Here is a 144,179-nt window from a genome sequence, read left to right on the forward strand (position 1 = left end):
GCAATGAGAGAGGATAAGATTTGGCTTTAGGCAAGGTGTATCCAGGTACCAGGTCAATCGGACAGTCGTAGGAACGATGAGGGGGTAAGAGCTCAGATTGCGTCTTGCTAAAAACGTCCAAAAATTCTGCGTAAGGAGAAGGTAACTCCCTCTGAGGGTTGGATGTGTTAGCTAGTAGATGGGACGAACGTTCTGTAGACAAAGGAGATTCTTCTGACCTTGACCTCCAGTCAATGGGGTTAGAGGATACCCAATCGATGCGCGGATTGTGCTTCTGCAACCAGGGCAGGCCAAGCGTGATCGGTGTACCCGGGGCATGAATCACGTCAAAGCCCAGGGTCTCTTTGTGAGAGTGAGAAGAAAAGGTGATAGGTCCGGTCTCCAAAGAGATATATGCCGGAGTGAGTGGCCGATTATCAATCCCGACCAAAGCAACGGGGGACTTCTTCTTGGAAAGTGGAATCTGATTTTGTTCAGAAAAGGTCTGATCCATGAAGTTCCCTCCTGCGACGGAATCGATAAATGCTGCTGTGGAGGTGCGGAAGGTAGGACCAGAAAGGGAAACGGGAATGGTCAATTTTTTAAGGAGTTCCCTTCTGGGTAGGGGGCAAGGAGTTTTAGCACCCAGAAAGCGCCCCTGCATACTCACTGGGTTTGGTTGTTTCCCGAAGATGGTGGGTTGTCATGGGTACGCTGCTGAGAAGATCCGCAATGATGACACGACTCTCCAGTTGAGCAAAATTGTCGGAAGGGTACCTGAGGTTGCTGGACTCCGAGTTGCATCGGCTCTGGGGCTTCCAGCGCATGCAGCGGGGAGAAGACGGGTCTCGAGGTCGTAGAGAACCTGGAGAAGGGAGCACGAAAAGGCGTAGACCGGGGTTGCTGACGCTGAGCGCGGCGTACCTGAAGACGCTGGTCCATACGAGTGGCCAGGGTGATGAGGTCCTCCAGCAGTCCTGGCCTGGGTTGAGAAGCAAGTTCATCCTTCAGAGAGTCCGATAGGCCTTTCCAGAAGACGGAGACTAAGGCCTCTTGACCCCAACGAGTCTCAGCTGCTATGGTCCTGAATTCCAAGGCGTATTGGGCCACAGGCCGACGTCCCTGTGTAAGCTGCAGCAGGGAACCAGAAGCAGTCTCTTGTCGTGCGGGGGTATCAAAGACCTATCGAAAGTCTCGTCTGAAGGCTGCGTAATCTCTGGTAATATCAGGGCGCAGTTCCCAGATCAGGGAGGCCCATGCCAGTGCATTACCTGTGAGCAAACTGTTTACATAAGCTACCTTTTTCCGACCAGTAGAATACAGCTCCGGAGCCATCTCGAACTGGATCTCACACTGGTTGAGAAAGCCACGACAAGCGTGGGGGTCCCCTGCGTAGGGCTTCGGAGCCGGAATCTCCGGAGCTGAGGATAAAGTGGATGCTGAATCGGACTGCGCCGGCGGCGCAGGCGCAGGTGGTGCCTGTAGAGAAAGGTCCTGTACCTGTTGGGAGAGGAGAGCCACTTTATCCGTTAAGGCCTGGATTTGTTGGTACATGGCCGTTATCATAGAGTCCACATCAGTCTGGTCTGCGTCTTGTGGGCTCGACATAATGTTACGCCGGTGCTGCCCGCAGACGAGACCCGTCCCTTCTACTGAGATGAGAAACGTATATGGGCACGCACCCGCAGCAAAAGGAGCGTGTCCGGAGTGTGGTATTTTAGGCGTTGCCAGGCCAGGTGATGTTAGCTAGCAATACTTGCCGGTAACGGAGAAGAAGTGCCGTCGTCGTTGCCGTTTTAGCCAAGGTCAGGGATTGGAGAATTCCGGAAGGTCGTTGTTCAAGCAGGGGTCGAGAGCCAGAGAAGGACGTCCGCAAAGCCAAGTCGTAACCTGAGAGAATAAGAGAGAGAACGCCAGAGTAGTAATCCTAATGGAAACTATGTCGAGCAATGAATGAGTGGGAGGACAGGCATTATAAAGGGCGGCTGACCAATCAGAGGTGGAGGCAGGCCTGGAGGAGTGCGTAGAGCTGTCCTGGATAGGTCCACTTGATTGGCAGGCAGGTGAGGACTCTTATTCTGGCAGGAGGTCCTATTAGTTTGCTGGGGGCGTGGTTTCACTGCTAGAGCAGTGAATAAATTATTTTCACCTGGCGCGCGCTGTACACGCACGTGGCCAGTACACATGGCAGCCGCATGGGAGAGGGAAGAGCCAGCAGAAGCGGGGAACGGCGAGGGACCTCTAGAACAGCAGGAGGTAAGTGGCGCCATCGAGGGGCACGCACCTCGGCAGCGGGCGTTACAGAAGGTGAGGAGGGGCCAGGGCACGGGTGCCGGAATGCCAAACTCCTCACAGTAAGGAGGTGTTGCATGAGCCCTCCTTCCTGACAGTACACCCCCCCACCCTCGAGGATTGGACTCTGGACAATCCTTCCAAGGCTTTAACAGATACTTCTTATGAAAGCTTTTTAAGAGTGTAGGGGCGTGAATATGACCTCGGGGAAGCCAGGTGTGTTCCTCAGGACCGTAGCCCTTCCAGTGTATGAGAAACTGGACCTTGCCCCTGGAGAGACGTGAGTCCACTATAGACTGTATTTCGTAGTCCTCATGTCTTTGAACTATCACAGGGTCGGGTCTACGGGAATAATCTGGAAAGAAAGAACTCTGTACAAAAGGCTTCAATAACGAGGTATGAAAAAGGTTGGGTATCCTCATTGCTGGTGGAAGTTGTAGACGGAAGGAGACGGGGTGAATTTGTTCCAGTATGAAAAAGGGTCACAGAAATTTAGGTGCCAATTTTGGGGTAGGAGTTTTTAGTCAAATATTTTTTGCCGAAAGCCAGACCTTATCCCCTGGCTTGTATCTGGGAGAAGCTTGGCGACGTCGATCAGCCTGGAGTTTGAACCTTCCTGCAGCCTCCTGGAGAGATTACTGAACCTTGATACAAGAGTCCTGAAGTAAGGAGATCCGTTCGTCGGCAGACGGCACTCCTGAGGGAGTATTGGAGATGGGAAGACGAGCAGGATGGAATCCGTAATTTATAAAAAATGGGAATTCGCGGGTAGACTCGTTCTTCATGGAATTAATAGCAAATTCTGCCCAAGGCAGTTCTGACCAGTTATCTTGGGTCTCGGACACAAAACAATGCAGATATTGCTCTAACGTCTGGTTGATTCTCTCCGTTTGTCCATTTGTTTGAGGATGATATCCTGAGGAAAAAGATAGTGAAATACCGACTCTTTTGGATAAGGCTCACCAGAACCTGGATACGAATTGGGAGCCCCTGTCAGAAACTATAGAAGAGGGAATCCCATGAATCCAAAAGATTTCCTTGGAAAAAATGTCCGTGAGGGTGGTTGAGGTGGGCAAGCCCTTGAGGGGAATAAAGTGTACCTGTTCAAAAAAACGATCTATTACTACTAAGATGGTGTTCATCCCTTTAGATCTAGGTAATTCAACAATAAAGTCCATAGAAATATGGGACCAGGGGCGTTCCGGAATAGGTAAAGGCATAAGTAAGCCAGAGGGTTTCTGTCGGAGGGCTTTGCTTTGAGTGCAAGTGGGACAGGCGCTGGTGAATTCCCGGATGGTTCTAGCCATATTAGGCCACCAAAAGGTACGTTGGATAAGGTCCAGGGTTCTCCGGAAGCCGGGATGTCCTGCAGAGCGGGCAGAATGACCCCACTCTAAGATTTTGGGATGAAATTCATGGGCAGCATACAGCCTCCTTTCTGGTACCTCTAGACCACCCGGAATGTTCCTTTGAGCCCTATGGATCTTGTCCAGAATGTTGAATGAGGCTGCAGAAATTATAAGTTCCTTGGGCAGAATAGTCTCTGGAGCTTCTTCGGGTCTCTCCTCCAGGGAGAACTGTCTGGATAAGGCGTCCGCCTTTATGTTCTTGGTGCCCGGGATGTATGATAGGGTGTAGTTAAATCTGGACAAGAAGAGTGCCCAGCGAGCCTGGCGGGAGCCCAAGCGATGTGCAGTCTCAATATAAAGAAGGTTCTTATGGTCAGTAAGAATAGAAATTGGCTCTCTAGACCCCTCCAGAAGGTGTCTCCACTCCAGAAGAGCCATCTTAATAGTCAGCAGTTCTCTATTGCCCACATCGTAGTTCTTCTCAGCAGAGGAAACAAAATTTGAGAAAAAAACGCAGGGTGCAACTGGTCTTGCGGGGAAGATCTTTGAGAGAGCACGGCTCCTGCACCGCAATCCGATGCATCAACCTCCAGGATAAAGGGCAGACTCGTGTCAGGATGCCGAAGAATAGGGGCGGAAACGAATGTACGTTTTAAAGTTTCAAAGGCTGAGGCTGCCTCAGGAGACCAAGCTGAGGGGTCGACTCCTTTTTTCGTGAGAGCGGTGATGGGTGTAATTATGGTGGAAAAATTCTGAATAAACCTTCGATAGTAATTCGAAAAGCCTAAAAAACGTTGAATAGCCTTGAGGGAATTGGGTTGTGGCCAGTTGAGAATGGCTTTGAGTTTCTCGGGGTCCAAAGAGAAACCTTTGTCCGAGATGATGTATCCAAGGAAGGGCGTAGAGGACAGATGAAAGAGGCATTTTTCCATTTTGGCGTACAAGTGATTGGAACGGAGGCAGGAAAGGACGAGCCTGGTGTGTCGAATGTGATCCTGGAGATTGCTGGAAAAGATGAGAATATCGTCTAGGTATACGATAACAAAAGAATTGAGTACGTCTCGAAAAATTTCGTTTATGAAGTCCTGAAAGACCGCTGGGGCGTTACAGAGCCCGAAGGGCATCACCAAGTATTCGTAGGGACCGCTACGTGTATTGAAGGCGGTCTTCCATTCGTCACCCTCCCGAATACGAATAAGGTTGTACGCCCCACGGAGGTCCAATTTCGTGAAGACCTTAGCCCCCTGGAGCCTATCAAACAGTTCGGATATGAGGGGGAGGGGGTACCGGTTCTTGACCGTGATCCGGTTGAGGCCCCGATAGTCGATGCAAGGTCGGAGAGAGTTGTCCTTTTTAACGGAAAAAAAAACGGCACCGGCGGGGGAGGATGAATGGCGTATGAAGCCCTTCCCGAGGTTTTCACGGATGTATTCATCCATGGCCTTGGTCTCTGGAACGGAGAGAAGATAGGACTTGGATCTAGGAAGTGTGGCGCCAGGAATCAGGTCGATAGGACAGTCGTAGGACCTGTGGGGGGGCAAAACTTCAGCTCTAGTCTTACAAAAGACGTCCAGGAAATTGGAGTAGGCCTCTGGTAGGTCGATCTTAGGAGTTGACGGAACCGTAATCCCTGCGTGTTGCATGGGAGGAATGGTGCTAGAGATGAGTAACTCCTTCGGTCTTGGGTCCCATTATATAGGAGTGCGCGCCCTCCAGTCAATACGGGGATTGTGCTGCTGGAGCCAGGGTAGGCCAAGGGTTACCCGGGTCTCGGGGAAATGAATCACATCCAACGTAAGGGTTTCAGTGTGGCCATCGGTGGAAGATAAGGTGAGGGGAATCGTCTCGAGAGAAATGAAGGCCAGGTTCAAGTGTCGACCGTCGATCCCTTCTAGTCCGATGGGTACTCTCTTCCTAATCAGTGGAATATCATTAAGCTTCGTGAATTCCTGATCCACAAAGTTCCCACCTGCCCCGGAATCAACAAAGGCGGCCGCAGAGACACGGAATGAAGGGCCCGAAAGAGTGACTGGAATGAAAAGCTTCTTGGGGAGCTCGTCACTGGAAAGGGGGCAAGGAGAAATGGCACCCAGGGAGAGCCCCTTTATACTCACTGGGTGGAGTCGTTTCCCGGACGCAGGGGACAATTCCAAATCAGGTGTTCAGGGGATCCGCAATAGAAGCACAGCCCACGGTCCCTTCGGAGTTGTTGTATCGGTGGCCGGGTCTGTTGAGTACCCAGTTGCATGGGCTCCGGTGGTTCCAGGGCTGGGAACCAGGACGACTGAGGTCTTGGAACCGGAAGAAACCTAGGAAAGGGGGTGACCAAAGGCACAAAATGAGAACGTTGGTGTTCGGAGAGTCGCTCCTGGAGGCGCTGATCAATCCGAATAGCCTGAGCAATCAGTTCCTCCAATGCTCCTGGCCTGGGATGAGCAGCGTGTTCGTCCTTTACTGTATCCGATAACCCCTGCCAGAAGACGGCGATGAGTGCCTCCTGGTTCCAACGGGTCTCAGCTGCTAGGGTCCGGAATTCCAGAGCATATTTGGCCACGGAACAGTGCCCCTGTGAAAAAATAAGAAGGGAAGAAGAGGCCGTATCCTGGCGTGCGGGAGTGTCAAACGCCTGCTGAAACTCCTGACGAAAGAGATCATAGTCTTGGGTTATCTCTGGCCGTAATTCCCAAATCGGAGAATCCCACGCCAGGGCGCCACCAGTCAAGAGGGAGTACACATACGCCACTTTCTTACGTCCCGTGGTGAACTGAAGAGGCGCCATCTTGAATTGGACCTCACACAGGTTTAGGAATCCGCGGCAGGCCTGCGGATCGCCAGTGTAGGGTTTCAGCGCGGGTATCTTGGTCTCTGGTGTGGCTGCGTCAAGAGGTCCGGACTGAGACAGGGAGGAAACGCTAGGTGGTGCACCCTGGAGAGAAAGGTTGGTTAGCCGTTGAGCTAGGTCAGAGATCTGGGTGGACATGGTTTGGTTCTGTACCACCAGGGCCGAGAGAATTAAGTCTAAGGTAGGTTCATCAGTCTCAATCTGGTCTGCGGTGGGTGGGCTCTGCATAATGTCACGGTAGTGCTGCCCGCAGACCAGACCCGTCCCAAGACTGAGGTGGAAAGTATAATACCACGCACCCGCAGCAGAGGGGCGTGTCCGGAGTGTGGTAATTAGTTGCCAGGCCAGGAGTCTTTAGTAAGGGAACCAAAGGTACTTGCCGTGTCCGGAGGTAGAAGGATCGTGGTGATTGCCGTAGCCGGGGGTCGAGGGTGCCAGAGGTCCGGGAGGTAGAGGAGCGAGCCGAGATCGAAGGGCGGAGAGAGACTGCGTCGTGAGGAGTAAGCCGGGGTCCAGAGCCAGAGTATAACAGGGGAGTTATCCCTGTTCAGGTAATGTGCCTCTAATCCAGCAGTGTGGTGGTTAACTGCTGGTAGTCAATTAACAAATACCACCTGCCTGATTAGATGGCTTAGAAAAGCCTGTCTTTTGAGACAGGAAGTGAGACTCCTTAGCTCACACTTGAGCTGAACTTGGACACACTTGTCTTCAGCCCTGCCAGAAGAAACAGCAGAGCTGCTTTCAAGACACAGGGGAAACTTCAAAACCGGAATGCTGACAAACCCTGAAGAAAAGGTAGCAACCAGGGACAGAGAAGATTTCCCCTCCAAACCACAAGGAACAGATAAGACTTTTATTTACAAGACTTTTTATATCTGTTCATTTCATGCTATGTGTTTGGGGCTGGGAGACATGCTTATCTAAGGGAGTTGTGAACTGCATAGTATTTCACTAGAAATACTCCCAAGTGAATAGAAGCTTTGTTTACCCCTTGTTTGGATGGTTTCCTGATGTTAAGGAAAAGGCGCAATAAAAGGCTTATTTAATTTCACTATAATCAGTCTCCCTTGCATACCTCTGTGAGCGTCCGCCTACATATGGTGTCCGAAGTGGGACGAGAGGTGGTCTTTGAAGTTAGAAAGGACCGGAGATTTGTTCTGTGAATTTTTTTTATGCTTTTTGCCTACAAACAGTCTGAGCAACCTAAAAAAAAAAAAAAACCTCATGCAGCAGAGATCAGAGTTAAAGTGATACACACCACTGCACTGAAACTTACAAAACCACAGATGGACTCTTTTCCCCAATCCCAAGAGGAGAGAGAGAGAGACTGCTGAAGCAGGTAAAACCTTATTTGCCTATCACAATAAAGTGTAATATGGTCATTGAAATAGGTTGTTTGCCTTCCAGCCATAGTCAGGGTTCAAGAAGTGAGTTAGCCCTTGAAAGGGATAGGCGTTTGTTATTTTCAAATGTTTAGCTGAAGCAATGAATACAGATGGTGACCCATGAGCGGTACTGATTCTGCAAGTAAAGGCTGCCACACAGCATAGGACTACCAGTTGTGAATGGAGTATATGCAGAAAAATGTGAAAATTGATGCAAGACTGTGCTTAAGCAGGGGAATTTTCAGTAAACAAGTGCTGAGGGTAAAATTGCCTACTAGAAAAAAAGGAATTGCTGAATGGTGTAAAAGGTATCCCAAAGTGTGAAGAGTGAATGTCATAATACCCAAAGTTGAGACTGAACTCAAGCAGAAAACCACATTATTTGGCTGAAGCAGAGAGATTGTACCTAGCAAGTAAATGGTGTAAAGCAAACAGAAGTTTTTACCTAGCAACTACACATTCAGCATACCTAATGAGAGATTATACCTAGCAAGTAAATGGTGTAAAGCAAATAGACGTTTTTACCTAGCAACTGCACATCTTGTATACCTGATGAGAGAAAATGCATGCACAGTACTGCTGACATTGTAAAACTTACCCAAGAAAGAAAAAGTCTACAGAGATGCTTGTGAGAGCTACGACCTCTACAAGCAAAATATGCCCACCTGTAGGACTACCACAATTGGGGGTTCTAGCAAATACAGTGGCAACAGCTGCAATAGCGCCTCCTGAGGTCAGGAAGAAAATTACACCTGATAGCCTAAAAATGGAGGACAAGATGCAGCGTTCCTGTAATGAACCCTACCCCATGGAAGAGTGGCCCTTCCAGTCCAATAAAGAGGAAGACATCTCTTACGGGGAACCCGAACCGAGTCACAGCCACAAAACACCCCAAGAATGGTGGGGGTGCCTGAACTCGGCACGAACCGAAAAGACCGCTCCCTTTGACGAATATGATCAGCAGGAGAAAGAGCGGGAGCAGTGGATCACCGAATATTTCCGTCAGCTATTACAGTTGCAAGAAAAGCCGGGTAGATCCAGTGACGCTGCTAAAATTTCAAATGAAGATGGAGACCCCAGTATCCCTGAAAGGACGGTGTCATCCAAAACAAAAAGGCGAAAAAAGAAAAGCAGTTCTTCATGTACCGTAGAAGGAACAGACACGTCCGCAGATCCTGTGGAGAAAAAGGGGGACCGAGATGCCCTGCAGCCTAGAGAAAATGGAGAATTCGTCCCGCGGATAACCGAATATCCAGAGGGCCCAAGGCAGAAGTCGTGTACCCCAAAGAAGTGTCTGTCCGGTGCCAACAGTGAGGAACCCTCAACCAGTCATCCCAGGGAAGCGGAGCCGGAACCAGTGAGTGACGATCCCTTGACCAGCCCTGAAGACGCCGGGCGTGAAAAATTGCTGGGCGTGACTGTGATCTACTTCGAGAACAATTTAAACTTGAGAGAGAAGATAATGCTGAGTTACAGAAGACGGTGCTCGCAATGTACTCTGAATCTGGAATGAATTGGACGATCTCAAGACTGAGCTAGATACTGCAAATGCTACTATTTCCGGCATGGATGAAAAGCAAAGCCAATCTGATAAAATGATAACTAAGCTGAAGCGGAAGTATGAGGAGGCACTAAAGCAGATGACAGTCTTTCAGCAAGAGGTTCACACTCTTCGCGTAGAGCTGAATGTCTCACAACAGGAGGTAAACAATGTCCGGACAGAGGTGGACGTATCTCAGAAAGAGGTTCAGACACTCCGCAGAGCACTAGATGCTTCACATCATGAGACCAACAGCTGCCGCACAGATCTGGAAGTTTCCAGAAAGGAACTACACAGTCTCACTGAGGAGCTGGACATTTCTAAAGAAAAAATTGTTAATCTTAATACAGATCTCCCAGTCTCCCAGAAGGAGCTTTAGACCCTCAACCTAGAGAAGGAAGTCTCACACCAGGAGACTGTCATTCTCAAAGCAGATGTGCGCAAATGGAAGGAGGACTGCAAGGAGGCCCTGAATAGTACAGAGACTGAAAAAGGAGAAAATTTAAGATTACAAAGAAATAACTTAAAACTCAAAGAAGAAAATTTTAATTTGACAAACGACGTCAAGGAAAAAAATGAAAAGCTGCACGAGCTTAAAGAAATAAATAGACTTTTGGAAGGTGAGAAGTTTGAAGCAGAGCACCGACTGCAGAACCAACTGCAAGGTCTGCGTCCGCACCTCGAGAAGGCCGAGGAGAAGCAGCGAACTCTGCAGGAAGACAATATGCAGGCTGTTAAAGAAATTCAAGTGCTGCAGGAACGTCTGATTACCCAGTATGTCCCCGCAAAGCAGCATGAGAAACTGAAGGCTACCCTGAGCATCACCAAAGCAACGCTAAAGGCCAAGCTTAGAACCCAGGTGACGCAGCACAAAAGGGAGCACAAGAAGGTCCAGAAACTGAAACAAGTAACTGTGGCCCAAGCAAAGAAGTTCATAGTGCTTCACAATGCAATAAAAATGTGGAAGCAAGCTCAGAGAAAGCAAAGCGTGCAGATAAATTCCCTGAGAAGAGACTTGCAAGACGCACTCAAAAAACAGGGATCTCTCGCGGATGAGATTACAGTCCTACAAGGACAAGTATTGACCCTGACTAAGCGTCAGTATCCCACAGCCACAAAAACCCATGAAGACAAGGGTACAGTGAGAGCTGGGAATACCGCTCATCTGAAAGACAAGGTTGCGAAATTTGAACCACCTAAACAAGCACTAGCAAAACCTTCAGCCGCCCAACAGGCAACAAAAGAAGGTACACGTGCTGAATCAAAACCAGAAGAATCCTTAGCTGATGAAGCTGAAAAGATGGGACATTCTCTGGAGGTGGGTGTGGAATTGCAACTTAATCCCAAAGAGGCTGAACTAGCAACCCCATTGAGTGGGAAAAGGGCAGAGAGACAGCTTCAAGAGCGGAAAACACAAAGGGCTGTTTTTAAACACTCTGCAACTGCTGCCATACAGTATGCCTACATTAAGACGAGCACCCGACGCGAGGGAAATCTCGTGACCGCGCACGTAGCAAAAAGACTATACTTAGAAAAAGTCCTCCTCGAGCGACTGAGGAGTGCTGATTTCAAGCACCTTCGGGAGGAGACACGAATAAACTGGAGAAAGGGCTCCAATCCCAGCAGGACTGAGGGTTCTCTTTCTCCATCCACTCTCATTCAAGTCACAGAGATATCTAGAATGAGAGTGGAAGGATGGGCTTTGGCCGTGGCAAGCCCGAGCTTCCCACAAACAGGGGAGGTATGTAACAGGGGAGTTATCCCTGTTCAGGTAATGTGCCTCTAATCCAGCAGTGTGGTGGTTAACTGCTGGTAGTCAATTAACAAACACCACCTGCCTGATTAGATGGTTTAGAAAAACCTGTCTTTTGAGACAGGAAGGGAGACTCCTTAGCTCACACCTGAGCTGAACTTGGACACACTTGTCTTCAGCCCTGCCAGAAGAAACAGCAGAGCTGCTTTCAAGACACAGGGGAAACTTCAAAACCTGAATGCTGACAAACCCTGAAGAAAAGGTAGCAACCAGGGACAGAGAAGATTTTCCCTCCAAACCACAAGGAACAGATAAGACTTTTATTTACAAGACTTTTTATATCTGTTCATTTCATGCTATGTGTTTGGGGCTGGGGGACATGCTTATCTAAGGGAGTTGTGAATTGCATAGTATTTCACTAGAAATACTCCCAAGTGAATAGAAGCTTTGTTTACCCCTTGTTTGGATGGTTTCCTGATGTTAAGGAAAAGGCGCAATAAAAGGCTTATTTAATTTCACTATAATCAGTCTCCCTTGCATACCTCTGTGAGCGTCCGCCTACACAGAGGAAGAGTAGAAAGCCAAGCCGGATCAAACCTGAAGAACACGAAGAACAAGAGTACACACGAATACTAGCCCAACTAGCAGAAGCTATGCAGAGCAATGATTCCCAGGGAGCACAGGGGAAATATACGTGGAAGGACAAATCAGGGAAGGAGGCGGAGCGGAGGTGTGCCATGGAGCGCCTTGTGACTGGTGCAGGCTGTGATCCTTGCCTGTGATCAGCTGTTAAGTGTGAAAGCCGGAGTGGGACTGCAGCTGTACATGGGGGGCGTGGCTAGAAGCCCAGAGGGGTGAATAAATTACTGACGGAGGCGCGCGCTGTGTAAGATCCTTCTGCGCGTGCCCCGACAAGATGGTGGCCGCAATAGCCAGTGCCGGGCGGGATCGTCGAGTCGCACGCCGAGGATACGCCAGTGGGAGGCGAGGGGCGGCAGCAACAACCTCCGAGGCTGGTAAGGAGGTGTTGCGTGAGCCCTGCTTCCTGACACTCACTCCCCCAATACACAGAAAAAAAACCCACTCCTCCAATACACAGTAAAAAAAACCTACTCCCCTAATACACAGTAAAAAAAAACCTCCCCCAATACACAGTAAAAAGCCCCCCACTCCCCAATACACATTACCCCCCCCCCCCCCACTCTCCCAATACACATTAAAAAGACCCCAACTCCCCAAGTACATATTTAAAAAAAACAGTACATATTATAAAAATAGACTTTCCTTGCTGATAGTCAGGCCGGGCTCGGTGGCTGCCAGGGGGGGGTAACTGCTGGGAAGGCAGTAACTGGCCAGACAAAGCAGTTGCCGGTGGGCCCCGGGTCTCCCCACCTGCAGCCCTCAATCTCTGTCCCACGCCGGATTCTTTGACTTCAGCACGCACCTGCCTGCCCACGCATGGTGCCGGAAGCTGGGCCAAGCTCACTTCCGGCGTGCCGACGTCAGAGAGGCCTGTCGCGCTAATGACATCACAGGTCCCGGCGTGGGACATAGATAAAGGTAGAAGCCTGCAGGTGGGGAGAGCCGGGACCCGTCGGCAACTGCTTTGTCCGGCCACCGGGCCCCCTGCCGCCACCGGGCCCGGGACAGCAGTAACGGCTGTCCCCCCCTCTCGGCGGCCCTGACCGGGGCAAACCTGAATTCCCAATAGGCTAATCCGCCCCTGATCCGACCTTGACAAACTTTGCGTCCCGCTGGTTGAGAAACACTGATGTACATGACATTGCAATCATTTCTTAGATCTCTTAAATTGTTTCAGTTTATTTAGTGCAAAGCAGTGAGGGTGGGTTTTTGCAAGTATGGTTGTCCTGATGCAATATATTAAAAGCTCCTAGCTGTAAGGAGGATGTGAAGGTGACTGAGGGATGTTAATTAATTTGCAATTAAGGGATTATTACAACTATAAAACTGTACAGATTGGCGGCACAGGCGCAACCCACGTTTTACTTTTCTATTGCTTTGACCATGTGGTTAAACTGAAAACATTAGCTCAACGTAGCTTTCATTGATGAACTAAATCGTAATTCCAAGTAAATGGAGATTGTTCTGCAGAAAGCAGTAATAAGTAAAGTGAAAATGGGCTGTGTATTAGCACGGTCACTGTATTTACAAACACACAAAGCCTCTGTAAGCTCAGAACCCAAACCCACTACGTCATATACAGTATATTTGTGTCAAAAGGAGGGCTACTAGGATTGTGACCTCATGTATAGAGCAAAAGACAAAAAGCCCCAGTGCTACTGTATATACAACATGACAAATTATATATGTAGCCATGCCATCTGTGGCTACTAGTTTGCTTCACTCCTGGCAGTACACCCATGTACAGTCAGGTTGCCAGTAGTTGATATGCGGTTTTCCCCCTGCGCAATGTTGTGTCCCTGTTTTATGTTTCACTGAACAGGATAGCAGTTGCTGCGAGGAGGAACTTTCACCATATATTGAGGAACTGAGTCCATTTCAGCTTTATCATCATTTAGAAGAAAGGACATATTATTTGTCATGTTGGATGTAAGTAACACTAGGGGGCCTATGCAGAGAGCAGCGAATTTTAAAATTGGCGAATTTATTAAAAAGTAGCTTTTTTGGAGAGTTTTAATCTCCATATGCAGAAAAGTGCGAATTCTGCTATGTTTAACATGGATGCGTGTGGCGAGTTTAAATTGGCGAGATGCGCGCTTCAGAAATGTGTTAAAACAAATTCGCGGCTTTTTTTTTCCCTTTGCAATGGCCGCGAGCGGCAGTTTTTTCTGGCGAGTTAAAACTGAGACAATCGCGCCATTTTCACCCCCTAGATGCCGTTCGCGCCTCTCTGCATACGGATATTTTTAAAACTGGCGAGATTGAGGTTCTCGCCAGCCGCGAGGCGAGTTTTATAACTAGAAAAGAAAAATTGGCGCGTTTTTCGGAACTCGCCATTTTCTGCTGCTTTCTGCGCGATTTTCTCCAAAAAATGGCGAATTTCGAAATAGCGCTGCTCTCTGCATAGGCCCCTAGGGCTTTTTGTCTTTTGTTCTGTCACTGTATTAGTTACATTGCAGGTGAATTGGAAGGGAAAACGTGGTTATTCCAATGGCAAAAATATGCAACAGAGCCAACCATAGATGTGGCATCAATGATATTAGGAAGAACTGGAGTTTACTATTCATAAATTGCAAAATGTACTTGGACCACAGAAACCCACAGGTAGACCACATGCTCAAATATGCTGTTTCGACAATAACAAGAAAGGAGAGACCCATATTTTCTCATCTGATTATCTGAAAGTGGCCCAGCAATGTGACAAAGCAAGTTGGTAAAAAGGGCAACGAATAGTGTGAAAGATTCAGTGGAAATATTAAGTTCTTACTTTGCTTTTAAAATGTAGTGAGAGATTCATTTAACAGCCTTCTAACAGGAAGGGTCAGAGGAAATACAATTGATTAATTAAATTAAAATACAGGAGGGCGTATGAGAGAAACTTTTCGCACCCCTGATTTAGAGAAGGACTCTGCTCTGATAATAATTTATATCTCAGGACAATTGTAGTTTATTCATTTTATCGTATCTCTTGGTATGCTTTGAAAACATGGTTTTGGCCACCAACCCACGGCAACAACTCCAGAGTGATTACAAGAGAATGCAAACATTCAGTTCAAACAGTTTAAAGATTACAAAACTAGCATACTTTCAAATCTTATCTGCATATGTGCTTCTGAAGTCTCACCTCCTACTGACATTCCTGGACAGGCTGAAATAAAACATTTTTATGTCGCAAGTTTTTGTGCAGGGTAAAAATCTTGATGCTGTTTTATTTCTCTGGTAATAAATGTGCATCAAATATTTGAAGGCATGATAAAAGAATATAGATTGGGGGTGCACTTTCCAGCAATAATTTTTTTTTAATGAAAATAATGGTACTGTTGCTGGAAAGTGCATGATAAAAATGTTTTTGTAAACACCGACAGGTGGAAATCATTTGGCAGTGAATTAGTGCTGCAGTTTCACTTATCAACATTTGATTAAGTTGCAAGCCTAGCAGAAGTTCTGCTATGCATGTATGTATCTTTTGTCCAGGTGTAATTCAGACATTATCCCTACTGTATGGGAAAATACCACTCATTCGCTTAAGTATGCTATAACATGCTTTAGGTAAGTAAGCTCTCTCTCGTCATATGTTTGCTACCATATATAGAGTTAAAGCTAAGTAAAATCCATTTTTATATCTCTATGGGGCCTATGCAGAGAGCAGCGAATTTTAAAATTGGCGAATTTATTAAAAAGTAGCTTTTTTGGAGAGTTTTAATCTCCATATGCAGAAAAGTGCGAATTCTGCTATGTTTAACATGGATGCGTGTGGCGAGTTTAAATTGGCGAGATGCGCGCTTCAGAAATGTGTTAAAACAAATTCGCGCCTTTTTTTCCCTTTGCAATGGCCGCGAGCGGCAGTTTTTTCTGGCGAGGCAAAACTGAGACAATCGCGCCATTTTATTGGCGCGAACAGCCGCTAGATGCCGTTCGCGCCTCTCTGCATACGGATATTTTTAAAACTGGCGAGATTGAGGTTCTCGCCAGTCGCGAGGCGAGTTTTACACATAGAAAAGAAAAATTGGCGCGTTTTTCGGAACTCGCCATTTTCTGCTGCTTTCTGCGCGATTTTCTCCAAAAAATGGCGAATTTCGAAATAGCGCTGCTCTCTGCATAGGCCCCTAAGTCTGTTTACTGACTCAGAGAGTGCAAGTTATTGGCTGAATCCAGAATGTTTGCATTACACCTACACACATTAGAATGTTTAGCCTCTAGGGTACATGTGCAGTTCAATAGTAAGAGCATATCGCAGGATCACTAGGCTTCTAAGGCTAAGGCCCCGCTCCCTCAGTCAGCGCGCCAAGCACTGCAGACAGGCGGGGCGCTGACAGACACAGACCGCGATATGCGGTCTGTAGGGAGCGGGAGTGGGGGCGTGGTTTGAGCGGAGGGACCCGCTACTACCCCCCCTCCCTCCCCCCACGGGCTCGGGCTCGGTCTGCAGGACAGGAGGGAGCTGCTGCGGGCTGCTGGAAGGTAAGCAGCTCCCTCCCCCTTCCCCCACAAATGCCCTCACACACGCTGACACTGAGACTGAGACACACACACACACCCCACCACCTACCTTGTGTAGGAAGCTGTCTGACAGCTCCCGCTCCCGCCCCCGCCGGTGATTGGCTCACAATTTTCTTGCATCCCCTAGCGGCTGACGCGTCACAGTGCGTAGTGAGCCCTGCAGCAAGGTGGGACTGGGACCGGCTAGGAAGGATTCCCCTGCTGGTGGGGAACGCTCGCGCAGCCGCCTGCGCCGCTGGGCGCAGCGGGTCCCAGCCCTAACTGTTGATTCTGACCTGGGTAGGATGTAGAAACACTGAGATCTGACTCCAACTTAACCACATTGAGGATTTATTGAACATGATTTAAACAATTAATGTTCACCAGTCAAGTGCTGGGTCGTGTCTGGGGCAAAGTCTTTAAGGTGTTTGAGGTACTGCTGAGTTGAGGCTTATCCAGTGGCCAGATAAGGGGGATCTTCCTATACAGTGGACAGAAGCTTACAGCTCAGGGCCCCTCTACTCTGAATCTACAGAGTGTGTCCTTTGCTCCCTACGTTAGGGATCACTCTATTGGCCAGAGACTAGCAGGCCAGTGGGAACCTGACCTCCAGCATCTTAATTTCCCTCTATTTGTTCCTAATTAACTTAACACAAACACTGCCATTTATAAAGTAGCCTAGTGGCTGGCGACAAATACTTGAGGGACAACAAATGCAAGGTTATTTTCTCATCCTCCCAAGACAGTCAAGCTGTCTTATACTCTTATGGGATCAGTAGGGTTACCAGGTGTCCAGTATTGAATCAGACTTCATGTATTTGGACACAGTACAGTAAAAAATGAGAGGTAATACTGGAAATGTATGTGTCTGGTATTACCTCTCTGGACATAGTGACCCAACCAGCTTGGGCCTGCAGGATTTCCCCGAGCAGGGGGGGGGGGGGGGTAGAGGATGAAGAACGGTGTAACAATCTTGGAATTTGTGGGAGAGGAGCATTAAGATGAGTATTGCTCTTCATGGGCCTGTATGACTGCAGGTATATTATTCATAAATGATCTGTAATGTTGTTGACTGCAACCAGGATATGGACCCGCAGGGCGGAGGTAGGGCGTGATACACCAACCTTGGCCTTGGATCTGAGGCCTGGGATGCAGGGGTAGTCAGGGTCGAGGCAGCCGGCAGGCAAGGATAGTCAGATACAAGCAGGAGTCCAAACACAGGCAAGGCAAAAACAGGATCAAAGGCAGAGTTAGGCATGAACAGGGCCCAAGCAAAAAATGGGAGCAACTGCCTGCTATTTTCAGTCCACAAGCAGCTGCTGGCAATTGAGGACGAGAGAGAGACTGACTTCTTGCCAGCAGCCATCTTAGATGGGGCATGATAGTGAACTGGTCCGTCAGCCATCTTAGTATTCTGATAGAACCCTTATAGTATCCTCCCTTCAGGGTCAAACTCCGGGGTGACCAGATCCCGTTTTATCTGGAGGTCGATGGTGGAACGTCTTGACCAGGGTTGGGGCATAAAGATACTGAGTCATCACCCAGCTCCTCTCTGGCCTATGCCCCTTCCAGTCCACTTTATATTGTAGCGAGCCTCTGGAGTTACGAGAGTCCAGTATTTGCCGTACCTCATACTCAAATTGACCCTCAATGGCTACAGGATTAGGAGGAGGAGAAACCTCTGAAAAACGATTCCTCACCACAGGTTTCAATAGGGACACATGAAAAGTGGAAGGAATTTTCAAGGAAGAGGGGAACTCCAATTGAAATTAGACCAAATTAATTTTTCTGATGATTTTGTAAGGCCCAATGAATCATGGTCTGATTTGAAGGCAGACGTAAAAGGATATTTTGCGTAGAGAGCCATACCTTATCCCTGACGGTGTAAGGATGTGATGGCCTTTGGTGTTTATCTGCTGATCTTTTTTGTTTCTCTGTAGCCGAGCGAAGAGCAGCCTGGATCCCCTTCCAAAGATTTTGTGCCCTGGTATCAGCTTCTGGACCACCCACTGCTGGAGAGTGGAGGGAAAGGGTAGAGGATGGTAACCCAATGCTGTGAAGAAGGGAGAATCGCCCAGGGATTCATGTGATTGGCAGTTGCGGGCAAACAACACCAGTGGTAGGAGCTCTGCCCAATCATTCTGTTGTTCATTGAGGTAGCACCTGAGATATTTTTCCAGTGATTGGTTGGTGCACTCAGTTTGGCCACTAGATTGGAGATGGTATGCAGACAAGAAATTAATACTTATTAATAAGCAAATATGCATCTCCGACAGGCCCTGTATGTATATCAATCTATGGTCTAGACTCAGGCATTTAACTAACACCGTAGCCTCTAGCATGGAATTACATATCTCCCCTATATTTAAGGGGGTACCATTCAGGAACTACCTTGGCATTCCGACGATCTGTCACCCCATTATTGGGGCATACTCAATCTACACTAAGGGACATAGATGAAAGTGATTGCGCACCAGAATTAGCACCTGATGCATACCAGTGGACCAACTTTATCCCCGATATACATACCCAAGCTACCTAACAACTCAGAAGAATCAGGAACCAGAGCACAGCCTCACCAATGTGACATGGGACACGAGGAGTATTTATCAAAGATTTATTACATTAAAAGGACATGAAAACAAGGTCCTGTTTTCATGTCCTTTTAATTGAATAAATCTTTGATAAATACTTCTCGTGTCCTATGTCACATAGGTGAGGCTGTGCTCCGGTTCCTGATTTGGATCCCTTTCTGCTGTTTACTGTATCTATCTGGAGGCACGCGCTTCCGGAAACATTATCTATCAGGTTTATATACATCCTCTCTGACACCTGTGGAGTGGAGTTATTGATTTATGGAGAGACTACGCGGCTGGTGAGCGGTTTGCTACTCCTCATGGGACTCCGTGTGCACCCGCCTGGCGTTTGGAAGCTCCGCAGTGTCCTATCCAAGTGATGGAGGATCATGCATCTTTTCCTGTGGGGCGGCTGCTTGTGACCACGTGTGTGCCCACCTGATGTTGAGGTGCCCTGCTGTTTGACTACCAACACAGCCGGAGATCATATACTTAACGTGGGACCGCATGCACCCTCGCTTGGTGCTCAGGGAGCCTGCGGTGGATCCATTTGCGCGACCGGGGGCTGCGTGTCCCTTCCTGGCGGACGGCCACTTGGTGCCTGTCTTTCCTACTGACATCACAGGGATTCCCTTTGGGTCCCCTTGTGAGGAGACACGCGTCAATGCGGAGGTGAAGATCCCCTAAGCCGCCAGAGCCGCTGGTCTGTGAGTAATCCACTACAACATCGTTGTGCTGAACGTGATCAGCCAGTTGTCAGTTTATTCCATACTAGGATCATCTCTACAGAGACATTGCTATACTGTACATACTTTTTATACCTACAGTGGCTTACATCTTTCAAATTACAGATATAAGATAAGACTCTGTCTGGATTATACACTATAATGTTTCCAGTGACACACCTTATTAAAAATGTTTTTGGAGCACCGGACAGATGCGCTTTTGTTTAGCTCATCACTTTTCATACCTACAGTAACAACTCAGCCTCTATAGTAGGGGTATGGACCTTAGCATTACATTTTTATTGGCCATCGGGTATCAATACAGCCCCATTAACAGGTTGTGAACTTACCTGAGTACAAAGGTCCACTGGAGCGGGAGTTGATCCTCTAAAACCCTATTGCATGTAATTTACCTCTGTGCGTTGAATGTGGGACTCCAGAGATACTAGCCTATACAACGCCACCTAGTGGCCAGACACTATACTGATCCACCTTTATATTAAGTATTTAGTTTGTCCTACCACAAGAAGCCTGGACACTACAAGTGCATATTCAACACACAGTGCAGAGTTTCAAACTGTTGGTAGTTAGACAGACCCTCTTGTCAATAATTTCTACATTGAGCGGAGGTACATTATACTATAAGATCCACTAATATAAACAGTCTTTTAGGCACCCTTGTTTATTTCTCTGTTGGTTTACCAACCTATATCGCTGCTGCTTTGGAGCTTTATTTTATTTGTGATTAATAAAATTATATTTTTATCTTCATACCATTTATGATGCCGAATTGTAGACATGTGCCACAACAGATGTGGCAGATTGTTTTGAGAAAATAAAATGGGAAAAGAATGGTGCAGAGATGCAGAATTTTTCTTATCAGGAATTTATTCCCAAAATGGGGACGGGCCCAGGGGGTGAGTAGCTTTTTTTGGTTGGGCGAGTAGCTTTTTGGGTAATTTTTCAAGCCCTGCACATAACCATTATATTTATATACCATACACACTAGATACATTCATAGGTAGGCACACGCACACTAACTCATTCGTACACACACCAACAATGGCCTGCAAAAAAGGAGGGTCACCACATAAAGCGGTGAAGAAAAATAGTATCAGAATTATCATTAAAAAATTCTCATTGAAAGCTATGGAATTTTGTTTTTTATTGATAAACCTGGTGCTTCCTCCCCCTCCCCCCCCCCCCCAAGTTTTGCAGCAGGAGACTTGAACACGTAGGGCCAGCTTTACAAAGCAATACTAAGCCCTAAGGCACCTTACAGTCTCTTCATTTGAAAGGGCAGTAAGGTGTCCCATAGCCTAGCACCACTTAGTAAATATGGACTGTAATCTCCCAAATACATTCTCATCTCAATTGCTCATTGACACAAATAAATGCAACACTCCTTCATATATTGACACAATTATTCAATTGTGAAGCTTGATACAAAGCTCCCTATCTATACATATAGGATTGATTTACTTGATTGCTGTAGATATTTTAATACATAATTTTAGCTGAGATTGTTTGATACTTTTCAAAGGCGCATTGATTTTTCACATCTAAGTATTTAAAAAAAAAATAAGATGATAAATAAAGTACAATTAATACAATAGCTTTGTCATTGTGTAGGCGATGACTCAAAGTCAATAAACATAATCTATTTGGGTAACTTTTATTGGTTATTACAATTGATAAACAATCACACTATTCGTAAAATGTACAAACATTAAAAAGTGCACTATTACATTTGTAACAAATACAGTGTTAGAAATCAATACTCGTTTTGGAAGGAATTTGTCTGCTAAGATAATAACACACTGCTCCTAAGTGCATTCATAGCATCCAACAACTTTTAACAATTTCAGTAGTGCATAACACACTAACATAACTATTCAAGAGTAGGATTGTATGATATGGCTTAAAAATCTGAAATACAGAAGTTGCTAAAGAAAAAATATAACGAAGCAAACCTATGAAGTGTATTATTAAAATAGTGGCTGCACACGTGTTATAACATATAAGATACAGTGAGAGTTTAAATAGACAGATGATACACAACATATACTGTAGTAGTGAATCAAATTGCTACTAAGCAGGTACAGTATGTCTTATAAGAAATCAACTGATCATCAATTATTTGTTTTACTTAAGAAATTGAGTAATGATAAACCATTGATTGTATTGATTTAGTTGCAACTGCATGTGATTCATTTAAGTGATACAGAAGAAAAAAACCAAATACCAGCTCTTCAATTGAGTGTTAAACTGCTCACAGAACAGGAACATTGCCATGTGCACCTTTTTAACTGAGGATAGTGAAGAAGATTAAACTGTACCGTACACAACAGTTGTAAACAACAAAACACTGATGCATTGTTCTTAATTCATTGTTTATTTTTTATTTCTTGTTATTTGATTTATCTTTGTGATCAACTTCTGTCTGTATAATTACTGGAGCTATAAAAACCACGGAAGCCGTTACAACAGCACATCATTTAATCCCTTTATGGGTCCAAGCTCACGCATATCCGTGGCTCTCCAATGGTGTTTCATTAACTTTTCAAGTGATAAAATCCATTCTGTCCAATAATCTCAGCCATTTCTTATGATTAATTGGGGTACGTTTCTTTGCCGTTTTCAATTTTTTGTAATTTTTTTGATTTATTCTGGTATCGCCTCATGTCCATGTTGGAGTCTCCCATTTCAATGCAACACAACTTGCTATTGCTTTGCGGTTTGTAACTATTGGCAACAGACTACAAAGCAGTGTTAGCTTTCCTGCTTTGATGCCTGTTCTTCTGTGGGTTCCTCGGTAGGATTTCTTTGTTCATTTTCATCACCCTCTGTAAGAGAAACCAGAGAGTAATTTGCGTATCATTAGACTTTGGAATGCACTGGATTCCACTGAAAATGTCAAAATGTATATTTAAAGAAACTTGACATCAGAAAAGTTGTTAAACGGTTACATGCTATTCTGAAGACATCTGTACAAATGCAACCTCAAACAGCAATTAAATGATCATGCTAATAGCACTCTAAATGATCTTAGAGACAAGGCAATTTGCAAGGCACACACACAAAAGATTACATTGGATTACCATGAAATCAAGTGTAAGCCATCTTTGTCCAACTTACTATGAAATAATAAGCAAAATATGAATCAACAAAGCTATAAAAATCAGTATACTGTATGTATGAACCCCTCTTCTTCCCTCTCTTCCTTTTCCTAATATTTTACCTGCTTTTCTCTAATTTTTTTTACCTGCTTTGTGGTGACAGATCTCTGTATACTGGCCCCACTAGTCACAGAAATCCTCCCCGTTCCAAACTTATCCATATTACCTGCTTTCCATCCCATTTTCATGCTTTTTGTTGCATGTTGTCTGCATTGAGCTTGCAGCAACACATAACCTCCTCCTTTTAACTCCCTCAACAACAGAAATAAAAGGTAGCAGCGCAAACAGGACTGGTATCCAAAATGTGCAAGTTGCGCTGTTTATTGCATCACATACGTGATATGCAGAGAAACACGGCCCACGTTTTGGAGGGGAAAACCCTACCTTCTAGCTAACATAGAGAAATGGCTCAACCCCTCTAATGCTGCTTCCCTTTGGCATAAGAACACTGAAGAAATTGAGCTGTGAGTGAGGTTGATGAGTCTGACAGCAGCATTTTGGATGGATTGGAGTTGGGACAGGAAAATGCAGCTATAACCAGGTTGCAGAAGTCAAGGCTGGATAAGATGAGTGAAGGAATTGGGATTTTAGTTGCAACATGAGTGAGAAAACTGTGTATACTAGTGATATTTTTGAGGTGGAGACAGCAGGGAGTGAATATGATGAATGAAGGAGAGGGCAGAGTCAAAGATGACCCTAGGAAACGGGCTTGGGGTGTTGATGAGATGGTGGTATTATTGACAGTAAGGGGGAGTTTGGGTGGAGGGCTCAAAGGAGGAAAGAGTATTAGTTCTCTTTTGGACGTTAAGATTCAGATAACGGGTCAAAATAGAGGAGAAGAGGTCCATTTGGGTATCATTGGCATAGGGATGATACTGAAAGCCAAAAGACTTTGGTGATAACAGTGAAAACAGTGCAGTATCGCTCTATAATGGCTTTTTAACTACCTTTAACAGCCCGAGGCCAAAAAGACGCTCGACAAGCCAAAAAAACGGCAAAATCAATTTTTGCCATTAAATACTATTCACTAAACAGTGATAAGCATAACGAACTTTAAAATCTTGCAATATTTTATTGCCAACTAAAGGGTGGTGCTAAAGATATTGCAAGATGCATAAAAGCATATTTTTTTTATGCACAGGATTGATACCGTAGGCCAGCAGGGACCGGGTCTCCGGGGGTCCCCGCAGGTCCCCAGATAGTAACCATGGATGTTCGGGGGCCTCTGGGTGGTCCCCATGGGTGTCCGGGGGCCTCCGGATGGTCATTGTGGGTGGTCTCCGTGGGTGTCTGGGGGGTCCCAGCGGGAGTCTGGAGGCCTCTGGGTGGTGTCCGTGGTGTCCCCGCTGGCCTCCGATATCAATCCTGTGCCCCCCAAAAATGCAACCAATTTCATTAACTTAGCGGATAACCGCTAAGGTAATGAAAGGGTTAAAAGGCAGGCACTGAATAGTTGTTGGTACAGGGTATAGGTGAAGCTTGTAGTTGCCCCAGGTGGTGTTTAGGCCTTGCGGGAGGGTGGCAGTAGAAGTTAACCCTTTCATTACCTTAGTGGTTATAACCACTAAGGTAATGAAGGAGTTAACCCCTCACACTACCCTCCTGCAAGGCCTAAACACCACCCTGGGATAACTACCACCTTCACCCACCCCCTGTAACAACCATAGGAATGGGTAAAAGTGCTATTAACCAAATATGGCTAATAGTGCTTTTACCCATTCAAAAAAAGAAATAAAATACAGTGAAATACATTAAAATAAATACAACCCCCCAACCCATACAGTACAGTAATGGGAAAAATTACTATTATCCAGATATGTGCATTTGTCCATTTAAAACATAACCCAGCCAGCATAAAGTAAATAAAACTTCCACTTACCCCTGCCAGGATGAAGACTGTCCTCATCCTCATTACTGTCCTTGTCCTCCATGGGCCGAAACATAACAATAAAAAATACAATCTAATGGCCCCTAACCCCTTAATCACCGTAGTGGTTAGTAACCGCTATAGTAATTAAGGGGTTAACCTACCCTCCCGTGCTACCTACCCAGATGGCCTAACCACCCTCCCCGGGGTAACTACCCCCACCCTCTACCCATTGATTGGCACAGTGGTACATCATGCCCATATAATATGGGCATGATTTGCCACTATAGCAATAAATGGGCTAGCTAAAAAACAAACAACCACCAAAAATACAAAATGGAATCAAATCAATCACCAAAAGAAACACACCAAAAATAAACAACAATAAAAAAACAAACACCAAAAAAATACCAGAAATGCATAAAGCAAACACCAACAAAACACCATGATTAAAAAGCTAAACACCAAAAATAAACAAGAATTACCAAAACAATAAAGAAAGAAACCCAAGAATGATAAAAAGCAATGAACAAAAATACATACTGTATAAAACAAATAAAAAACAAGCATTTGCCAAGAAATGCATTGCTTGTCACATTTGTAGTTGTTTTTTTTTTTAATGTAATGTGTTTTATTTTGTGCCTGTGTTTTTTTTTTTTAAGCTTGGGTAGCGAGGGTGGGGGTAGTTGCCCCGGGGAGGGTGGTTAGGCCGCCCAGGTGGGTAGCAGGGGAGGGTGGGTTAACCCATAATTACTATAGCGGTTACTAACCGCTAAGGTGATTAAGAGGTTAGGGGCCATTAGATTGTATTTTTATTGTACTGTTGTTGCCAACGGAGGACATGGACGATGATTAGGATGAGGATGGCCTTCATTCTGGCAGGGGTAAGTGCAAGTTTTATTTACTTTATGCTGGCTGGTTTTATTTTAAATGGGCAAATGCACTATTATCCATATCTGGATAATAGTCATGTTGCCCATTACCGTACTGTATTTGTTAGGGGGGTCGGAGGGTTGTTGAGGATAAGGGGGTGGGTTGTGTATTGGTAGGTAGAAGGTATTTAAATGTTTGTTGGGGGTAGAGGGATTGGGTGAAGGGGGTACTTGGCCCAGTGTTAGTGGTTAGGCCTACCGGGTGGGTAACCGCTATGGTAATGAAGGGGTTAAATCTTCCCGCAACCTTCCCGGTAGGCCTAACTGCCCACCCTGGTGAAACTACCCTTTTCACCCCCCTCTACTCCCAACAAACTAGCTTTTGTGTGTAGAATGTCTTTACCCCTTCATTGGCTTGCCGCTAAGGTAATGAAGCTGCTTTAATGTAATTTTTACTAATAGTGTATGTCAGCATGGGGTCTCCTGAGCTGAACCGCATTAATTTCAGCCTCGGGAACCCCCTACTTCCCGAGATACAGGCCCCGGTACGGGGTGCCGGTATCCCCGTAATGTTAAAATCCTCCACATCACATGACCGGGAGTTTAAAATCCTGCTTGGGGATACCGGCACCCCTTACTGGGCCTGTATCTCTGGAAGTAGGGGGGCTGAAATCAATGCGGTTCAGCTCAGGAGACACTCTGCGTACGTACACTATTAGTAAAAATAAAATAATAGCAGCTTCAAAACCGTTCATTTTTTTTAATACTAGTGTACATGAGCAGAGTGTCTTCTGAGCTGAACCTCATTAATTTCAGCCTTGGGGACCCCCTACTTCCCGAGATGCAGGCCCCAGTATGGGGTACCGGTATCCCCCTGCAGGATTTAAATCCCCCGTGACGCGGAGGATTTTAACATTGCAGGGATACCGGCATCCCATACCGGGGCCTGTATCTGGGGAAGTATGGGGTCCCCAAGGCTGAAATTAATGCGGTTCTGCTCACGTACACTAGTATTACAATTAATATTGAAACTGTACGATTGCCTGTAAGAGCCATGCTTGGAGACACACGGTTTCCATGCAGCTCTTCCAGGCTACAGTTCCAATCAGTTCCCGATCGCTAGGATATATAGCGCGATAGCACTTAGAGAAAAAAAAAACAAGTCATTAGATACTGCTTTTTTTAAATCAAACTTTAAAAAACTTAGATTTTTTTCTTAGGCCTCGGCCATGTTTACTGCTTGCTGGCGGAAGCGTGCTGAGGCGCGCTCCTGCTCAGCACTGAGCCCCTACAGCCGCAATTAGAGCGGCTTTAGTAGGGGCTCACCTGCGCTTCCGCGCGCTTGCGGAAGCGCAGGTCTTAGGGGAATTTAAAATTCCCCCGCTTGCCGGCGCGACAGGCCGGTCACGTGAGCGGATCGCCCAATGAGGGCGAACCAGCTCCGTGACGTCACTGGCCCGCCCCCGGCCCGCCCCCTGATGGCCCGCTGACCACGCGTGCGGTAAGGAACCGCAAGGCCAGGAAAATCACCCGCTTTCACTGCGCCTCAGCGCGCCTCAGCACGCCAGCAGGGAGCATGGCCGAGGCCTTAGTGAATACCGTTTTTACCAAAATGTTTTAGTGCGCGATAAATCAGTGCAAAGTCGATCGGCAATGCACTAATATTTATCGAAGTTTAGTCAAAGTACTAGTCAAAGTACTAAAAACCTGTCCTGTTCCTCATCAAGTCATCTTAGAATAAACAGTGAAAAGTTCCTGGCGCCTTTTTCTGTTATCCTATTCCTCACCAAGAACCAGCACGGATCTGAGCACACTAAGAAGAACAAGGTAACTGTTGAAGACCCCTACACCTTTAAGCAGAACTCCTGGTTAAAGGGACAGTAATAGCCTTGGTACTGTGTTTTAATTTTGGTGTGCACCCTATCCTTCATGCCGGGGGGGGGGGGGGGGGGAGGAGATAGGGTTGTTCTACATGTTATATTATATAATCTACCTGGTCCTTTTAAAATACAGTATCCCATTAAAAACAGGCACTCTTTTGTTAACCAAGTAAATGTTTTCCTCTGCCCAGCAGTAGACTCTAATTTGTTGTTCACCGTCTTACTGTTACATGTAGTTCTGTTGATTTTGTGGTAACCAACAATGTAAAAATGAGCAGAGCAAGACTTTTTTTTTTTACGCGTTTAACTCTGAAAACCTGATCTATGTTGATAAGCCTTGGTAATATTGGGTTTAACCTATTGGCTAGGACAGGCTTTGGACAATACAATACAAATTGTCAACATCATAGAGCATGTCCACTTCATTAAAACAAAGGCAATCCTACTAGGCTTCGACGCAGAAAAGGCATTTGGCAGAATAAAGTGGATATTCCTGGACAAGACCATGCAGTCCTTTGGTTTCTTGTGACCATTTCTAGAAGGGGTCAGAGTCCTCTATCACTCCCCTAGATCTCTAGTTAAATTACCAAGTAATAAACTAGAGACAATAAATATTAAGAATGGAACAAGGCAGTGCTGCTCCCTATCTCCCCTCCTCTTTGCCCTATCAATTGAGCCTCTGGCCTCAAAGATCAGTACGCACCCAGATATTCAAGGAATAAACATAAGCAACAACCTATCAATTGAGCCTCTGGCCTCAAAGATCAGAACGCACCCAGATATTCAAGGAATAAACATAAGCGACAAGAATTACAAGATATCGCTGTTCGCAGACAATGTCATCCTAACCAATCCACTGCTCTCTCTACAAAATCTATTGAAGTCACCAGAGGAATTTGGTGGGCTATCAGGATACTGTAAGGATCCGGGAGTCATGCCGCTCTCGGCGTGCTCCCCACTCACCTGCAGCTCCGCCGGGTCCTCCCGCGGCACACAGGCAGCCTTCTTACAAGACGCCGATCGCAGCTCCACGTGGGCGCGCGCGCACGCCAATGCTCCTCTTCAAGGGTTGGTCCTGCGGGTATGCCCGGTCGCGCACCCGCAAGCGCTGCTACACGGAGGCGCTGCCACACAAAGGCACACCAGCCCCTTAAAGGCACAGTACCTCAAACTATTGCTGCTACTAGATACAACCATACTACTGGGCTTTATTGCTCCTCCCCTGGGATCCATGCTGGACCTATCCCTGCCGTAGCCTGGCCCTTCCACACACCCCCACCTTGCTGCGCTGCCTCTGGGTCCTCTCCCATATATACCCTAATGTTTCACTAACTCGTCGGCTGAGCATAGAACCAGTTGTTCTCATCACTCTCTGCCTCCCTAGTCCTGTCTTGTCCTGTCTTGTTTTGCAGTCTTCCTCGTGTACCGAACCGGCTTCCTCTACGACTATCCGCACCTCTGGCATCCCGAACTTGGCATATGGCAATACAACTCTCCGCACCTCTGGCACCCCGAACTCGGCAAACGGTAAATGATTACGTCCTTCTCTCTAACTCCGGAATTGGCGAACAGCACCCTCTACCATCCGTACCTCTCCTGCCCCCACTCCCAGACCACTCTACTCTCAAGACGTGCCCTCGTGGCTGTGGGTGGTGTTATATCCTATCCCACCTCAGCACCGCGGTCCCGCCTCGTTTGTGGTGAGCTCGTCCTGACATTATGCTCAGCCCAACAAACATGGACCCCGCTGAGGTGGAGCGTACTTTAAATTCCCACACGAATCTCTTCACCAGGCTAGAGACTTATCTGGAGCAAGCTGATAGGCGGATGGATATGTTTCAGCAGAGCCTTCATTCCCTTACCGTTCAAGTCCAAGCTTCCAGTCGGGAACCTTCACCCATGGCTCCCACAGCCCCCGCAACAGCCTTTCCAGCACCTCCGTTTGCTTTGGAACCCCGTATTCCTGCTCCCAAATGCTATGCTGGGGATCCCCAAGGATGTAGGGGTTTCCTTAATCAATGTTTCATCCAATTCCGACTCTCGCCCTCTCGTTTTGTCTCTTCCATTTCTAAGGTCGGCTATATCGTGGCTCTTCTCACCGACGAGGCGCTGGCCTGGGCTTCTCCCATCTGGGAACAACAAGGGCCCATCACACAGGACATCGACCTCTTCGCCCATGAGTTCCGAAGAGTCTTCGACACCCCTGCACGGCAATTAACGGCAGCTTCTTCTCTCCACCACATAACCCAGGCAGATCGTTCCGTCGCCCGGTACGCTGTGGAGTTCCGCACCCTTGCTGCTGAGACGGGATGGAACAATGAAGCACTATCTTCGGCGTTTTGGCAAGGCCTGTCAGAATCCCTAAAGGATGAGCTCGCGGTGCGGGAACGTCCCACTGACCTAGAGGATTTGATCGGTCTGTGCATTCGGGTGGACCAGCGTCTGCAGGAGCGGAAGACTGAACGTTCTCGTTACCGTCAACGGGTTTCAAGGCCTCTTGCCCCATTGTTCGTGCCTCCAACACCTCCATCCTGGGACGTCCCGGAACCAATGCAGTTGGGAGGTAATAAGCTGTCTTCTGCCGAGAAGCAACGCCGGCGCAATGCTGGTCTCTGCATGTACTGTGGCAATTCCGGTCACTTAGTACTCCAGTGTCCCCACAAGCCGGGAAACGCCAACTCCCAATGAGATCCCGGAGAGTCTCGTTGGGAATACTGTCTCTCTCTCCCATCATCAAAGACGTCCTTCCCACCAGGATACTGTTGCCAGTAACACTGTCTGGAGAGGGATTTCATACTCAAGCACGGGCGTTCATAGACTCCGGTTCCGCAGACAATTTAATCGATCAAACCTTTGCTAGACGGAACAATATTCAACTCATCAGTAAGAGGACGCCGGTGGGTCTGGAGGCCATTGATGGTCGACCCCTGCAGCCGGCATTCATCATGCTACAGACGGTGCCTCTCCTACTGCAGTTCGTCGACGTTCATACGGAGATCATTACCCTCGATGTTATCCACACTCCCTCCGTTGAGTTGATTTTGGGTCTTCCTTGGCTCCAAGTCCATAATCCTCGCATCGACTGGACAGATCGGGAACCCATCCAGTGGGGTGCTCCATGTGCTAAGTCCTGTACTAAGATATTCCAGAAGGTTGGTGGGTTGTGTACCCTGCCAGAGAAGGTTTGACTCCTTGCCTTCTGTGTATTTGGAATTCCGCGATGTGTTCGACAAAGCACGATCCGAGGTTCTACCTCTGCACCGACCTTTCGACTGCCCGATTGACCTGCTGCCCGGGGCAGCTATTCCCAGGGGACGATCCTACCCACTCTCTCTCCCAGAGACTAAAGCCATGAACACTTACATTGCAGAGAATTTAGAGAGGGGTTTCATCCGAAAATCTTCCTCCCCAGTCGGAGCAGGCTTCTTTTTCGTAAAAAAGAAGGACGGTTCTCTTCGTCCATGCATCGATTACCGGGGTTTGAATAACATCACGCGCAAGAACCGCTACCCGCTGCCCTTGATATCGGAACTCTTCGACCGTCTTCAGGGAGCTACTATTTTTTCTAAACTGGATCTAAGAGGCGCCTACAATCTAGTAAGGATACATGAGGGGGACGAGTGGAAGACTACTTTTAACACCCATGACGGCCACTATGAATACCTGGTCATGCCATTTGGTCTGTGCAACGCACCAGCAGTCTTTCAGGATTTTGTCAATGAGATTTTCCGGGACATTCTTAACAAATTCCTCATCGTCTACTTAGACGACATCCTAATCTTTTCTAAATCCACCCAAGAACACATCAAACACGTCCAACAGGTGCTGTTACGTCTCCGGGAGAACCATCTCTTTGCGAAATTGGAGAAATGTCAGTTCCATCTGACGTCCGTGGCCTTTCTGGGATACATTATCTCTGATTCCGGCTTCAATATGGATCCAGAGAAACTTAAGGCCATTTTGGACTGGCCCCGTCCGACCACCCTCAAAGCCGTGCAACGCTTTCTAGGTTTCGCAAACTATTACCGGCGCTTCATTCGCAATTTTTCTTCTACGGTATCGCCCATCACTGCTCTAACCAAGAAATGTGCAGATCCCTCATCATGGTCCGAAACCGCCATACGGGCATTTAATCTTCTAAAAAAGGCTTTTGTGTCTGCCCCTATCCTCACCCACCCAGACCCTAAACTTCCATTTACTCTGGAAGTGGGTGCCTCTGACATCGGGGCTGGTGCTGTTCTGTCCCAAAGGACTTCTCCCTTAGCCAGGTTACACCCATGTGCCTTCTTTTCGAAGAAATTCTCTTCCGCAGAACGGAATTACGATGTCGGTAACCGGGAGCTCTTGGCAATCAAGTTGGCATTAGAAGAATGGAGACACCTCTTAGAAGGCACGGAGACACCCATAACCATAATCACAGACCATAAGAACCTTCTCTACTTAGAAGGGGCACGTCGTTTGAGCGCTCGACAAGCCCACTGGGCACTATTCTTTTCACGGTTCAATTACCTCATCTCCTTCATTCCTGGCTCCAAAAACTTGAAGGCGGATGCCCTGTCTCGACAGTTCCTTGCAGAGGATAGGTCTGAAGAGCAGCTAGAGACGATAATTCCCTCTAAACTTATTGTGTCCGCCAACTCCTTTGATATCATGGACAAGATTTGATCCGAGCAATCACGGGTTCCGATGGGGTTCAAGGTTCCGGAGGGAAGACTCTACACGGCACCCCAACATCGCAAGAGAGTCCTCGAGTGGTGCCATTCCTCTAAATCGGCAGGACATCCAGGGATACGGAAAACCAATGACCTTGTCCAGCGTACCTTCTGGTGGCCAGAGAGGGCTAAGGATGTGGAGGAGTTTGTAAAAGCGTGTGGCACATGCGCTCGCAACAAAGTACCCCGGGTCAGACCAGCAGGTCTTCTCCTTCCTTTACCCATTCCAGACCGGCCTTGGAACCATATTTCTATGGATTGCATCGTAGAGCTCCCAACCTCCAAAGGGATGAATACTATTCTTGTGGTAATTGATCGTTTTTCCAAACAGACGCACCTTGTTCCCTTGAGGGGTCTTCCGAATTCCTCCAGGCTTGCGGATGTTTTCGTCCAGGAGATTTTTCGTCTTCATGGAGTCCCCTCAACCATCGTTTCTGATTGAGGGTCCCAATTCGTGTCAAGATTTTGGTGAGCCTTTTCTTGAAAATTGGGTATTTCACTGAATTCTCCTCTGGATACCACCCACAGACCAATGGGCAGACGGAGAGGGCCAACCAAAACCTGGAACAATACCTTCGATGTTTTATAACCGATACACAGGATGACTGGGTGGATCTGCTTCCTTGGGCCGAGTTTGCCCTCAACTCCCTTCGCAATGACTCCACTCAAGAATCTCCCTTCTTTATAAATTGTGGCTTTCATCCTTCCCGTTTACCCTTCTCCCCTCTATCCTCAGGAGTACCAGTGGTTGACAAGCGCATCTCCCGGCTGAAAGACTTATGGAGGAGGATTCAGGAGAACTTAAAGGTGGCCACAGGGAGACAGAAACTCCAGGCAGACCGCCTTCGACGCCAGGTCCCGGAGTTCGCTCCAGGAGACAGGGTTTGGCTCTCTTCCAGGAATATACGACTAAAGGTTCCTACCATGAAGCTAGCACCCAAGTTCCTCGGTCCCTTTCCCGTGGTCAGGAGGATTAATTCTGTGGCTTATCGTCTGCGCCTTCCACCCTCGATGAAGATTCCTTCAGTCTTCCATGTATCTTTGCTTAAACCAGCATTTCAGAGTTCTCGCTTTTCTAAGACCACTTCTCCTCCACTTCCTCTTCTGATCCAAGGTCAACAGGAGTACGAGGTCCAGTCTATCCTGTATTCTAGGATTTCCAGAGGAGGAGTACAATACCTGGTCCACTGGAGGGGGTTCGGACCAGAGGAACGTTCATGGATTCCCCACCGGGATCTCCATGCACCTCGACTCGTCCAGGCTTTCCATCGTAGGAATCCCTCCAAGCCATGTCATGGACGCCCGGAGTACGCCCCTGAAGGCGGGGGTACTGTAAGGATCCGGGAGTCACGCCACTCTCGGCGTGCTCCCCACTCACCTGCAGCTCCGCCGGGTCCTCCCGTGGCACACAGGCAGCCTTCCTACAAGACGCCGATCGCAGCTCCACGTGGGCGCGCGCGCACGCCAATGCTCCTCTTCAAGGGTTGGTCCTGCGGGTATGCCCGGTCACGCGCCCGCAAGCGCTGCTACACGGAGGCGCGGCCACACGGAGGCACACCAGCCCCTTAAAGGCACAGTACCTCAAACTATTGCTGCTACTAGATACAACCTTACTACTGGGCTTTATTGCTCCTTCCCTGGGACTCATGCTGGACCTATCCCTGCCGTAGCCTGGCCCTTCCACACCCCCCCACCTTGCTGCGCTGCCATTGGGTCCTCTCTCCCATATATACCCTACAGTTTCACTAACTCGTCGGCTGAGCATAGAACCAGTTGTTCTCATCACTCTCTGCCTCCCTAGTCCTGTCTTGTCCTGTCTTGTTTTGCAGTCTTCCTCGTGTACCGAACTGGCTTCCTCTACGACTATCCGCACCTCTGGCATCCCGAACTTGGCATACGGCAATACGACTCTCCGCACCTCTGGCACCGGAACCCGGCAAACGGTAAACGATTACGTTCTTCTCTCTAACCCCGGAATTGGCGAACAGCACCCTCTACCATCCATACCTCTCCTGCCCCGACTCGGACTCCCAGACCACTCTACTCTCAAGACGTGCCCTCGTGGCTGTGGGTGGCATTATAGCCTATCCCACCTCAGCACCGCGGTCCCGCCTCGTTTGTGGTGAGCTCGTCCTGACAGATACAAAATATACAAGGACAAATCGGAAGCCTACAACATGTCCCTCCCAGACCCCGAGATCCAACTTCTAAAAAAAAAATTCAAGTGTAAATGGCGACCAACTCATATTTAATATCTAGGGGTCAACATCTCTAGAAACTACAAATCCCTCTATGAAAACATCTACCCGACATTATTTGACAACATTAAAAAGGACCTACTGAAGTGGAGCAAGCAACAAATATCATGGATCGGTAGGATAATCTCCATAAAAATAAATATCCTCCCCAGACTGCTATATTACTCAAGAGGGAAATTAAGAGCCCTACAGAACCAAATCTTTCAATTCATCTGGCAAGGGAAAAGACCAAGAGTGACTAGGTCCATGCTGATGGCCTCCAGATCGAGGGGCGGCATGGGGATCCCGGATATACTTCAATACTTCCATGCAGCACAACTATGCCAAATAGTCGCCTGGAACGCTGACCCAGCCCAGTTCTGCTGGGTAGCAATCGAATCGAGCTACTCAGAGGACTGCCCATTAGCAATATCGCTCTAGACAACAGGGAAAAAAGACCAGAGACATAAAAATCCAGATCTCGGACCTATAAAATTCACAATGAACATCTAGGCTAAAACAAAAACAAAATGTAAACTGACGTCAAACACCCCACAGATCACCCCCCTTTTTGATAACCCAAATTTCCCACCAGGGTTGAGCCCAAGCAATTTCGACCAGTTTAAGAATAAAAACATTAAAAGGATAGGAGACTTACCCATCTCTAGGAACTCAAAATTCCCAGAGCTAACCATTTCGAGCACTTATGCAAAAAGGAAAAATACCAAAATGGACTAATAACGATGATTTATGCAGGGCTAGATTTGGCGGGGTCCACTACAGACCATAGTTATATGACCAAATGGTCCAGAGACCTGAGGATGGAAATCGCCAGAGAAGACTAGGATGATATCTGGGATAATACGGCCGAAACCTCCATCTGTACGGCCACAAAAGAAAACATATATAAAATAATATTCTAATGGTATCTCACACCAGAGAGGCTAAAACAGATCTTCCCAGAATCCTAAGAACAATGCTGGAGGGCATGTGGCCAGGTAGGTGACATGGCCCACATATGGTGGTTCTGCCCGGCAATACAAAAATATCCAGAAGATTAGAAACGAGACCACAGACTTAGAAATCCCCCTGTGCCCACTGGTATACCTGCTGGTCAACTAAGTATAGGAAATAAGCCACCCTATTAAGCGCCTGATATTGCATATTCTGACAGCAGCCAGATACGCGATAGCAGCCACTTGGAAAAACCCATTGACTCCATCCAGGTCAATGGTTACAAATAGAATTAATGAAGTGATGTTGATGGAGAGGCTCACTGCCTTCCTTAAAAACTCCACCGAAAAATTTCACAAAATTTGGGACTCTTGTCTAGAAGCCTAATAGAAGACAATAATGATCATATAAGTAGGAGCTCGAGTAGCTAAAGACCTAGGGTTTGGCCTGGAAGGAATGGAGCTAGACAGCAGAAATGAGAGAGACACAGAGTCTCGCTGCCCAGGAAGCCAAGCCAAACAGGATAAGATGGTTGGTACCCCCCCCCCCCCACTCTCCTACCCCTTTCACCCCTTTCCATTTTATTTTCTCTTCTTTAGCCATTTCTTTCTTCTATCCTCTTCTCCTTTCTTTTTTTTATATTAAAATTGGATATATAAATCTAAAATCAGTTTGGGTTCCATGGTTCCCTCATGTAATTATGGTAATAACTGTATGTATTTACAATAGTTTGAAAACACAATAAAAACTTAAATGAAAAAAAAAACCTCTGAAAACTATGTAAAACTAGCACTTACCCGACTTGGCTATATCAAGCTCTGATAATTTCACAGACAATTCACTTGTGTTTCCACTTGTAGAGGAGACAACTATATCATGTACAGCATTTCTTCTTCCTGTTCTTCCTGAAGCTCTGAAATCTGCATACGTAGATTCCACATCAGTCATTGCTACCAAGTGTCCACATAGCAGTGACTAAAAGAAAAGATAGGGGTGACCATGAAATGTAAAAATGCTCTAAATTTTATCAGACTGTTCAAATAAATCCAATACGTTAAATGTAATTATTCTGGTCAAATCAATAGTATTATTAAAGTTAATTTTCTAAGTGGTGCATACAGATGCAGCGGCCGTTATTCGAACACTTCATGCGTCACCTCAGAATACCCATGTCATGGCGCGTGGTGCGTGGCGCGTTATTTCTTCCAAACTTACCGCCTTAAGACGTGCGTGCAGGCGAGTGCAGAAAATGGCATTTTAGTGTTCTGGTTTTTAAACACCTGAAATTGACACAGTAGCACAGTACTGTACACATTGCAATTCATTAATTTCATTGCACACAAAGAAACAGAATCCATGAAATTCAAACAAAGCAACCGCGATAAACACGGGTGCCTGGTGGGATTGGCCGTGTTAATGCCGCGTGGTATACAGCAGCGCACACAAAAACGGCTTCGTGATTTGTTCGAATAACGGCCGCTGCATGTGTAAGTATCAAACTGCATCAAAACAAGACAATAACAAGGTACAATATAATATCAGCTACAAATACAGATAAACCCCATTATAGCGCGGTCCTCGGGGTCCACCCGAGACCACCGCGTTACTAACGGGGTCGCGAAAAAACAAAATGGCCGCCGCAAAAAAAAATAAAAAAATGGCCGCCGCTTAAGTGCTACCGCGTCCGCCGGAGGGAAAGCTGAGAACTCTCCCAGCGTTCCCAGAGCCAGTTGGGCAGCGGCAACCACACAAAGCTTAAGGCATTGTGCTACTCAAATAGCTCGAGAGGACGGACTGCAAACATGGCCACACCTGCTGGTCCCATTTTGTGAATGAGAGCAATTCAAGCTGGCCAAATCTGATGGAACAGTGCGTGCTGACAGGGGTCTGTATACTAGCCCTTGGCGTGAGAACTGCCAGCTGCGAGAGGCGATAGGGGCCTTTGCCATGGTCCTGGTATGGAGTTCAGCAGAGGATGCTTGCTGGATCGTGGGGGGCAAGTCCCTTTAGGGAGAGACTTCCGGGGAATGATCCAGGTCCCACACCTCCCCTTTGGACCCCTGCGAGGGATCCAGGACATGCTGAGACAGACCCAGTCGTGGATAGAGGCCCCATCTCTAAAGTCAAAGAGTAGTCAGGAGACTACAAAGCTATTTTTTCTCCTCCAGCCATACAGTAAATGTGTCACTAGAGATTGATATAGGATGTAAAGGACATGATCAGAAGGTTGGCTTATGCTGTGCTCCATGTACAGTACAAGCGGTTTAGGTTTAGCAGAGGAGCAGGGGGAACAGGCAGCCCACATCCACATCTCACGAGCCGCGCACACGGCGCATGCGCACGGCGCACGCGCACGTGAGGGGTGTCTGATCGAGATTCTGGCTTCACGCTCTCTGGTGTCTTTGTCAACTGCCGGGAGAGACCAGGGGAGCAGTGTGGACGATTCACTCGCTATGCAGGACGCAAAGGAACTGTATGAAGCTGGCGAGAAGAAGTGGATTTGAGAAGGGGATTACAGTGAGTAGGGAAGGGGGTTACTAGTTGAGCAGGGAGGGGGGTTACTGTTTGAGCAGGGGGGGTATTTTTTGCAGGAGGGTACTGTGAGCAGGGGGGGATACTGTGAGAGGGGGGGTACTTTGTGAGCTGGTGTGTACTTTGAGCAATGGGGGGCAGTGAGCGGGGGGGGGGGGATAATGTGAGAGAGGGGGGGGATGTTTTGTCCCAATTTATGCCCACCCCAAAATTTATTTTTTTTTTAAAAAATTTAAAATAATTTAAAAAAAACGGGAGCCACGTGAAAACCCCGTTATAACCGATTTCGCGTTATAACGGGTCGCGCTATAACGGGGTTTACCTGTATTTAGGAAAATTCAACAATCCTTTCATATCACTGTATACTTTGTACATATTCCCAATCTAGAATTTTTTTTAATGTTACAGTAAATCACGTACAGTACGATGTTCCACCAATCTATATTGTCAAATCTGACAGGGTTTGTTTGGTGTTGGAAAAAAATAGTGTAGTACTCATTACAAGTATTTAAGATTAAGATAAGAGTAGACTTACTATTTGGCCGATTTTCACTACTCACCCTTGCAATCCTAACTATGGCAAGAATGGTCACCGGCCCCAACACAGGAGGAGAGTTAGAACCCACCCAAAGACAAGAAAGAAATAACGAGATCTTAACCTATATGTACTGTACTGTAGCCGATTATTTTTATTTAAACAACAATATAAAATAATTGGTTAATAGTATTGACTATTGTGAATATTTCTTTAAAATAAATGCACCTACTAATTGGAGATGGTCAATTTTTTTGGTAATTTGAATCTGCCTCAGATCGGGCAGTTCTTAGCCTAAGGCACCCAGTGACCGTAATGCTGTACTGGTATCAAACCCAAGAGGACTAGAGCCCACAACCACTGCACCTCTAGAAGTGTGCGCTAAACCATCTGATGGCTAGCAGTGCACCACTGTCTACTTGCATATCTCCAAGGGATATCTATTTTGTTGATTATAACCTAGAAAGGACTTCAAGCAGAAGGTAATATGTACTGAGGGATATGAGTTACTGAGGCCAGGTGAGATCAAATAAAACATAGGGTTTCTTACACACACATCAGTAAAAACAAGATGAAGCTCAGCAAATAAAGCAGATGCAGCGAGAAAGTAATGTAACAAAGTGAGCTAGTGACTTCAGTTAGTACTGTACTTCTAATCTTATCTTATAAAGGATAAAGACAGTGGGCCATACTTTCTAAGCAGTGTACTGCCTTGGTATGTCTTTCTGAGTTGAATACTTCTATCAATTGAACCCGAATTGCAACAGAACTTCTCTAATTAACATCTCCTTGGTATGTCTGTCTGAGTAGAAATGATGAACCACTCCCTTAATTATTAGCTGTGAATCTGTTTTGATTATTTAAGTCAGTCTATCTTGGCTGTGCTGTATGGCTGTGTAACATCTTAAGTATCACATATGAAGTGTCTGTGTAGTTAACATTGGAGTTATAATTGGAAGGGAAGACTACAAGAAAAACTGGACTCTGTACTTCAACAATAAAAATTCTGCAACTGTGAGAACTTGACTTTCTATATGCTCTGATAATTTGTACACATCTATAGACTCAGTTTCTAAGCTGTTGGTTAAAGCTGCAGTTCAAGCAATATTCTGCATGTGTGTTTTTTTTTCATAAATCAGTTCTGTAGTGAGAAAAAATACTTTTAGCATTTTCTGTTTAAAAAAACAAACAAATTTGAAAGACCAATTTTCTTGTATTCTCTTTTAACAAGCATGCTTGTTACTATAGCAACTATTTACATTCCCCATATTTAAAGATGTCGCCAAACTTTGCCGATCAATAGACTGAGAACGAATTGACCGGCAGCTATGCAGTTCTTTAGGTAAGTAGAAATTGCCCACATGAAACTATTGAAGTAAAAAAAACAACTAAAAAAAAACAAAAAATGGGAGCTTGAACTGCAGCTTTAATAGTCAGTGCTACACTGCCCTGCTAGGCCTGATTTATACACCTTCTCTATCAACTCCTACTCTTCCTATCCTCCAATACCTGGGAACTCTCTCCTCCCACATCTCTCCCCCTGCATCTCATTATGCCCTTTATTGCTTTTTCTGTTTGCTGTTTCCTCACTCTTTTGTAAACGTTTGTGTTCTCTCCAACTTCCCAACTCCCCTCCTTCTATCCACGTCTTCATTTCTCCTCCCCTCCACCAATGCCTGTGCCCATACACGGCTCTAATATTTATACACCTCTTTCCCAACAACTTATTTACCCCTTAATAAAAAAGATCCCCACAAATCCTCTACTTACCGCCTTTCTCTCTCTACTCCTTCTTGCTGCTGTGGATATCTCTCCTAATCCTGCACCCAGACATATACACACCTGCTCTCACCCACGCCTCCCTGCCAATGGTGTTAACTTATCTAATTTAATACTGACTAACCCTAAAAGTCGCATCACAATAGCCTGCACTCATGGCTACTGTCCCACACTCACAGTCACCCCTAGCAACCATTGTGGCCAAGCTCTGACATCTACTGCACTTATTCCCTCACCTACTGTCTCTGTAAATCACCCAACATACAGATGTGGCCTCTTTTATTCGACCACTTGCCTTAGGAGAATCTGTGGCTCTCTCACAGATACGCTGCAACATTTCTGTGAGATATTGTGATATTTCTGCAGCCAGACTAATGGCCCATTGGATAAACACAACAGGGGGCCCTGCTATTTGAATGTGACTGCAGGGCCCCCCGCAGTTAGCTAGCTACACGTGGGAGCAGTGAGCACTGAGCAGTACAAAAGTGTGACAGCACAGAAAGAAGGGCACACAGGAGCAGATAAATAACGACAACAGCTAACCAGGAATAACACCTCCACCCCCTCGGATAATACACAATGGGGGTAGCGAGCGGCACCCCTGGGCTGCGGTGAAACTTGCATAGAGAACTACTGTCGCAGCCACCTTTTAATCTCCAACATCCCCGAAAAAATTCGGGGATGTTTTCCGTCTCTCACTGACCTTTTCCGCGCGGCCCGAAATCACCAGATAGCGCTAATAGCGCTAGACAATGAAAGCGCTTAACGCTAGACATTGAAAATGCCCGCAGGCGCCCAAAACTGCCGATAACGGCCCGCATTAGCCCGCGATTTTAAAAATCGCGGGGAAAAGGCCGCAGGAGGCTAAAGGCGGCCGCCACTGTAACACACAGATACCCAGAAAGCTCTCAGAAACTCCCCCAAAATTACCACAAAATATATATATGTAAATAAGTGTCAAAAGGAGTGCTACTGGGTGTGGCTAATTGTATAAAACAAGAAACAAAGAAGTCCAGAGCAACATCCAATGTGACAAAAATACACAGTGAAATACCTATGTATATATCTCTTGAAAAGGGTTATTTATTTAACCCTTTGGCTAACCTTTTGCATAGAGAACTGTATCAAGAAAAGTAAAGCAGTAAAGAAGTATTAAGGCAGGCACAGTTCTAGACAGGCAATGGGAGGTCAGACAGGCATGGGTTGTACATAGGAGATCCAGTAGAGGTCCAAATAGCAAAGTGGCGAAAAGACCAGCAATGAACAGATGAGCCAGGCAACTAGCAACAACAAGGAATAACCTGTTGCAGTAGCAAGGAAGTGAGCCATTTTCTGGTTTAAATAGTGCTGAAAACAAGGGTGACTGGGCTGGATAGCCAGCACTAAAACATGGAGAACCAGAACTGCAAAAAAAACTATTACACCTTGGCAACCACGCAAGATCATCTTTGGAATAGCAATTAGGACATGACTGTATACCTCCCTGGGGAAGGGCCGTGTGCCCGCAGAGCAGGGCGAGGCCCTGCTTTGGTCGGTTGCCAGGAGTGGAAAGCTCATACAGATGTAGCTGCTGGTTTTAGACCACTTGCCTTGGAAAATCTGTGACCATCTCGCAGTAACTCGTGACATTGTCCACAGAAGGCTGTAATGGCCAATCGGATTAACAAGTGGGGGTCCCTGAGTTTGAATGGGACTCGCAGCCTGGTAGGATTCACACAGCGTGAGTCCCATTCAAATGCAGGGACTCCCACTGTATTAATCTGATGGGCCATTAATCTGGCTGCAGAAATATCGCAGCGTGCTGTAGAAATCTCGCAACATTGGATGGGTTTTAGTGCAGAATTTAAGGCAAGTGGTCTAAAACCGGCAGCTGCAGCTGTACCAATCTGAGTGCATGTACATTGGAGACGGTTTTCAGGAATGTACCACTTTCAGTCCACCAAATATTCTAGGCGCATTTGTCGGGTTCAAGAATCCAGGATATGTACTACTTCCTATTCTCTGGTGCCATCCTCGATTACTATGGGTGACTGTTCCTTGGGAACATGTGCAGTAATTACTCTCTTGAGCAAAGAGACATGAACCACCGGGTGCACCCTCCAGCGAAGCGACAAGCCTAACTCCACTGCAACAGGGTTCATAATTTGGACCATGGGGTTGGAGCCCACAAATATAGGTTTAAATTCTGAATGGTAGCCTGTAATTCGCAAGTGCTGCGGGTCATTTCTAGGGTTGGAGAAATAAGGAGTATTTTGGAATACCAAATGACACAAAAAAATTGAGAAATTCTGGTGGAGGTATGAACGTGATTATTATAGGAAAATGCTGTCAAAGGTAGGCGATCCATCCAATTGTCATGATTGTGATAGATATAACTGCGGAGGTACTGTTCGAGGACTTGATTCACACGTTCGGTTTGACCATCCACTTGTGGGTGAAATGCTGAGGAGAACCGTAATTGGATTCCTAAAGTGGAAGTCAGTGCCTTCCAAAAGCATGCCATGAACTATGGTGCTCAATCGGAGACCATGATAATGGGCAATCCATGCAGCTAATACACATGATGCATGAACAGAGAGGTCAAAGTAGGGGCAGAGGGAAGGTTGGGTAGGGCTACAAAGTGCCCCATTTTCGAAAATATGTAAATGATAACTCAGTTTACTGTATTACTATGGGACTTCGGAAGACCAGTGATAAAGTCCATAGATAGTCTTTGCCAGGGCGTAACAGCACCAGCAAAGGGTGAATGAGTCAATAAGGTTTTTGTCGAGAGGTTTTCATCTGTGCACATATTGCACAGCATTGAACATATTCCTCAACATCATTTTTCATTTGAGGCCACCAAAACCAACGCTGGATGAGTTCAAGAGTCTTTCGTACTCCAGATGACCTGCTAATGGGGTGTCATGACACCACTTCAGTAATTCTCTACCTGTCTTCTGTAAAGGCACAACAATCTTTGTCCCCTTGTAAATAAGGCTTCCATCTCCTGCTGCACATTAGGGATGTTTTAAAAAAAAAAAAACTGCAGTTCCTTTAATTCCTTGGGTGTGACCTGTAGTTGTGTTTCCCAGGCAGTCGGATCTTTAGCTACAATAACCTTCAGAGGAGTTAAGATTGGCAGTAGTTCAGGATGGTTCCCGTCAGCGGTGTGGAGATGGGACAAGGCATCAGCCTTCCCATGCTAAGTTCCTGGTCGATACGAAATAAATATAGAAAGCGTGCAAAAATCGACATCCATCCAATGTGCCTAGGGCTAATACACTTAGCTGACTTTAGAAATGTCAAGTTTTTATGATTCACTTTTATTTGTTTCAAACACAAACTCAATTTCGTAGGTCCATTTAATGGGTACTCCCTTGTGAGTGTGGTTTGTTAGAGGTGTTACCAGTTTGGAGTTTTCTTGTATAAAACAACAATATGAAATAGCAAAGCTGCTACCTCCGTGGCGTAAGCCAGGCTTCAATTGCATGATTTTTTTGTTTAGCAATGGACACACACTTAGGAGTCATATCCAAGGAACTTCACCTCTGTAACCTGAAAAGAATATCTGAACAGTCTGGCATACAATCTGTGTATACATACAGTAACCTTTTCAACACTTCACATATATGTTTCACATGTTCCATTTTCCAATGTAAGTGAATTAAAATGTCATCCAGGTATACTGCAAGGAAATCACTAAGTAGGTCGCAAAAAATGTACTTAGCAAAAAAATTAAAGGCTGCAGGGGGATTGCTAAGTCCAAATGACACTATGCAATATTTAAAGTGTTCATACTTAGTCTTAAATGCGTGTTTCCACTCACCTCCCCGTGCGGATCCTCACCAGATTGTACGCCCCTCTTAAATTCCACTTGGGAAACTAGGACATATCCTGAATATTATTAATAAGAGCAAAGGAATGGAAGCAGGCACACGGTCTTTCTAAAGGTGCAGTTTATTGTGCCACCAAAGGTCCAACGTTTCGGCAAATAGATTGCCTTTATCAAGGAGGGCTACAGAACATGCTAAACATACCACAATTTATACACAAATGGGTACTCACCCCCCCACGATCACTGCTGCCTTGCTCCTGGATGTCGACGCCCCCATCGTGACTTCAGAGCGCCTGCGCGATGGGGCGTGTTGACGTCATGCACCACCAGGGGAGGATCCCAGGGCCCCACGAGGAGACAGCCTCCCCAATGCCTGTAACAGGCTAAGATGGCTGTCCTGCAGGAAGCTGGAAACTCAGGGAGCCACCCCCTCATTGGCAGCAGAGGCTCCCCTGGTGACGTCATCACGCCCTCACGGGGGAGGGGGCGGGCCCCAGGCATCAGACCTGCCCTGGAGTGGAAGAAAGACAGCCTGATGCCCAAGGAGGACTGAATGATCGTGCAGGGGTGAGAGCCCCTATGTGTTCAATCCCCATCACTCTGAGGGATGACACATTGTGTCTGTGTTCAACACAGTGCTGTACCAGTACAGTAGGGTCCGTACCCTTACGTATCACACTTTTGTGTTCAATGTATCTCACTTTAAGCATGCGTGTAGTCTTGCCTACATAGACAAGACCACACGGCACCTGATAATATACACCACAAATGTAGATCTACATGTAATACGATTATGAATAGTGATTTTTTTACCACTATGTGGATGACAAATACGTCCCCGGTAGTAAGACTGTTACACACCGAACAATTCATACACCGGAAGTTACCCTGTTTACCACTTTCTAGGAAGTGGGGCGTATGATAGTGGTTGTCAGGGTCTCCTAGACCTCCTGCCTAGCCATAGTTCTTCTTTGTCCACTGGGTGTGCTGCTGTCTTCTGTTTCCTCTGGGTTCCTTTGTCTGCCTGTCTGTCTTCTTGTTGCTCCTGTCTCTGCCCTTTATAGCTTCTGCTTCCTGGTTTGTTCAATTGCCTTTGCTTGAAGTCAGACTCCTAATGCACATGCTTCTCATTCCTGATCTGTTTCTGTACCTGTACCTGTATTATAGAAGTCTGTTCACAGTAAAAGCCCTTGCTAGTAATCTGGCTTGTCCCTGTTTGTTCCTTGCTCCCCGGTCTCAGTCCCTGCTCCCCGGTCTCAGTCCCTGCTCCCCAGTCTCAGTCCCTGCTCCCCGGTCTCAGTCCCTGCTCCCGGACCTGTCCTGCCCCGCCTGTCCTGTTCCAGTCTCCTCGTTGCCGACCTCTGCTTGTTACCTGACTTCGCTACCTGCCGCCTGCCTCGGACCCCTGCTTGTTTCCTGACTTCGCTACCTGCTGCCTGCCTCGGACCTCTGCTTGTACCTGACTTCGCTACCTGCCGCCTGCCTCGGACCCCTGCTTATGACCCCTACTAGCTAACTAGCTCGTGCTGTTCCGGCCACCGAGATCCTACCCGCCACAGGAGTCTCCCGTGACAGAAAGCAAAGGCCACTTCTGGATCTCGCTGGAACAGATTCATCTTCTGCCTGCACCCTTTCCCGCCTGCTGCAGCAGACCACATCCGCATGGTTGAAGATAAGTACTTTCGTTTCTTTTTTGGAAATCCCAGTTGGGAAGGTTTTTTTTGCTGCTTAGTGTTCTGCAAGAATTATTGCGTTCATAACGAAAAAACATTTTTGCTGAGACTAGAACTGTTGCTGCAGAGACTAGTGCACCTTTCTTTGAGATTTTTCTTTTGTGCAGTGCCTGGGTTAACACTTGCAGTACCTGTTGCCACCTTTTAGACTCTGACTTTTCATTCCCTGGATAAGGCTTGTCTCTGCATCACTGGTTGGACCACTGCTGTTCACAGGGTTCCCATTTCAAAAGACAAGAGTGCTTCTATTATTTTGTTACTGCATACTGTGATTTTTCCTGCAATCTGTAGTTCTTCCTATGATATTTCCATGCCTGATATCTAAGGTTTCAGATTTAACTGCATGTTTCTCTGTATGATATCCCTACGCCTGATATCTAAAGTTTCAGATTTAACTGCAAGGTTCTGTCTGATATTCCTATGTCTGATGTCAAAAGTTTCAGATCTAACTGCAAGTTTTCTCTGTAGTAGTTTCCTGCTGTCTATGATATTTCTATGCCTGATTTCTAAAGTTTCAGATTTAAACTGCAGGGTTTCTCTGTCTATGTTTTTTCCTAGCATTTATAAATCTCTGTGACTGATGCTAAAGTCTCAAAAGGTCAGCTCTCCCATCTTGTGTCTCTCTGTGTCTAATATTCCTGTTGTTCATTCTAATGCTTCTGTTTTAAAAACACATTTCCTCTTTACTGGTTTCTTGGGAAGTGTGGTTTCCCCATGTCTGAAATTATGGCTCCTACTCAAACAGTCTTGAGCAGTAAATGTGAACACAGTACCACTGAGTCTTCAGAACTTCTCAAAGCAAGGAAGAAGAAGAAAAAGAAGGGAGCCATTACTGTGGAAGTTGCAGAAGAAATTAAGAATGAAAATTTAACCCCAGAGTCTGCATTTAATGAAAGAGATATACTGCAGCTTAAAGCAACTCACAGACGTATCCCAAGAATACAGAAAAAACAAAACAAATAAAGTGCGCAAAATTACTATTTCTATTGTTTATACCCTTCACCACCTTTGTGTTAGATATACAAAATAATACAACCTCTAAATCGATTGGTGATCTGCAGCTATGTGATTAGGGATATACACCCCTAGGCAACTGAAACACAAAAAAAGACAACAGCGCAAACGCCCATAGTGAAGTTTGTAAAAATATATGAATATATATTGTTAGGGTATTATATCTGCGTACATCAGATAGGTAGGTTTACAGCATTTCATGTGCAATACATGAGTTACCAATCGTCGCACTGCCACCGCCAGACATCAGGAGTTCTCCTTCCCAGCCTCCAAGGTAAGCCGTCACGATCGTGATGTGGAGCCTCCACTGCGGTGCTGTGTTCTAATCGATATCTTTGCCTGGTTACTGCCGTCGCTTTCGCTCGGTCCTCAGATCTGCCGCCGTCTGCAGCTGCCTCCCGCACCTCAGATCACTGAGTTAGTATGTCACGTGTCCCGCGGGGTTTTGCGACCGGCCGCAAAGGGAGATGCGTGACGTAAAGTGTGATGGTATCTTTACTGCAGCATACCGAATACAGCTTTTTCCATGAAGAAGAAGCTCACGCTTCGAAACGCGTTGGATATAGAAATTTATTAGTCCTAGAACTGTATTTCCACAATCTGCGTGGTACATCCTCATTGGACTTATTTCATGGAAAAAGCTGTATTCGGTATGCTGCAGTAAAGATACCATCACACTTTACGTCACGCATCTCCCTTTGCGGCCGGTCGCAAAACCCCGCGGGACACGTGACATACTAACTCAGTGATCTGAGGTGCGGGAGGCAGCTGCAGACGGCGGCAGATCTGAGGACCGAGCGAAAGCGACGGCAGTAACCAGGCAAAGATATCGATTAGAACACAGCACCGCAGTGGAGGCTCCACATCACGATCGTGACGGCTTACCTTGGAGGCTGGGAAGGAGAACTCCTGATGTCTGGCGGTGGCAGTGCGACGATTGGTAACTCATGTATTGCACATGAAATGCTGTAAACCTACCTATCTGATGTACGCAGATATAATACCCTAACAATATATATTCATATATTTTTACAAACTTCACTATGGGCGTTTGCGCTGTTGTCTTTTTTTGTATCCCAAGAATAGTGGAAGAAAAGAAAGATGCCCTAACTCAGACGCTTCAAGCTGCACAGAAAGCGATTGATTGTCTTTATGGACGTTTAGATAATGAGCAAGAAGCCAAGGCTGCACTACAAAGCTGTCTATCTTCAACAATTGCTAAGTGTGTTCTCCAGGAGAAAGAAAAAGAGCAGTTGGAGAGGGACAGGGTGATCCTGTCAAGCAAGCTGGAGAAGGCCATGCTGATAATGCCCAGTACCAGAGTTTCATGGCTCAAGTTGGCGCAAAACTGGAAGCCTCTGAGGAGAAAAATTGCCACTTCAACACAGAACTACGTTCTTTGAGAGAGATCTTCGAAGGGTTAAATAGCAGTTTTGAAATGGTAACCCAGGAGTGCAAGAATCTCTATGTCCAAGTCAGTGAAGGAGATAAGAAACTCCATGAATTAGGAGAGGAGAAGAAACAGTTGGCCCAGGAAAAGTTAGACGTGCAGACAGCACTGCAGAATGCAGAGAGAGTACTGCAAGAAGAACGTGTCTCCCTGGAGCGGCGCACACAAGCAGAAAATATGCTGCAGAGTCAGCTGCAAGAACTGCGTACACATCTGCAGGACACCATTGAGAGATGGGTGAATGCTGAAGAAAAGCAGCGAGTTCTGCAGGAAGAAAGTTTCCAGACTGCCTACAAAATAAAGATGCTGCAAGATTATTTGAGTACCCAGTGTGTCCCCAAAGAACAGCATGAGGAGCTGAAGGCCACACTGATTATAACAAGAGCCTCGCTGGAGGAAGAGCTAAAGCTAGCAGCTGAACACACATCTCAGCAGCTCACAGCGCTGCAGACGCAGATCGCTGAGCTCAAGACACAGCTTGCCAAAAAGGAGAGCGAGAGAAGGTGTCCGTCTGTCAAGTGGCTGATTAAAGGGGTATGCTATATTTATACACATATTTGTATTGTATGTGGAAAATCCACACACATACATATAATGGGGAATTACTTGGCAGGCAGCTACATTGTATAATACATAAACAAGTGCAATCAAGTGTACAACAAATATATAAATAAATACAACTAAATACAAGAAAAAATTACCTTATTGAATATAAGAAAAAATATACATAAATCAACACAATTATATATTAAAAAACTATTATATCAAAATTAATTTATTAATTAAAAAATGCTAAAAGAGCTATATTAAAACAAATTAAAAAGGTGTAAATATATCTTATACCTATATCTAGACAACAGCAAATTGCATGCCCCTATTGATGAAATGGAGTTTATATTGTATTAACATTAAATTCATTAGTACATTCATATAATGTGAAGTGCCATATACAAGGCATATAGATTTATATATGTAGAAAACTTCTTAGTTAATATTTCTATATCGTGGTTGAATAGATGAGAGCATAGTATAAAGCATGACTTCCGTTTATCACAAATAAATTAAGGCAATATACATTTTCTTCAAATGCCTTAAATACTTTATCTGTAAAACAAATGGAAACAAATTTTGATGAAATAAACAGAGTAGTATCTTGTTAAGTGTAAATTTTGTTAGATGTAGGTCTTGTATCAAGGATTAGATTAATATGTTCCAGGATTAGAGTAACATTTGGTGTACATTATAAATGTGAATAAATCCCAATAAAATATTTGTTAGATGTTTACTAAGAACAATAAACAGAAAATATATATACATTGTCTGTTGTTATTGATAAATGTTTTGTGTTTATTTTGGGTCTTTATTGGAATACTGAATGGTTCTTATTTCAGAAAGTGGTTAATATTCCATTCTACATTCATCCCATCTGGGTACCTTGTTTTTAATGTGAATATCCAGTAGGATTCTCTACAATCCAATGTTTTTACAATGTTTCCCCCTCTTTCTTTTTTGATTATCCTCTTTTGTAGTGTATCTTATCACTTGTGGCTGTGGGAAAAGATATGTTGGCAGGACTACAAGGGCATTAAAGACTAGGATGCAGGAACATTGCAGATTAATTCGCAAACAAGACACTGAGCATCCTGTGTCTAAGCATTTTTCGAAATGCGGACAGGGAGGCATCAATAGTTTCTCATTCATGGGTATTGAGAGGATAATCAAAAAAGAAAGAGGGGGAAACATTGTAAAAACATGTTGATTTTACCATACACAGCACTTCTTGATAAAGTTCTATGAACGAAACGCGTTGAAGGTTTGCTGCTGTCCCACACCCATATGACCTATTAATAAAGGACTGTTTTTTGCAAGACCTGCTCTTTCTATCTTTGCTGTGCGCTGCACACCCTGGCTTTTGGACTCCTTGGGCATCAGGCTGTCTTTCTTCCACTCCAGGGCAGGTCTGATGCCTGGGGCCCGCCCCCTCCCCTGTGAGGGCGTGATGACGTCACCAGGGGAGCCTCTGCTGCCAGTGAGGGGGCGGCTCCCTGAGTTTCCAGCTTCCTGCAGGACAGCCATCTTAGCCTGTTACAGGCATTGGGGAGGCTGTCTCCTCGTGGGGCCCTGGGATCCTCCCCTGGTGGTGCATGACATCACGCTGCGTCGCGCTGGCGCTGACGTCACGATGGGGGCGTAGACATCCAGGAGCAAGGCAGCAGTGATCGTGGGGGGGTGAGTACCCATTTGTGTATAAATTGTGGTATGTTTAGCATGTTCTGTAGCCCTCTCCTTGATAAAGGCAATCTATTTGCCGAAACGTTGGACCTTTGGTGGCACAATAAACTGCACCTTTAGAAAGACCGTGTGCCTGCTTCCATTCCTTTGCTCAAGTACCTCTGGGATGTCTGGACCTCCCTGGATACAGCACACCGGCAGATAAGTACCCCCCTCCAGCACCTACCAGCGGTGTGCATGTGCTTCTACATATGACTATTTTTTTTTTTGTAACTTTGATTTTATTGGGTGAAATACAGCTGACATGGTAACACCATCCATTGTCTACAGTGACATCACCGCATTTAGTACTTTCTTTTTTATATAATGAGCCAAAACTTGACTTACTGGACTTACAAGACGAACCAGGGGACAAGACACACTAACTATGTAGGAGGGAGGGGGGGAAGGGAGGGGGGGTTGGAGGGCTCGCAGAGGTGTTCCACCTATCATCATCCGTTCGGGCGCCGTGCGTGTATTTTAGAGTAAACCTCTTTCTCCAAGAGCATTGACCCACTCTCTCCTGCTGATACCTCTTTGTCTGCCTCCTACCCTAGGGGCCTATTCTACCCTGGATCCCGCTCCTTCTCCGGAGCCTCTGTCTCTATGTTGTCATGGATCCCTTTCATTACCGGAGAACGCATTTACCGCCTATTATTGCAGGATTGTGGTGATATCTATTCCCGGGATGTCTGTCTGGGCCAGCCAAGGCTCCCAGACTTTTAGAAAATTTGAGCCGGTGTCGTTAACCAAACTCGTCAACTGTTCCATCCGGCAGACAAACCAAATTCTATTTCTAATCTTGGGGATAATTGGAATCTCTGGTTGTTTCCATACTGCTGCGATCTCGCATCTGGTGGCTGTAGCCAGGTGCGTGATCAATTTATGTGTGGCGTTAGATAGCCCCTTGACTCGTCTGCCCAATAGGAACAGCCATGGGTCCAAGGGGATTTCCACTTCTAACAGTCTCTGAAGCCAATCTTTAATCTCCTCCCAAAGCGGGTTTACCTTCGTACAAGACCACAGCATATGGAATAAGTCCGCTCTCTCTCCGCACTGCTTGGGGCAGAGCGGAGAGTAGCCTTTGACAAATTTAGATAATTTAGCGGGCGTGTAATACCACCTCATCAGGACTTTATATGCGTTCTCCTTTAATGTGGTGCAGATGGAGCTTTTGGCCGCCATCTGCAGGATCTTATCCCAGTCTTCGTCTTCTAATGTCTCCCCCATATCTGCTTCCCACTGTCTCATGTAGGCCAGTTTGGGTTGGTCGTCCGTCTTCGGGCATACTACTTCCCTGTACATTCTAGATGTTAGTCCCCTTGTGTCCGTATCTCTTGAACAAAGCTGCTCAAAATTTGTTCTCCGAGGCCGAATTGGGGCTTCATTGTAGAAGGCCCTGATCTGGAGGTATCTAAAGAATTCAGTGTTTGGTAAATTGTTCTCCTCTGTAATGTGATCAAATGTTTTTATATGTTGCCTGCCCTCCAGATCTTTTAGGCGGAGATACCCTGCTTGAATCCATTTTGAGAAAATAGAGCTATCCAAACCTGGAGCAAAGTTTGGGTTCCCCCATATGGGAGTCATAAGAGAGTTCAGGGATGTGAGATGGCACTTGAACTTAACCGCGTCCCAGACTTTCAAGGAGCTGACCATGGTCTGCAGAGGAGTCCGCATAACGGCCCGACTTTTTTTGGGCAACCAAATTAGGTTCCTAATATCTATTGGTGTGCAGCAAGTTTTTTCTAGCGCTACCCACCTCCGAAGGTTCGGGTCTGTGTGCCACTGCACAATCTGGCTCAGTTGGGCTGCTTTGTAGTAGGCGAACAAGCATGGCACCCCCAACCCTCCTCTCAAGGTCGGCCTCCTCAAGATCGCTTTGTTAATTCGTGGGTTTTTCTTATTCCAGATAAACTTTGTTATTAAGGACTGAAGCGAGAGGATATCTTCTTGTATCAGGGGGATCGGGAGGGCCTGGAAAAGGTACAGCACTCGTGGCAGGAGATTCATCCTCACACTATGAATACGGCCTATCCACGAGATACTGTACTCCGCCCATCTCCGGAGATCCTCACGGAGAGTCCGAAATAACCTGGGATAGTTTGCTTTATATAAAGTCTTATATTCTTTCGTGATAAATACCCCTAAATACTTAATCATAGAGGGTTGCCATTTAAAATTAAAATTGAGTCCAATTAGTTTTTCTACTGGTTTGGGTAAATTTATATTGAGGGCTTCCGATTTGGCCTGATTAATTTTGAACCCAGAAATTTGTTTAAAGGTCCCCAAAATTGAGAAAACATTGGGCAGGGAGGTGAGAGGCTGTGATAATGTCAGGATCACATCATCTGCGTAGAGCGCCACTTTGTGTGATTGCTCTTTTACAGCTATGCCCGTAATATCCGGGTTGTTTCTGATATGTGCCGCCAAAGGTTCCACGCAGAGGGCGAACAACAAAGGGGACAGCGGGCATCCCTGGCGTGTGCCACTCTTAATTTGAAATTGCTCTGATGGGAATCCCTGGTGTCTCACCCTTGCCGTTGGCCCCTCGTAGAGGGCCATGATGGCCTCCAAGAGGCGTCCCTCAAAGCCAAATGCCCCAAGCGTCCCTCTCAAGTAGGGCCAATCGATTCTATCGAAGGCTTTCTCCGCGTCCAGACTTAGTACCATTGACGGGATATTCTGCTTCTGTGCCAAATCCACCAAATCTATTATCCGTCTGGTATTGTCTGCCGCTTGCCTACCTCCGATGAACACCACCTGATCTGGATGAACTAACCTGGGAAGGACGGTACCCACTCTGTTGGCTAGTAATTTGGAAAAAAAATTTACATCTGTATTAATCAGCGAGATGGGCCGGTAGCTCTTACAGTCTGCCGGGTCCTTACCAGGTTTATGGATCAGGGAGATTGAAGCTTGAAGCATCTGAGCTGGGAACGAGGCCCCGTGTAAAATAGAATTAAATAGCTTCAATAGATGTGGGGCTAGAATTTTCAGGTATTTTTTATAGTATAAGTTGGAGAAACCATCTGGGCCGGGCGCTTTGGCAGGCTTAAGTGACTTTACAACTACCGTTAACTCTTCTAAAGAGAAGTCCGTCTGTAACGCTTCCTTCTCCACCCTGCTCAAGGTTGGCAATTTGGCTTCTTTTAAGAATTCCCCGAGATTATCCCTCGTCTTTTGATTGTGTATGACCTTACCCCCATCGTACAGCGTCTCGTAGTAGCTTTTGAACTCTGCCACGATCCTCTGAGGATTAGAGGTAAGCTCTCCCCCTTGTGTGCGGATAGTTTGTATATGATAATTAGGAATTTTGTTTTGAAGTCGATGTGCTAATAGGGTGTCCGGCTTGTTCGCCTTCTCAAAGTATCTACGCCTGGACCAGCTCATCTCCTTTTCTGCCCGGGAGGCCAGTTTTATATTCAACTGCTGTTTGGTTTCTGCCAAAGCTCGCATTGTGTCCTGATTCCTAGATACTTTGTGCGCCTTAGATAGGGTCGCTAGCTTGTCTTGTAGGACTTTTATCTGTTTCTCCTGATCCCTCCGGCGCCTAGCGGCTAGGCACATGAGGGAGCCTCTGAGAGTCGCCTTGTGGGCTTCCCATAGGGTGGTGTCGGAAGAAACACTCCCTACGTTCTCAGTGAAGAAATCCTTAATCCTCTCACCAATCTCTCTCTGCAAATTCGGGATTTTCAATAACAGCTCGTTTAGCCTCCAGTTTGCTCCCGGTCTGTCTAGTAAGTTTAGAGTGCACCGCAGCTCGATAGGTGCGTGGTCGGACCACGAAATCTCGTGGATCCCCGTGTGGGAGACCACTGGGACCAGTCTATTTGATACTAGGAAGTAGTCTAGCCTACTGTATCTGTTATGGGGATGGGAGAAGAAGGTATAATCTCTACTTTGGGGATGCTGTTCGCGCCATATATCTACCAATTGGCAATCCTTCAATCCCTGCGTGATTTGCTGAATGTCTAATTTAGGGGGGAGACTAGCGGCCGTGCACCTGTCTAACTTGGGATTCAGTGTCCTGTTGAGATCGCCCGCTATGATCATGGTTCCCTTGGCTTCCTTTTGGAGTTTTCGGAAGAAAAGGGAGAAGAAATCAGTTGATGTTTCACAGGGTGTGTACACTGATGCTAATGTAAGTGGTTTCCCGTGGATTGAGCCCACCAGAATTAGAAATCTGCCCTCTTTATCTGCCACCTTTTTCTCAACCGTAAAATCTATCCTATTATGTATGGCTATCGCTACCCCTCTCTTTTTCACTTGGGCGGATGCTAAATATACTACACGAAAATCTTTATCAAAAATTTTTGGGTAACTGTCCCTAGAAAAGTGTGTCTCTTGGAGAAAGAGGAGGTCGGCTTTGAGTCGTTTATAATCCCTGAACGCTAGCTTGCGCTTTGCCGGTCAGTTTAACCCCTTGACGTTGTGAGAGATACACCGGACCTCGTTATTCATGATACTTTATTTGTGACCTGATTCCGTCGGTGTCTTCCTGGGCCATTCTGAGTCCTCTGGTTGGCGTGGCGATCCCGATCCTTGTCTCGTGTATGCCGTCGCCGCCCTTCTTCTGCGCCCTGCTAGGGGAATAGGGTATGTGGTGGGGGAAAGCGATACAGAAGGAAAACACATCAGGGGGGGCAACAAAAAGACAACAACACAGATACATATAAACAAACAGTACTATGGTATCGGCTCTAGGACTTCCCTGTCCCACAGCCCATCCCATTGCCTTTCGGATAGGGGCTCTAGCGGGTCCCAGACCTCGCCCCCACCCCTCTCCCCAAAGGACTTTAGTCGGTTCTGGGGGCCCATCCCCCTTCCCGACCCGATTGAGATTCATGCCGACTCCGGAGTAGTCCATCTGACTCCCACCCCGTGTCCGCGCTCCATATACACCCTAACTGATAACTGGGGTAACTCCCCCCAACTGGGTAGCCATGAGTGCCAGCAGCTTCCCTTGTCCGGCTGCCTGCCGTTGTCGTGTCCAATGTTCCCTAGCCCGCAGATGTGCTCTGCCTCACCTTGTTTATTTCTGCTGTGCCCTTCTCTAACTCTAGCCCCTTTAACCTTTAACCTCTCTGGCCATGCGTCATCTATCTCATCCTCTCACTTCCCCCCACCATCCTCAAACTTCCTGATACCTTCCACGTCCTACTCCCCACCCTTACGTCTCATCCATCTTCACTACACTACTCCCCTACCTGCTTTCTATCTCAGAATTCCTTCCTTCCGTACTCTCTACCTATCCGTAACTTCCTTCCCCCTCCCGTGACACTTACTCTCCCTTTCGCCTCCCCAATCTCTGATCCGGTCCTCTAACCTACCTCCGTTGGCCACGGCCTCCGTCTCCTAACATCCTCTATGTCTACTTCCCCCTGCTTTTCACTCCTCTTCCCTCTCCCCTGTCTATCTAACTTTCCTTGCTTTCCTATCTTCTCTATTGCTACTTGCGGCTGCTAGCTCCGTATGGCAGTTCTGAGATGCGACCCTGGGTCTTTAAGGTGCTCCGGCGCGTTGTCATCGCGTGATGACGTCTTCCGGCTCCGTTGCCACCTCCAATATGGCGTCGGTCCTCGCGATTCCGGCTGTAGCAGACATCCGGCTTCCTGTTTCCGGTCGCCATTTTGGGAGATGCTCTGCCACGAGGAGGAGGTGGTGCTCGCTCTCTCTTCCCGCCTTTGGAGTCCTTCCGCGTTCTGCGCCTCACGCTGGCTCTCTCCGCACTCTAGCTTCACCGCCATCTTCCAGCATTTGAAGGTAAGGTAAAAACGATTTATTTTACAGGGACTTTTCCTTTTTCGTCTTCCACAACGTGACTTGTAAACGACGTTGATCTCCACGGATGTGAATGACTTTTTAGTCCAAGAGCTATCATTTCTCCTCTTGAGGATCTTATAGCGGGCCGTGCAGTAGTTGGTGCAGAACTCTGTGAACACCGACAGTTATTTGGCGGGCATTTTATGCACCGAGGCAGGCAGTCTTGGGGGTCAATTTGTAAGCCTTGTAACTTGGCTTCAACTTGGCAACTTTAATTGAGCGCAACCGTGCGCCTGTATGGGGCCACTACTGCTACTTCTCAGCGCTTTTTCCCCTTGGCTTTAGGTGAGCCGTTCCCTCCACTCCATTCTGGCTCTAGCGCCTCTGCTTCATCCACCACCTGAGCCGGGGCGTCCCGTAGGCCCAGTTTCGCCAGGAACTCCGGGCCCTCTGCGGGGTCCCTCATTGTGAATGCCCTCCCGTTCCTTGCCACCTGCAACCCGAACGGGAAGGTCCATCTGTACCTCACGTTGTGTTCACGGAGGACCTTTGTAACGGGGACCAGGTTGCGGCGCCTGAGCAGTGTGGCCGGGGATAAGTCCTGGAACACGAGCATTTTGTTATCCTCAAAATCCACCGTTGCCAGGGGCCGTGTTTGCCGCAGTATGGCTTCCTTCGTGGTGAAAAAGTGCAGTCTTATGATAATGTCCCGTGGCTGCTCGTTCTGCACTGGGCGCGCCCGGAGGGCCCTGTGGCATCTATCTAGGGCCCGGGCGTCCCCGCCGAGGTCAGGGAGCAGGGTTTCCATCCATCTTGCAATGTAATCGTTGCAGTCTCCCACCTCCTCAGAGACCCCCCGGATCCTCAGGTTGTTACGCCTGTCCCGGTTCTCTGTGTCTTCCTGCCTCTCCCGTAATTCGTCGATTTGCCTCTGCAGGTCCCCCGTTCGTTTGTCCGTTTTTTTGACCACTTTTATGGTCTGGTCCACCTTTCTCTCAAGATCGTCGGTTCTTGTGCTTAGTTTTACTACATCCCGCTGTACTTCTTTTATTTCCGCCTGCAGGAGTGACTTGAGATCGTTATAAAGCCTCTCAAAATCACATCTCCTGACAGGCAGTAAGGCTTGATTGCTGGGGCCCTCTTCCTCGCCTTCTAATTCCGTATCTGAGTCAGGATTTGAAGATGGCGCCATTGCCTCCCGGCTCCCGCTTGTGCTGGCGCCGCCGAAGTAAGCGCGAACATCCACTGGTTTCGGCTTTTTCTGGGTGCCTGATTTTTTCGGGGCCATCCTGAGGTGCTGAGAGAGGATGCCTGAGTTGTTTGGCTTGAAATACTTTATTTTTGGGTGTTTTAAAGTTATTTTTAACTATGCGCGGCACGGAGCTAGAAACCTATGCTGCCATCTCCGTGTCCTTCGCGCATGCGCCTCCTACATATGACTATTATTAATAAGATCCAGGATAAGAGGGATAGTGTATTGGTTTTTGACAATAATGTCATTAAGTTGACAATAGTTAATACAGGGGCAAAGATCCCCTGTTTTCTTTTGCTCGAAAAACAGAGGTGTGCCTATCAGGGGAAGTGGAATGTCAAATAAAACATTTCTGTAGGCTTTCATCGATATATTCCCAGAGTACATGGTCTTATTTCGGGGACATGAAATAGATCTTGCTGAGAGGTATGTCCTTCCCAGGGATTAAGTTGATGGGACAATCGTAGGACTGAGGTGGCGTCAAAACTTCTGCATTCACTGGATTGAAAATGTCCCAGAAACCCTGATATTCTTCGGGTAGTTCCTGGATTTAATTTGCATGAAGGTGTACTCAAAGTTTCCATATTAAGTGTCAAACGGCGTGATCCTTGGAAATATTTCTCTGGCAAAGACGTGACGAGAAGGATATGTTTTGAGCATGCCAAAGGATAACTGGATTGTGAGTGGTTAGTCATGGGATACCATGCATTAATTAAATCAAAATGAATGTAGTGTGAGTGATAATGGTTTCATGCATGAGTGTCAAATAATTTTTTAGACACAGGTATACAGTGGAACCTGGCGTACTGAAGTACAATATAATTTCCAAAATTGACTTGTACTTCCAAAGGTAACTGACCGTCGGATCCCAGAAAAACTACAGGTGTACAGAGAGCTCGTGATCCACCATTTGTTCTGGATGAAGAATGTTGATTTCTATAGAACTAACACTCAGAGATTCACTCCTACTTATCTCCGAGCGGACTCATTTCCCATCTTCAGATGTGAACATTCTCTTAGTATCCTTTTTGCCCACAATATAAGTATAGGTTTTCATCTTGTCTTCCTCTTTTCTCGTCCAAAGATAGAGGGCCCCTAATAACCCTGATTTACATTGATTCTAGTGATGGGACTTTAATATGATTGTTGAAAGATTTATTAATCGTAGATCTAGCAATTTGTGGGCAGACCTTCTCCAGCGTTCAGGCCTTCGTTCACTCAATCGCTGATCCAGTTGAATTATCAAGTCGACATGATCGGTCACAGTAGGAGGAGAGGGCAACACCTGGGCAAGGGGATCCTTACATTTTTAACTTAACCCGTGTTAGAAAACTGCCACCAGCAAATTTTCCAACCAATTTACTTCTGCTGTAAGTTTGTTAAAGTGAGTCACGTAAGTAAGCAAATCCTGATTACTCTGACATAAGGTTAGCATTTCAATACCCTTTGTCTGAGTAGCATATTGTCTTTCATACATTTGCCTAATTTCCTGCATCTGAGGAGATTTTCAAATAGCAGGGCTATCCCCATCCAGCACTGGAATTGCCCAGACCAAAGAATTACCTCCGATGCCAAAGACCACTTGAACCTGATCTGTCGGGAAATTTGTTTACTTCATTAAAAACTACAATCGCACTGCATGTGGAAAGCCACAAATTGTTTGGGGTCTCCAAAAAATTGTTCTGGAAGAGTTAAGCCACTTTCTGTATAAGTACGGAGTGGACAGACACAACCTCTGCACCATTGTCCTTGGGTGGTGGGGGCCGGATCAAGGGTTGGGCCAGAAATTAATCTACTTGGCCCTTTAGGGTACTGATGCAGGCTAAAAGCGCAATATTCTCTTGATGAATAGCCACAACTTCAGCCTTTAAGTCATTTAAGCCTTTAAGTGTCTACATTGTTTTCCAAATCCATCTGCTCGGGTGTGAAAAAAGCCTGCTGCAAACTGTGACAATATGGACAACAGGACAAATAGGAGCAGATGGATAGCCACCACAGCTAACAGAGAGCAACACTCCCAACCCCTCCGATAGCACACAAGGGGGTAGGGAGCTGCGCCCAGGGGCTGCGGTGGAACTTGCAGAGAGAACTGTACCTGGAAAAGGGGATCAAAGAGTGAGGAGTCCAGTTGTGAGGAGGGGTGCAGCGTTGAAGAGTCTGTAAGGCATGTACAATACCAGGCAAGCGGCAAGCAATGCAAGGTCAGACAGGCACAGGTCATATACTGGAGATCCAGTAGAGTGAGATTGGTCCAAATAGCAAAGGGGGACAAGTCTAGCAACAAACATGTGAACCAGGCACGCAGCAACAATAACCTGTTGCAGTAGCAAGGAATTGAGTCACTTCCAGGTTTAAATAGTGCTGAAAACCAGGACGGGACTGGGCTGGATAGCAAGTACTAAAACCTGAGGAACCAAAACAGTAAAAAAACTATTACTCCTTGGCAACCATGCGAGATCTTCTGCAGAGTAGATGTCCGACATGACAAAAAATATGACGTGACAGTGATCAGCTGTTGGATGGGACTCATTTAAATATATTTTGCATATCTCCCAGGGTACCTCAGGTCTCGCTCTCTCTCCCACCAGGTTTTTAACAACTCGACCTCAGATATTGGATTCAATATGGAATCAGCATTCAGATTCTTAAAAATATGACTGGATTGTATCCAATGGCGTATTAGGATTAACCCATTCTGATTTTTTAGTAGCAATCCACAGACGGATTTTGGTGGGGAATCAGATTTAGTTCAAAACAAATCTGAAAAGGGTATTTGGATGAGTTTGCCCACCTCCAATGGTGAGAAATAGAGCAGCAAAGATTGTTGCTTTTAAAAAACAGATCTTTCCTTTACCAGTAAATCAGCACCTGACTACTTAAGTCTAATAAGTCGAGATGTAATAGAAACCAGATTAATGATACTGTGTACTATTCTAAAAATAACCCAAAAAATACTTTGGTGAGCAATCTGATATTCACAAATAAGCTTGAGCCCATTGAGCTTCTGAACCTGAACATAATCTATTTTTTTAAACCAATGTTTCTCCTTTTTAATTTTTTTTTAAGTTTGAGTTCTTTAGATGGTAATGATACCTGTCCTTATTTCTTGCTATGGACGAGTCATAAAACAGGAGCAGGGTAGGTTTTTGAATAATATTTTCTACCTTTAAAAAACTGATGTGGGTATGTTTATTGGTCAATCTGCTTATCTTTTTTTTCCAGCGCAAGTGGTGAAATAAGATTTTTATGAATTCCCTAAAATAGGCTTCTGCTATCACACTGGAGGACTTTTATTTTACATAGGCAATTCTACAGTCCAACTAAGTGTATTAAGCCAATTGGTAAACGAATTATTTAATTGCTTCCACTGACTTGACAGATTTCCTGTTGGGCATGTTTGCAGTCAATGGCGATTCTGAGTTAACCCTACTCTATTAATTGATACTGACAGCAATACAACATATATAGAAAGTATATATAAGATATGGACTCACTTGTGTGTCATATGATCCAGATGATAAAATTGTAGTAATTTCTTATTTATTTAAATTAAAAAAGTATACATACTGTATAACAAGGTACATTCACGTATTTCTTGGAAATTACTGTGATGTAGTATAAAGTTGCAGTACTACTGCTGACCTTAGGGAAGTGTACAATTTGCATAGATTTGCATTTGATGGACCAAAAAGAGAGCTTTTCTTAAATGTAATTGTATATATGGATTTTTTGAAGTCTTACTGTACGTGTCAAGTTTTCATTTATTACTTGCACATTATTACACCTGTCAAGAACTCTCTTTAGAAGATACCACAACAAACAATCTATGTACTGTATAAATCTCTATTTATGTACAGATAATTAAAGATGCCGTTCCTCTATGGATCAAATTACCTTTTCACAAAAAACAGATACTTAGGGCCTGATTCAATATGTTATGAAGTGGCCAAGCTGTTTGGCCAAAACTGGTCTTTAACAGATTTCCTCAGAATGCTCTTTTTAGTGTGATATCGCGTTGTATGTTCAACAGGACCTTGTACAAAGTGTCCATCCCTCTTCTTGTATTGAGTCAGTCGTGCTGATGGAAAACTTCTTGTTAGAAATGACGCAGTAATTCATGTATCCTATTTAAATCTTGAATGTAAATATTTAACTACTCAGAACTCTCACACACATCAAGGAACAAAGCAAATAAATGCATCTTTTACATTTAGATAATCAATTAAATCGATTGTTTAAAAAAAAAAAAGAAGCAATTTTTGTTTGCTACTGTACTGTATGTGACCTACAGTATGTGTTTGCTATGTGACCTATGTGTTTGTTATGTGAGCTTCCCCCTTTAAACATATTCAGGAACGTCTGACTGTTTTGAAGCTGACATGAGGAAGTTGTCAACAACTAGTTTGATTGCAAAATATTTAGCATAGCTCAATAATACAATTACATAAATATAACTGATATGTAACAAGAGTGGGCTGACCTGGGGGGCAGGAGGGCTTTTGCCATCAGGCCGTTTTGATTTTAAAGATTTGGGCCAGCATCAGCCCCAACAGAACTGCTCTGAGAGAGAATTGCAGTTGCAGATTCTGCCACAGAGGGCCCCTGTGAGCAGGCAAAACTCACATGGCTGCTCCACTGGGCCAGGTCCTCTTCTCATTTGCTTTGGGCTCTGCAGTCTCTTATGTAGGAGCTGGTCATTGTAGTTCAGTTTGGGTGCTAGTCTTTGCGTGTGTTATAGTCAGTCTTTGTGTATGTGTGCCGAGTCTGTGCTGGTCAGTATGTGTGTGTGTATGGGGGGGGGGGGGGGGTGTCTGTAGCTATGTGATCTGTGCTTGTCAATATGTGTGTGAGAGAGTGTGTGCTAGTTAGTGAGTCTGCTGGTCAGTGTGAGTGAGAATTTGTGCTGGTCAGTGTCAGCAGCTGCTCTCATGAACAGCTGTCAGTATCCCTGTACCCAGGTTCATGCAAAACACCCTTTTCATTGGTATCCATCCGCATGATAAATCATACCATCAGCTGCTCATTCAATCACTAGCTAGTAACAAAATAACAAAATGATGTATTTATTTATAATCAGAATTCTGACGTTCGTGCATTGAACAAATAATAAGTATAAATAAAACAGCAATTTCTGTGCTGTGTTAAAGTACAGTGTAGCACTAAACTGATAAGGGCACTGGTCATTTCTGCCATATTACACACTGGATATGTTGGATATTTTCATTGCACAAACATCATTTCCAGGAGTTCTAACTTCAAAGTAGTTCTCTGTAGCAGGCTGTGTTGTACTTTGTAGACAAAAGGGATATCTTGCTAGTTACTGTATGTACAGTAGCTCAATAAATTACTATAGTTGAACTACATCTGAAAATGATACTACTGCATGCAGCTGCAGTACAGTTTATTTGTAGTTGTTTGGAACATGGGGCATTCATTTAGCTTCCTACACAAAGAGCAGCACAAGTTTGGGAACTAAAATAAAAAAAACCTTGAAATCATTAAGTGCTGACAGAAACTGCATAAACAGAGATATTGGAAGAAACACTCAATTGATAGACTATCCAGATTGTGATTGTTTAAATACACTTTTAGAAAGATGAACTAGGATTATAGTAGACATATGAACAATTTAACATAGTCAAACAGATGGAGCAAAATATAATAACATTATTTACCAATTGAATTGGTTCCAGGAGGAATTGCATTTTTTAATGCTTATACATTTTAGTGCTTATTTTCATTAGAAGTTACAAAATAAACTACATACAGCAGCAAAAAAAGTTTGTAAACCTCAATGATAATTACGGAAATTCCATAGTTTTCCCATGATAAGCTTCTTGAATCAAAACCAGTCTTTTCTTAAATATCCACTAGGGGTTATATTAACCAGTTCCATGTAATTGGGAACAAAATGATGTAAGAATTAGACAAACCATGAGTAATTAAGAGTCCGGGTATGTGAAAAGTAAGTGAACCCCTTGTTTTATCAGCTAAATAAAAGGGGATAAATTAGAATAGGTGTTTAAATAATTAGGTAGATCTTCATGTGTGAGTTTGGGAGGCCCCACCCTATATACAGATCAAAAACTTTGTGAACTTGGTCTTGACCATACAGGTGTGTTGAAGCATGTAATGCAACAATTAAAAGAATACTCTGAGGACCACAGAAACGCAGTTATTAATGTTCATCAGTCTAGAAAGTAAACATTTCTAAGGATTTGGGGCTTCACCAATTCATTGTCAGATAGATAGTCTACAAATGGAGAAAGTTCAAAACCACAGTCACTCTACCCAGGAGCTGTCGTCCTCCAAAATCTTTCAAAGAATAAACTGGCAAATCATCAGGGAAGTCACAAAACCCCCAGAGTAACATCCAAGGATCTGCACGTCACTCTCCCCTTGACTAAGGTGAGTGCTCATGACTCAACTATCATAAAAAGACTGAACATGAATGGTGTTTATGGAAAAATAGCCAGGAGAAAGCCACGGCTCTCTAAAAAGAACATTGCTGCCAATCCGAAGTTCGCCAAAGAGCACATAGAAGATCCACAAGACTTTTGGAATAATGTTCTCTGGACAGATGCATCAAAGATAAAACTTTTTGGCCTGAATGAGAAACTTTATGTTTAGCAAAAACCAAACACAGCGTTCGAACAAAAGAACCTCATCCCAACCGTCAAGCTTGGTGGTGGCAGTGTCATGATTTGTGGTTGATTTGCTGTTTGATGACCTGGATGGTTTGCCATCACTGACACAACCATGAATTCTGCATTGTATCAGAAGATTTTAGAGGAGAATGTCAGGCCATCGGTCCAAGAGCTGAAGCTGAAACGAAAGTGGGTCATGCCGCAAGACAATGGTCCTAAATATACAAGCAGATCTACAAAAGAATGGCTGCAGAAGAAGAAATTCTAAAGTTTAGAATGGCCTAGCCTCAGTCCGGACCTACTGTAAGCCCCATCGAAATGATGTCGCAGGACCTAAAGCGAGTTGTCCATGTAAGGAAGCCCTCAAATTTCACTGAGATGGAGCATTTCTGTAAGGAGGAATGTTCCAAAATTCTTCAAAACCGATGTGAGAGACTGACCAGCAGTTACAGGAAAGCCTTTGGCCTCGGCCATGTTCCTTGCTTGCTGGCGGAAGCGCGCTGACGCGCGCTCCCGCTCAGCACTGAGCCCCTACAGCCGCAATTAGAGCGGCTTTAGTAGGGGCTAACCTGCCCTTCCGCAAGCGCGTGGAAGCGCAGGTCTTAGGGGAATTTAAAATTCCCCCGCTTGCCGGCGCGACAGGCCGGTCATGTGAGCAGTTCGCCCAATGAGCGCGAACCAGCTCCGTGACGTCACTGGCCCGCCCCCGCCAGTGACGCGCCCGCCCCCTGACGGCCCGCTGACAGCGCGTGCGGTAAGCAACCGCAAGGCCAGGGAAAGCACCCGCTTTCCCTGTGCCTCAGCACGCCAGCAGGGAGCATGGCCGAAGCCTTAGTTGAAGTCATTGCTGCTCAGGGGGTGCTACCAGGTACTGAATCTAAAGGTTCACATCATTTTCACACATGGATATTGAATGTTGAATCATTTGTGGATACATACATTTTTAAAACTATCATGTTTTGTGTAATTTATTTGATCAGGTTATCTTTATCGATTATTAGGATTTAGATGAAGATCTAATCCCATTTTAGGTTTGAAATATATGAAAATCCTAAATTATTTTCAAACCTTTTTTGCCACAGTTTACGAATAGTATAAATGTCAATATATATTAGTATTACATACAACTAATAGTTTTTTATGCTGTGACAGACATATGCTATAATAAATTGAGGGTATTTTCTAAGTGGTGCTATTTCAGAAGACTTTTTCCATTGACGGAAGAACGCCTATGCACTTTTCATTTTTATTGGCCATAATGTGTTTTCTGACAATGGAAGGTGTCTTAAGGAATAGCACTGCTTAGCAAATATGGGCCCCTGGAAATATACACATATTTTGTTATATCTTTAAGTACAGTATCAACATTTGACACTAAATTGATATCATCATCCTTGTGTAGTCTCCTTATAGTTGGCTACTATGAGGCTAATGGATCTAAATAATAGAAGGAGTAAAAATTGTGGAGTCATCAGATGCTGCCCCTTATTAGCTTTGTGAAGTCATCATGCAGAGGGAGGTAGTATAAATAGCTACACCCGTATTCCTTTGGAACTTAGTAGTTAGTAGGATAGTTGTTAGTAAGTAAACGTTGGGAGGTGTTTGGTCATCTTGGTTTAAGTGTTTGTTGGTCTGTGATTTGGTCATCTTATCCTTTATAAAAAAATGTATTTATGGTAATGTATCCCTTTAGCAGTAAGCGCCTCTAGGAACGATAGGGAAGCTAATTACTGAATATTAGTGCAGAGTGATACCTGTACAGTATATCCCATTGGCACCTACCAGATGGAACTGGATAAATAGGTCTCTGCAGAGCGAGGCTCCTGTAAGTGCATTGGACTCCAACCTACTCCTCTAACCTAATCTATTTGGCGAAAGATAAGTACCTCCTGTAGGTCCGATCTGGGACCTTCTAGAGGGTTATTCCACACTCAACCTATTTTTAATATGTGTTTAATTCTTGCTACCTGTCTATTTTTTCATGTGAATCAGGACTATTTTAATAAAGACTCATTTTATTTAATAAAAATGATTGGTGCCCATGGTGGTTATATCTTTCATAAACACCCGGTCTCACAAAAACCTAGAACCATTTACTTGCCTTGAGACACTGGGCATTCATTCTCCTAATTTATCTGATCTGACCCTTGGAGTCAGGAGAAAGGGGGTTACATTTGGCGCACAATGTGGGACTGTGTCTTGAAAGTTGTCTTGTGATTTTTTGCTCTTGGAACTTTTTTGAGTGAAGAGTTGACATTTTTCGCGAAGATATTTCACCTAAAGGACTATATTTGCAAAGTGCTCAACGTTGTAACTAACATGGAGCATCCGCCCATACACGTGGTGCAAAAGTTTTGCCATGCCTGTTCTAGACCAACCACTGAGAAAAGGAGAAGACTAAGACTCATCCCTACTGATCCTGTTATGGTTTGAGATGATTTTGCAAGAACACAAGCACGTGTGGGTAAACTTGTGATCAAACCCCACCTTGCTTCATGCTCTAAGTTCTCTCATTTAGACTGTGTATCTTAACGAGAGTGAGTGTTTTACAACTGATATACCTCAGAATAAGATGGAGACCATTGTGCCATCACTAATGATATCCCACTCACTATGATATCCCACTGTTTGTGATCATGGCGCAAGGGAAATAATATTTCCAAGCAGTGTGTGCTTTCTGCAAAAGACCTGATGGAGAATTATCCTGAAATGCCAAGTGGAAGGATTGCATTACTTACAGAAGTTAAAGCACCAGGAATAGAAATCCATGCAGAATTACACTTCATCTGTACTGCGCAGCAAAGTTTCCATTGTGGTGAACGTCTCATATCGTTTGTTAGTAACTGACCTGGAAGTCCTTCCTATTGATCATGGGAAAGCTGTGCCCACTGAGGTGATCAGAAATGTTTAAAGTGGCCTGGACTCCTGCGCTGAGGAGGATAAAAACCAGAACACAGAAGGTTCTCACATAGAGGATACTAATTAAATTGGGGGATTGCGATGCTGGAGGAACAATCAGCGGAGATTACTCTGGCTGGAGTAATGGAAGGGGCAGAGGTGCATGCCAGATGCCACCCCAGAGATTTCATCCCTTGTGGAGCCAAGCAGTGATTCCCATGGAGGGGTTGAGAACACCAGAATATATTTTACAGCCCTATATTGTGCGAGAGCAGTTACCGCCATACCCTCGTATTTTCCCAGGAGTGTAGTGAGCACTGTCAACTAGCCTCGCTATTTCTGGCCAAGGAGGAAAGACCTCGCACTCTGGTTATAGAGACCCATGGCTTCATCAGTACGGGGTAAGATTGTTTATTGGTGAAGGACTTGTTAATTCCTGTGGAGGAGGAAGATGCTTACCAACAGTACTTTGACTCTTTAGATGATCAAATGTTCTATGGTGGGGATGTGTTGCAAGCCATGACTGTGTCCGAACCAACCACGAAGGACTTATTGTGTTGGATTCTCACTGGAGTGCCTTATTTGAAGAAGTAATTGGAGTGTAGGCGGTCACTGCGTGAATGGAACTCAGCCAAAAATAGAATTAAAATCAGCTTTATTAAACGATGGTGCTGTACATCACAGAGAGACCTCTGACGCGTTTCATCCCGTCTTGGGACTTTATCAAAGAGTATTTGAAGAAACCTGACTCGGCTTGATGGGGTGTGTAGGATAGGGTTCGGAACACTTGGGATTATGGTTATACCTGAAGAAGCAATAAAGGTTTTTGAGAAAATTAGACATTATTTGGTTAAAAGTGTTGTGAAACAATATATCACTGACCATGGTCATACCATACTCACCTCTAGAGAGGAATGTGTGGATACGATGCTACAGATCTGGCATATTGGCTGTAGCATCTACAAAGATCATGTAGAGTATGTAGCAAATTAGGGATCTTAACGAGTACACTTTGTACAAGTACCAGATGGATTATCCAGATGATTATGAAGGTTAGATAAAAAAACCTGATCCAGCACATTATTATTAAGCACACTCTGGTTATAGTGATCAGTGCATAAATTGCTACAACTGCTAGTCTATTATACATGTGTAACCATGCTGTAAAATGGCTGCAGTCATCTCTCCTGCTGACAGTAAGGCCTGGTAAGTTATGGGCATGCCAGCAGTAATTATGGAGGTTTGCCCTCACACCCTGGTGAAGTGCTCTATGTATGGATGGGAGTGGTCACATGCTCTGAATCCATGGTTAGTGATGTCAGAGTTGTGCCAGCTCCCAGAGGATACATAAGGCACAGCACGGTGCAAAAAGTTAGTTCCTCAAGTTGCCGAGTTATAGAGGAGTAAGCTGTTGGAAGGACAGTGTATGGAACTGTGACCAGGGACCTGGTCACAGTAAAGATATCCCTAAGGGGATAGGGAACCCACCTATTAAGGGAAGATATACCTTTTAAAGGGAAGTACGGTGAACAATGGAGGGCTAAGGATATTCATTGTGACGGGCAGCTGGCCCACCGTATTCAATAAAGATGTTCCTGATTAAAGACACTCTCATGTGTAAGTGTGGAATCATTGCACAGAGAGGAGCACCACAGAGGAGTTCCTCACCAGGACCATCCACAAGCTCAAGCTGGGATCCTGATGAGGTGGAGGCGCTGCACTGGATATAGGTAGGACTCAGCCCACTACCTCAGCTGCCTGTCTGGGTTGGCAATCCCCACACAACATAATGCGGGAGACTCAGGAGTCCTGTTGCCAACAGGTGCACCACCAGACACTACACTGTAATGGGGACTGGTTAGACCACAGGGGCCAATGTGAGATTGGGTGGGTCAGGCTAGGCCAGAAAACCTGTTACATTTGGAGGCGCTGCTGAGATACCTGTCAACAGGACAGGCTTTTGCTAGGCACACTGGGAAACAGGGAGAGTGTCTGCTGCCACTTTGTGCTGTATTGGGACGGACCTAGGGGTAGTCAAGGGGCTGATGGAGAATAGTTCGCTCGCAGGGACGACCTAGGGGCCTGAAAGGAGTTGGAGGTTTGGAGAGGGGCTATAGCTTACAGGTCTCCTTGAGGCAGTGCTAGTGGTAAGAAGCCTGGAAGTACAGCCTGGTAACGAGTCAGGGGTACCGGAGAGGATCTACGCTAGGCTAGCCAACAGTAGGTAGACGTCAAGTACTGCATGGAAGTTCCAGAGTACTCTAGCCCATTCCAGACCACTTACCAAAGGGAGCACAGACTGGGAGGAAGGAGATACAGCAGACACAGATAGAGTGAACCTAGCCTGAGGTAGTGCAACACGAGTCCAGCCTACATTAGGTACACAAGGTGGTGCATCAGAGAAATCTTTATTGTGCCGGTGTGGTAGCTGCCCCGCAGAGAGGAGCTCCATGTACAATAATAACGAAAATAATACATCTATGGCGACCGCAAGAATGGAGAATCCGCGTGGTGCGGAGTGTCCAAAATGGCGGACGGAGGCAGATGGAGGGAGCGCATGTGATGTGGGAGAGCAAGCTACAGAAATGACTTTCACGAGCCTGCTATGGAGTGGTGCTAAGGCTGTGGCCACGCCGTTTTGGTCCTGCCTAGGACCTAGGGGTATGGCCCCTGAGGACAATGAGGAGGACATTGCAGTGACTTGTGGAGAATATTATGAGAGTGACTGTCAGTCGGCATACAAACAGATGAACGCTACCTCAATCATTGAAGAGACTGACAGTGCAACGCAAAATGGCGGCTCCCGCTTCCCTGGGAGACCGCGTGGGTTTGCTTAAGAGAATTCTGCATTTGCAAAAATTGCAGAGAGTTAGCCAGGAGTGGCGGCAACAGGAAAACCCCGCCCTGATGGGGGGTATGACGCGAAAGTTACGGCCGCGCCCTCATGGACAGTGACTAATTCAGCTCCAGTACTGAGCCAACCGATTAGCCTGTGGGACCCTCCCCTGATCTCAACCAGGGGGAGTGGTTTCCAACTATGCCCTGTGAGTATGGATACAGCGGAGCAAGGAGCTGGTGAACCGGCGGTGATGTTACCAAAAGTAGTTCCTGCGGCTGGTGCAGTATGCAAAAAGGAAGGATACTTTGCAGGCAAGGCAGCTGCAAGGAAACGACTGGAATTGGCGCCAAAGGAAGAACCCCACCCTGTGGGGAATAAGGGCGCGAAAGCTGTGGCCGCGCCCTCTAGGACTGAAAGAGGTGCGGCCTCAATTAAAGGACATCCTATCCCGTTGTGGGACCCGCCCATAATTGCTACTATTGGGGGCGGGTTCCAACTATGTCAGATGAGGGTGGAGCTGGACCAAGGAGTGGTTGCCAATTCAGCCCATGCTGATCAGTCACGAGGAGCCAGCTTAGCGAGCAGACCGTTGCAGCGGGTGACTCCCACAAAAAGAATGGATCAACCCCAAGAGGTGATGGGCATGATGACCACCCAGCCATACTCGATACCAGGAGGCGTGCTGGTAATTCGGGTAGCTGGGACTGAGACTGTGGTAGGCCTCTACCTTCAATGCAGAATACCAGGCGGCACTGTGAATACAGCGGGGCACTGTCCACAGTGTGGTACGCAGTATCTATGGCCTATGCCAACATTTGTGCCGATTCAAGCAATGGAAGCTGCGGTGAAGACGGCTGTGCCGACCGCCGAACTTCCCGGTGCTCTATGGCGGGAGGGCCCGGATCCCGGAGAATGGGGATCGGGATGTGTTGTTCTGTCTGAGGACAAGCAGGAGAAATCGGTCGGTCAGTGTATCGACCGGGAGGCCAAGCGGCGATCACCACGATTGGTGACCCCGAACAAAGAGCTGGCGGATCCCTTCGGTGAGGATCCCGGAGAGCGGTATGGGGCTGTGATCCGGCCCGTGGCGATACCCTGTGGAGGGAACGGAAGGAAGACGCCACTTACCAAGACCAGCGGTGAGAGAAGTCGAATGTCGCCCGTAGAGCGGAAGGTTGAGAGGCGGAGCCCTTCCCACTCGGGGACCGGCGGGTCCAGCGGCGACGGGCGGTCCACGCCCAACCAGCGGAGTGGTAAGGCGAGTCCAAACGCTTACCTAGCTCCAATAAAGGCTGTTGCGGAAGAAAGGCCATGCCAGGCCCAGGTGACGCACGTGTAGGCGGCGGAACTTCCGGACGTCATCGTGGAGGAAGAGATCCCGCATGGGGATCCATCACAAGATGGCGGCGTACCCGGTTCCGGCGCTGACGACACTTCCGGTGGGGATAGCGGAGCGACCGGAAGGAGATCCTCTACGCTTCGGCGATCGGGTGGCGGTGCTCGATCACCGGTGAAGGTCAAGAGCTGGCAGGCGGCGAGGAAAGCGGAGCAGGGTGAGACTTCCCCAGCGGATCAACCACACAGTGGTTAAGGACTACCCGAGGGTAGAGAGCGGGTCGGAACCCCGTGTATACCCGTTGCCCGTCCCTATGCCCAACCCCATGCCCTAGCTAATGCCCCTGTCCCAGTCACCTTTTCCTGTGGGTCCGAGTCCAGTTTGGGGGTGTCGGAAGGGTCCCAGGGAATTGGTGAGGAACGGACTGGGGAGAGACTGGGCAGCTATGCATCTGATGGCGGGTCAAGGGGTGGAGGGCAATTGGGGAAGGTATCGGAATCCAGGTGGGTGCCTAAAGTGGCCATAGTTCAGCTGAAGGAGAGCCCCAAACGGGAGAGGTGGTCAAATCCTCCCCATTCTATAGGAACCTCGGGGGTATATTCATGGGGGGATACTGAGGAAGGGGATTCGCTAGAGTGGGGACCCGAAGGATTTCAGGAGAACCGATGGTGGGCCCCCTTATTTGAGGGATATGTAGGGTGGATGGACCGCACGCGGTTCCTGCTACAAAGAGAGGACGTGGTGGACTATTGGTGGGCGGTAGGGGAGTTTACACCTGCTCAGAGGAAAGAGGAGATGCAGGAAAGGTGGAGACTAATCTGCCAGAATGAGATAGAACCTATGGGGCAAGAGATATTGTCTGACCCTGTGGACCCAGACGAACCCCTATCATGGGTGCTGCCAGGCAGGGCAGGAAATGCCGAGTTGACCCGGATCAGCCGGGCCGAGAGGGCTATTGCAGCCAAGTACAAACTGTCCCACGGCCTAGAGTACCCATACGTCCCTGAACCTATTATGGAGGAAATTGAGGAGAATAGGGCTAGGTGGTTAAGGGAGACCATTGAAGAATACATGGTCAACAAAGGGGGTGATATTACAGGTAGCCGGGCGGAGGAAAGAATAGACCACCTAATGAGAGTATGGAGCATTGGACGGAATGTGTACAAACACAAAGTAGTATACCGGCCTGAGAGGGGGTTGCCGCGTAACTACAGTATAACTGTCCTGGATATGGGGGGTCGGGAGGTTAAGAAACCTGACCCTCGGCACTACTATTAGGAAGTACAGGGCACTACTATTGCGTAAGTTCGTGGCTGCTGGTCGGGGCGCGCTTGACGTAGGATGTTATCATGCAACAGTAATGTTTGAATAATTATGTGTGTGTGTTTTTCATTTTACAGTGCTTCCTGAAGAAAGGTACTTCAAATTTAGGTCCCAGCCGGTGGACGGTGGGATTCACCAGGCGGAGAATGTAACCATGCTGTAAAATGGCTGCAGTCATCTCTCCTGCTGACAGTAAGGCCTGGTAAGTTATGGGCATGCCAGCAGTAATTATGGAGGTTTGCCCTCACACCCTGGTGAAGTGCCCTATGTATGGATGGGAGTGGTCACATGCTCTGAATCCATGGTTAGTGATGTCAGAGTTGTGCCAGCCCCCAGAGGATACATAAGGCACAGCACGGTGCAAAAAGTTAGTTCCTCAAGTTGCCGAGTTATAGAGGAGTAAGCTGTTGAAAGGACAGTGTATGGAACTGTGACCAGGGACCTGGTCACAGTAAAGATATCCCTACGGGGATAGGGAACCCACCTATTAAGGGAAGATATACCTTTTAAAGGGAAGTACGGTGAACAATGGAGGGCTAAGGATATTCATTGTGACGGGCAGCTGGCCCACCGTATTCAATAAAGATGTTCCTGATTAAAGACACTCTCGTGTGTAAGTGTGGAATCATTGCACAGAGAGGAGCATCACAGAGGAGTTCCTCAACAGGACCATCCACAAGCTCAAGCTGGGATCCTGATGAGGTGGAGGCGCTGCACTGGATATAGGTAGGACTCAGCACACTACCTCTGCTGCCTGTCTGGGTTGGCAATCCCCACACAACATCATGCGGGAGACTCAGGAGTCCTGTTGCCAACAGGTGCACCACCAGACACTACACTGTAATGGGGACTAGTTAGACCACAGGAGCCAATGTGAGATTGGGTGGGTCAGGCTAGGCCAGAAAACCCGTTACACATGTGTGAAGGTTTATCATGTTTTATGACAATTGTGTTAGATTTCTCGTGTGTATTTATATAAAAGAGAAACAAGAAATAATAACTGTAACCAACTAAAACACATTTTTGATATATGTTTTATTTTTGCTACCTCTCTGTTTTTAATGTGAATCAGGACTTTTTAAATGAAGACGGATTTTGTTTTATAAACGTTTCCGGTGTCCATGCTGTTTACATTTTTCATACACACCCAGCTTCGCAACAAATCACAATAATTTACTTGCCCTGATAGACTGAGCATTCATTCATTTATCTGATGTGATCCTTGGAGCCAGGAGAAATGGGGTTACACTTGTGTTTTCTTTTAAATCAGAACAGGTTAGTGCAATGCCAATATTTCAATAATGACTTGTCCAGGTAAGGGCCCTCTATATCCTAAACAGTTTACATCCTGTGGAATTAAGTGATTTCAGATTCTATAATTTGACATCAAATCAGACTGAAGCAACAAGAAGATTGTCATATTGTTAGGCAAAAAAGAAAGCAAGAAACAAAGTTCTGCGTGCTTATCTCTTTTCATCAAGCGTTATATTTGAATTATTAATTCGGCAAGTTTCACAAAGAAGTCTATACTAAAAGTAAAGTTCATATTGTGACACTACCAGAAATCAACAATTTTTATTTTAGTGATTTCCAAAAATAGTGGTACAACTATAAAGAACTACTATACAGGCATACCCCGCATTAACGTACGCAATGGGACCGGAGCATGTATGTAAAGCAAAAATGTACTTAAAGTGAAGCACTACCTTTTCCCACTTATTGATGCATGTACTGTACTGCAATCGTCATATACGTGCACAACTGTTGTAAATAACACTTGTGTAACAGGCTCTATAGTCTCCCCGCTTGCGCACAGCTTCGGTACAGGTAGGGAGCCCGGTATTGCTGTTCAGGACGTGATGACAGGCGCATGCGTGAGCTGCCGTTTGCCTATTGGGCGATATGTACTTACTCGCGAGTGTACTTAAAGTGAGTGTACTTAAAGCGGGGTACTTGCCTGTACAAGCCTGTACTTGACTATTAAAAGGTACCGTATCACAACATTCCTGTATATTTCCTTGACCAATATATTGTAACACTACAATAAAAATGTGCACATGATCATAGACCAGGTTGCCCTCATGCAGTTTAGCTGGGGTAAGGATAAAGTTCATAAAAAGAAGTTAATGAGACATATACTTGGAACTTTGAACAACAAAAAGTATTATGGAGTCCTAGGCAAGGCAGACTGGGGATATTGCGGGGCTCTGTGCAGGGACATGTGGTGCGGGGCCTCTTACCTTCTCCTTCACTATTTATTCCTGAACAATCCTGTCATTATGGTGCCACAACGTTAAATAGCGTTGAGTTGCCATGACAACGGGATAGCATGTGACGCCATGCGGTGTCATGTCAACATGACGCTATGGCAAAGCGATGCCATTTGACATCGCGGCGCCATGAGGACAGGAGCGTGCAGGAAGACATCGTGAAGAAGAAGATAGGAGAGTTAAAGAGGCCCAGCGCTCTCCCCTGGCAATCTGTTTAATTGTTGAGGGAAAGAGCACAAGACCTCTGTAACTACGGGGCTCTGTGCAGTGGCAATGATTTCGCCACCATCAAACAAACCCTGGTCAAGTCATTTGTTTGTGCCTTTTTGGGTAAAATATTCTTAAAAGAGGTATGTTTTAATTAATCTTTGCAGTGTATAATGTCAACGTTAAAGGTATAATTTGTTTATTATTTTTAGGAACAAAACAAGTTTGTTCCTAATAATATAATTCCTTATTATTGAACAATTTCTGCAGAAAATTAAAACATTCTTCATCATAATGAACAAACATGACCTTTGACTTATAATTTTGCATTGTGTGTATGTTATATAATTTTATATTAGTTTAGCAATGATTTCAATATATATAGAGTCCAAATTTCTATTACTGTATACAAATTATTCAATGAAACACTATCTGTGTTGTAATAATGAACAGCCTCTGCATGGCCATTGAGGGGTCTATAAACCCAGTAGTTTAAGCTTTTCCCATTTAAGGAGATTTATGAGGCAACAAAGATTAGATACAAACATTTCAATGAATAACCCATTCTCGGTCATAAAAGTGTACCACTACCTGCCAATCTTCTCATCTAGACACATCCAGCTACAGTACTGCAGTCTTGCCAGCTTTCTCAGGCTTTGCAGTCTCTCTATTTAGCAGCTACTTTGTTTGTCTCACCAAAGCAATCTGGACTTGACCTTTTCCCTAGATACATTTTATACTCTCCTACTTAGAAAACTGCCACCATCAGGTAGGTTCACAGAATGTGTCATCTTCTGCCGCAATGGATTCCTACTCTGTATAAGGCTGCGGCCACGCTGCCGCAGAGCTTGCGCATGCTTGAGAGCGGTGACATCACCAAATCTCCAAGCACGAGCGATCGGCTGTCCTGCAATAATTTTAGAGCAGGAGGCGTGTCATTGGCTGGATCGGGGCTGTGTGTGTCTGTGTGTTTATGTGTGTCCCTCCATTCTCTCCCTTCCCTCAATTCTTTCCCTTCCCCCATCCCTCCATTTTCTCCCTTTTCTCCATTCGCTCCTCCCTCCCCTCCATTCTCTTCCTCCCCCTTCCCCTCCATTCTTCCTTTCCCCTCTTCCCTCCTCTCTCCCCACATTCCCTCCTCTCTCTCTCCCTCCCTTCCCTCCTCTCTCGCCCCCTTGCCTCCTCTTTCTCCCCCTTCCCTCCTCCCTCTCCCCCTTCCCTCTCCCCTTTCCTTCCTCTCTCCCCCCTCCATCCACTCTCCTCCCTCTCCTCTCTCCCCCTTCCCTCCTCTCTCTCCCCTCCTCCCCCTCCCTCCCCCTGCTCTCCTCTCTCCCCCTCCCCCTGCTCAGCCCCCCCTTTCCACCTCTCTCCGCTCAGCCCCCCCTTCCACCTCTCCGCTCAGCCCCCCCTTCCACCTCTCCGCTCAGCCCCCCTCCACCTCTCTCAGTTCAGCCCCCCCTTCCACCTCTTTCCTCTCAGCCTCCCCGCCACCTCTCTCCATTCAGCCCCCCCCCCTTCCACCTCTCTCCGCAGCATATACTGCCTCTCTCTCCCCATTGGTCAGAGCAGGGTCATGTGACCCAGCTCTGCACTCCAAAATCAAATTGAATCGTCTCCCCAAGCACCAAGCTTGGGAGAGCATACGTGCCCGCTCCCGAGTGCGCCGCGTGAGCTGGGACGTGAGGATTAATATTGCAATAAGTAAACTCGGCAAGCGCCGCACGCTCAACGCTAGCATGGACGCAGCCTAAGAATAACACAAGTGCACACAAACACTTTGAATCATCTGTGGGATCTTGTACTTGATCAGTGTGATGTTTGCAGGGAAAGAAGGCACACTTTGGAAAGTAGGATTCTAAGGCTGAGTCCCCGCTGGCGCTGAGAGAGCTCCAAGCATGAGCGCCGGGTGTCCTCCGATTTACGCAAGCGCGCGCGGGAGGGAAGGGGGGGGCGGCATTGCGGGCCAGTTGAGCGCCCGGTGAAGTATAGTTTTTTGTTTTTGTAAGCGCCGAACGCGGGTCAGTGTGTGTGCCCACGCACGAGCGCCGCGCGTACCGCGTGAGCGGGAACTTACATATTTATACATATGTAAGTTAACGCGGCAAGCGCAGCCCGCTCAGCGCTGGCGGGGAAGCAGCCTAACTTTTGTACTTGAAGACCAACTTGAAGTTGCAAGTACAGTAGCAAAACACACATTTTTGTTAGACTTTATGAACATTAATTGTGTTTTTACACAGGGTAAACATATCTATTTCTGAAGAAGAAAAAAAATCCGGAATTATTTAATAATTTTTCCTTACAGATGTCTGTCATCAGTGTTCTTATTGTATTAAGAATATCAGTTGTATGCATTGTATTGTAGTTTTACAGTGTATATATATATATATATATATATATATATATATATATATATATATATATACCATAATACTGAGTTAAGTTATGGCGAGTAAAAAAAGTGACTAAAACCCTCCACAGGAAAGCAAATATGCAAATATAGTTGTATTTGCATATATATATATATAAAAGTATACATTACCGCATAGCAGCAAAAAGGGAGACAGCACTCAGGTGAATGAAAATAAATGTATTAAATACAGCACATAACTCCAACGTTTCGATCCCACAGGGGGATCTTCCTTAGGGTATATATATATATATATTTGATATTGTTAACCCAATATCATGTGTCTTGGATTGGTACATTTTTAGAACTTGGTGAACAATGAACTGTACAATGTAGCTTAATAAATTCAATTTTGTATAGTTTTAGCAACCCTTATTCAGTTCATGTCCCACTGGCACTTTCCTAAGTTCCAACTCTAGGTTTATAACAACCTCTTTTCCCTATAAATGTAATCGATGATTTATATGCCATTTTTACATAAATTATACTCTCAGACTAGAGAAAATACATTTGTTGCAGATGAGTGACATTTTATGTGTCACCAATAGTCCCTATGAATTAAAATGAAATTATGAAGTGGACGCTTAACTTTGATAATATATAAGTGGAGTGTAATATTGTATATATTTGGATGGTTCTTTTATTAAGCTGTTCAATCAGTATTGAAACTGTGTTAAACGTGGAATGTATGGGACACCATTAAATACAATAGTCTGGAAACTTCTCATATAAAGTATGTATAGGGTCGCTTCCCAAGTTACTGCCTAGTGTCAGGGACACAGTAAAGATGCACGCGGTGATCGCGGCTTGTAGTCTGGGACCAGACCACCTCCGTGGTAAGAGACACTGTATGGTGAAATTATCCATGCCGGAATTCACCCAACGCCGAGGCGGATGCCATCGCGGACGACGTTGCTGGATCAGCGGATCCTTGTTGCCAAGACGGCCGCCCCAAGTACTGGAGTACTCGGCAGGTACCCAACTAAGTGCACCAACACCTCACGGGATAGCGCTATCTACTACACTTTTCGGTGGGCCCTGACATTGGGGGAAACAAGCACCCTATTTACTTTGGGGACACTCATTGGTGGTACGGGGTTGGGCCTATCATACTGTGTGGTACAGGGTACAGTTATACTGTGTTCAATAAAGGTTGTTGTTATATACCTGACTGTGTGTATTATTGTTATTTTTCCTGTAAGGAGCATATCCCACCCCGTTGGGATCCCTTGCAGGTGGAAGCGCTGCACAGAGACAAACCTGATATCACCCCAGGCTCCCATTGGCAGAGGCTCAGGCCTCCTGTTTGCCATACAGGTAATAGCAGTACCGGTAGTTTCGTCCCAGGTATGGGGGAACAGGGGCTACATACACATAGCACACTAACATATCCCTTTTCCACATGACTTAACTAACATAACATTGAGTCCCAGTGTTACCCCTAACAGATTTCAGTGGATATGCGATGTTATGATGACACCTCAATTGCATACCATTTGCATGTTGCTATCATGAACGGTTATTAAAGTTAATGCTTTGCTCTTTATGGGAGATAACATGACAAAGTTATATTATTGTCCTTTTAAGATACACCGTTAAGTTAGGTTAATGTCACATTAGTAACAAAAATATGCCTACGACAAAGGTTTAGAAATGCAGTGTCATGGGAATACCAGCAAAAACTCTGCCTCCGTGTTATTTTAATAATTAAACACAAATTAAAAGGACAGGGTTATGGAATAAACAGACATACAATACCTCTATACACACCAAACTTTCAGCAATGTTTCTTTTTAGGGAAATATAATTAATATGTTTATAGACTTTTCCAGTTGCCTCACAACACATTTATTGCTGGGTAAATCAATTCTCAAACTCTTATAAATTATATGTTAAAGCGGGAGTGTTATATTTAAAGTAGTGTTTAGTCATAAATAGCTGGACTTTTTGCTTCCCTTCCAGAGCAATATTGTGTTAATAGCGAAATTTCTCAATGCTGATCTAAATCAACGAGAAAATGTGTTTTGTTAAAGCAACACTAATGAAATTAGTACTGATAAAATCACTGCCACAATGGATTTGTAACGTCTGTAAGCATGAACTAAAATACCATGCTAAATAGTTCATGCTGTACACAATGCTGTCTAGTCATTAAAGTGCAAGTATATGACAGTGAATTTACTAAATCATTCATGATAATAGTATACAAAAATACTTACTTTACTTTTTGATTTGTTCTATAGAAATCCCCTTTGAGGAGGTCTTTAGGATGAACATTTACATATCAGGGCTGGCAGTTTCCAATGTCCAGTGCTTCTGTTCTATTCTTGGTTTGCTATGTCATCATTTTGCCAAAGACTGCAACAGCTGCCCTCATAAGTGGAGTTTTACCCAATTACAAAGAGCAAGATAGAAACACAAACTGTAGTCAGACAATTCCCTCTTAGACGTTGGAGATTCACACACACACAGTCCACCTACATAGTGCGGTATTTTTAGAAAGTTTGTGGAGCTCAAGTATGTGAGAAATGTACAAATAAGTGTTGCTGTTGAGCATGTTGGTAAATATATATATATATGTACCTGAGAATAGCTGAGGGACGTTAACCCACGGAAGAAATTTAAATGAGCCAGCCAGCTTTTGGAATTGATATCTTTATTTACACGAACACATCACTTTTAGCTTGCGTATCTATATCTATTTTTTTTTCTTGACACTTGTTTCAAAACTTTTAAACATATTTTCTCATACATTTTTTGTGATTAGTGTCACTGCACCTTCATCTGTTTGATTAAATATATTTATATGTTGGGGATATACACTTAGCACACTAAGATATACCCTTTTCTACATGACTTAACTAACATAACATTGAGTTCCAGTGTTACCCCCTAACAGATTTTAGTGGATATGCAATGTTATGGTGACGCCTCAATTGCATACCATTTGCATGTTGCTATCATGACCGGTTATTGAAGTTAATGCTATGCTCTTTAAGGCTGTGTTCCATAATGTTTATATGGAAATGGAAACTATGAAAATAATGGAAACTATGGGAATAATGGAAAAATGGAAATATTACTGTATGCTCATTTGCATGTCTAATCCAGGTCTGCAACCCCGCCTTTCACCATTATCACCCAGCACACAGCACTTCCACTGCAGCAAGGGATTCTGGGAAATGACATGCAAATGAGCACACAGTGCCACCTTTTGCTTCAAAACCACTCAACATGGTTCCCCTATAGGCTTATGCTTGCTGCACAGTCACAGCTTTGAGCACAGCCAGGGTTAAGATGCATAGAAAGTAAACCCACCAAAGACAGATTGTTTCAACCTTAATGGGTCTCTTCATAGATCAAGTTAGATTGTGGTGGTAGGGGACTCCATTATTAGGAAGGTAATTAGGGCAATCTGTTGCCAGGTCTGCATGAACTGAACAGTTTGTTTTCTCCCGGGGGCTCGAGGTTCGACACACTGGGCAGCAGGTAGGCAGATTTTTGGGAGGGGCTGAGACTGACCCGGCAGTCTTGGTACCAATGACAAAGTTAGAGAAAGATTGAGGATTCTAAATATGGATTTCAGAGATCTAGGCCGCAAGCTTAAGGCAAGGACCTCCTTGGTAGTATTTTCTGAAATACTACCAGTGTCATGTGCTACCCCAGGGAAACAGTCGGGGATTAGGGAGGTTAATGCATGACTAAGAAAGTGGTGTAGGAAGGAGGGTTTGGGTTTTTTAGAGTACTGGGTGCTATCTTTATGATAAGGGTGGACTGCACCTCAATGAAGACTGTGCTAGGGGGGAGAATGTTAAAAAGGTTGGAGGGGGGAGGGACAAGAAACAATGAACTAAATAGAATAGATCGGTATGGGGAAATAACAAGGGGTCATGAAGGTAGAATGGGGCAAGTAAGAGTTTGGCAATCAGGGAGACATCCATATTTAACACAGATACTAGAAAACTTCTACAAACTAAATCCAATTGGAGTAGAAAGGCATGAGCAGATAAGATAATAGTACAGACTGAAAAAAAGCCTAAATGCATTCTTGCTAATGGAAAAAGACTGACAGATAAAAAGGGTGAGCTTGAATTAATAGGTACAAGGGAGCATTACTGAAATATGGTGGGATGAAATTCATCACAGGGCAGTTGGTTATTCCCTTTTTCGGAAGGATCGAGCAAATAGAATAGAAGAGGAGGTGGCGTATGCTTATATGTTAAACCGGATCCAAAACTTATTATAAGGGAAGATGTTTATGAAGGGAATGATGAAAATCTAGAGACCTTGTGGATAGAAATTAGCACCGGGGTTATAAGTACAAAGAAAATCTTTGTCGGGATACAGTATGCTATAAACCATCAAATATCTGTGAGATAGTGGAAGCTAAAATACTTTTGCAAATGGAGAAGGCATCAAAACTAGGTCATGTTTGCATAATGGAGCATTCTAATTATCCACACACATAGACTGGGGCCATGAGATTAGCATTACAAAAAAAAGGAAACTGTTTTTTGGGGGTGTTTAAAGACAATTACATGACCCAAGTTATTGAGGAACCAACCAGGAGAGAGAGGGGCAATACTGGATTTGGTCATATCAAACAATCAAGTTCGGGAACATTTGGGTAACAGTGATCATAACATATGGTTTTTGATCATTTATTTCAAATGAGAATATTAATTGGGTTCAACAAAGACTTTAAACTTTAGAAAGGCAGATTTTAATAAATTGAGGACTAATCTAGAAGGAATAAATTGGGATGATGTTTTGCAGGTAAACATGTGGCCATAAATGGCCAGTCTTTAAAACATTGTTAGAAAAGCACACATAAGTTTATATCCTTGGGGAACAAATATAAAAGAAACAAGTCTAAACCAATGTGGCTAAATAAACAGGTTGGGAGGAAATGGAAAAGAAGAGGCAGGCGTTTAGATTCTTAAAATCAGAAGGGATGGAGGCATTATATCAGAATTATAAGGAATGTAACAAAAGTTGGAAAATGGCAATCAAATTAGAAAAATGTATAATGAAAAAGGGATTGCAATAGAAAGTATGATCAAACCTAAAAAGTTATTTAAGCACCTTAATTACAAAAAAAATAAAAATAATGATAGGACCCTTTCAGTGTGAGATGGGCAGGCAGATTATTGGAGATAAGGAAAAAGCAGAGGTATTAAACATACTCTTTGCCTCTGTATTTACCAGGGAAGAAACAATTGCAATAGTAGTGCCACAAGAAGCAACCATACCCTCTATATTAATGAACAATTGATTAACTGAGGAAGAAGTTGATAGGTGGCTTGATAAAATTAAAGTAAATAAGGCACCTGGCCCCGATGGCATAAACTAAAGAGTTCTTAATGAGCTACGTGCAGTAACAGCCAAACCATTACGTTTAATATTCAAGGACTCCATTTCCACAGGCTCAGTACCACAAGATTGCCATAAAGCAGACGTGGTGTCTATATTTTATAAGGGAGATAGATCACGGGAATCACAGACCTGTAAGCCTGACATTAATTGTGGGGAAGCCACTTGGAGTTTTAGTATGAGATAATAATCAGCAATACCTAATGGAAAACAAAATTATTAGTTATAGTCAGCATGGATTTATGAAGGATAGATCCTGCCAAACTAACCTTATTAGTTTCTTCGAGGAGGTAAGTAGGAATTTAGACAAGGGTAATTCAGTTGATGAAGTCTACTTAGATTTTGCAAAGGCTTTTGATACGGTTCCACACAAGAGATTAGTGTACAAAATAAAGCAAATTGGACTCTGTAAAAATATTTGAACCTGGATTGAAAACTGGTTGAAAGATAGACATAGTTGTAAAAAATGGAACTTTTTCAGGTTTAGCTAAAGTTTTAAGTGGAGTACCTCAAGGGTCGATACTGGGACTCCTGCTTTTTAACTTGTTTATTAACGACCTTCATGTTGGCACAGAGAGCAAAGTCTCCATCTTTGCTGACAACACACAAATTGTGTAAGGGATGCAATTTCTCTCCAGAAGGACTTGAATTGACAGGAAACGTGGGCAGGTAAATGGCAGATGAGGTTTAATACAGATAACTGTAAGGTTATGCATTTGGGAAACAAGAATACACAGGCAATTTACAAATTAAATGGGGATAAATTAGGAGAATCCTTGATGGAGAAGGGATTAGGAGTGCTTGTAGACAGCAGATTTAGCAATAGTGCCCAAAGTCATGCAGTAGCAACAAAGGCAAATAAGATATTATCTTGAATTAAACAGGCAATGGATGGAAGGGAAGTAAACATAATTATGCCACTGTATAAAGCATTAGTAAGACCACACGCTGAATATGGAGTACAACTCTTTAGGAAAGACACTATGGAAGTAGAGAGTGCAGAGAAGAGAGACCAAATTAATAATGGAGTGGATAATCCGATTTTATGAGGAGAGGCTAGCTAAATTAGATTTTTTTACATTAGAAAAGAGGCGTCTGAAGGTATATAACTATATTCCTCCATCTCTTGCTTTTCCCTCCTTTGAGGCTTACACTGTCCAGATCTTCTCTCCTCTCCCTGTTCATGTGGAAGTTATCTATCGCCCACCTACCTCTACTCAACCCCCTTCTGCCTTTCTCTCTCACTTTGAATCCTGGCTCTCTTTCTTTCTCTCCTCAGACTCCCCTGTTCTTCTCCTTGGGGACTTCAATTGCCACATTGATGACCCCTCTCTCCTTTGGGCTTCCCACTTTCTTTCTCTGACCTCTTCTTTTGGCCTTCAACAGTGGACTGCAGCCAGCACCCACAAGGATGGCCACTACTTAGACCTGGTTTTCACTAAAAACTTCTCTCTCTCCGATTTCTCCATTTCCCCTTTTCCTCTCTCTGACCATCATCTGAGATGTCATTCTCTCTATCTGGCTTCTCCCCTTCTCCACCTCCATCTACCCCCCCGGTTCTGCAGAAACCTGCGCTCTATTCACTTATCTGACTTTGAGTCCACTTTACGCTCCTCCCTCTCCTCTCTCAGCTCTGCTACAGACCCTGACAACCTGGTCAGGAACTACAACTCTGCCGTGTCCTCCTCTCTTGATCTACATGCTCTGCTTTCTCTCTGCCGCACTCGCCCTTCTAACCCTAGACCCTGGCTAAATTCCCACACGCGCATGCTGCGTTCGTCCACTCGTTCCTCTTAACGCCTCTGGAGGAAGTCTCACACTCTCGCAGACTTCCTTCACTACAAATTTATGCTATCCTGTTTCAACTCTGCCCTCTTGTAAGCTAAACAAGCCTACTTTTCTTCACTTATCAACATGCACAAGTCTAACCCACGCCGACTGTTCTCTGTCTTTGATACTCTACTCAAACCACCCTCAGCTGCCTCTCCTTCCTCCATCTCTGCTCAGGACTTTGCTGACTATTTTAAGGAAAAGGTAGAATCCATACGTCAGAACATCCCCTCTGTTTCTTCCTCCCATTATACACCTCTTTCTAACTCTCCTCCTGCCTTCCTTGACTTTTTCCACTGTCTCAGAGGTGGATGTGTTGCTGTTGATCGCCTCTTCTCCCTCTACCACTTGCCCTCTTGACCCCATTCCCTCCCATCTCCTAAAACCTCTTGCTCCTACTATAATCCCTACGCTCACACACATTTTTAACTCCTCCCTCTGCTCTGGAACCTTTCCATCCTCCTTCAAACATGCAACAGTCATACCATTACTCAAAAACAGCAAGCTTGACCCTACCTGTCTTTCTAACCATCGACCTGTCTTCCTCCTGCCTTTTGCCTCTAAACTCCTTGAACGTCTTGTATTCGCTCGCTTGCTCCATTTTCTCGACACCTATTCTCTCCTAGACCCTCTACAATCTGGCTTCCGCACTGCTCACTCCACGGAAACAACCCTCACTAAAATAACTGACGATCTCCATGCTGCCAAAGACAGAGGTCACTACACTCTGCTCATATTACTCGACCTCTCTGCAGCATTTGACACCATGGACCACCCTCTTCTCCTTCATATTCTCCATACTCTTGGTATTCGGAACAAAGCTCTATCCTGGATCTCATCCTACCGCTCCCATCGTACTTTCAGTGTCTCTTCTGCTAACACCTCCTCCTCCTCTATTGATCTCTCTGTGGGGGTACCCCAGGGCTCTGTCCTGGGACCTCTTCTCTTTTCTCTGTACACACTCTCTCTAGGTGACCTAATAACATCTTTTGGGTTTATATATCACCTCTATGCTGATGACACACAAATATACTTTTCAACACCCGACCTTACACCTGCTGTACAAACCAAAGTTTCTGAATGTCTCTCTGCTATATCATCCTGGATGGTCCTCCGCCGCCTTAAACTCAACATGGCTAAAACAGAGCTCCTCATACTTCCTCCCAAACCTGGCCCTACTACCTCCTTCCACATTACTGTTGGAACTACGATCATTCACCCAGTAGCCCAAGCACGCTGCCTAGGGGTCACACTCGACTCCTCTCTCACATTCGCCCCTCACATTCAAAACATTTCTAAAACTTTTCACTTTTTCCTCCGCAATATAACAAAGATATGCCCTTTCCTCTGTTGCTCGACTGCTAAAACTCTGACTCAGGCCCTCATTCTCTCCCGTCTTGATTACTGTAACCTCCTGCTGTCCGGCCTTCCTGCCTCTCACCTGTCTCCCCTACAATCTATCCTAAATGCTGCTGCCAGAATCACTCTACTCTTTCCTAGATCTGTCTCAGCATCTCCCCTCATGAAATCCCTCTCCTGGCTTCCAATCAAATCCCGCATCTCACACTCCATTCTTCTCCTCACTTTTAAAGCTTTACACTCTTCTACCCCTCCTTACATCTCAGCCCTAATTTCTCGCTATGCACCATCCCGACTCTTGCGTTCTGCTCAAGGATGTCTTCTTTCTACCCCCTTTGTATCTAAAGCCCTCTCCCGCCTTAAACCTTTTTCACTGACTGCCCCACACCTCTGGAATGCCCTTCCCCTCAGTACCCGACTAGCACCCTCTCTATCCACCTTTAAGACCCACCTTAAGACACACTTGCTTAAAGAAGCATATGAATAGCACTGTGGATATTCTGAACACATGATACATAAAGCTTGGCCCCCTGCAGACGCACTTACCAGAACTCCCTCCTACTGTCTCTGTACGTTCTCCCTACCTACCAATTAGACTGTAAGCTCCTCGGGGCAGGGACTCCTCTTCCTTAATGTTACTTTTGATGTGCACCGAACAGGTGATCGCGGCACGGGAAGACAAAATTCTTGTCATCCCTGCCAGCGTACGCGTCACAGTGCTTTGCACGCCCACACACTCACAGCCACTGGGGCCTGACCCATAGAGGGCTGTGCTGTTGTGTGTGGTGCGCCCGCCGTAGTGTGCGCCCCAGCGTCCACTGGGGAACTAGCCTAAGGTTGGAGGAAAAGAGATTTCACCAGCAACTAAGGAATGGGTTTTTTACAGTAAGGGCATAATGTGGAATTCATTACCCATGGAGACTGAGTATGTGGGGAGGACGACTAGAGCCCTTAAGGTCAGGATGTTAGAGCATTTAAGGCTCATAAAATTGAGAGACACTAATCATCCAGTCTCAAAACATTTCACTGAATGTGGTCAGGGAGGAATTAATAATTTTTCCTTTTTGGGGATTGAATCAGTTATTTCTAAATCTAGAGGAGGTGATCATATCAACCTTCTGGACCGTAGGGAGGCGTATTGGATCTTCACTCTCCAAACGCGCTTCCCTATGGGCTTGAACATTGACTGGCAACTAACACATTTTCTGTAAACATTTTTGTGATAGACGTATTATGGTGTAATTAGTTGGTAATACAGATTAAATAAGACAATTGTCATTATATTGGACATTATATTCTTATCATTATAACCTTTGAACCTATGCCTTATCATGCAAATATTATGCTAATATGTAAGCTTAAATTGTTCTTTGATGTATCTTGTGGATAACACTTCATATTTTATAATGGTTGTATTTCCCTGGTTCCTATGATTTAGGTACACAATCTGTGTTATGCAGTATGTATGTGTAATATGTCTTTAAATTTACTTTTCTTGCACATTTTTTTAATCATGTCTAGAGGTTTTTATTTTCAACTTTTTTTTGTATATAACTTAGTTGCAACACAGCTAGTTTTTTTAATCCACCTTGTTCATGTTTTCCTTGATATAATAGTACCCTTTATTAAGCATTAGTTTAGTTTAATATAGCTTTATTTCGTTTAATTATGCTTGTCCAGTTAGCAGCAATGTATTTTGTTCTGCTGGAATGGTCAATAAAGCTTTGTTATTGTGTTCCTATGTTTGCCCACATCCAAAATGGCCACACTGCCTTTGGTACTTCCTTTTGCCCTTAGATCGGCACTGAGTCGCTCTGTTATGACGTCATCAGGGTCTGATTTTTGGCGCGAAATGGCCCACAGGTAAGAGGGTATATAATGGATGTTATCACATTGTGTTTTATCCTTGAAAAAGAACGCGGCGACGTTCGAAATGCATTGGATGGGTCTTTTGCCACATTAAAGTGCCCTTTTAATCATTTTTTTGTCCTGGTTTCTTCCTGCTCCGTTTGTGCTGGTGCGCTTTTTGGTCTCCCTATTCCCCATGGAGACTGAGGGCAGATGTACAATAGATATCTTCAAAACAAAGTTTGGACATCTTTTTTGAAGGGAAAGGTATACAGGGATATACCAAATAAGTAAACATTTGCAGGATGTTGATTCAGGGAGAAATCTGATTGCTAATATTTGGAGTCCGAAAGGAATTTATTTTTCCCCTTATGAGATATCATTAGATGATATTTCACTGGGGTTTTTAGTTTGCCTTCCTGCGAATCAATATACTGTAAGTACAAATATAGGATAAAGCATCTGTCGTCTAAGTTTAGCATAGGTTAAACTTGATGTACGTATGTATTTTTCAACCTCGTGTAACTGTAACTCAAGTTGAGAAAGAGAAAAGAGGAGATGAACATGTCAAACAGATCAGATACCTTATAACTGCTTCTGAATAAGTGGTCAATAGCTTTAAAATGATGTATATCTCATGGTGTACAGAGGTCTGGAACCCTGTCCTCCCCTTTATCTCGGCATACAATTCTTCCACTGCAGCCAGTGATTCTGGGTAATGATATGCAAATCAACACTCACGGTGTATATCTTTAAAAAAATCATTAAGGAAAGTATTGTATAATACACAAATGTTAACATACACACAGATAAAGGTCCAGGAGTGGACTGAAACGTTTTATTTAAGAAATTGGTATTTTTCTTTACTTAAAGACCTTTTATTCTGAATCGTCGTTGCTGTCTCCATTGTTCCTGAGATAAATAAAACGTTTGCATGAATTTTGTAAGTAGATCTCTACACTGTTTCTGGGAATTCTGTCATTCTATTTTTATAGTGTTTTTTTTGCGTTGGCCACATACTGTATATACAGTTTTTTTTCCTCCGCTTGAATCTTTTTTGTCCCCCATTTTCTCTTACAGACCCCGTGAGTTGCATCCTTTTTTTTTATTTAGAACATACACACAGAGAAATAGCATTTAGGCAGCTACTACTTGAGCATAATGGTTTACCAATTGATCACTTAACATTAGCAGCAGCAGGAAACAGTTATATGGAAATGAGTTCAAATCCACTAGAGTCCATATACGTGTTTTGCCATTATACCAGTTTTGTCTGAAAATTATTTATACTGTACTTCCAGACCTAATAATGATTATAACTGCTAGTACAGTACTGTATGTCTTTATTCTTTGGGATAGCACACTATGATTTAATTAATATGCCTCTAAGAAGACTATTTTAAGAATAATTATTGGAAAATGTATGAAAATGTAATCTCAAGCTTTGTAGTGACATGTACAGTTTCTAATTGAAAATAATAGGATGTTATATCTTCGCTCTGTAGTCTTTTTGTTTCATTAGAAATATTGCATAAAATATTTTACATCAAGTGAAGCCATTTTAATGACTTGGCTAAACTAAGAAGTTCTCAGACATAGCGTATGACAAAGTCCATATATATGAAACTCATACCCCAATGCAGTTTTTATATATTTATATACATCACTAAGTGTGAATAAGATAGCAAAATAAACAAAAGCAGGTTTACATGCATTTAAACAATGATATTGTGCAATATAACAATGCTAAATGTACTTTCTTTAGAGAGGAGATAGCCATCACACACATGAATTGCACATTTAACATCTTTATGTTTGTCACGGGAGACCAGGCAATTTACACCTTTTTATCCGGATCATGCATTGAGCAAAACAAGTTAATGAAATAAATTGGAAATGTATTCACAGGAAAAGGCATACAGTACACACATTGATACACAAAATACAGGCAAAAATACACACTGACTTGGACCTGGGATAACAACCTAGACTATACTAGGTGCAGGGAATACTAACCCTGATAACAGTTGCAAAAACAGGACATAATATATTCCAGGCAGCTTTCACTGAAGCAGACCTTTTCTTGCTGGAGACTCGAAGCTTAGAATCCTAGAATCTGGAGAATCTTAGAGAACCTAGAGAGAACTACAAATCTGATTTGCGCAAGGGGTTATAATACCTCTGACTTTCATTCACAGAATACTACCCCCCCTATCAGAAACGTGAGAATATTTCCAGCAGCCAATCAGAGCAGGGCTCATCTGGCTGATGATGTCAAAGAAAGGGGCATGGCTATCTGCGGGGAAGACTCCGCAGAGTCTGACAGAACCCAAATGGCTGTTAAGGCCTTTTCCTCTGCCCCTTCTTGCTACCAAATGGCCCGACACCTCCATATCCTGGATTCCCTGTGAGGCCAGAGGGCTAGGTAGACATCATGTCTCCTATGCAAATGCTTTAGGCTGACTGCATGGATTTTTATACATACAGTATAACACCCTCTGAACCATACTTTAATAAAGTATAAGCATTGGAGAACCTTCTATACATGTGGGAAATTAGTTGGGAATATCTGGGCTCAAAAACCAGGAGTCTGGGAGACACGGTGCAGCCCCAATGTAATTCACTACACAAACCCACAAATAGTGCCTCCACGCTTGGGAGAATCAGGGAACCACAAGTAGCTGGGCCCTCCGAACGCCTGCAAACAAAAGGAATACATTTTCACTGAATATCCCACCTAAAACTTACACTCCCAAAATATGAAGTTTCCACGACACAGGTTACCCCAAACGCCCCTAAACTGGTCAGGTTTTACTATACTTTAGAGGGGACTTCCATAACCCACAAACCCAATACAGGTTCTGGGACACGTTGGCACTAACTGGGGTATCCCTATGTTACCTAGGGATCCCCACAGCTACAGGAACACTTTTCATCCCTGTCCCTCATTTTACTGTGCACACACATATATGTACTTAACACACTTTGTTAATAAAATATACACTTTAAAACCTAATTCTGCCTGGTATGGGAAATAGAGTAAAAAGCTGCACGTTATTTTTGACTTGCAATATTACCCACACACTATTGCATAGACTTAGTACGGATTCTAAGAATCCCCGCACAACCTTATATGTATGGTTTGAGACCCTCAGAACACCTTGACTGGTTCTGGGTGACCTGGGCATTTACTGGGTATCCCCATTTACCTAGGTTCCCCTTGACTGTTTCAGGGACACCTCACATCCCTATGGCCCTTTTACTTTTCTGGTCTGTGCTGAAGCAGGGAACCCCTAGATCCCCTAGACACTCACGGGAAACACTCAAGGACCCCCAGACACCTGCAGGGACCACCCGAGACACCCGTGGGGCCCCCGGACACTCACGGGAAACACTCGAGGACACCCAGACACCTGCGGGGACCACCCAAAGAACTTTATCTCAGAACTGTAGTTTGTTTGGTTTTTCTCTATTTTCTCCCCATGTTCCTTTATACCCCTGATATTCTATTATAGGGATAGTTTTATCTGTGAATCAGGGTCAGCTGCCCATTGTCGGGTCGTCTGTCTATTTATTTATATGGAGAGGGTTATCAAGCAGACTGAGGGCCCAAGCGGTGGGTGAGTGGGCTTTGACCCAAAGAGTCTAAAGGTATTGGTTTTTGCAGGGGGCTGCACACCAATCTTGTATTCAGATCACAGACATAAAGGACATTGCGTTCTATTGAAGGACAAGATCAGTTATTGTCAACGCTGACAGTTTTTGACTGTTCTATTAGAAATTAACAAATGTGATGTAGGTTTTTATCTGGGGTGCCTACCCCTTTATCTCTAAATGTACTATATTACGAAGGGTTATATATATTTATATGCTCCCTAGTTAGAAGGAATTAATTTAATTTTTAAGTCCTTAAGTGGTTATACTCTGAGCAAGTTATAGTGAAGGTGTGATAAGGAGGTTGAGAGTAGATGGGGGCGGGGTGGGCAAGGGTGGGAGGGAGGTCTGTGTGCCAAACATCAGGACACCCTAGAATGACCATATGCCCACCAGGCCACATAGGGCCTGGGAGCAAAACTGGGATGAGTGGCTGGATACACTCATCTTATTGTATCATTTCATTTTTGTTGTTTTTCTCCAAGTTCCCGATTTGGGAAAGTCCCCTTTCTTTTTTTTTTTTTTCCTATTTGACCACTACAACCATAAAAGCTTTTGGAGCACAACTTTCACATGAGAGAGAGAGATATGACACCGGAAATGGCTAGTCAAATACCACTGAAATTAGTGTCCCTGAATGTTAAGGGTCTGAATAGCAACACTAGGTGTAGACTGGCTCGAAAAAATTTTTGGAAATTGAAAGCAGATATTGTTTTTCTGCAAGAGATGCACTTTGACACCCAGGAACCCCCAAACAACTTTAGCGGGACATACCCTGTAGCATTTTACTCGTCTTTTACTAGCAAGAAAAGGGGAGTTGCAATTTTGATAAAACAGGATATCCCGTTCCAGACATTGGAGGGTAAGAGAGACCAAGGAGAGAGGTCACTTGTGGTCCGTGCTCTCCTCTCAGGCCTACATATTACATTAGTGAATATATACGCGCCTAACGAGGGACAAATTGATTTTTTTAAGTGAAACATTGGAGTCTATGGGAGATAACCGAGAACAGTTACTTATTTTGGGAAGCAATTTTAATATGGTACCGGACCCGGATGTGGATAAGTCCACACATCCAGGGCAGTTACACTCTGCAATGACATATAGTCAAGCAAAGAAATTTAGATTGCTAATCAAAGAATTTGGCATGTTAGATGCCTGGCATTGCTCATATAAAGGGCAGAGAGATTATTCTTTTTATTCGTACTCCAGAATCGATAATATATTTGTAAGCCCAAATATTCTGGAAGTATTGGTTCACTCAGATATAGGGCATATCACGTGGTTGGACCACGCTCCGGTAGCAGTTTCGTTTGACCCACCATTTGCCAAGACTCAATCATTTCATTGGAGGATGAATGATTCATTACTAAATTACCCAAAGATTAGTACACAAATTGGAGACTCACTTAAAAATAATTTTCAGACTAATAATGGGTCTGTAGAATCAACAGCAATTTTATGGGAGGCACACAAAGCCACGATTAGAGGACAGCTCATCTCAATAGCATCATACAGAAAGAGATTACAAATGAAAAAACAATAATATTTAACGGAAAAAATTATAAAGTTGGAAAGCTCACATAAATAAAATCTGTCGCGGAAAATGTATAAAATCTTGAGTCAGGCAAGGGACGAACTCTAGAGATTACAATTGGTCCCTTAATTGGAGCAAGCAGATGTACTATGATAAGGGAGATAAGGCAGAAAGTTTATTGGCAAACAAAGAGGGATCAGGTCGAGGGCCTCGGTTCCCGCTATAAAGATAAAAGGTGGAGGAGTGACTTACAACCCCTCAAAGATTGCAGAGGAATTTGCTACATTTTATTCAGAACTCTATGATCTAGATAACTCAACCCTGAATACTAAAATTCGAGCCTGGCCCAGATTGAGAATTATTTGAGAGATTGTAACCTTCCAAAACTGACGAAGGAAGATTGTAAAATTTTAAACGCAAAAAAAAAACTCAGATAAAACTGGGGAGGGCGGTCAGCTCTTTAAAACCATCAAAGGCACCGGGCCCAGATGGTGTTTCAAATTTGTATTATAAAAATGTTACAGGAATTTTAGGGCCTTATCTGTTGGACATGATTTTCTCAGTGGAAAACAAATCCCCCCACAGATAACAAAGGCTAATATAGTGGTGATCCTTAAAGAGGGAAAGTACCCTTTATGTTGTACTAGCTACAGGCCAATCTAACTTCTTAACACAGATTTGAAAATCTATAGCAAAATTTTAGCCAACAGGTCGAATCCATCCCTCCCAAGACTAAATCACTATGATCAGGTGGAATTTGTGAGCGAACACCAGGCGTCAGATAACACAAGAAAAATTATTAATGTTACTGACCAGACATACAAGTCTAAACTGAAAACTATGCTGCTGAGCCTAGACATGGAGAAAGCATTTGAAAGGATACGGTGGGATTTTTTTAGATAAAACACTAGAGGCATTTGCATTTTCCAGAGTTTTTTTACAGTGAGTTTGTGCTCTCTATAAGTTGCCAACAGCCACCCTGAAGATCCCAGGTGGGGAGGAGAACCTAATAACAATTAAAAATGGGACTATTCTTTTTGCTCTTACAATTGAGCCTCTCGCATCCACCATCAGAGCGTCTCCAAATATACAAGGGATTAAAATAAAAGATGAGTGCTCTCTCGCGAAACGCGTAGCCCTGTGTCGGCATAGCTGCTTTTTTTTGACCACTGAAGGCCACCGTACTTTCAGACTGAGAAGCTATGTCGCAGGCCCTGCAACCGGACACGGCAGCAGAGGGGATCCCTGCGCGAGCAGACACGAAGGAGACGGATGACAGAAGTGTTTTATTTTACATGTAAGACTTGTATACTTACTTGTTTAATAAATTTACCTCTTCCTCATACGATCGTGTTCTCGCCCCTATTTGGAGCTGTACCAGAGGGAGGGAACAATTCATCTCTCCCCTCCTACCATCCCTGGGTATGATCCCTTGAAGTGGATCTTTGAAGAGAATTACTCCAAAGAAACCTTGATGAGATTGGCTCACACTTGCCTGTGTGAGTAAGATCTGGCATCAGCCATTTTTTTAATATAATCCACCATCTTTTCCCTGTTACACCTAGTGGGTTAATAGTGGGTTAATATTTACATTGTTCACACTGTGTTTATTTTCTTTTCTTATCTTTATGTGCTCACCATCCCTACAAGAGATTGTCGGTGTCTGTCCCGCACTCAAATATAAAAGTAATTCAGAATCGAATTATGCAGTTTATTTGGAAACACAAACAACCGAGGATAGCTAGGTCAACTATGTTGGATGCCAAGAAAGGCGTTGTATGGCTGTTCCAAATATTCTAAAATATTATATGGCCTCCCATATCAAACAAAAGGTTTATTGGCACTCCCCGAGAGGAGTGTATGCCTGGGTGGATCTGGAGAGCTCACTAAAAAGCCTGGTTGGGCTGTCTTCTTTATTATGGTCTAGTTCTGAGCCCAGGAGATAATCGGAACCGACAGTAAGTGGACTTACTTTGAAAATTTGGCAGATGGAAAGAAATATAAGGTTATGTCGACCCCTTCTAGGCTCACGCCTGTTCGGTAATCCAGGGTTTACCCTGGGTTTTCAGGGCCAGGGTTTTGAAATTTAGAGAGATAGAGGAATTCTGGAGGAAGGAGATTTAATAGAAAAGGACAAGCTAATGTCCTTTGAGGAATTGATGAGAAAGTATGGTCTGCCCCAAATTGAGCTGTTTAGGTATATACACATTTTGGGTGTCAGGGAGAAAGCAGGTAAAAACACTATACTTTATGTACGGTAACAAAAGAGAATATATATACAATTCTGTTACGTTGGTATTAAACCCCAAAAAGGTTAAAGCAGATGTTCACGGGGACCTCCGATAGATGTTGGAGGGGATGTGGACAGATAGGAGGCCTGGCACATATTTGGTGGTATTGTCCAGTAATGCAGACGTACTGGAGGACAGTTCCGAAACTAATAAAGGATGTGACAGATATTATGATCCCATTAGATCCAATTCTATTTATTTTGGCTAAACCCATGGAAGATGTGAATCACTATACACTTAAATTGATTCTGCATATCTTAACGGTGGCTAGATGCGCTGTAGCCATGGCATGGAGACACTCCCGCCCTCCGGAAGAGAGGTTATTAGAAGGGTCAATGATGTTCAATTAATGGAGAAACTTACCTCATTTGTTAATCATACCACAAGGAAGTATGATAGGGTCTGGGAGCCCTGGGATGTTGAATAGGGGCATGACCCCGGACGGAGGGTCTGGGAGGGCTGAGTGTAAAATATGGTGTTCATCAAATGTTGTATGATATGTAATGTGACTGTTGTGTTTGTAAGAAATGTGATACAAAATAGTTGTTTCCCCCCGTCCTTTTTTGTTCTTTTTTATACCCTTTTCTTTCCCATTTATGTTTGAAAAATCTAATAAAAATATAAATAAAAAAAATTAAATAAACAATAACACAAGTATAAGTATTTTTAAATATTTTATTCTCTCTATATACCAAATGCTTTGGAGAATTTTTACATTCTTTACCAAATCTGTTTTTTTTTTTTTTTTTTTTTTTAAATAAGAATGGTTGTAATATATTGTTCAGTACATACAATCAATTTGTTTGTCCACAATTTCCCCCCTTTGTTATTTGGTTCAAACTAAATATGCTACACATTAGCAAAATAGAGAAGGGGAAATAAAGAATAATCATTAATAGCCAAGGCATGACTTGAATTGACACAAAGAAAACAGAAACATATACATTTTTACACAGAAAAGGTCATTTTATTTTAATAGTGATTGCATAGGGATAAAGAAACCCAAATGATGAGTTCTTAAAAACATGTTTTTGTGGGCTATTAGGGACTGCCTCTTTAAAGTATAGAGTTAAGCAAATACTGTAAATATGTGAAAGGTTACACATTTTGCTCACCTAATCCTGCCGCATGTTATTATACTGCCGTAAATTGTAGATCTACTTAATATAAATATTAAAATAGATTTAAAGGTGACATGGAATACATTATTAATTTTTTTTTAATCAGAATCATCATTACCTTCTCTATTATTATCTGTTATATACGTACTTATATGACAGATATGCAATTAAGGTACACTGACAATCCCCCCTATTATATATATATATATATATACTAGCTGAGAGACCCGGCGTGGCCCGGGATGTGAACCCTGAACTGAGTGAGTGTGGCGTGGCTGAGTGAGTGTGGTGGCTGAGTGAGTGTGGCGTGGCTGAGTGAGTGTGGTGTGGCTGAGTGAGTGTGGTGTGGCTGGCTGTTGGGTGTGTGGCTGAGTGTTGTGTGTGTGTGTAAGTGACGCTGTGAGCCTATATTGTGTAGGCAAGCAGACATGTGCCAGGACGTGTTGTTGAATTGAAGCAGTGCTATCTTATATTGTGAAGCAATGATGTGGCAGGACGGTAAAGGTGAGGTGTGTGGCCCCCAGAGGGGAGTTGTTGCGGCCTATGGGAGGGCTTGGGGGGTGTTGCGGTCTAGGGAGGTGTTGGGGGGGGGGGGGGTTGCGGCCTACGGGAGTGGTTGTGGTGTGTTGCGGGCTACGGGAGGCAGTGGGGGGCGGGGGTTTCAGCGTCCCGGCGGCGATGGGGGGGGGGATGTTGCGGGCTAGGTGAGGGGAATGGGGGGGGGGTTGCGGGCTCCGGAGGGGGGACGTTGTTGCGGGATACAGGGGGAGGGGGGGTTGTTGCGTAATACGGTAGTATTTTTGTGAGGCGTCCGAGAGGGGGTGGTTGTCATGCGTCTGTGAGTGTGTTGTGGGCTAGTGGATGCGTACGTTTGGGGTGATTTGAGGTGGTGGCGTACGGTGTTGGGGGGGGGGGTGGGTTGGAGTTGATACGTCCGGAAGAGGGGTGTGTATGAAGATGCGGGTGTTGTCTAGTAGCGATGAGGTTCTGTGGCTGTGAAAGTGAGTAGCAGAGGGTGTGTATTTTTGGTGGGGGTGTGTCGTGTTTTGGCGGTGAACGTGCGGTCCGGTGTGGTTGTGTTGAGGTGAAGGGGAGGGGTGGTGACAGGGTAGGCAGGAGTGTGTGCGGGTCGTAGAGGGGCTGCGGTACCGGGAGAGGTCTGGCGTGCGGTCGTGGTCTGCATTGGTGGCTTAAGGGGGGGTAAGAGGCGGTGGCCGTCGGTGTGCGCTCCGTGAGCGTGAGGTGTGTAGAGGTGGTATCCAGGCCGGTGTTTGTGGGCGAGAGGTGAGCGTGCGCTGTTGTATGAAGGTTTGAAGTGAGGCCGCGCGAGTTGAAGGGGAGGGGTGTTGGCAGTCATGAGTGTGTGCGGGACGGAGAGGGGCTGCGGTAGCGGGAGAGGGCCTGCGGTCCCGGGAGGGCGTGCGCTCCTGATGGCGAGAGGTGAGAGTGTGCTGTTGGGTGAGGGTGGGGAGTGTTGCGGGCGTGGTGTTGTGTGTGTCAAGTGGCAAAATGGCATATATAACAATATAAGAAGAGCCTGTACCTGTATTCCGCAGTTCTTTTGGTGGTAGCAGGCGGTGAGGGTTTTGTGGGTTGAGAGGTGAGAGCAGTGAGGGTTAGGTGCTGTGAAGCGTCGTCCTAGAGCAGTGAGGGTTAGGTGCTGTGAAGCGTCGTCCCAGAGCAGTGAGGGTTGGGAGTGTGGCAGTGGTGTAGGTGTGTTGGCCGCAGGCCAATGAGAGGTGTGCGGGGGCGGGCCAGCCAAGGGAGCCATCTCATTGGCCTGAGACGGAGTGACGGGCCAAAGGTCCAATGTGATTGCCCTTAGACACAGGGACATACAATGTTTAAATAAAAAAAAAAAAAAAAATATATATATATATATATATATACTTAATTGTTATGGTGGTTAAAAAAAGTGACAAAAACCCTCCACAGCAAAGCTATATACAGTATATATACATACACACGATAGCTCCCTGTTTGGAACTCTCTCCTAATTGGAACATTGAATGTGTTATATACCAACTGGTGAGCTGGACAGCAGTGTGTACTTTTATTAAAAAATATATTCCAACACAGCACATCAAACCTAGTAAGTCAAACAGCAAATGTTTAATAAATAAACAGGTAAGTAGAGCCAAATTCTTTCACTAACTCAGCAATTTGAATCAGTGATAAAAGCGGGATAATAAAATCCGACTAAATATTGGAAGAGACACAACAGAATGTTTATTTTTTTTCTCTCTATCTATATCAAAACTGGCTCCACAAAGCTGGCACCAGTGACAAAATCACAATCCTTGCCTTCAGCCACTTAGGAAAACAGTATTAATCACGAAACTTTCAGCAATTAGCTATTAGTCTATTGCCAACAATGCAACCCATTTCAGCAAAATAGTACCTGCTATTCATGCCATGGCGCTAGCACTACATTAAGTGACAGCACAAATCTACAATTCATGCGTTAAAATCTTTTTCGTTATTAACATCAATATATTTTTTTATTTTCAACTGCTGATTTTGTACGTTTTTCAGGGTACGGAAAGTAAAATGGGAGAAACAATATAATGCGGAACCAACGCTGTATATTAACATGAATATTAATATACTTCACAGCACAGAATTATCACAAATACTTGACATATTATTGGTGTCACCCGACAAATATAAAAATTTAAAAAAAGGGACAGGTGGAAGGGGAAGGGAGTACAGAGCCTTCCTTGTAGCTCACATAAAGTGACACCCCAGACGACCCGGGCTCTTGATCTGCCTACCATGACAGAGGTCTATACCTTTACAGTAAAACCTGATTTAGGTTGAAACTCTTTCTCCACTACTGCGTTATCCAGGGAACACAGATCCTATTAAATTTGGGTGTGGTTTCCATCAGATATACCGTTAGATTTTCTATAGATAACATATGCCATGTCCTACCCTTTATAGCAACCAGGTCTGGCACTGTGTTTGTTCCAGCATGCTTCTATGAGACAGTGTGAAGTTAATTTGTAGGATGCTTTGTCCAGTCCCAGAGGGGGAGGCCGCCCTCAAAAGGGCTAACAACGGGTCTGGGGTAAGGTATGAATTCACATAGAGTTGGCTAGACGAAGTCTTGTTTCCAGACCTCCGTGGACCTTAGGTACACCAGATGTGGGAGAGGGAGCCATGTTGACCATAGCTGGAAAAGCACCTAGGAAAATTATTATTATTATTTATAGCTTGCAATCTGGTTGGGGTTAGGCAGCACCTGAGTTGAAGTTTATAGGCATTTTCTTTGGTGACTGTGTGATGGAGTTAGAAGATGCCGCTTTACAGATGTCAATCCTATCCTCTATCTCTAGGGCTTCTCCCAATTCTGCCTCCCATTTAAGCATATGTGAACATTTGGCGTCTGGCACGGTTTAGAAGCAATTGATAAGTCAGCCGTTTCTACACATATCTATTATTGTATAGATCCTCAAAGTAGTTTGCAGTTGCTGGGGAGGTGGTAGTGTCACATGACAACATGTTTTATTCGTAGGAACCCTAAAGATTTCTGCAGGGAGTAGGGCTTTTGTCTCTATTTTTCAGTGTAATGATTAAAAATTGTACCCCAATGTACAAGGAGAGATTTCCTTTGCGGTTTGATGGTCTCAGAAAAATAAAATGGATAACAGAACTCAGGAAGGAAAATTATGGAAAAACAGGATTTATTTAGGGCAGATACAAGCAATCCTGGGTAAAACGACTGGGAGACATGGACAGGAAGTGGCACACAAGAACAGGGACAGGATTGGGGCATGGGCCAGGAACTTAGACAGACAAGCGAACAAAGGTTGAAACCCCAGGAAGGAGCAACTTCTTGGAGTTTAAGTAGGAGGCGGAGGAGGAAGTGGACGTGTCCTAGGCTGCAATGCCTCTGGGAGTTGTAGTTTTTGGGCTTATGTCCAGTAGACAATTGCAGCACTGCATACTTGGAGCAAAACCATCTTTGACGGGTAGCAGACTAGACTGTTTCTTTGTGAGTGCTACCACTGACGGTTCTAAGAATGAAGGCAGAAAGGATGAGTTCTGCAGTTTGGAAGTTGTGTGTCATTCATCGGTTAAGTCAGACAGATGAAGCTGATCAACCAGAGAAGATAATTGGTCAACCGACACCTCTGGGACAGAAAGCATTCGTACTGTAAATCTTGATACACCATGCATCATAGGAACACTTAAGTAACATAATAGGTATCGTTAATTCAGAGGCTAAGACTTGTTGCTCAGTCGATTGCATACACATAGATACAAGATCACGATGAGAGTTTGAATACTTGAGCATGCAGAGTGGCAACAAGGCTGGGGACTCCGGCACAGCCTGAAAAAGCCCACCTGAAGGCTGATGGCTTAATGCAAATTTCTCCATAGGAGTACTAGAGTATGACATGGGAAGCACAGAGGGTAGGTCAGAAACATAAGGCAAATGTTCTAGTGAAGTAATTGTATTACTCTGATCAGCATGCAGAATTTCATGAGACTGTTCTGCCACTGGTTGAATCCAGTCAAAGGAAAGCATGGGCAGTAAATGAGGGTGCCCAATGAAAGACGCAGACAAAATCCTCTTGTCAAGGTCTAGTCCAGTTAGACATAGCCACTTATCGAACGTAGTTCTCTGCCATTGGATTGGCCGTCAATAAGAGGCCAGCACCCTTGGGCCGCTGGGTATCAGAATGCCTCAATATGAATGCCAGGGTAAACTTGTCTTTGACATGGAAGCCTTGGAATCTGCCACAGATAAATCAGACTCTTCAAGACAATCAGTGTGCAAAATAATTGCCTTTCCGTGGGGGTCATAGAATCAGCAGAGGATGCATCAGATACTGATGGGTAATCAGAAAGAAGTGCACTTGTTTTCACAGTGGGAGCATAGGAATCAGCAATGGTACATCAGGCGTTTGAGGTGCATTTGTCTTGAAGTAGGCGCTATAAAATCAGCAATGGGTACATCAGGCTCTGCACAGGAATCAGTGAGCAGTAAATCTGTCGTTAACGAGGAATCCTTTGAATCAGTAAGAATTATATCAGATACTGCAGGAAAGTCAGTGAGAGGTAAACCTGTCTTTGAAATGGGATTCCCTGAGTCATCAATGGTTATAGCAGGAACTGCAGGGGGATCAGTGAATGATACACTTATCTCTGAAGTGGGAGCCTGAGAATCAGCAGTGGTTATAGCAAGTGCTACAGGAAAGTAAGTCAGTGAGAGGTAAACTTGCCATTCAAGCGTGAGCTTTAGAGTCAGTAAAGGGTACCTCAAACGCTGCAGAAAAATCCGTGATACGTAAACTCGTTTTTGTAGTGGGAGTTCCAGTATCATCCAGGGTTAAACAAGGGACTTTAGGGAAATCCATGAGAGGAACACTTGTCTTGAACGTGGAAGTCTGAGAATCAGCAGTGTTTTTTTTAGCTGAGGCCACGGTAGCGACTGGAGCTGGAATAACTAGTTGCAGACAAGTAAGCAGGTCTGCATGAGTATAGGAGCTCTCGCTAACCAGGGCACCAACCTCCATTTGCATGGCTTCCACTGCATCTGCTAGTTTATGAATAAACTTTTGAAGATTAATTTCCCTTAGGGAGGAAAAATATAGTGTTTCAAAACTCTGAGATGGATGCCAGAACTCAGGAAGGAAAATACAGATACAAGCAATCTTGGGTAAACAGGATAGCAGGCAAGGAAACAAACAGGACTGGGAAACAGGGACAGGACTGGGGCATGGACAAGGACATGGAACGTGGACTGGCAAGCAAACAAAGGTTGAAATGCCAGGAAGGAACAATTTCCTGGAGTTTAAATAGGGGACAGAGGAGGAAGTGGGAGAGCCCAAAGATGAAATGCCTCTGGGAGTTGTAGTCTTTTTTGGCCTGGTTGGCTGCCCGGTTGCAGCACTGCAGCCAGAATAAAGTTTATGAGGGCAGGTTTTCTGAGCACTGCAAAACCTGGCTAAACGCTGATGCACAGGTCTCACAGATAGTATTCTTTACTTCTGCTTTTCAACTCTCCTACTGTCATGTTTTGCAACATATAAAAACATTAGTGAGGCTTAAAGCTGCAGTTCAGTCTTTTTTATTTTATTTATTTTTTTACTTCAATAGTTTTATGTGGGCAATCTCTAATTACCTAAAGAACTGTATTGCTGCCAGTCAATTCGTTCTCCATGTATTGATAGGTCGAAATTTGGTGACATAATTAGTGAAGGGATCTGTTTATATTCTGCATGTCTGTCAGTGGAAGCTCATGAATATTCATGAGCACTCCTGCACTGACATGTGCTAGAGGGAGGGCAGGGCTGACAAAGGGGTGTGCCAGGGCTTGTGACAGGACATGAAGGGGCAGTGCCTTAGCAAATGGCTGTTAAAATAGAATACAAGAAAATTGGTCTTTCAAAGTTGTTTTTTTAAAAACAGAAAATGCTAAAAGTATTTTTTCTTACTACAGAACTGATTTATTAAAAAAAAACACACATGCAGGATATTGACTGAACTGTAGCTTTAAATATGAGTGTTTATTGTAGAGATAGCCATCTTAAATGTAAACCACAGTAGATCCCTATAATGGAAGGGCGTGATTTTTCATGTTAGCACGTTGACATTAGTGTACAGATAGCTACTGTAGTCAGCAACATCACACCTGTTGTATACCAGATATGTTTAATATATTTTACATATGTACAGAACTCAAGTGTCTATATGGGTAGTAACAAAACAGGATTTAGTATGTTTAAGTCGCAAAATTAGTACAATGTAAATAAATGCTAAATTATGTTTGTCCTGTAAAATTGTTTTGTACTTTACATAAAAGATGTTAAATATAATCTAAAGTTATTATTTTGTTATATGCTACAGCGACATAATGTAGTAGGAGACTTACAGGAACATAAATATTTTGGAACACATTTCGTATATCCCAAGTTTAAATAGTTTATTATACCATGCCACATCAATTTATGCAAATAAAGCCTGTCTATAATATATTATTCTGTCTTTAAAAGTGTGTGCAAACATACAGTAAGAAACTTGCAATTAGGATTGTATCTCAATACTATACTTCACAATTGTTTCTTTGATACATAAGATTAAAATAACAGTTACATACAGATGCAGCAACGAGTATCGAACACTTGCCTGGGAAAATTGGGGCAATACCCCAGTAATGCTGCAACATTTCTGTGACATTTATGCAGACAGACAAATGGCCCGTCGGATTAACACAGCGGGGGTCCCTGGCAGTCCCATTCAAACTGAATGAGACTGCCAGGGACCCCCGCTGTGTTAATCCGATGGGCCATTAGTCTGTCTGCAGAAATGTCACAGAAATGTTGCAGCATTACTGGGGTATTGCCCCAGATTTTCAAAGGCAAGTGTTCGATACTCGTTGCTGCATCTGTAGCTCCATGGAAACTGGAGAAAAAAATCCACAATAAATGCTCAAATAATAATAAAAAATATTAGAATTTTATAAACTGTTGTCAAGAGACAGTGCAATATTAAAAATAAAATCCACCGTGTGAGGGCTAGATACAAAGCGCCAATATTTGATCATACTAGCAAAGCTCTTGGTACGTACTTTACTCCATTTAAAGCACTTGTCTAATTACTTAATTTTAATAAAGTCTATTTCTACTATGACTCTCTATTATTTTCATGTTGCATTGTAGAAATGTCTGAATGTACTACACCTGTCTTTGTCTGACATGAAAATATTGTCTGCTGTTCCCCAGACGAATTCAAAAAGCAGAAAAATGTAAACTTTAAAGTGAAATGTAATATTATTGATATTTTGTCCCCAAATACCTTTGGTGGGTCTGGTAAAATCAGTAACAACATAGGGACTTATTAATTGAACAGCAAAATTAGCTTTTCTTCACATGGAAACATCTGAACGTATTCATTAAAAAAGTTCTTGCACCTCCAAACTGTGCAAAAATTGTATTTTAGGTCACAATTTGATTCCTTTACCTAGAAAACATGCTCATTTAAACCATTGCAATATATTTTGCATTCAAATTAGCATTCTTAACAGGTATCTCAAACTAACATCATGGTAACCATAGCGATCATGAAAACAAGCATCAAGCATCATGCATGCCTTCTTGTCTGCTATAGAAAACAATTGTGTTAAAAATACTAAAACCTTACCTTATCCTAACTATCTACCCATTGCAAACTGTACCATAAAGTCCTAATGTCTTACTAACTGCTATGACATACAAGTGGTTACACCCCATCCCACCCCCCAGGGATTCTAACTTCCAACCCTGGGACACTTCTCCCCACCACCCATCGCCAATACTGCTAGCCCCCTCTATTTAACAATGTCTATAGCCAAAAACGGCTGATAGCTCTGTAGACCATGTATCAATTAAAAAAAAAAAAAAAACTAATAAAAAACACACACGGACACATATATACAGCTCAACCCTGTAATAGTACGATCCGCTACAACGCAGATCCGCTTATAATGCGGTGTGGGCGTGGCTCCCGTTTAAAAAAATACAAATAATTTTTTAATTACATTTTCGGGGGGGGGGGGGGGGGGGGGGGCAAACTTCCAGGATTTGCCGAGAGGAATGTCCGGCTACACAAACACACACACACACATATATATACACATACACACACACACACACACACACACACACACACACACACACACACACACACACGACAGAGACAGCTGACATCCGGGCTTCTGCAGACAGCATGAGATCCTCCCCCTCTCCCCCCACCCCCCTCTCGCAGACTCACCAGCTCTCCTGAACAGCCCACAGTCTCCTGCACAGCTCACAGCCTACAGTCTCCTGCACAGCCCACAGCCTCCTGCCCAGGCCACAGTCTCCTGCGCGCTTCCATTCGTAGCGTGACATCAATTTTGTGACGGTTTTTCGTTACAAGGCGAGACATTTTTCCCATGAAAACAGTGCAGACGCCAGCAAAGAAGTTTCACTTCAAAAGTGTATAAAAAAAATTGTTGCAATATTTCTGTACAGATAATTCTTAATGAATCTGGAAAAAACTCAATACTTATCCCTTTAGTCCATTTTATTTTCAGATGAATTTGTATGGCAAGACTTGCAATTTAATGAATATGCCCCATATACTCTTTTCAATAATGCTAGATACTATACTTCAAAAAGGAAACATTTGGTAACTCACTTTCTGCATTTTAAAACACATGAAAACTGCAAAATGTACCAAATAAAAAAATATATATTTAAAGAAATGTGATTCTTTTCTTTTTTAATCCAGTATTTTATATTTGTTCCTGTTTTGCATGTAGCAGAACTGAATAATTGTATTCATATTTAGCAGTCTTTTTTTTGTAAATAACCATTTGTCATTCCATGATATGATACCAGGCTTTTTACTTTATGTGAAAATCATTATTTTCTATGTCCTTTTGAAGCATTATACCATTTTGATTAAACACCAGAAAACTAATGTTAAATAACTTGGCACTTTCCCCAAATAGTCTAAATTCTTGTGTGTCCATTTTATATAAAATATTCTGTTGTCAATGGCTGCTGTGCGTAAACTTTAATACTGCTATTTATTCTCACATTTCTATCGTTATGTAGCCCCCTTTCCCTACGCGTGCTGCTGTACCTGTATGCTCACAGGAGGGCTGAGCCTCCGTTTCTGGGAGCCTGGGGTGAGATCTCTCTCCGTGCAGCGCCTCAACCTATGAGGCATCCCAGCGTGAGCGGGATGACTCGTCATAGGACACAATACAACCAGTAATAATAATATCTCACCATACATACATACATACATACATACATACACACACACACACACACATATATATATGTAGCAGGTCTCCCTTTCTCTCCCTTACCCCTGATGCGGGTGTGGAGAAGGGGGAGACTATGACTGCTGAGCCGAGGCATGCGGGTACTGCTGGAGTGCGGGCGGACCCGGCAGGAAGTAGGAGCCGCCAGGTAGAGCCTGCAGGCAAGCAACCGAGTCGCCGGAGCTCCGCGGCATACCAGATCACCGTGGGCCATCATATTGGTTGTGCGCACATGCACAGTGTGGGTCTTGCGCATGCGCATTGAGGGAGAGTTGCGGCGGCCATTACCAGGCTCCACAAGGGGACTACAATCCCCAGTAGCCTTAGGGGTTGTAGCTCACATAGGCACGAACAGCCAATAGGGTCCCTAGAATCTCGGCAGAGATAGAAGGATACATTTGGCGCACTCAGGGGGATCACGCCAGTTGCAACAGGGACAGCAAGGGGTAAGAAGGTGTTTAAAGTGCCAGTGGCCTCTGAACTAGGCCAGAGACCCCAATACACGGATGCAATAGTACAACCCCCGGACTGGTTCCCCCAAAGTACTGAGGGTGCCGTGGGCACATATAACCCCGGTGTCCACACAAGCAGTCCCATCCAAGTGTAAGGTAGCGCTTCCCCCCTGTAATGTGTCGGTGCACGTGGGTACCTTCCTGGTCTCAGACCTGACCAGGGAATAGTAAGAGGATGATGCTGGATCAGGTTCCATGCAGCAGGGGCCTCCAACACAACTCCCCTCACACCTTGTCCAGAGCACAGTCCTCGATGCAACCTCAAGTTGGAGGGTGCCTCCTATCTGCTGCCACGTGCAGCACTGGTTCAGGCCTCAGTCCGCCGCGTGGACATTCGTCCTCCAGTGCAATAGTGCTGCTACAGGTCTAATGGGAGTGTCCCTATCTGGGGCCTTCCGTTCAATACTCCACTATGCTGGCTCAGGGCCTAACTGGGGCCTAGGGGCAAGGTCTTGCCTAGTACAGGGGCTTGCTAGTTCCCTGGACAGTACCTCTTTCCTTGCCCCCGTCAGGACTGCCTATCCTTCCTTGTCCTACGGAGGATAGCCTCAATCCATGATGGCAGCTTGCGCCTCTTTCTGCAAAGCATTCTGGGACTTGTAGTCCCTGGTTGCTGCTGGAGCCATTTCAAGATGGTCGCCGCTCCTGCCGTAACAGCGCATACACGCCAAGTCCAAAGTGGCCGGCACCACTTCTCCCCGTTCGTGTGGTGCAGTGGAGCTGTTCTCCGCACCGGAGGCAGGGTAGGGGGACTCCGTTACGATTAGCAAGAGCTTTAGCTTTTTAATAACTAGAATTATACCAACCAGCACAGAAATACAAAGGCCCATATTTAATAAGCAGTGTCTTTTGGCACAGGAACGTGTCTAAGGCCAGGTCCTCAATGGCCGCTGTGGCGCACGCTATGGCGTGCGTGCCACACACCACAGCCCTCTATAGGGCAGGCCCCAGTGGCCGTTCATGTGTGGGCGCGCAAAGTGCTGTGACGCGTACGCTGGCAGGGAAGACAAGAATTTTGGCTTCCCGTGCTGCAACACGGTCACGTGGTCGGCGTGCACCAATGGTAGGGAAAATATGCCCTGTCATGTCTGCGCCCTCCGTCATGGCCCCGCCCCCCACACTTCCCTAGAGCTCCAAACAGAGCGCCGATCACGGCTTTAACTGTGCACGCGCCACCAGGACGCCAGGCACGCGTTCTGCAGTGAGGACTGGGACCGTAGCCTTAGGTGGAGCACCGCTGAGCAAATATGCCTCAATATGTTTGGAGTACCTCTAGCACTGAAGGGTTAAACAGAAAGTGTGGATCATAAATACTTCAAGCTACTGAGCGTGAGCATTGCATCACCAGATCAGACATTAGTTCCCTTTTTGTTTGCACCAGTTGAAAGCTTATGGATTTGGCTGACCAAGTGCATTCTGTAATATTGCCTGTGAACAAAGTAATGGACAGTTGGTTCATTCTTCATTGTATTTCAGTTTCAAAACTCTGACAATACTGGGAAGGGCTGCAAAAAGAAGTCAGTGCAACTAAATATTTTACGCCAAGTTTACTCAATGTAAGACGTATACATGTTAATCAAATGGGTTTTTGTTTCAGTGCATCGCAAAGCTGCCACTAACATGTTATAATGATGGAATACAGGCCTCAGACCTTATTCATTGCAGTGAATGTCTTCCTGGGAAGGCGCTTTCTCATACACTTCAGTGAAATCTCACACTTTCGAGATTATAATATAATTTGATCCTGGATCTCTAAACTGGGTCAGTTGGTCCTTGACATATGTAAATAAAGTATTTTAAGTTTAACAGTAAAGTTTAATGAAAGTCGACCGTTTCTTTAACTTAAAGATTTCCCGATATTTACTTTGCATCTTTGGAATAAAATGATTTCCCTCATGTACAAATGTTTTTTTTTTAGTTGCCTGTTATTCCAAGGAAGGCAGATGCTGTTGCTTGGCAACAGTGCATGGCCTAGTTGGTACCCTCCTTATAAACCAATGGCTAGCAGGGTTTCTTCATGTTTTACAGATTCTGCAAACAGGGACACGGTTCAATAATTAATTATCTAGCAGAAGGACATAGATTTTGCATAGCATGAGTTTTTATGCTAGCTGCAACCTGCGACCCCTTACTGTTTGTATCAATTAATTACTATAGCAAAAAATTAACAGAACTGTCATGTGTAACACATCACCATCACTTCCGTCTATCAGAAACAATATCCACCTCCCAGAGAGTCTTATACAAATGGGTTTGTATTTTATATGACGAACACACATTACACACCTGCAGAACTTATTATAAAATAGTATATTTGTTCATTCAAAACAACTGGTCTTTTGATTTCTCCATGATTACTGCTTCCTTCTAGAAAATAAAGAACACAGCTCTGATTTTCAGATCACAGTAACTACTAAATACATTCATAATTGACAAAGTCTATATATAAAAAAAAAGTGAATTTGTAATTTCTCCTATGAGCAGCCAGTGCATGTCAAAGTATGGTACTATGGTGCAAATCATGGCACTTATTGCACAGAAACTCCCATTGACTTGACTGGGAGTTTATTTGTGATAGTGCCCCGATCTGCACTATCGCAGTTTAATGAATAATCACTGTAGATCCTGGGAATAAATCTTACCGTTACGTATCTCGTATTATAGAAATCTGTAGCACAATGGTTTTCTTGTTCCCCCGTGCAGTTCTTCAGCTCATGGAGCCCGTGGATTAGTGTACATGATATTAGGAGGCAGACACTGTCAGTGCTCCCCAGTCAGACAGAAGCTGCTGCTGCTGCTTCTCTTTTTTTGGAGGCTTTTGTCACGCCTGTCTAGTGTTTTTTTTTTTTTTTTTTTAATATATATAACTTTATTGGCATGAGTTAAAATACATAATCCCACAATAGATAAAGCAACAAATACTGCACACTTTGCAGCTGTTAAAAATGTACAGTGCACAATAATTCAGACTGTTTTTTTTTTTAGAATTGGGTATGAAGACAGTACATATATAAAAAGAGAATATGGGAACAGTCAATGCTTTAAGCTGCTATGCAATCTTTCATTTTGTATGTATATATGTGTATGTATAAATGTATGTTATTGCCATTATTGTGAGTAATTAGAGTATTTAGCGAATGTACAGTACATGCGTAATCATACTGATCAATTCTTCCTATTTTGAGGGAGACTGTAGATGAAACGTATATATCCTCCCAAATCTCTGAAGCTTTCAAGTATTGGCAAGTATGATTTACATGTATTTACATATACAGCATGTGAGAAATTGATGATCCAGGGCACAATGCGGATTTTCAAAAAAGATTTAATTATCAAAATAGCACCAAATACGACGTTTCGTCCTTCTGTGAGGACTTTTTCAAGTGACTGGCATATAGGGTTGCCAGGTGGCTTGTCCAAAAATACTGGACACCCACTCCCCCCGAACATATATAAAAAATACCCCCACGCCCCACAAATGCATATAAAACATACCCCCACGCCCCCGAATACATTAAAAAAATACCCCCACCTCCCCCAAATACATTTTAAAAATACCCTCACCTCCCCCAAATACATTTTAAAAAATACTCCCATCTCCCCAATCATTTAAAATATACCCCCACCTCCCAAATACATTTAAAATATACCCCCACCTCCCAATACATTTAAAATATATCCCCACCTCCCCAATACATTTAAAATATCCCCACCTCCCCAATACATTTAAAATATACCCCCACCTCCCCAATACATTTAAAATATACCCCATCTCCCCAATACATTTAAAATATCCCCCATCATCATGATCTCATCTCCCTAGGCTGGCCCCCATCACCATCTTATCCCCCCCCCCATCATCATATCACCCTGCCCCCCCCTACCATCTTCTCACCCTGCCTCCTCCATCATCTCACCCTGGCCCCTCCATCCTCTCACCATCCTCTCACGTCATGAGGTCCCCCCCCCCATCATCTCACCATCTCACCCTGCCCCCCCGCCCCCATCCTCTCACCATCTCACTCTGCCCCCCCATCCTCTCACCATCTCACCCTGGCCCCCCATCCTGTCACCATCTCACCCTGGCCCCCCATCCTCTCACCATCTCACCCTGGCCCCCCCATCCTGTCACCATCTCACCCTGGCTCCCCCCCATCCTCTCACCATCTCACCCTGGCACCCCCATCCTGTCACCATCTCACCCTGCCTCCCCATCCTCTCACCATCTCACTGCCCCGTCCCCCCATCCAATTACCATCTCACCCGGCCCCCGCATCCAGTCACCATCTCACCCTGCCCCCCCCCCATCCTGTCACCATCTCACCCTGGCCCCCCATCCTGTCACCATGTCACCCTGCCCCCCCATCCTGTCACCATCTCACCCTGCCCCCCCATCCTGTCACCATCTCACCCTGCCCCCCCCATCCCCTCGCCATCTCCTTCTGGCCCCCCCAATCTGTGTCCTTACCTTATTTGCAGGAAGGACACAGACTTCTCTGTGCCGCCGGGGTGTGGGCTCCGCTCCCGCTGTCCTCTGATTGGCTCTTTGGTCCTCCAATCAGGGACAGACACACACACACACACACACACACACACGAGTGCTCCTGTCGGCCGCCAGTCTCAGTACTACTCTCTGTACTGCCTGCCCTCCGCCACCGCAAAAATGGTAATACCGGACACATATGTGTCCGGTATTACCTCCGATTTTATACCGGACAGGCAACGGAATTACCGGCCTGTCTGGGTGAAATCCGGACACCTGGCAACCCTACTGGCATATAGAAGTCTGATAATGTCCAGTATATACTGTAGTGCCCACGGTTATTCTAACACAAACCAGTGGCAATCGCCAAAAAGACCCAGTACATGCTGGATACATGCCTTAAACTTGCCTTAAAATAGCCCCAGCATTTCTGCATTGATTAATCACCCATCAGATTAACAGCGGGGGTCCCTGGCAGTCCCATTCAAACTGAAGTTTGAATGAGACTGCCAGGGACCCCTGCTGTGTTAATCCTATGGGTCATTAGTCAATGCAGAAATGCGTTAAACTTGCCTTAAACTAGCCAGGTTACACCCAGCAAATACCCAGAATGTAACCAGGCTAGTTTAAAGCAAGCTTTAGAATACTCGTGGTCTCGTCTGTATAGTGAAATAACCATGTGAAAGAAATTAAAGATAATCACCCCCCAATTGTCCTTCATTACTCCACAGCTTGTTCCAAAAGCCTTCCATGCTGCATGCATCTCCATTCCAATGAGACATTTACAGACCCCCATTCCCTGTTATGCTGCTGCTGTTGACCTCCTCATTGACTTGAATTAACAAAGATTGCAGGTATTTTTTAGAGAGAAAAAAAGAAACAAGGCTTTCATTCATTTTTAATTTCACTGGGTATGGCACTGTCTGTCTGTATTATCTCACTGATGGTTCCTTCTCCCTCCCACTATGTGCTGCCCATTCCCCCGCCTTCACGGTGCTCCAAAAGAATGTCAGAGTGATCCACACCTCCCACATGTCTAACAGAGGATTCCAGAAGGTGGCGCTAACACCTCAGGCAGAATACAGGCACAGGACATGATGAATGAGGAAAAGATCCACCAATGATGACGTCATGAGGTCTCGCGAGAGGTTGGAACCAATCGGGAACCACTTCAGAGGGAGGACCCACCTGATGACGTCAGAGCGACCGGAATGGATTGGAGGGCTTTTGGAACAAACTGTGGACTAATGAAGGACAATTGGGGGGTGATTATCTTTAATTTCTTTCACATGGTTATTTCACTATATATACTGGACATTATCAGACTTCTATATGCCAGTCACTTGAAAAAGTCCCCAGAGAAGGATGAAACATCGTATTTGGTGCTTTTTGATAATTAAATCTTTTTTGAAAGTCCGCATTGTGCCCTGGATCATCAATTTCTCACTATCTCAGGATTTGTAGGCTGTTTTCCCTGAACCAGGATCACCGGTTGTTGCAAGTATACTGTACTATACTTTATTCTATTTTATTGGTGTGCAGCTTTACCATCTTTTGTTTTACATATATGTGCGCATATGTCCAATAAAGGTAGACTTGCACCAATATAAGTTAAATATAAACTAAATAAAATATAAATCTATAATAGTTGTACTACATAAAATACTATAAATTGAGCTGCAGGGTATGCAACAATGTTCCAATTCTTGTCTTCACTTCTCATGCCCAAGGAGATAATTTTCAAAGAAAAGGGAAAGTGAACCAAGAAGCTTGGATCAGTAAAAGGTAAGTCATTTTAAAACAATAAGAAAGTAGCCACTTGTAACAGTAAACAAAGAGCTGCTTCCTGAGAAGAATACACCACAAGTAAGTACTTGGTTTAGTCTCTTACAATTTCTTCTTTCATAAGAAACATGATAATGTTGTAACGCACTTTCCCCCACCCCCTGGGAGATGTGTGGCTACGGTGTGTGTGATGCAGTGCGATACCTGTGGTTCACAGGAAACCTGAGCCTCTGCTGCTGGGAACCTGGGGTGTACCTGAATTGGTGCTCGGTAGCCCCTCCACCTGTACAGGATTCTACTGTATGGAATTACCCCGTTACAGGAACACCATGCAATAAAACACACGTGTATAGATATAACAGTTTTACTATACAGTCCAATAATACTAACTCTCCATAACATACAAGCCTCACAGTACCCCTTCACCATGCCCCACTTTGCACCGTGTCCTCACCTTCGACGGTGTACCTTCCTAAGTACTAGGGTGCCTCTAAGCACACAACACCCTGGTGTCTTTGTAACAGCGCTGCCCCACCAGCCCGTGTAAAGTTGGTGCAGTTGGTGAAATTGATACCTGCCGGGTGTGTCCACACCCAGGTGCTCAGATGATGCAGATGATACAGATGGGGTCCACAGACCCGTTGACGAACCGCGACGTCTCCGCCTCTACGGAGGGTGGGTCCCGCTTGGATTGTACCACCTTTAAGAATCTCTGTGACAACATGTGTCTGGTCCTAGAACACCTGAGAACAGGGTACCACCGTGTCCTGTCTGTGTCCCTCTCACTGGTACTACAGGGGCAGTGTCCCTATCTATGGGCCTGTCCCTGCAGCAACTACAAACTGAGGGGAGTCGGGGCCTAGCTGGGGCCAAACAGGGGGTATCTGGCATAGTGCAGGAGCCACAGACCCCTGCACACACAACCTACCCCTTCCTTGTCCCAGCTGCGACTAACGTGGCAGCAATACACGCAAAAAGTATCTGTCTGGTGAGCAGGGGATTGCTGCAGCCCTTATAGCTGTTCGTGCCCACATGATCGCAGCCACTGAGGCTTCCGGTGGTTGTAGTCCCTGGTTGAGCCTATTCTAATGAATGGCCGCTGCTCTACCTATACTGCGCATGCGCGGCCAATCATAACATGGCGGCGCCCTGCAAAGGGAGCTGCTGGATCCTCCGGTGATGCACTTGCCTGCGCAACCTTCCCGTCGGCGCCAGAACCTGCCCCCTGCCTCTGCTGCCTAGCGCACCCGCTCCATGAGGTAAGGGGCTACGGGGGACCAGAGGGGACCCGGATTACACTCTCCCCCTGGTGAAACTCTAACGCCTCTCTTGGGACAGGGTAACATATATACATACAGCTATAACCACACAGAGCTACAGTATATAATGAAAATGCAGTAAATTATGTAGAACTTATCACGTCATAATTCTACATGAGGTTATACATTTCTGTGAACATCACAATGATGGATTTAATTTTACTGTGAGACAACTGCTGAGCCTCATAGTGGTGTGCCCCAATTGTATCATAGGTTACCCGATTTGGAGAGTACCTAATTCTTTGGCTTCGCCGGAGCTGTTCTTCAGCTACTCCCTCTGGGAAGCAATAGATATAATCCTGAGGCTCAACCTCTCCCATTGAGGGTAATAATGTCTCTGAATAGTCTCTGCTTGGGGTGAAGCATGGGCTTCTGGGGTCCAGGGGTTGGCTTATTGGAGCCACCCTAGGAGGCATTTCAGGGCCATTTACCCATGGTTCCTCTGGGAGGTGCTCCGGGACTTTGAGGTCCCCTTTAAGAGGGTCCGTCAATGGTACCCTATACGGTCTATTCACCTTCTGGATGATCAGTAGTGGTCTCAGAGATAGTTTCATTTACAGTCTCTTGGATATCGTTTAATTGTTCTGGCTCACCATCCAGGGGTGTAGCCGGTATCTCTGGTTCATCATCTCCCACTTGTGGAATAGGGAAAAGGTGGTTTCCCGTCAGTGTGCACCCCAACCAGCACAGTTCATCATACGCAGGTTGTCACGGATGCTCACTGCAACCTGGACTGAACCACGGAGCCGGGGTGGGGAATGTATATATAACCACCGCCCTAAGCCACGGGGGTGGGTCCGGATTGCAGGGTCATGAACGTAGCTGGGTCATCATAGGAGAGTGGAGAGGGGAGCGAGTACTTGCCTATAGTCCGGGATTGGAGAGTGTAGAATGGTCGAGATCCGTAAGCCTTAGTCAAGGATTGGAGAGTGTAGAAGTCCGTTAGCCAAGCCAAGGTTCAGAGGAACAAGAAGAGACAGGTCAGGTACAAGCAGGGTCACAACAGGTATATGGAATCAACGTGGACAGGTACTCAAGCTGCAAGTGAGCACGTTGCATAGAAGGTCTATGCACAGCAACAACCAGAGGGTGAATGAGGCATATATACAGAAGAGAACCAATCAGAGAAAGAAGGGAGGATTGGCTCAGATATAGGTAGACCTGTGATAGGCTGAGGCAGTGTGAAGCTCAGGTGTAGCCCACCTGAGATTAGTCCAAGCAGTCTTGCATGTGCTGGTTCCTTTAATTTGTGCACGCGCGTGTCGTGCACGTGCCCGAGGCAGGAGCGGGACATGCCGAGGTGCGCGCACGGACGGGAGCCGCCGCGCGTCTCTGGAAGGTGGTGGCAGCGTGCCGACGGGACCCGAGCTGGCAGAGGAGCAGGAGAATCGGTGGCGCAGACCTGACACAGGTACACAGGGTCCCCAGCAACAACTGAAAGGGCCCATCCCTGTTTCGAATATAAAGAAGGGTCTTCACGCTCTGTAATGCGTAGGTCACCACAAACGCAGCGCGACTGCGGTGCTGAGGTAGGAAATTAGTTGACGCCGACACACAACCACGCGGGCGCTCCTAGGATGTACAGTAGAGTAGTCATTCAAGCCAGGTCAGGGTTACAGATAGGAGAATAGTATAAGTACTTGCCAGGTCTGGAGTGGAGAGTTGCGGATCGTCGGAGTGCGTAGCCAAATTCTGTATTGGAGAGTAGCGGATCGTCGGGGTACGTAGCCAGGGTCATGATATGAGAGTATCGGATCATTGGAGTACTTAGCCAAGGTCAGGACTGGAGACAGGAGAATGGTCGTTCATAGCCGGATCGGGAGAGGAGAGGTGCGGAATCCAAGAGACAAGCAAGGTAAGGCAACAAGAGGTTTATCAGCAAGGCAAGGCAACGTCACATCAACTGGACAGCAGCAAGACACGGGGTCACACTAGACTATGTTCAGCAAAGAATGAAGGCAGAAGCAAGGTATATAAAGGCAGGGCCTCCAATTGCCAGCCAGGTTGGAACCAGGAAGTAACCATTGATAGGCTGCTGGTGCACAGAGGTGTGCCCTAGGATGCAGCCTAATCACGGATGGGGGTCGTGGTCACTATGGCCACCCGCGACGGACTGCTAGTACTTGCTTTGCTTATGCACGCCGTCACTGTAGCCAAGACTATAAGTGCAGGCTTAGGCAGAGCCAGGTTGTTAAGAGAGAGAGGCTGGAAATGGAATACGATTTAGCTATGATTAGATTCTGATGTAACATCCACAGAGCAATAAATCTGCATATAAGACTTGTACAGATAAAGATATATATTTTAAACAATCTGACTAGTAATTTTTTGGAAAGAAATTATGATTTGAAACAATGAAGCACAAAAAAAGCATTAGAAATTGAAAAGTAAAATGTATTGGTAAAAACACATTAAAACAGTTTTGAAACCGATCCATGTATTCCATTCATTACTAAATTTAAAAAAAAGAGAAAATGTAATCTGTTATAAAAAACACATATACCATATATTGAAACAGGATCCATATCTGAAGAATATTCCCACTGAAAAATCAAGGATAATATATACAGTATGAAACAGTGTTTCCTCCACCCGATCGCAGATCGGGGCCATTACAGGATGTATGGTGCATATACCTGCTGGCAACAGGAGGGCTGAGTCATCCGCCGATGGTAGTGGGGACACAGGAACAGGCTTCTGGGGTTCATACCCCACATATCTCTTTAGCAGTGTAGCGCCTCCATCTGTTAGCAGTGTAGCGCCTCCATCTGCTGTGGACTCCAGGAACTGAAGGTAATCTCCCACGGTAGAACTTATTATCTCTCCCCGCAGTAAGGTCACGCACCATTTCAGAGATGGACGCAGAGGTCAGGAAGTCCAGTAGGACCTCCGGAGACACTGTAAAACATTGTTACAAGCTGAGGGACTTTCCTTTAATGGTTTTGCTCACCGCTCTTTTTATATGTATATATGTATGTGTTGCAGGGTCCCCCCTGACTACTATTCTGCCCAATGGTATGGCAGTAAATCCTGGTACTATCAGGTTGCCAGTAGTTGGTAGGGGGTTTTCCGCCATACCTTTGGTACTGCACTTGAGAGACAGTAGGGGGTGGGACATCCTGTTGTAGCTGGGACAACGGGGTGCCCGCCTTCTGGCTGTACTTAAGGGCAGGACCACCCTAAAGTTGGAAGTTGTTCCTTCCCCTCTAGAGAAGGCAGGTCACACAACTGTGAGCCTGAGATTGGGGCCTTCCCATGTGCTCTTTCATCCGGGGGAGTGTGAGTGTGGACCATACCTCTGCCTCCACTAGGGAGGTGGGGAAGTCCTGGAGTCCACGGCAGATGAAGGTGCTGCACTGCTCAGGAGATATATAGGGTATGAACCCCAGAAGCCTGTTCCTGTGTCCCCACTACCAGCGGAGGATGACTCAGCCCTCCTGTTGTCAGCAGGTATATGCACCAGACACCCTGTAATGGCCGTTATCTGCGATTGGGTGGGGGAAACACCGTTACATATGTATTGCCTTATTTACAGTGCTCGACAAATTCTAAAAAAAAAAACCACTCGCCCAAAACAAGTCACTCGCCCCCCCCCCCCCAAAAGCTCTCTCCCCCCTCACAAGGTTTACCTGCGAAGGAGTGCACAGGCGGGGTATGGTAGCAGGGTGCGGTGTCTCCCGCCATTTTCCTGCTTCTCCCCTGCAACTTGCGAGTGTCTCCCCTGCAGCTCCTGTAAAAATGGCTGCGTGGCATCTAATAACTCAGCGTTACCATGACAACATGATGCTACGTGACGTCAAGACGCCACACAGTGTCTAGTTGTCATGGCAATGTGGCATTCTCACAGGAGCTTCAGGGAAGAATGCCGTGAGACGCCGCACATCACCAACGCACGCTGCCGCAGGTTACACCCGACAGCGGACAAAATGCACTCGCCCCAGGCGCGTGGGCAAGTGCATTTTTCGAGCCCTGCTTATTTATATAGAGCGACCCATGAACATAGCGCTTCACAGCAGTAATACACATGACAATATTTTAACACATAATGGGAATAAGCGCTTGAGACATAAAAGTAACATTAGGCAAAGAAACCCTTGACCCAAAGAGGTTATGATCTGCCCCACCTGTATGACTACTAGCTGTGCTCTAGCATATGCAGAGAATATTACCGCAATAGCGCCTCCTGAGGTGTGAAGAGAACAGCTGAAAGTGCCAGAATGGAGGGAAAATGTGTAAAGTTTGTAATGAACCCGGCCACACGATAGTGTCCTTTCAGGCCTTTTAATGAGGATGAGGTCTCTTATGTGTTCCTAGAAACAGGACGCAACAGAAAAATGTCTGCATGTTTTGGATGTGGTGAGCCTCGCCTGGATGAGTTCCGTGCCAATGACCGTGAATGGGAACGGTGGCAGCAAGAGCAGGATCAGCTGTACACCGAATATTTCTGCCTGCCACTGCAACTGCAAGAAAAACATGGTGGGTGCAGTGAAACTGCAGAAATTTCAAGCAAAGAAGGGGACCTCAGTATTCCTGATGCACCGGAATCTTCCAAAGTAAAGAGGAAGGGAAAGAAAAAGAAAAGAGGTTCTGAGCTTGATGTGGAAGATGCAGACACATCCGTAGATAACCCGGTGACATCAAAAGGCGGCGAGATGTCCTGCAGCCTAGATGAATGAAAATTTGCCCCAGGATTGGTGGAATCTCCAGAAGGCCCAAGGCAGAAGTCGTGTACCACTAAGAAGTGTCTGTCTGCTTCTGACAGTGAGAAACCTCCAACAAACAAGTAATTGACAATCCCTTGACAAGCCCTGAAGATGCACTACAAACAGGCCAAACATGACTGTGATTTCCTCCGTGAATAACTGGAAAATGAGATAGAAGCCAATGCCGAGCTATAGAGTGGTCTGCTCACATTCACATTTGACTCTGGGACTGTGATGAACATGGAGTGTCGCTTGCGGAGTGATTTTGAAGACCTGAAGACTGAGTTCAAGATGCCGATTTTATTACCGACATGGTCAAGAAATTGAGTTGCTATGATGAAATTATTGCTGACTTGAAGCAAAAGAATGAGGAGGCTCAGAAGAAGGCCCTTAGTTTTGGCATAGAGCTTGAGCTCTCTCAGAAGGCTTCTCACAGTCTCAGCGCAGAGCTGGGAGACTCTCAAAAAGAGATGTGCAGTCTCAGTGTAGAGCTGGAAGTGTCCCAGAGAGAAGTTCAGTTTTTGCACAGAGATGGAGATCTCGGAGAGAGATTCACACTCTTGGCAAAGAGCTAGATGCCTCTCACCAGGAGGTCACCGGTCCCAGCACAGAACTGGAAATCTCTAAAAAGGAATTTCACAGTCTCGGTGGAGAACAGGGAGTCTCTCCGAGAGATATTCACAGTCTCGGTTAAGATCTTGAAGTCACTCAAAAAGAGGTTCGCAGTCTCTGTACTGATATTGAAGTCTCTCAGAACGAACTGTACACTCTCAACATAGAGCTCGCAGTCTTGCGCCAGTAGATGCTGAGTCTCAACACAGTGGTGTGTAAATGGAAGGATGACTACGAAAAGATCCTATGTGTTATAGAGACTGTCAAAAGCGAGAAAAGAAACCTGAAAGAGGAGGTTTCATATCTGCAGCAACCCCTGGGTGTAGCAGCAAGAGAGAGTGATAGCAGGTGTTTCACATTTGGAGGACTTTGACAGTTGGATATATATTCTTTTTGTTGCATCAGGAGTTCATTTATTTGCATTGGACATTAGTGCATTTATATTATTACTATCTTTTTTGGGGTTTACTCAGTCTGTGTGGGACGCAGGGCAAGGAAAGTACCTTTGATCCTATTGGACCTGAGGGAATGGGCCTGAGGAAGGGGTCTTAACCCTGAAACGTTGCTCCCATATATCTCCCCCCCGTGTCCCCCCCCACTTCCGCATTGTGGTTTTCCCTGTCTTTTCCCCTTCCACTGTGTTGTTTCCTCACATTGTTTGTATTTAGAAGGTAATTTTTGTACTTGTGTGATTTTCACTTGCATTGTCCTGCAGCCTAGAGAAGTTTATATATCTTGTGCTCCTATTATTAAACTTTTTCATTTTTGGCATTGTCACGGGAGACCGGGAATTTACACCTTTATACCGGGATCATATCACTGAGCAAAACCAAGAAGTAAAACAAATTGCGATTTATTCCTTAGAAACAGACGTACACACAGTGGATTACAATTTACAGAAGAAAACACACTTGGGGATCTGGGCTAAAAAACTAACCTTTCCTAACTCAGATAGTCCATAAAACAAAGTCTTTAGGTTACCGAGAGTTACCCGCAAAAGTCCCAAAAAAGTGCCAAAATCCCTTGACCAGGAGAAAGTAACAAACGTCCTGGTACTCTTTTCAGCGTGTAGTTCCCACCGCGACCGCTACTGCACCGACACACTTTATTCGAGCAAATACCCAGTATGTACCTGGCAGATACCTGGAATGCGCCGCTCCTCACCTCTGACAAGCCCCGTTGCGTTTGCCTTCCCAGCCTGGGTTCATGCCTGGCTGATGGGCGGCTGATCTGTTAAATGATAATGATTAGGATTTAATAGGCTGCAATGCTTCGCGTGTCTACCAGATGGCATAAATTCATGAATTGTAATGCTGTATATATATATATACTGTGCAGTATTGCAGCCAGCGGGAATAAAATGCTTCAATCCCTGCCTGGAAAATAACCCAATGCACTCGGGCAGAAAACAGTCACAAACCTCAATACACCCGGGTATACCCGAATTCGTGGGACTAGCCGAGCTCGAATAAAGTGTGTCGCCAGTGTACATTCTCTTTTCAGAACTTGGCCCCGAAAAATGGGACTTTGGAAATGTCTTGCCTTGAAATTTCTGAAGCCGGTCCCGTCTATTTCTCCAAGAGCATATTTTGGTGTTTTCAAATTTGCCGCTGCTGCCTTGGCGGTTAGAATCTGAGGTCCGGATTGGCTGCTGTTTCTTCCACAGTATTTCATATTCACTCATGAAATACTACAACCAATCCGAGCCTGGGAACTTTAAAACCAGCCAATGAGAGTGCTGCCAGTCTTCCAAAGCCGGGAAAGCGGTTCTTCAGAATGCAACGAGAGCATGCGTGAGTTTGTCACCCTAGCCACTTGTTATACAGAAGCCACCCACTGGGTTAGGTGCTTCAAAATCTGGGATGGCAAATGCTGGCCCCGATGGCTGGCATTGTCTCCCGGTTGAGGGTACTCAACCTAATCAACCTGCCCTAATGGCTTTAACACATCTGGTAGCATCTGTGACTTTGAAGTACGGACCTAGGGTTGACTCAGTGGCACCACAAATTGGTAGCCCACTAGCCCCCCTCAGAGAACTGTCTTTGAAAGTCCCAGTTTATAAGTATAATACATTTACAAACATCTCAGTTTAATAAAAATATACTTTTACACGTCTTACTTTGTCTAAGTCTTTTGGGCTATGAGGGGTAGAATGGGACTATATACTTTTATTCCCACTAGCCATATTCCTCATACACTGTAACCCTGCCAGCCAATCAGAGCGTGGGAACTCCATCCCTACTCTGATTGGTTCAAGTACCATGTGAGTCCGGCCATGTGTCATTTCATGACGTTTTCTTAAAGGCAATTGCAGCAAAGCCATTCTGATTGGCTGTGCTGGCATTGCCTTTAAGTGACGTCATCAAATTTTTTTACATCGGCCAAAACACATGGTTTTCACGGCCCAATCAGGGCCGTGGGAACCATATGACGACAAATGTGACGTCATAGGCCTTTAAAAGCCTATGTCGTCTCATTTTGAAGGCAGACGCCGAGGAGGACGGACCTCCTCCTGAAGATTGAAGACCAGGGCGTGGCACCGGACGTCAAGAAGACCCCGGAACAAGGTATTTTAATACAGATTCACTAAGAATAAAACTAGTACAACCCTTGATTGTCATGTTTTATTATTTTAATGTTTAATTTGTTATGTTTTTTTCTTTTATGGTTTCCTGTTCCTGGATCGTGTCGTGGATTGTTTCGTGGATTTCTTCGTGGCTTGGTTCCTGGATTGGTTCCTGCACTTGTTCTTGGATTGGTTCCTGCACTTGTTCTTGGATTGGTTCCTGGTTTGGTTCGTGGATTTGTTCCTGGATTGTGTCGTGGATGGTGTCGTGGATGGTGTCGTGGATTGGTACGTGAGTAAGCTGATCAACGGGAGTCGGTGGGGGCAAGTAATGGTAAGTTAAATAAAGAAATGTTCTTAATGTAACTGTTTTTTTTGTTGCTTTTTCATGTTTTCATTTTTTATAATGCATATCATTTCTTCCCACTGTATGTATTTCTGTATGTATGTGTACAGATATATATACAGGGTAAGAAATGATAGTGTTGTTAAAGCTTCTAATTCTGTATTGTTAATCATTGTGGCTATGCATTGATGTGTGCTAAATGTATTTTATTTTTAGACAGATGTAAGTTTTGGGTTTCCAGGCCGTACAGTAGGATATGGAAAGCCTTGCTTTAGTATATTGTAATTGTTGGTGTACTTTTGTCTATGTTTTGAAGTTGTTCTCTGTTAGGATAGCTTTAGTTCATTGTGTAATTGGTATGGATGGTATTTTAATTGTTTAGGGATGTAAGTGATGTGTGTTAATTCATTGATGGTGAGTTTATTGGATTAAATAATATACTTCTTGTGATGTATGGCGATTTGAGTGGGATTATTGTATTGTTAACATTGATTTGCAGCGTGTACTGCTGCGGCCAAGTTTATTCGAGCATTTGCCCGTTCTTGGCCGCAGCAGTAGCCTGGCGCGCGCCCGAGTGTGACGGGCGCGCGCCGAAGCAGCGGAAGAGCGCCCTCCGATCGGGGCGCTCTCCCTACCGCTGCCGGGTCCGCCGGGTCCCCCGGAACCCCCTGCCGCTGTCCCGCGATCGCGGGACACCAGGGCTCCCTCGGGGAGCCCCTGGACGTGCGTGCAGGGGGCGCACGCTCCCGAAGACGCGTGACCGCGCGTCTATGACGCGCAGCACGCCGAGGGGCGGCCACTAGCAAGCCGGGAAATCTCCCGGCTTGCGGTACCGACCACACTGCAATAAAGTGTGTCGGTACTGTACATGCAGTTTACATGTTATGCTACATGTATACACTGTAAATGCAATGTTTTATGAGGCATGTGAGCCTACAGATTGAATGATTAAATGGAATTTGGTTAGGCAATTGGTTTTTATTTCACTGAGGATGTTATGCATAACTGTTGTAGGCATTGCAGGATGGCTTCACCCCTTAATTACCTTTCAGGTTAGTACCCGATAAGGTGATTAAGGGGTTCAGTGTTATGTTAATGATATTCAAATGTTGTGGCTATTTATAATGTTGGCAACGGACCCCAAGGAGGATGCTGGCGACGGAGACTTCTTATTGATGAGGTTAGTACAATTTTCTTTACATTTTAACGGTATTGAATGTGTTTAATAATGGCCAAATAATGTATTATCCCTATGTGGATAATAGTTATTTGGCACATTATTGTACTGTATGTGCTGGGGGAGGGGGTATTAGGCCCAAGGGTATTTGGTAGGACTCCCCTGTGGGTATTGGGTGAGGGTGGTTGGGGGGCTTTGTGGGGGAGGGTATGTGGGTGATGGTGGCTTAACCCCTTAATAACTGTAGCGGTTAATAACCGCTATGGTGATTAAGGGGTTAGGGGACATTAATTTGGATGTTGTAATTCTTGTGTTTGTTTTGCAGAAGCGGATGGGGCATGGGCAGGATGAAGATGAGGATGGCCTTCATCGTGGCAGTGGGACATGGGTGAGTGCTATATGTATTTAAAGTCTTTATTGTTGTGTATGTATTTTAAATGGACAACTGCACTATTATCCATTTGTGGATAATAGTCATTCTACCCATTACTATACTGTATGTTAGGGGGGTATAGGTGTTGTTGGGTATATATATATATATATATATATATATATATATATATATATATATATATATATATATATAATTATTTAATTATTTATTTATTTCGTTATTGTGGGGCTGGGGTGTGTTTTTTTATTATTGTGGGTAGTGGGGGTGTGTGAAGGGGGCATTAGCCCCAACGGTGGTTGTTTAGGGCTTGCGGGTGGGTAGCGGGAGGCCTTAACCCCTTCAGGACCATAGCGGTATTAACCGCTACGGTCGTGAAGGGGTTAAGTGCCCCCGCATCCCCCCCGCAAGTCCTAAACTCACACCCAGGGCCAAATACCCCCCTCACCCATCCCCGCTACCCACAATAACGCTGGCACGGTGGGTTAACACCTTCATTGCCTTAGCGGTTAGCCGCTAAGGTAATGAAGTGGCTTTTAAATGCCTTTTTCCTGCCTCGGATGCATGCCGGGGGGCTCCGGTGCGGGTATCAGCTCCGGAGACCCCCGGCATCAATCACAGGCAGGAAAAAGGGCTGATTTTTCCTAAGTGTCGCCCTTGCCGATGCTTCTCCTTCAGCAAGTTGCCAACTTTAGTTGGCGGGCTGGATTGGCCATAAAATCTCCAATCTGGCCTGCCGATCAGCACCGAAAAGCTGATCGGGGCTTACTGAATTCAGGCGGGAAAAAAAAGTCCCGATAAGTGGCTTATCGGCAGCCGGGTGGCGAAATTTTTTTTTTCGGAAGAAAAGTTGCCGATAATTCCCACTTATCGGGGCTTACTGAATCAGGAGGGAAAAAAACGGCTATAAAATGCCGAAAAAACCTTATCGGGGCTTACTGCATGAGGCCCATAGTTGGAGAAACCCCCCAGAACTTCTATACTGATTCTGGGGTACCTGGGCATATACTGGGGGACCCTCGCTAACTTAGGGAACCTTGACTGTACCCGGGATATACAAATCCCTATGCCCTGCTTTACCTTTCTAACCTGTGCTGAAGCAGGGAAGCCTGGCGGTGAGTCGCGTAACTGTTTTCAAGGGAGGATTTTGACCCGGGTGATGTGCCTATATGTCCCCCGGAATAAGACCAGATTCCCGGATACATTTTTGGGGTGACCAGCAACTCTGGACCCCTGCTACCTAGACACAATCTGACAACACTTATACCGCAAACCCCCCCTTGAAACTCACAGCCTGAGAATCTCCACTGGTTAGCACTCCTGGACAGGTAAAACACAAAACACACAAAAATCCTTTATTGTCATACAATAATTTTATTGCAGGTAAAATACACAAGTTGAAGAGCTGACATTCTAAAACCTCAACAGGGCTCAGAGGTAACCAGCCGGGCATAATACCATGATTGATGACCTGGCTACTCCTTCACCGTCACAGGCATATTCACATGTTTTTATAGTATTCTATCAGTCAGTGAGTGCTGGAACACAATTTTATATTTTGCTTATTATTTGGGAGGAATTAGGGTCCTCTTTGTTCCTTTTGCACCCTGCATTCGGGTTATTGTCAATTTGGGTGCTTCTATCCCTTTTGTTACTCTTCTTAGAACCTTTCCTTCCGGAGGCACCAGCCCCAACATGGCCGCCGCCGTGCTACAGTACACACAGTCTATAATACACATGCGGCACCAACAGCTACATGGCCGCTGCAACTTCCCCTGATCCTCCCAAGCCACGGAACATGCTCCCTACGGAGGTAAGGGAGTACCGTGCTACATATACTTGAAGCAAAAGGTTAACTGGTTGTTGGTACTGTATTAGCAGCTAGATATTTTGTTCAAAATAAAATCTATTTCTAGTAATTTGTCCCTATATTAATGACAATGACCTCGTAATCTACTCATTTTCAGGTTACTAGAACTCAAACGTAATACTTAATTTTCTATGGGATAGTCAATAGTTGTTACAATTTGTGTATCTTTTCATTATAGACTCTGGCGATGCAAAAGCTGCTTGTGGCTTTTTTAATTCACCTAAAATAATTGAATAAAAAATACTTCAGAATGAAACACTTTTATTTTGGCATGGCCTAGCTACAATACTAAGGGCACGCATTGTGTCTTTTTTATATCCATTATGTATTGCCTTGATCCCTTTTTATAAACCAGGGCAAATTAGAAGCCACTAGTGCCACAGAGTACAAAAAAGGAGACTCAGACATTAGTGGCTTATACTGTAGTATAGTGTCAAGCACTTATAAGGTGCCACTTTCTGACAATACAGTATGTCAAGAACACATGGCTGTAAACAGTAAACACTGCTTTAGAGTAATATGTTTTGGAAAACTCACCTCTTTAGCTAATTCCACCTTAATGTCTGAAAACTCACCTCTTCAGCTAAATCTACCTTAATGTTAATGTCAATTATCTATGAATTTTCGATTTTTTTTGTAGGAATTGCGATGCTGCCCTCTTGTGGGTGACTCTGTGTACACACCACTGCATTGAAAGTGGGTTTCAGATTCACATTGAATGTTTACACATGAAAGCAAGGGTTATTTTCAACAAACAATTAAAACAAGCACTTATAATAATATACCACAGGATTATCATATGAGCATGATAAATGCAAGAGATCCAATAGACCTCCCCATAAATATAATATAAAAGGTATTACTATTAAGGTGGCATCATTATTGTCTTTTAAAAAAAAAATATTTCTATTGCTTTGAAGGGTTACTTGAGAAAGCTCAACATGATGTAGAATCATTGTATCATCAATTACTGTTATAAAAAACCACACATAAACAGATTAAAGATATTGGGGCCGATTCACAAAGCAGTGATAAAATCAGTGCTTTTGCGTACGACAATGCATTTTTTTTATCGTGCTGTAAGACATGAAGCCAAAAGCGGGATTCACTAAGAAGTGAAGGCTATTTTTTAAAGTCCGATAACAAAAAATGCACTATATTTTTACTACACAATTACCTGTAAGAGCTGTATGGAGACGCTGCGTCTCCATAAAACAAAACAAAACAATTAATTAATTTAAATCACTAGCCAACAAATCAATTCATTATTAAAACCACTAGCAAACAAATTAATTAATAAAACCGCTAGCCAAAACATCAATTAAAACCAGAAGCCAACAAAAGAAATACTTAATTAAAAATGCTAAACATTTGTCCCAGGACATACTTGAAAACGAGAGGTAACTCTCAATGTATTACTTCCTGGTAAAATATTTTTAAATAAATAAATAAATAAATAAACAATTGTAAAATGAAATAAAAACAAGACATCCAAATTACAAACAATTTAAGCCAAACAATAAACAGAAAACGAAAAAACAACAATCAATAGAAAAAAAGCATCTTCCAAAAAATGCATTGGCTGTCACTGTATTGATCTGTACCCTAAACGGTCACAGATTAATACATTATCAGTCAATGGGCAATGAAAAACATAAAAAGAAAAAATACAATTAAATAACCTGTAAAAATAAGATTACACAAATTCAATATTTTTCTTACCTTTAGAAGTGTTGACTGTATGAATCCTGGTGATTCTTCAAGCTCTCGTACCGCAACGTCATCAAAGTCAGTCCAACGCCATCCACCTTGAAGATTCGGAACAGGTAACAAAATTCTTCTTTCTTTTATCTTCTATCACCGTATTATTTCTTCATCTGTCATTATTTCTTTCTTTTCTTTAATCTTCTATCTTCATCTGTAAATCCAGAACAGTTAAATGAGGCGTCCAGGCCTTATATAGGGCCTGTGCTGTCACATTTTCAGGTCAGATGGTACAGCAAAAATTTGATTGGACGCTGTATCATGTGCCTGCCTCCTTTTTTTTGTTAAGGATGTGACGTCATCTCCATGGGAGGTACGTCACATCCTTCAAAACACATGGCTATATTACAAGGTATTATAGCCAATGGGATTGAAGATAATCATGTCATCCCTTAAAGTGATATCATAGTTACCTAGTTACATAGTAGATGAGGTTGAAAAAAGACATGCGTCCATCAAGTTCAACCTATGCTAAATTTAGACAACAGATACTTTATCCTTTATCTATACTTCCTTATTGATCCAGAGGAAGGCAAACAAAAAACCCCAATGATATCTCATAAGGGGAAAAATAAATTCCTTCCTGACTTCAAGAATTGGCAATCGGATTATTCCCTGTATCAACATTCTTCCCATGTATACTTATTTGGTATCTCCCTGTATACTTTTCCTTTCTAAAAAAAGCTGTGTGTGCTGTGCACGCGCATAGTAAGTGAAACTTCTTTGACTTTTGTCACAGAAATTGTGTTTGTGATGTTTTAATTAAAAATCAAAATACAATTTCTTTGACAAAACTCAAATAAATTTGGACTTAGAATGTGCGTGCTCGGCACACATCCCCTGTATTAGCTATTTGCACTAAGCGTGAATTCCTCGTGCGTGTGACTGTGTGCGTGTGACTGTGTGTGTGTGCGCGTGACTGTGTGTGTGTGCGTGTGACTGTGTGTGTGTGCGTGTGACTGTGTAGTGTGCGCGTGTGACTGTGTGTGTGTGCGTGTGACTGTGTGTGTGCGTGTGTGATGTATGCGCACCCATCCTGCACCTTGCATATGCCCCTGCACCTCGCATATGCCCCTGCACCTCGCATCACCCCCCTGCACCTCGCATCACCACCCTGCACCTCGCATCACCCTCCTGCACCTCGCATCACCCCCTGCACCTCGCATCACCCCCCTGCACCTCGCATCAACCCCCTGCACCTCACATCATCTCCCTGCACCTCACATCACCCCCTGCACCTCCCTGCACCTTACATAATCTCCCTGCACCTCACATCACCCCCCTGCACCTCACATCACCCCCCTTCAGCCCCCTGCACCTCACATCACCTCCCTGCACCTTACATCACCCCCCTGCACCTCACATCACCTCCCTGCACCTTACATCTCCCCCCTGCACCTCACATCACCTCCCTGCACCTCACATCACCCCCCTCCACCTCACATCACCCCCCCCACCTCACATCACCCCCCCTGCACCTCACATCACCCCCCCTGCATCTCACATCACCCCCCCTGCATCTCACATCACCCCCCTTCACCTCCTCACATCACCCCCCTTCACCTCCTCACATCACCCCCCTGCACCTTACATAATCTCCCTGCACCTCACATCACCCCCCTGCACCTCACATCACCCCCCTTCAGCCCCCTGCACCTCACATCACCTCCCTGCACCTTACATCACCCCCCTGCACCTCACATCACCTCCCTGCACCTTACATCTCCCCCCTGCACCTCACATCACCTCCCTGCACCTCACATCACCCCCCTCCACCTCACATCACCCCCCCCACCTCACATCACCCCCCCTGCACCTCACATCACCCCCCTGCATCTCACATCACCCCCCCTGCATCTCACATCACCCCCCTTCACCTCCTCACATCACCCCCCTTCACCTCCTCACATCACCCCCCTTCACCTCCTCACATCACCCCCCCTTCACCTCCTCACATCACCCCCTCTTCACCTCCTCACATCACCCCCCTTCACCTCCTCACCTGCACCTCCCCTCACCCCCTGCACCGCCGATCACCCCCTGCACCTGCGAGCACGGGATGGGCACAGGTTGTGTTGCCCCGCAGTGCCGGGGATCAGGGCAGGGAGGACGGCACATACGGCGAGGAGGCCCATGTGAGTGTGACGGCCCCCCCCCCCCCCGGGGAAGAACACCATGATGCCGGTGGGGGGGTGTGGGGGGAGGAATAGAGGGGGTAATTGGGGGGAGAGGGGTGGGGGAAGGTTGAGACGCGGCCGCACCGGGCCCGCCGTATGCGTGGGAAGCGGCGCGCTCAAACCCCCCCGCTTCCCACTTTACCCGAGCAGGAGCCAGGAGTCACTGGCGCCATCGCGCATGCGCGGCACGGCAGTAGGCAGCGGGCGGGGAACGGCGGCCGTTATGAGCGGTGCCGGCGGCTATCGCCGCCGCCGCCGCATGTCAGCGGCTGTGTGGGGGGTGCGGTGGCCATTAGGAGTGGCGCCGGCAGCTATCGCCGCCGCCGCCGCATCTGATTTGTGGAGTGGGTGTGATGTCAGTGTTGGGGTCGGGCTGAGCCAGAACACAGCCCGGCCTCAACTGCCAGCACTGACGTCACATCCGTTTCATTTCTGTCTCCACAATCCATTTTTGCCCCATCACGAATGAGGTGCCACTAAGGAAGATTCACTTCAAAAGATGTCCAACCTTTATTTGAACAAATCTATTATATCTGCCATCACAGTCTCAATGGGTAATGAATTCCACATTTTAACTGCCCTTACTGTAAAGAACCCTTTCCTTTGTTGCTGGTGAACTCTCCTTTCCTCCAACCTTAAGGGAGGCCAGGGCCGCCAACAGGGGGGGACAAAAGGCACGGGCGTCCCGGGCCCCGTGAGTTAGGGGGGCCTGGCTGCCGGGCCCTCTGGAAGGCCCTGGCTGTCATATTTAAAAAAAAGTTAAAAAAAATACAAGAAAATGGCGGTGAATGCGCATGCGCAGAGCCGAGGTCCCGCAGGGTGTCCTGCCTGATGCCTGTGGGCCCTGCCTGCTGCTGTGGGCCTGGCCCGCCCCCCCCCTCACCTTCTCGATCCCCCCCTCGCTTTCTCGATCTCCCCCCCGCTCCCAACGTGGAATGGAGGGCGGGGAAGCGCCAACCCTGCACCCCCCGCGTGCGCCTCCTGCCTTATGCTGCAGCTGCGGGGGATGCTGCAGCCGCCTGCCAGCCTCGCTCCCCGACCCCAGAGCTTACTTCCCGCATGCCAACCTAGCAGAAGCAGCCGCGGAGGATGCTGCAGCCGCCCGGCATCTCGCGCCCCCCCTTAGCTGCTCACCTCTCGTGCGCCCCCCGTGCCCAACTCCCGCCCCGGGCAGCTGCCAAGGGGACATCAGGGGCAGGGTGAAGCGGCAAGGAAGCAGCACCCACCCAGTCAGGGTAAGTCACCCACTCAACCCACCCCACCGAGTCACTCAACCCAGTCACTGTCACCCACACCCTGTCACTGTCACCCACCACCTTGTCACTGTCACCCACCACCCTGTCACTGTCATCCACCACCCTGTTACTCACCACCCTGTCACCCACCACCCAGTCACTGTCACCCACCACCCAGTCATAGTCACCCACCACCCAGTCACTGTCACACCCACCCACCCAGTCACTAACCCATTCACTCTCCCACCCACCCACTCACTCACTCTCCAACTCACTCACTCTCCCACCCAATTCACTCTCCCACCCACTCACTCACTCTCCCACCCACTCTCCCACCCATGCACGCACTCTCCCACCCACGCATATACTCTTGCACCCACCCACGCACTCTCCCACCCACCCAGTCACTCTCCCACCCAGTCACTCTCCCACCCAGTCCTCACCCAGTCACCCACCCAGTCACCCACCCTGTCACTGTCACCCACCACCCAGTCACCCACCACCCAGTCACTGTCACCCACCACCCAGTCACTGTCACAAGTCACTAACCCATTCACTCTCCCACCCACCCACTCACTCTGCCACCTACTCACTCTCCCACCCACTCACTCTCCCACCCACTCACTCACTCTCCGTCTCTCCAACCCACTCTCCAACCCACTCTCCCACCCACGCATGCATTCTCCCACCCACGCACTCTCCCACCCACCCACGCACTCTCCCACCCACCCACGCATTCTCCCACCCACCAACGCACTCTCCCACCCAGTCACTCTCCCGCCCTGTCACTCTGCCATGCAGTCACTCACCCAGTCACCCACCCAGTCACTCAGTCACCCACCACCCTGTCACTGTCACTCACCACCCTGTCACTGTCACCCACCACCCTGTCACCCACCACCCTGTCACCCACCACCCAATCACTGTCACCCACCACCCTGTCACCTACCACCCAGTCACTGTCACCCACCACCCAGTCACTGTCACACCCACCCACCCACCCAGTCACTAACCCATTCACTCTAACAACCAACCAATCCACCCACCCACTCACTCTCCCACGCACTCTGCCACCCACTCACTCTCCCACCCACTCACTCTCCCACCCACTCACTCACTCTCTGTCTTTCCCACCCACTCTCCCACCCACTCTCCCACCCACTCTCCCACCCACACACACACACTCACCCACCCACGCACTCTCCCACCCACCCATGCACTCTCCCACCCACGCACTCTCCCACCCACCCATGCACTCTCCCACCCAGTCACTAACCCACCCAGTCACTAACCCACCCAGTCACTCAGTCACCCACCCAGTCACTCTCTCAACCACCCAGTCACTCTGTCACCCACCCAGTCACTCTGTCACCCACCCAGTCACTCTGTCACCCACCCAGTCACTCTGTCAACCACCCAGTCACTCTGTCACCCACCCAGTCACTCTGTCACCCACCCAGTCACTCTGTCAACCACCCACCCACCCAGTCACCCACCCAGTCACCCACCCAGTCACTCAGTCAAGTGTCACCCACCCAGTCACTCAGTCACCCACCCAGTCACTCAGTCACCCACCCAGTCACTAACCCACCCAGTCACTAACCCACCCACCCAGTCACTCAGTCACCCACCCAGTCACTCAGTCAACCACCCAGTCACTCTCTCACCCACCCAGTCACTCTGTCACACACCCAGTCACTCTGTCACCCACCCAGTCACTCTGTCTACCACCCAGTCACTCTGTCACCCACCCAGTCACTATGTCAACCACCCACCCACCCAGTCACCCACCCAGTCACTCAGTCAAGTGTCAGTCACCCACCCAGTCACTCAGTCACCCACCCAGTCACTCTCTCACCCACCCAGTCACTCTGTCACCCACCCAGTCACTCTGTCACCCACCCAGTCACTCTGTAAACCACCCAGTCACCCACCCAGTCACTCAGTCAAGTGTCACCCACCCAGTCACTCAGTCACCCACCCACCCACTCAGTCACCCACCCAGTCACTCTGTCACCCACCCAGTCACTCTGTCACCCACCCAGTCACTCTGTCACCCACTCAGTCACTCAGTCACCCACCCAGTCACTCTCTCACCCACCCAGTCACTCACTCTCTCACTCACCCTCTCACCCACTCACCCTCTCACCCACTCACTCTCTCACTCTCTCACCCACTCACTCTCTCACCCACTCACTCTCTCACTCTCTCACCCACTCACTCTCTCACCCACTCACTCTCTCACTCTCTCACCCACTCTCTCACCTACTCACTCCACTCTCTCACTCTCTCACCCACTCACTCTCTCACTCTTGCACACACTCACTCTTGCACCCACTCACTAACTCTTGCACTCACTCACTCACTCTTACACCCACTCACTCACTCTCTCACCCACTCACCCACCCAGTCACTCACCCACCCAGACAGGCAGTCCCCTGTCTTTTGTTGAAAATATAAAAATAAACAGGGTGAATTGTAATGTTTTTTTCTGTATCACAATAAGAAAACAGTTAAGTAAAAGTTGCGCTCGAAAAAATATTTTTTCGTGGTAGATGCGCTATGGGTTCGGGGGGGGTGGCGCTATGGATACGGGGGGGCGCTATGGGTTTGGGGGGGGCGATATGGGTTTTGGCGGGCACTATGGGTTTGGGGGGGGCGCTATGGGTTCGGGGGGGGGGGGGGGCCTGCTCCTTTTATTTGTCCCGGGCCCCATGATTTCTGTTGGCAGCCCTGAGGGAGCCCCCTGAGTTCTTTATACTGACCTTGGGATGAATAGTTCTTTTGAAAGCTCCTTGTACTGTCCCCGAATATATTTGTATATAGTTATCATATCCCCTCTTAGATACCTATTTTCTAATGTAATTTAGCTAGCCTCTCCTCATAAGTTAGATTGTCCATCCCCTTTATTATTTGGTGGCTCTTCTCTGCACTCTTTCTAGTTCCATAATGTCTTTTCTAAGGATTTGTTCCCAAAATTGTACTCCATATTCAAGGTCTGGTCTTACTAATGCTTTGTATAGGGGCATAATTATAATTACTTCCCTTCCATCCATTGCCCATTTAATGCAAGATAAGATCTTGTTTGCCTTTGCAGTTACTGCATGACTTTGGGCACTAATGCTAAGCCTGCTGTCTACAAGCACCTAAATCCTTCTCCATCAAGGATTCCCCCAATTTATCCCCATTTAATGTGTAAGTCGCTTGTTTATTCTTGCTTTCCAAATGCATAACCTTACATTTATTTGTATTAAACCGCATCTGTCATTTACCTGCCCAAGTTTCCAGTCTCTCCAAGTCCTTCTGGAGAGAAATTTCATCCTGCTCTGATTCTACTATATTGCACAATTTAGTATCATCAGCAAAGATGAAGACTTTGCTCTCGATCCCAACCTCAAGGCTATTAATAAACAAGTAAAAAAGCAGTGGTCCCAGTACCGATCCCTGAGGTACTCCACTCACAACCTTAGCCCAACCTGAAACAGTTCCATTTATGACAACCCTCTGTTGTCTGTCCTTCAACCAGTTTTCAATCCAGGTGCATATATTTTTACTGAGTCCAATTTGCTTTATTTTGTACACCAACCACTTGTGTGGAACCGTATCAAAAGCCGTTGCAAAATCTAAGTAGACCACATTAACTGGATTACCCTGGTCTAAATTCCGACTTATCTTCTCAAAGAAGCAAATAAGGTTAGTTTGCCATGATCTATCCTTCATAAATCCATGCTGAATATTACTAATAATTTTGTTTTCCATTAGGTATTCCTGAATATTATCCCGTATTAAACCTTCAAGTAGTTTCCCCACTATTGAAGTCAGGCTTACAGGTATGTAATTCCCCACTGGTGATCTAGCTCCCTTTTTAAATATAGGCACCACATTTGCTTTACGCCAATCTTGTGGTACTGAGCCTTGAATATTAAATAGAATGGTTTGGCTATTACTGAACTTAACTCCTTGAGAACTCTTGGATGTATGCCATCAGGGCCAGTTGCCTTATTTACTTACATTTTTTCAAGCTGCCTTTGAACTTCTTCATCAGTTAACCAATTGATCATTAATGTGGAGGTTGTGGCTTCCTCCTGCGGTGCTACAATTGAAATCGATTCTTCCCATGTAAACACAGAGGCAAAGAATTTGTTTAATATCTCTGCTTTTCCCTTATCTCCAATAATATCTGCCTGCCCATCTCACACGTAAAGGGAAATTTATTTTCTCATTTTTTGTTACTAAGGTACTTAAATAACTTTTTAGGGTTGATCTTACTTTGTATTGCAATCCTTTTTTCATTATCCATTTTTGCTCATTTGATTGCCCTTTTGCAATTTTTGTTACATTGCTTATAATTCTGATACGATGCCTCCGTACCTTCTGACTTAAGAAATCTAAATGCTTGCCTCTTCTTTTCCATTTCCTCCTCTACCTGTTTATATAGCAACATTGGTTTTGACTTATTTCTTTTATACTTATTACCGAAGGGTATACACTAATGAGTGTGCTTTTCTACCAATGTTTGATAGACTGACCATTTATCTTCTACATTTTCCCGTGACACATCCTTTTAAACTAATGTAACCTATCACACGGTACAGCAACCAATGGGATTATCTTCACGAATTTAAAAAAATTCAAGAAGAATTTTGTTACATGTTCCGGATCTTCAAGGTGGATGGCATTAGATTGACTTTGTTGATGTCGCGGTATGAGAGCTTGCAGAATCGCTGGGATTCAGAGGGTCACCGCTTCTAAAGGTAAGAAAAATATTGAAACAAGGAAAAATATATACCAAAGTACATGCACCAAGGTGATTATGGGGTGCGCTTGGCTGAGTACACACCTATCCCCCTGAACAATTTGTGAACCTCTATGAGAGAATTGTATGACCCCAATCCGACCACCGGATGGATGTGCCTAGAAATTAATAGGAACACAGTGTGTGAATATTAAAAAGCAAAAACTTATATATATACATGCTCAATGATGCATGAAAAACAAAATAACATAATTGGATAAATTAATAAATTACCACTGATAGCTGTAACCCTGTATAATGCAGACCAATAGCAGATACAGATAAAAGATCCCACTTGTAAGTCCTAAAGGTATAAATGACCATTTAGAGTCCTCATATACGTGGAAAATTACTTCGTAGTTGTGCTGATCATTTGATAGTAGCTGCTGCCCCACAAGAGAGGAAACCACTTCTCTCAGAATAGAGATAACCTCTAAGGAAGGAGAAAAGAAAGTGAAGGGCGCAAAATTCAAATGAAAATACTTTATATGTCACTTTGGATATTAAAATACACACAATACAATGTTCAATACTCTCACCTCCCAAAGAGACATGAGAGTGTGACGGCTATGAGGTAAAGAACAGACAAGTTGAGATTGCACAAACTATCGATTTGTCTGTGAATATACAGTATGTGAGAAAAAGAAACTAAATAAATTAAAAAGTATAATCGCCTGACCAAAAAGTCTTATAGACTCTCTCTCCTCCTGTGACCGCTGGTGGCAGGAACAGATGAGGGCCATGATTACCCCAAGGGAGTCCACCGGGCTTCTGAATGGACCCAATAGTATCGTAGATAGCGGGGTCAGGAGTACAGAAGAGCAGAGTCCAAAACAAGCCGGGTCAATAACAGAGAGCTGCGAACAAGAAAACAAAACAAGACTGCGAGGCTAGGAAGCAATGAACAAAACGGAACATTGAACATTGAATTATGCTTAGCCAATTTGCCAGTGGGGCAGCTGAGCAGAAGGGTTAAAACAAGTTAATTTGTTGATACTGTAGAACATTTTGGGTCCGAGATTGAACCCATCAAGGTTATGATAAGAATATGGACTTACTGATAAATATTTTCAAGGATGAAAATCAATAATTGTCTTATTTCTAACACTACCAGACTACCTAGAGCTGGTTACTATCCAGGAGATTTGTTTATTATCTTGCCTACCATTATATTTTGTCAGAATTACAATACCATCAGAAGCAACAAATACCATACATTCTCATAAGGTAGCATATATGTCTGTTTTTGCCTGTTACCGGGGTAGCCCTGGGTAGTTTTGGGGCTATAGTTCTATCCTCCTCCTGGCAATAATACCTTGTAAGGGCAGGTTTGCCAGGAGCAATCATGGGTTTTCCCCACACATGCTGTGCAGTGAGTCAGTGAAGTGTAGTGTCATCAGGCTCTGTGTCAAATTAGAGAAACAGGGGTGGTGCTTACTGGAGCTACTTATTGCATAGCACTTCCTGAAATTAGTCAGTGTCTCTACCCTTGAGAGAGACTGGTTTACCCTACCTGGACTATGCAGGGCTCTGTCAGTCTCAGGCCCTCCCATCGGGGGAGAGGAGGGAGATCATAACTCTTATTCTATCAGAGGATAAGGGAAGAGCAGGGACTGCTTTCAGCGCACGTTGGCTGGGAGTGTATGTCCAGGGCCATCCTACAGGCAGAGACCTGATGAACTTGCTGTAAGATGGGCAGTCTGCCATGCACTGGTCTTATAAAGTATTCCTGTGTTAGGAATGTGAGCACACAGCGCCTCAGGCGGAGCTCACGGCTCTCTCCTTACACTGCTCAGACCCTTCCACTACAACCACGCAAGCCCCCTTCAGCTTCATCACTTACACCTCGGTATGGTGAGATGCTCCACGAGGTACTTCTTCCACGCTCTGCGCCGCAGCCGTCGACGCGGAATCGCCGCCCCGTGCGCATGTGCGCACCCCACATTGCTTCCTCTCATGCGCACGTCGGACTTACAGTGGACACACAAAAGCCCTTGAACTTATCCCCACTTAGGCTCCGCCCCCAAACACCGCACGGTTACAATCTGGCTCTTGCTGAGTGTCACCTGAGCTCTAAGAACAGCATCCAATGCTTCCTGGGCTCCTCCAGGCATGCCCCCTCTCTTGGTTGGCTGTTCCAGCTTTATATACCCTCCCTGTTCTGTGCTTCCTCGCTCGTCATAGTTTTTGTATGGGTGTTTCACAGTGCTTGCTCTTTGATTCTCTCGGTTTTGACGCGGCTTGGCAGACTACCCCCTTTGGCTCTCAACTTCGGATTGTTCCTGTTTACCTACCTTCTGGCTCCCTTCGACCACGGCACTAATCTCGATCCTTCCATACGTCTTCTACCCCTGATCTCGGCAATGGCAACAACCATTCTTCTGGGAAAACGGTACCGGCAAGTATTCACGCAATACATAGGGTGACCATTCGTACCGGTTTTACCGGTACAGTCCCGTTTTTTTGAGGCCTGTACCGGTTTAAGTCTGTCCCGGTTTTTGTCCCGGTTTTTGTCCCTGGTCCCGGTATTGCGGTGCAGCGGCGGTGAGGAGAATGCGGCGGCGGCGGCGGCGGCGGCGGGTAAGTATTTTCTATGTGTATGTGTGTGTGAATGCTGCCGGGGGGACTGAGTGATGGAGAATGCCGGGGGCGGGACTTAGAATGCCGGCCGGCCCGCAGGGGATTGGATGAATGATGATGCCGGGGGCGGGACTTAGAATGGGGATTGGTCACACCGTCGCAGGCATGTCAGAGGAAGCCGGGGGCGGGGCTTCCGCTTTGTGAAGCGCACACGTGACTGACTGCCTTCCCGCTCCCGGCTTCACTGTGTGCGGTGAGTGTCCCCCTTCTGTCCCGGGTCCCAGCCAGGGGGGGTGCGCAATAGGAAGTGGTAGCGGGGGTGCGCCTGCCCTTGCCCCCCGGCGCGCGCGCCTGCCTTTGCCCCCCGGCGTGCGCTCCCACCTTTGCCCCCCGGCGCGCTCCCACCTTTGCCCCCCGGCGCACGCCTGCCTTTGCCCCCCGGCGCGCTCCCACCTTTGCCCCCCGGCGCTCACTTCACCCCGTCCACTTGGTGTGGGAGATAGGCTCGGGGGCGGGCAGTGGTGGCTGCGCGTTGTGCGGGCGGTGTAGGGGCTGGCGGGGTGTGTGTGTGTGTGTGTGTGTGTGTGTGTGTCAGTGTGTGTGTCAGTGTGTGTGTGTGTGTATCAGTGTGTGTGTGTGTGTGTATCAGTGGGTGTGTGTATCAGTGGGTGTGTGTGTGTATATCAGTGCGTGTGTGTGTGTATCAGTGGGTGTGTGTGTATCAGTGGGTGTGTGGGTGTGTATCGGTGCGTGTGGGTATCGGTGGGTGTGGGTATCGGTGGGTGTGGGTATCAGTGGGTGTGGGTATCAGTGGGTGGGTGAGGGGGGTGCACAATAGGAGGTGGTAGCGGGGGTGCGCCTGCCCTTGCCCCCCGGTGCGCGCCTGCCCTTGCCCCCCGGCGCACGCCTGCCTTTGCCCCCCGGCGCGCTCCCACCTTTGCCCCCCGGCGCTCACTTCCCCCCCGTCCACTTGGTGTGGGAGATAGGCTCGGGGGCGGGCAGTGGTGGCTGCGCGTTGTGCGGGCGGTGCAGGGGCTGGCGGGGTGTGTGTGTGTGTGTGTGTGTGTGTGTATCAGTGGGTGTGTGTGTGTGTATCAGTGTGTGTGTGTGTGTGTATCAGTGGGTGTGTGTGTATCAGTGGGTGTCAGTGGGTGGGTGTGAGTATGAGTGGGTGGGTGTGGGTATCAGTGGGTGGGGGTGTGTGTGTGTATCAGTGGGTTGGGTGGGTGTGTCAGTGTGTGTGTATCAGTGGGTGGGTGTCTCCCTCACCCTCTCTGTCTCTCCCCCTCCCTTTCTCTCCCCTCCCTTTCTCTCCCCTCCCTTTCTCTCCCCTCCCTGTCACTCCCTCCCTGTCACTCCCTGTCTCTCCCTCCCTCCCTGTCTCTCCCTCTCACTCCCTGTCTCTCCCTCTCACTCCGTCTCTCCCTCTCACTCCCTGTCTCTCCCTCCCTCCATGTCTCTCCCTCCCTCCCTCCCTGACTCTCCCTCCCTGTCTCTCCCTCCCTCCCTGTCTCTCCCTCCCTCCCTGTCTCTCCCTCTCCCTCCCTGTCTCTCCCTCTCCCTCCCTGTCTCTCCCTCTCCCTCCCTGTCTCTCCTTCTCCCTCCCTGTCTCTCCCTCTCCCTCCCGCCCTGTCTCTCCCTCTCCCTCCCGCCCTGTCTCTCCCTGTCTCTCCCTGTCTCTCCCTCCCTCTCCCTCCCTGTCTCTCCCTCTCTCCCTCCCTGTCTCTCCCTCCCTGTCTCTCCCCCCTGTCTCTCTCTCTCCCCTGTCTCCCCGTCTCTCTCTCCCCCTGTCTCCCTCTCTCTCTCCCCCTGTCTCCCTCTCTCCCCCTGTCTCCCTCTCTCTCTCTCTCTCTCTCTCTCTCTCTCTCTCTCTCTCTCTCTCTCTCTCTCTCGCCACGCTCAGTAGCTCTCTGGTTGACATAAATATATATTCACTTTGTGGTGGGTGGGGGAGTTTGAGCTTGCTGGGTATCTGTGTTAACCTATGTCTCTTTGGAGGCTGTGGCACCTCCCCCCAGAGCTCACTCCTCCTCCTTCACCCTTTTAACTTGGAAGGTCATTTCACTTGCTGCAGGAACAAGACCCATTATGGTTTTTTTCCCCTCTCACAGAGGTAAAAGGAAAGGTTTCACAGTGTAGTGTAGGACCTGCATTATTTTGGTTATACCTTGACGTTGGTATGCAGGCTTATGACGCCTTTGGCCAAAGGGTTAACTAAATAACCAATTATTATTATTGAAGTATTTTACTTTATATGTTTTGTCAATTGGATGCAGCATTGGGCACCCCCTGTCTCTTGTTATATACAATTGCCACGCTCAGTAGCTCTCTGGTTGACATAAATATATATTCACTTTGTGGTGGGTGGGGGAGTTTGAGCTTGCTGGGTATCTGTGTTAACCTATGTCTCTTTGGAGGCTGTGGCACCTCCCCCCAGAGCTCACTCCTCCTCCTTCACCCTTTTAACTTGGAAGGTCATTTCACTTGCTGTAGGAACAAGACCCATTATGGTTTTTTTTCCCCTCTCACAGAGGTAAAAGGAAAGGTTTCACAGTGTAGTGTAGGACCTGCATTATTTTGGTTATACCTTGACGTTGGTATGCAGGCTTATGACGCCTTTGGCCAAAGGGTTAACTAAATAACCAATTATTATTATTGAAGTATTTTACTTTATATGTTTTGTCAATTGGATGCAGCATTGGGCACCCCCTGTCTCATGTTATATACAATTGCCACGCTCAGTAGCTCTCTGGTTGACATAAATATATATTCACTTTGTGGTGGGTGGGGGAGTTTGAGCTTGCTGGGTATCTGTGTTAACCTCTCTCTCTCTCCCCCTGTCTCCCTCTCTCTCCCCCTGTCTCCCTCTCTCTCTCTCCCCCCTCTCTCTCTCCACCCCTGTCTCCCTCTCTCTCTCTCTCTCTCCCCCCCTGTCTCCCTCTCTCTCTCCCCCCTGTCTCCCTCTCTCTCTCCCCCTGTCTCTCTCTCTCCCCCTGTCTCCCTCTCTCTCTCCCCCTGTCTCCCTCTCTCTCTCCCCCGTCTCCCTCTCTCCCCCTGTCTCCCTGTCTCCCTGTCTCCCTGTCTCTCCCTCTCTCCCTCTCTCCCTCTCTCCCTCTCTCCCTTTCTCCCTCACTCCCTGTCTCTCCCTCTCTCCCTCTCTCCCTCTCTCCCTCTCTCCCTTTCTCCCTCTCTCCCTTTCTCCCTCTCTCTCTCTCTCTCTCTCTCTCTCTCTCTCTCTCTCTCTCTCTCTCTCTCTCTCTCTCTCTCTCTCTCTCTCTCTCCCCCTGCCTCCCTCTCTCTCCCCCTGTCTCCCTCTCTCTCTCTCCCCCGTCTCCCTCTCTCCCCATGTCTCCCCCTGTCTCCCTCTCTCCCCATGTCTCCCCCTGTCTCCCCCTCTCCCTCTCTCCCCCTGTCTCCCCCTATCTCCCTCTGTCTCCCTCTCTCTCTCCCTGTCTCCCTCTCTCTCTCTCTCCCCCTGTCTCCCTCTCTCTCTCTCTCTCTCTCTCCCCCTGTCTCCCTCTCTCCCCATGTCTCCCCCTGTCTCCCTCTCTCCCCCTGTCTCCCTCTCTCCCCCTGTCTCCCTCTCTCCCCTGTCTCCCTCTCTCCCCCTGTCTCCCTCTCTCTCCCTGTCTCTCTCTCCCTCCCTGTCTCTCTCTCCCTCCCTGTCTCTCTCTCCCTCCCTGTCTCTCTCTCCCTCCCTGTCTCTCTCTCTCTCCCTCCCTGTCTCTCTCTCTCTCCCTCCCTGTCTCTCTCTCTCTCCCTCCCTGTCTCTCTCTCTCTCCCTCCCTGTCTCTCTCTCTCTCCCTCCCTGTCTCTCTCTCTCTCCCCCTGTCTCTCCCTCTCTCTCCCCCTAATCTCTCCCTCTCTCTCTCTCTCCCCTGTCTCTCCCTCTCTCTCTCCCCCTCTCTCCCCCTAATCTCTCCCCCTGTCTCTCCCTCTCTCTCTCCCCCTGTCTCTCCTCTCTCTCCCCTGTCTCCCTCTCCCGTCTCTCCCCGTCTCTCGCCCTGTCTCCCTCTCCCCCTGTCTCCCTCTCTCTCTCCCCATCTCTCCCTCTCTCTCTCTCCCTGTCTCTCCCTCTCTGTCTCTCTCCCTGTCTCTCCCTCTCTCTCTCCCCCTGACTCTCCCACTATCTCTCTCCCTCTCCCCCTGTCTCTCCCTCTCTCTCTCCCCCTGTCTCTCCCCCTGTCTCTCCTCTCTCTCCCCTGTCTCCCTCTCCCCATCTCTCCCTGTCTCTCGCCCTGTCTCCCTCTCCCCCTGTCTCCCTCTCTCTCTCCCCATCTCTCCCTCTCTCTCTCTCCCTGTCTCTCCCTCTCTGTCTCTCTCCCTGTCTCTCCCTCTCTCTCTCCCCCTGACTCTCCCACTATCTCTCTCCCTCTCCCCCTGTCTCTCCCCTGTCTCTCCCCCTGTCTCTCCCCCTGTCTATCCCCGTCTATCCCTCTCCATCTCTGTCTCATCTTAACTGCCGTATACCTACACCGAAGTAACCTACCCTGCTTTCTTCCAGATCTGACTCAAGTTTCACGCGGGAGACATCGGAAGACAGGTAGGGAACACCTCCCCTCCAGTATAGTACCTTGAGGGACTGCGGATCAGGTAAGATCCCAGGCGGGATTGCTGCTTTAGAAATTGTGAAGAGGGGGCGTCCTGACAATGGTTAAGGGGTACAGAAGTCATTCACATCTGGCTTTTTTTTTGTTTGATTAGTGAGGCCATCCGGGACACACACACACACACCACACCCACACCACACACACGTAACTAGGACTAATGGTAGTAAAGTATAAGTGTAATACAATATATAAACTGTTAATGTAAAAAAATAAATTGTGTCACGGTTTTTCATTTTCAAAATCTGGTCACCCTAGCAATACACCCCATCTGGCCTGGCACCATCTAATACCACAACCCGGACACGTCCCTCGCTCTGTCGGTGTGTGTATTCATACCTGCCACCTCAGTTCTAGGGACAGGTCTGGTCTGCGGGCTACTCCGGCGTAACATCCTGTGATTCAAACGACTTCTTGCCTGAGACTGGACTCTATCAGGGAGAAGCTGAGAGAGATTCTCCTCCAGAGGTTCTTCCCCACAGCCCTGGGGATCTGTTGGAGATGGAGGCGCTGTTATTGTGAGTTCCATTCAGTTCAACCTCAGAGGCCTGTCCTGATATCCCCCATGTCATCGTGGGAGGCTCAGGGCTACTGTTTACCAGCAGGTTGGCACCACACTTTAACCTGTAACCAGTGTAGTATTTCTCCTAGTATACCCTACTTGAGATTGGGGGGGTGGGGGGGGGGGGGAAGAAGGGGGGTTTACATTTGGAGGCGCTGCTGAGATCAACAGGACAGACTTTCAGAAAAGCAGAACTGACAGAGATAATGTATGTTTCCAGAGCAAGTGCTAAAGAAGGAAGGGATTCTAGGGATAGTCAGGAGAACGACCACTCGCAAAGCACACCCTAGATGGCCTTTAAGGGTGAAGTAGATCTGGAGACAGGGCTATTGCTGTCCTAGTCACCTTGAGGAGGTAGTTGTATGATGCCTAAGGGGGTAGCCTGGTTAACTTGGGTCAGGAACTTCTGGTAGGATTTGCGCTATATGCAGCCAACAGTAGGTGACACCCTAAGTGCTTCAGGGAGATTCCTAAGTACTTCTAGCCAGTAACCATACTATTAACTACCGAGTAGTTGCATTGGTCTGCAATCGTTTGCACT

The 144,179-nt window shown here is 45.8% G+C and overlaps 1 protein-coding gene across 4 annotated transcripts; it reads right to left on the minus strand.

Annotated features, from left to right (window-relative positions):
* Positions 1-21,221: 21,221 nt before the first annotated feature.
* PKIA (cAMP-dependent protein kinase inhibitor alpha) lies at positions 21,222-109,483 on the minus strand. Of its 4 annotated transcripts, XM_075583070.1 has the most exons (4): positions 79,556-79,703; positions 67,414-67,759; positions 36,061-36,238; positions 21,222-22,408 (listed from the first exon to the last, which is right to left on the minus strand). In XM_075583070.1, exons 3-4 carry the CDS (start codon positions 36,209-36,211, stop codon positions 22,335-22,337), a joined length of 225 nt encoding a protein of 74 aa, XP_075439185.1. In that variant the 5' UTR covers positions 36,212-36,238; positions 67,414-67,759; positions 79,556-79,703; the 3' UTR covers positions 21,222-22,334. The 4 variants fall into 4 exon arrangements, with proteins under 4 accessions (XP_075439185.1, XP_075439184.1, XP_075439183.1 ...); XM_075583069.1 differs by lacking the exons at positions 67,414-67,759; positions 79,556-79,703 and adding an exon at positions 109,309-109,483; XM_075583068.1 differs by lacking the exon at positions 67,414-67,759.
* Between the last annotated feature and the right edge of the window lie 34,696 nt (positions 109,484-144,179).

Source organism: Ascaphus truei, chromosome 2 (genome assembly GCF_040206685.1).
Source record: "Ascaphus truei isolate aAscTru1 chromosome 2, aAscTru1.hap1, whole genome shotgun sequence".
In the NCBI taxonomy this organism is placed as follows: Eukaryota; Metazoa; Chordata; class Amphibia; order Anura; family Ascaphidae; genus Ascaphus; species Ascaphus truei.

Coding starts and splice junctions, on each gene's coding strand:
- PKIA (XM_075583069.1), bottom strand. CDS start 36,211: ATGACTGATGTGGAATCTACGTATGCAGATTTCAGAGCTTCAGGAAGA. Junction 22,409..36,060: donor GCTTGATATAGCCAAGTCGG/GTAAGTGCTAGT, acceptor TTTCTCTTACAG/AGGGTGATGAAAATGAACAA.